This window comes from Salvia hispanica, chromosome 1, assembly GCF_029641045.1.
Source record: "Salvia hispanica isolate PSC_SH4W2 chromosome 1, Shi_PSC_v1, whole genome shotgun sequence".
In the NCBI taxonomy this organism is placed as follows: domain Eukaryota; kingdom Viridiplantae; phylum Streptophyta; class Magnoliopsida; order Lamiales; family Lamiaceae; genus Salvia; species Salvia hispanica.
In genome coordinates, this window is record NC_142692.1 from 33,648,759 (window position 1) to 33,791,591 (window position 142,833).

General features: G+C 35.9%; 15 protein-coding genes, 3 long non-coding RNA genes, 1 other non-coding gene and 2 pseudogenes across 21 annotated transcripts; 13 read left to right on the forward strand and 8 right to left on the reverse strand.

The window, feature by feature from the left end:
• The first annotated feature begins 587 nt into the window (after positions 1-587).
• LOC125218194 (uncharacterized) lies at positions 588-1,846 on the forward strand. The gene is made up of 4 exons (XM_048119819.2): positions 588-1,017; positions 1,105-1,314; positions 1,391-1,522; positions 1,613-1,846. Exons 1-4 carry the CDS (start codon positions 607-609, stop codon positions 1,709-1,711), a joined length of 852 nt encoding a protein of 283 aa, XP_047975776.1. The 5' UTR covers positions 588-606; the 3' UTR covers positions 1,712-1,846.
• Positions 1,847-6,416: 4,570 nt separating this feature from the next.
• Positions 6,417-7,317, forward strand: LOC125218544 (zinc finger protein ZAT10-like). The gene has a single exon (XM_048120230.2). It carries the CDS (start codon positions 6,496-6,498, stop codon positions 7,132-7,134), a length of 639 nt encoding a protein of 212 aa, XP_047976187.1. The 5' UTR covers positions 6,417-6,495; the 3' UTR covers positions 7,135-7,317.
• Positions 7,318-9,980: 2,663 nt separating this feature from the next.
• Positions 9,981-14,338, reverse strand: LOC125218019 (QWRF motif-containing protein 2-like). Its single transcript, XM_048119611.2, has 6 exons — positions 12,884-14,338; positions 11,474-11,593; positions 11,188-11,304; positions 10,996-11,085; positions 10,360-10,470; positions 9,981-10,246 (listed from the first exon to the last, which is right to left on the reverse strand). Exons 1-6 carry the CDS (start codon positions 14,165-14,167, stop codon positions 10,172-10,174), a joined length of 1,797 nt encoding a protein of 598 aa, XP_047975568.1. The 5' UTR covers positions 14,168-14,338; the 3' UTR covers positions 9,981-10,171.
• A 6,043-nt stretch (positions 14,339-20,381) lies between these two features.
• On the reverse strand, positions 20,382-23,883 carry LOC125223884 (uncharacterized). Its single transcript, XM_089062830.1, has 4 exons — positions 23,734-23,883; positions 23,514-23,655; positions 21,667-22,908; positions 20,382-20,815 (listed from the first exon to the last, which is right to left on the reverse strand). Exons 3-4 carry the CDS (start codon positions 21,764-21,766, stop codon positions 20,577-20,579), a joined length of 339 nt encoding a protein of 112 aa, XP_088918956.1. The 5' UTR covers positions 21,767-22,908; positions 23,514-23,655; positions 23,734-23,883; the 3' UTR covers positions 20,382-20,576.
• Positions 23,884-24,334: 451 nt separating this feature from the next.
• LOC125222382 (casein kinase II subunit alpha-2-like) lies at positions 24,335-29,042 on the forward strand. The gene is made up of 10 exons (XM_048124947.2): positions 24,335-24,528; positions 25,081-25,210; positions 25,796-25,990; positions 27,075-27,232; positions 27,486-27,576; positions 27,657-27,722; positions 28,086-28,168; positions 28,321-28,384; positions 28,491-28,559; positions 28,783-29,042. Exons 1-10 carry the CDS (start codon positions 24,443-24,445, stop codon positions 28,846-28,848), a joined length of 1,008 nt encoding a protein of 335 aa, XP_047980904.1. The 5' UTR covers positions 24,335-24,442; the 3' UTR covers positions 28,849-29,042.
• Positions 29,043-29,173: 131 nt separating this feature from the next.
• LOC125222383 (uncharacterized protein At2g23090-like) lies at positions 29,174-31,465 on the reverse strand. Of its 3 annotated transcripts, none has more exons than XR_016134560.1 (3): positions 30,492-30,769; positions 30,300-30,365; positions 29,174-29,443 (listed from the first exon to the last, which is right to left on the reverse strand). XR_016134560.1 is itself a non-coding variant. In XM_048124950.2 (3 exons), exons 1-3 carry the CDS (start codon positions 30,658-30,660, stop codon positions 29,324-29,326), a joined length of 330 nt encoding a protein of 109 aa, XP_047980907.1. In that variant the 5' UTR covers positions 30,661-30,745; the 3' UTR covers positions 29,174-29,323. The 3 variants fall into 3 exon arrangements, 1 of the variants encoding a protein (XP_047980907.1); XM_048124950.2 differs by having other exon boundaries at positions 30,325-30,365; positions 30,492-30,745; XR_016134559.1 differs by lacking the exon at positions 30,300-30,365 and having other exon boundaries at positions 30,492-31,465.
• Positions 31,466-34,311: 2,846 nt separating this feature from the next.
• LOC125221743 (subtilisin-like protease SBT1.7 pseudogene) lies at positions 34,312-36,771 on the forward strand (annotated as a pseudogene).
• A 118-nt stretch (positions 36,772-36,889) lies between these two features.
• LOC125185713 (U4 spliceosomal RNA) lies at positions 36,890-37,046 on the reverse strand. Its single transcript, XR_007170220.1, has one exon. It is a non-coding gene; the product is annotated as a U4 spliceosomal RNA (small nuclear RNA).
• Positions 37,047-37,586: 540 nt separating this feature from the next.
• Positions 37,587-40,802, forward strand: LOC125221744 (uncharacterized). Its single transcript, XM_048123967.2, has 5 exons — positions 37,587-37,933; positions 38,056-38,170; positions 38,278-38,919; positions 39,027-39,207; positions 40,295-40,802. The coding sequence occupies exons 1-5, from the start codon at positions 37,857-37,859 to the stop codon at positions 40,318-40,320; spliced, it is 1,041 nt and encodes a 346-aa protein (XP_047979924.1). The 5' UTR covers positions 37,587-37,856; the 3' UTR covers positions 40,321-40,802.
• A 2,005-nt stretch (positions 40,803-42,807) lies between these two features.
• LOC125219353 (uncharacterized) lies at positions 42,808-45,084 on the reverse strand. The gene is made up of 3 exons (XM_048121315.2): positions 44,578-45,084; positions 43,842-44,189; positions 42,808-43,641 (listed from the first exon to the last, which is right to left on the reverse strand). Exons 1-3 carry the CDS (start codon positions 45,082-45,084, stop codon positions 43,039-43,041), a joined length of 1,458 nt encoding a protein of 485 aa, XP_047977272.2. The 3' UTR covers positions 42,808-43,038.
• Positions 45,085-55,246: 10,162 nt separating this feature from the next.
• On the reverse strand, positions 55,247-57,915 carry LOC125224524 (cytochrome P450 81Q32-like). The gene is made up of 2 exons (XM_048127937.2): positions 56,886-57,915; positions 55,247-55,955 (listed from the first exon to the last, which is right to left on the reverse strand). Exons 1-2 carry the CDS (start codon positions 57,798-57,800, stop codon positions 55,335-55,337), a joined length of 1,536 nt encoding a protein of 511 aa, XP_047983894.2. The 5' UTR covers positions 57,801-57,915; the 3' UTR covers positions 55,247-55,334.
• Positions 57,916-61,368: 3,453 nt separating this feature from the next.
• LOC125198900 (uncharacterized) lies at positions 61,369-62,887 on the reverse strand. The gene is made up of 2 exons (XR_007172483.2): positions 61,699-62,887; positions 61,369-61,612 (listed from the first exon to the last, which is right to left on the reverse strand). It is a non-coding gene; the product is annotated as an uncharacterized LOC125198900 (long non-coding RNA).
• A 388-nt stretch (positions 62,888-63,275) lies between these two features.
• LOC125218381 (uncharacterized) lies at positions 63,276-64,207 on the forward strand. Its single transcript, XR_007175946.2, has 2 exons — positions 63,276-63,515; positions 63,976-64,207. It is a non-coding gene; the product is annotated as an uncharacterized LOC125218381 (long non-coding RNA).
• A 1,174-nt stretch (positions 64,208-65,381) lies between these two features.
• Positions 65,382-71,147, forward strand: LOC148933655 (uncharacterized). The gene is made up of 7 exons (XM_089061012.1): positions 65,382-65,508; positions 69,463-69,653; positions 69,725-69,854; positions 69,926-70,038; positions 70,084-70,219; positions 70,295-70,399; positions 70,474-71,147. Exons 2-7 carry the CDS (start codon positions 69,538-69,540, stop codon positions 70,828-70,830), a joined length of 957 nt encoding a protein of 318 aa, XP_088917138.1. The 5' UTR covers positions 65,382-65,508; positions 69,463-69,537; the 3' UTR covers positions 70,831-71,147.
• Positions 66,207-69,359, forward strand: LOC125220845 (uncharacterized). The gene is made up of 3 exons (XM_048122980.2): positions 66,207-68,068; positions 68,143-68,472; positions 68,555-69,359. The coding sequence occupies exons 1-3, from the start codon at positions 66,222-66,224 to the stop codon at positions 69,357-69,359; spliced, it is 2,982 nt and encodes a 993-aa protein (XP_047978937.2). The 5' UTR covers positions 66,207-66,221.
• Positions 71,148-80,410: 9,263 nt separating the features above from the next.
• LOC125219060 (cytochrome P450 81Q32-like) lies at positions 80,411-82,178 on the forward strand. Its single transcript, XM_048120924.2, has 2 exons — positions 80,411-81,335; positions 81,419-82,178. The coding sequence occupies exons 1-2, from the start codon at positions 80,427-80,429 to the stop codon at positions 82,034-82,036; spliced, it is 1,527 nt and encodes a 508-aa protein (XP_047976881.1). The 5' UTR covers positions 80,411-80,426; the 3' UTR covers positions 82,037-82,178.
• A 12,483-nt stretch (positions 82,179-94,661) lies between these two features.
• LOC125199710 (cytochrome P450 81Q32-like) lies at positions 94,662-96,456 on the forward strand. The gene is made up of 2 exons (XM_048097640.2): positions 94,662-95,545; positions 95,732-96,456. The coding sequence occupies exons 1-2, from the start codon at positions 94,682-94,684 to the stop codon at positions 96,344-96,346; spliced, it is 1,479 nt and encodes a 492-aa protein (XP_047953597.2). The 5' UTR covers positions 94,662-94,681; the 3' UTR covers positions 96,347-96,456.
• A 1,697-nt stretch (positions 96,457-98,153) lies between these two features.
• Positions 98,154-100,854, forward strand: LOC125219650 (cytochrome P450 81Q32-like). Its single transcript, XM_048121680.2, has 2 exons — positions 98,154-99,196; positions 100,151-100,854. Exons 1-2 carry the CDS (start codon positions 98,327-98,329, stop codon positions 100,760-100,762), a joined length of 1,482 nt encoding a protein of 493 aa, XP_047977637.2. The 5' UTR covers positions 98,154-98,326; the 3' UTR covers positions 100,763-100,854.
• A 6,278-nt stretch (positions 100,855-107,132) lies between these two features.
• SLY1 (F-box family protein) lies at positions 107,133-107,948 on the forward strand. Its single transcript, XM_048121131.2, has one exon. The coding sequence runs from the start codon at positions 107,225-107,227 to the stop codon at positions 107,801-107,803; it is 579 nt and encodes a 192-aa protein (XP_047977088.1). The 5' UTR covers positions 107,133-107,224; the 3' UTR covers positions 107,804-107,948.
• Positions 107,949-127,367: 19,419 nt separating this feature from the next.
• LOC125217893 (uncharacterized) lies at positions 127,368-129,117 on the forward strand. The gene is made up of 3 exons (XR_007175835.2): positions 127,368-127,505; positions 128,311-128,379; positions 128,843-129,117. It is a non-coding gene; the product is annotated as an uncharacterized LOC125217893 (long non-coding RNA).
• Positions 129,118-132,093: 2,976 nt separating this feature from the next.
• LOC125222012 (transcription factor MYB73 pseudogene) lies at positions 132,094-133,324 on the reverse strand (annotated as a pseudogene).
• Positions 133,325-142,833: the final 9,509 nt, after the last annotated feature.

Consider the following 142,833-nt stretch of genomic DNA (forward strand, 5'->3'; position numbering starts at 1 on the left):
TAGGGGTATTCAACAAATATATAGTTTCAACTTTCAATTAATTAATTAACTACAAGTGATATACTTTATGTTGATGAGAAAAGTTGAACATATGAGTTTCTGATGACAATTGAAAAAAAAAATGAACCAGATGTAACATTAGAAATCATATCCTTTATAAATCTAAATCGATTGAGTAAACATCCACAGTACATTCGATAAGAAGACGATTCAAATCATATCCTTAATAAATTCTGTCATTTACTCATTAGTCCTAAATGACATCACACTACTTAATAAATAATAATCAATAAATTCATAAACATTAATATCATTAATTAGGTTATAGTTAGTCGTGTGATCAAATGATTAATTAGGTGAGATAGTTAACATAAACTTATATCATAGAGAGGGAGAAAGAGAAGTTGCATGTTGGGATACATTAATTTGGTAACCAAAAATAATGCAATAAAAAAAAATGAAGTCAATCACTTCTACTACTATTCTTCCCCCCCTTTATCTCCTATATAAATATCAAACCAATTCATCCACATTTCCAACATCAAACCAATATCACATTTCAAACAAAACAAAAACAAATACCAAAACATTTCTTGTTAAGAAAAGATGGAAATTGCAGGATCTTTCCTGGATGAAGAATGGGAATCTCTGAGCCAAATCTTTTCGAGCGGCGGCGAAAATCTGGATCTCTTTCACCAATACGGCGGCGGCGGTGAGACTCCATCGCCCTCATTTATCCCCTCCGATCAAGCCAACTTCTGCTCAATCTCTCAAGAAAGCAGCAACACTACCGAATTCGACGAAGCCCTTTTCCTCAACATGCATCATCAGCCTCCTCTCAATGCTGCTTATGATCATCAAGATACTATTACTAACTCATTCGAATCCATGATCATGAATTTACACAACAATGCCGGTTTCGTGGAAGAGTGTCAACGTTCGCCTTTGGAAACGGCCGATTTGAAGAGGAAGTCCGAGGATTTCCCGCCACAAAATCCTAAGAAAAAACCAAGAAATGTGAGTGTAGAATTGTTACAGTCACACTTTGTCTGAATTTTCTTCAAAATTGTTGATTGATTGAGAGACTTATTAAATAAGGTGCAGGCACAGAGAAATAAAAAAGTGCAGCCAAAAAAAGGGAAGAAAATGGTTCAAGAAAAGAATAATGAAGAAGAAATGAATGGCTACACCTCTGAAGATGAGTCAAATGCTTCTCAAGAACTTGTCAATGAAGAAATCAAGAACTCGAACACGAAAGCGAAAGGCAGAGCTAGTAGAGGATCTGCAACTGATCCACAAAGCCTCTATGCAAGGGTAACTATATTATAATCTCAATCTAATGGAGATAATTAAGGGTTTTAAATTAATGTTTTATGTTTGTTTTTTTCAGAGAAGAAGAGAGAGAATCAATGAGAGATTGAAGATCTTGCAGAATCTTGTTCCCAACGGAACAAAGGTTGACATTAGCACAATGTTGGAAGAAGCTGTGCAATATGTCAAATTTTTGCAGCTTCAAATTAAGGTATAAATTTTATGCAATTTTTACATTATACAATTTGATTTCTTTACATGTTTTATTTATTTATTAATTTTTGTGTGGTTTTTTTTTCAGTTGCTGAGCTCTGATAATATGTGGATGTATGCTCCACTTGCTTACAATGGAATGGACATGGGAATCTATGAAAAGCTTTGTTCAAATCTGAGGCAATAGAATCGAGAGTTATATTGCTGAATTTAAACCAAATGAGGCTATATTCTCTTAAAAAGTACATGAAAAAATTTAATTTTTTGGGATACCAATTTGGAGGAAGGTCCAATAATAAGTATCCAAATTCATTGGTAATGATTCAAGTGTATAGCTATCCTCTTTGATTATGTAATTTGATCGGCATTTTGGTATAATTTATGTTGAGCATTTTGATAGTATAACTTATGCTGATATAATTTGATCCACAAGTTTCATTAGTATGACATTTCCCTCCTACCAATAGATTAAGAGATCGAATCAACACAACCACAAACGATTAATCATATCAAATTAATTGTTCAAGATGATATATGTTTGATATGCTAACTAGATTGTATTTTACAATAGAAAATGATTAATCATATCAAATTAATTGTTCAAGATGATATATGTTTGATATGCTAACTAGATTGTATTTTACAAAAGAAAAGAAGTTACAAATAAAATATCACGATCTGATTAAGATTAAAATTCTGAACAACAAGAGGCAAACTCAAGTCATATATCTATCTGTCAAACTATGAAATCATACACATAATTATATACTCCCTTTCTCCCATATAATTGGTCACCATTTGACCCAACACGAGTTTTAAGAAATGTACTAATAGAGAGTGGGTTGAAAAGTTAGTGACATATGAGTCCTACTTTTATATATTTTATAATAAAATGTGAGTGAGATTGAGTTAGTGGAATGCATGTGTGGCCCACTGCCAAAAATGGTACTCCCTCTGTTCCCTCATAGTTGAGGCGAAACTTTTCGCCAACGAGTTTAAGAAAAGGATATTGAGTGTGTTAAATAAATAGATAAAAAAGTAAGAGAAAGAAAAAAATAGAGAGAATAAAGTAGAAAGTGAACAAAATAAGAAAGAGAAAGAAGTCACTATATATGGAAATTACTCAACTATGAGGGAATTTTCTGAAATAGAAAAATGGCTCAACTATGAAGAAACGGAGAGAGTAAAAATGAAAAATGGCAAATTTTTTGGGGCAGACAAAAGTGGAAATAAGTGACAATTTTTAGGTACAGGGGAAAGGGAGTACTAATTAATAAATTTTAATTAGATGCCAACAAATTCTTAAAGATTAACAATCATGCATAATATAATACTAATAACTAGGGATGTTAATGTAGCCCGCAACCCGTGAGCCGACACGAATAGCCCGTCAAATTTACAGGGTTAGAGCTGAAAATTTCTAGCCCGATAAAATTAGAGCCCGATTAGCCCGCAGCTCATTAGGGCCAGACCCAAAAACCCGATGGACTGGCCCGAAAATCCGATAAAATTTCTATCGTTCTATTTGTTTGACTCTAATTCGACATTTCATTGGTTATTTTATAATATAGATTACTAAAAACATAACTTTCAATTATATATATTAAATATATAAATTATATATTAAATTTTTATTAACATAATAATAGATATATACATTAGAAACTTCAAATTCACTATAAAATAATATTTAAATTTCTAAAATATGCTTTAAATTTTTTTTATGTTTATGTTTTATTTTGTATAAATCTGTAATATTAATATTTAATCATGTTTATGTTTGAGTTTAAGCATAATATCTCAAATTTATCATAATTAAATATATTACATTTTATAAATATAACTAATTTTTACTATTATTTATTGGATTGAATGCATGTTAATTTTATCGGTAGCAATTCGATTAGCCCGCTGGGCTAGCCCGAAACCCGAGCTTTTAGGGTTAGGGTTGAACTTTTATAACCCGAACAAATCACAGCCTGATTAGCCCGCATCCGATTAACCCACAACCCGAATAGTGTTGGCCCGAAACCCGGTGGGCTAGCCCGATTGACATCCCTACTAATAACTATAGCTGATCAGAAAGTGAGAATAAATAATTTACTACAATTAATCCATAATGAAGTCTTAAATATAATTATAATCATGCATAATAGAATATTAATCACTCCAACTGTCAATATTAATTGATGCTTAATGAGTTCGGCCATCAACAAGGTGCGAACTGCCCGCACACAAATTGTGGCTCTTTATAACAACTATAGGCAGAACTTTATTCATAACAAGAGCACGATTTTATAATTTGTGGTGTATTTAATTCGATAACGTATATCTAAATAGATGGTAAAATTTTATCAAATTTGAGATATGAAATTAAATTTGAGAAAAATCTAATACTATTGATACGGATCTCATTCGTATCTACCTAAATTTGATATCTATTTAGCTTATATTTAAGATGGGCTGTTTGGGTTTTTCTTTTTCTTTTAGATCCTTTGGGCTAAGAATTTGCAAAAGCCCAAACTAACTTCGAATTTAATCATTTTTTGCTCCCCTTATCTCGAAGATTATGCTGTACTAGTATGTTATTTTATATAGAAAAGAAGTAAAGAACAATTGGACATAACCAGAAAAATATTTATAAAGGTAATAACAATAACTTAATAATAAAATTAATTTCAACTATTTTTAGCATAGAGATAAGTATAATTTATTGTCTGATTCTTCTTACAAAAATTATTTAGAGGCAAAAACTAAATTAGTAGAGTACTACTAATTTTACACCAATAGTATAAAATTTTAAAAAGGTAAATATATATTTTCAAATTTTTTATTTATAGTTTTAGAGGTCGAAACTAACATCACTCTTTTAATTACAGTATTTATTAGTGCATGATTCACCGTAGTAGTTGTCACCAAATTGCAAAGAAACGTAGCAATTTCCTAAAAATGACATAAGATATCACAGCAATAAGCAAATAGTAGTAGTACTATACAAACAAAATATAGTATTTTAGGTGAACCATAAAATAAAAGAGTTAGCTCTCCAGACTCCATTGACCACGGAAATGAAGACCTGTCACAAGTTGATAAGTTATGACTAATCTAGAAGTCAGCATCTTTAATTTCTTATCCCTAATTTTTACCAGAAAATTAATACTAGTAATTACTGACTTTTATTTCTACAAGCAAAAATTAGGCCGAATTTGGGTCGAAAAGTCAATTCTTTATAATTCCCAAGCGATCAAAACTTTACCCATTAATACACATTTATGCACAATTACCAAGAGAATTATATATGGATATTTCTAATTGCTTGATATCATAGTTAAGCTTAACTCAAAGCCCATTATAAGACCACGACCCTATCTAATCTTATCAAAATTATAACATTAACCTTGTTTATGTATCCCATCACTTTGTCAAGTTAAGTCATGTTATTTAATATACAATACAAATTTAGATAATTTCTTTTATATCAAACAACAACGGAAAAAAATCATATCTTTGCATATCTTGACATGAAACCCGTATTTCTTATCTTGTTTTACATATCTTCTCATATCCTATCTTTTTTATCAAACGAGTACAAGTAGCAGGAGTACTATTTTTCTTAGAAAAGGTAATGAATAATGGTTTCTTGTTTAGATGATCACAAAATCATCAATAGAAGAAAGTTTAGTTATTTACAAAATTCAATATTATATGCTTGATCATGTAAATAGTGTACACTAAATTTCTACTATTGGATCTACTATAGTATATTATTCACACGTGTATCAGTAATATAAAAATGATGCATCCCCCCTTCCCTTTTCATACAAATATATCTTTTCCAAGATGCCAAAATCGTAAGAAACACATTTATTTACGAAACGTTCACTCAAAGTAGATGAATTGTACTCTTCTTTCTCAGCAAAAAGTTAGATACATTGTATATCTATGAGTTAAATAGATCACATTCACAAGTTGGATATATTAAAAAAGATCCAACAATTTTACTAATACATTGAAATTAATTATTTAAAACTATAGAATTGTAAAATTAAGGAGGCGAAGAAGTAAGACCGCGTGTGTGTTTTGACTTGGTCCAACTCAACCTTAGAGTTCACACTCAGTCTTCAGTCATAACTAAGTTGCCCAAATTGTACACCGTCTATCCACTAATACACTCTCTCTCACACACCACACACACTATTTCCTCATCCTTATCAACTACCTCACTCCACTACCTCATATTTGCGGATCCACAATTCGAATAAATATAGAGAATTTTTTAAAATAATTATACAAACATATTCATATATTAGTTGTATTACGATAACAATATAAAGTAAAAAAATTCACTTTGTAATGAATCACCCATCTTAGGAGCAATTGATTTTTAGATTGAACTTCATTATGATTTTACTATATCGGTGTACAATATGTAATGTCTTTCACATGTGTGTTTTTGAATCTCTATTTTGCAAGTTTGATCAATAAGATTGGGTTGGTCTTATTTTTACGTAATTGAACCTTATTAATATTTTATTGCTCATATATTACGCTTTAACAAATGAGATTGTAATATTCAATTAATATCAACTGATTACATAATCTTATAGTATATTACAATTTCTGTTTTGATTTTGACTATTATATACTTACATTCACAATATATAAACGCATAATAAGTTTATAAATACCATATACTATAGTGAAATTTGTAATTTACCATAGAAGTATCCATAGAGAAATGAATAGTCAACTTGCGGAATCACAACGTGTTCATATAAACATATATGTTTATTAATTTCCTAGTAAAATTGGTAACCATCTCACTTTCCCACCGCTTGTCACGCAACTTCCACTCATTCACCAAACACCCATATATAAAAAACTCAACACCACACTCAATTTTTCATATTCAACAACAAAAACAATACAAACTTTCTTCCCTTAGCAAAAAGAAAAAAAACAACACAAAAAATGGCCCTCGAAGCTCTCAACTCTCCCACCACTCCGGCGCCGCCGTCGTTCACCGCCGCCTCCCTCGAGCCGTGGTCCAAGGGCAAGCGGTCGAAGCGCTCCCGCAGCTCCGACCGCCACGATCACCCCACGGAGGAGGAATACCTCGCTCTCTGCCTCATCATGCTTGCCCGCTCATCCACGGCGGCGCCACTCCCTCCGCCGGCGGCGCTGGTCTACAAGTGCTCGGTCTGTAGCAAGGCGTTTGGGTCCTACCAAGCCTTGGGCGGCCACAAAGCCAGCCACCGCAACAAGCTCAGCTCCGGCGCCGGCGCAGACGAGCACTCCACCACCTCCGCCTCCGCCGTCACGTCGACCTCCGGCAGCGGCGGCGGGAGAGTCCACGAGTGCTCCATCTGCCACAAGTGCTTCCCCAGCGGCCAGGCCTTGGGCGGCCACAAGCGCTGCCACTACGAGGGCGGAAGCAGCGTGGTCAGCTCGTCGGAGGGAGTGGGGTCCACCGTCACCCACCGCGATTTCGACCTGAATTTGCCGCCGTTCCCGGAATTCTGGCAGAGATTCGGAGGCGAGGACGAAGTCGAAAGCCCGCACCCGGCGAAGAAGGCGCGGCTGTCGCCGGCGAAGTTGGAATTGGTCTGAAGAATCTTTATAGAATAGTGAAATTATTAGGAAAGGTTGATTTTTTTTTATTTTTTATTTTTTATTTTTTTTTTATAATTTTGTTTGGTGGTGGAAATTGTTTGTAAATGGAAGTGGGGAATCATTGCTGATTATTTATTGATTCTTTGATTTATTGCAATACAATAAATTGTTTTGATTAAATGATGATAATGTTTAAAGTTTTCAAGTTGAGTTACAAAATTGACATTGTCAATAAGAGACTAATCTTGGATAAATTAGACTTCAAATAGTGGTCCAATCGATATTATCCGAAAATTAATTCATTTTACTTTTCTTTTGAATATAAATTATTTTAACATAATCAATTGGCATAAGCAAAAATTATTGTACAGAACTTGTATAACCTGTAGATAGGGAACTTAGTTTAAAGGTGATTAATAATTTAATATGACCTGTGGCTATCATTTCTCATTACTTTTCACGTTCTTCACGTTTTATACACTAGACTAGCCACGTTTCAAATTCTCAATATCAATATTTGGATGTTGTGAGAGAGAGAGAGATATTCATGTTAACTTTTACAAAGCATTTCAAACATATTTTTCAAGCCAGTTGGTAAAGAAGCTTCTTCTCGTTGTTAATTTTATATTACATGTGTAAAAGCCTCTCCATGAATTGATTAGTTTCTATTACAAAGTATACTCATGAGGTCAAATTAATAATGCATTTACTGGTTATAATAAGTTATAAGTAACAAAAGGCGTTACTTGAATTTGGCAAAATTGGGACAATTAAATTAAATAAAGGAAATCGTAGTTTCTTGCTACGTTGTTGTCAGTGAAACTCATAAAAGTCTATCAGAAAAAATAGTTTCAATCATGTGAAAGTATATCTAGGTGATATGGTTCATGTTAACTTTTGTATTAACGGCATTTGATCTTATTTAGGGCAGGTAGTTCGGTCATCGGTTAGTCGGTTAACCGATGACCGAACCATTTATCACATTTCTCGGTTAACCGATAACCGAAAAATTCGGTTATCGGTTCGGTTCGGTTCCAAAAGAAAGGTGTCTTTCGGTTATCGGTTCGGTTCGGTTCCAATCGGTTAGAACCGATTGGAACCGATTAGAACCGAATTACACATTTAATATTTATTTTTATTAAGTATATTCTAAATAGGTTGTTTTTATTTTTTAAATTTCTAATACAAAGCACCTACATAATTTTTTCTACAAATTTAAATACCAAAAACTCAATGCAGCGCAAATGGTGGTGGCTAGGATGAGAATTTTTCGTATGCAGATTGATACCTATGAACTGCATATATATATATTTTTTAATAATTCGGTTCCGGTTCGGTTAACCGGAACCGAACCGACCCTATTCGGTTAGGAACCGAACCGAACCGAGGCCAATTCGGTTTCGGTTTCGGTGCTTCAATCTCGGTTACTTTTGTGCTCGGTTAACCGGGTTGTCGGTTCGGTTCTAACCGAACCGACCGAATTACCTGCCCTAATCTTATTTCGTAGGATTTGATATCATATAAAACTATCATTAATTTGTACTTAATTTAGTAAGTAAACAAATGAAGAGAGGAGTGGGAGAGGAGTGGGATTCAAGTCTATTAAGATACCAAAATCATAATGGTTTGCTACTATAGCATTTACTTAGTCGGCACCACCCACCACGTAGCAAATATATATATTTAATGTTGCCTTTTGTGGTCCAAATGGCTATATACAATATTATGCATAAACACACGTTAAAAGTGAAAGCTAATGTAGGCCAACCAAATGGAAACACAAATTTATCATAAGAGATTTAGTGTCAAACTCTTTTATGTCGTGTTGCATTCATAAATGAATTATTAAATTTATGTTTAAAATAGAACTTATCATAATAAATACTCCAATTAATAAAATATTTGAAATTTTAAAATATTAGTATATTTTACTACTAGTTTTTTAATATAGGGAGCACGGGGAGTGTTATATTGCTAACTTATAACTTAATTGCTAACTACAACTAAATAATAGCCATTAGATATTCAAATTAAGGGCTTAGGTCATCAATCCCTAAATGTCAATACGATCAACGAAAAACGTCAATAAGGCTATAGGATTAATTCCAAAAATATCAATAGGGGTATTAATGTCAATTAACTACATGTTTAGTTATAACTAACTTTTAAAAAAACCCTCAAAACTTTAAGTTCATATAGCATATATATCAAATTAAAGATAATTTCATAAGGATTCCAATGATATCCTACATGCATATGTTCGACGTCAAAATTTGAAAAAAAATTCGAAATTTTTTCGTACAGCAGAAACGTCAACATACTATATAAAATATGTCAATATAATACATGTAAAATGTCAATATAAGCTTAATAATCTGAAAGCATTGTGCTGATATTCTCAAAGCCTTGTGTTGATATTTTTGAAACACTATATTGACATTTTCATCAAAAACCCCAATTTGGAGTTTTTTTTTATCTTTTTTTATTTTATTAATAAAAACGAAAATTACACGTGGCAAATTATAGACCACACGTTTTCTAAAATCCTATGATCTTAAATTAGTTGTAGTTAGCAATTAAATAATGAGTTAGCAATTGATCACTCCCTACGCTCCCTAGGGAGTGCACTATATTATAAAGTGAACGACTTACAAATGAGAAAAAACATTGTGCGTGGGGTGGTGGGCAAAGAAGTTGAAAGTTAATCTGATCTCTATTGCAATAAATATACAATTACATAAAAATCTAAAAGAGATAAACTGAACCAAGAAAATTTGTAGGATATGTTTAATTCTGTGTTACTAAAGCTGATTAGCGTTGTTTGGTAAGAAAATGTAGGACCATTTAGAGAACAATGCATATTCACATATATATTTGATGGAAAATGAAGATGATTAAGTGTGTACAATCAACCTAGTCGACAACCCCAAATTAGGATCGGAGATGCTTCAACTGACCTTCGATCGAGCATAAAAAACCGCTATCTAAGATACTATTTGACCTACCATGTTAGCTGTAAGTCAGGATCAGCATGTTAGGTTTTATTTGAGAAGCTTTCTTGTGAACATTGAACCTGCATTACTTGGACTTTTAAGCTCCAATTTATCACCTGCCATCACACCTTATGTTAGGGAGAGGGATACTAGAGAACTAGTTCTGGTTGAGTAGAATGGTTTACAGATGAACCGGCGATGTTAACAAGGAAGGAACGTGTATTCTAACCTGTAAGGGTACGAATATTGTTGAGAACAATTCTTTGCATTGCTCTAGCAAACCATGCTCTCTTGCACTTAACTTGGAAATGTCTGTTGCCAGTGAGTTCATCCGCTCCACCTATTGAGGCATAGGAATTAAAACCCAATTCCAGAAGGAGACGTTTAGACAGTAGACCAAATTAAGCAGTTTTTCTTGAAGTTCAGTCACTCTTAAGATTTTTCAATTTCAATTGATCTTCAAATGTTTCTTTATTTTTTACAACTCTATATTGCAAAGAGTAATGGCAACCAGAAAGGAAAGTAATGTGAAGCATGGTTTGGTTCAAGTGGTAGAATCATTAAATCAAAACATTAAAAGCATGTGATGTTATGAACTAAATGAAGAAGTGAATTATTTAGTTAGTTGCAGATTACGCCAAAGCACCAATAGTCATTATAGCATCAGTTATTACTCACTTGGGAATGAGTAATTACACACACCTTATAGCAGACATAGTAGATGGAGTCATAAAGCAAAGTAGCAGATTCAGTAACTACCATGTTTTATATTGACTTGTCAAAATCCGACGAGTAGGTATTGGTATTATACTACCTCAATTACCCCAAATGGAGATATATATAAACTTCGGTTGAGATTCAATACCTTCAACTGTAAAGAGTAAATTGAAGATTCCATTGCTTGCATAACGTCAACAGCTGAATATATTGCTTCTTGAACTTCATGAACATCAGCCTGAAAATGTTGAATAAGAACGAAAATGTCCTTAGTTACGTGTTAAGCTATCCAAATCGGAAGAAATGAATGATGCATTTGTCAGGAGAAAAGCTATCATACCCTGGCACCATCAACAATAGGAAGACGGACAGTGCTAGCTTCTAACGCTTTTATAGCACCAGAAACTGAATTCCAGTAATCTCTATCTAGCAGATTCAATCTCTCCAAATGTGGCAGCTGTGTCCAATGAAGCATTTTAAACACTTTGGCAAGTATTACAATTTGTAACCAAGTTCAATTAAGATTCCAGAAAAAGTAAAGAATCTACAGACATATGTATATATACTGAAATCAAATCCAACGGTATTAGAGGTTAGTTAGAGGAAGGAGCGGGGAAAAGTCTTACTTGTTCCTTTAACATTGAATAAAGCTTCAAATACATTCTCAACGTTTGTAGTTCAATCCTCTTGGACATAACAGAGTGCTGCAATTTCGAAGTGTTCACCCAAGCATTGTAGAGGTTTCTCTGATGATGTGAAAAGGAACAGAAAGATATGAAAATAGTTTCCCTCAAATGCCCACTAAAGAAATGCAAATAAGAACCAATTAAAGTATCGGACGGTTAGTCGAATAAGATTTCGATGTTGGGACATAAATCAATGATAAGAGAAAAACTGGTCTAGTTAAGACACTGTCATCAAGCCGTAAGAAGTAATATAGCTAACTTATGAAGTGTAAAAAACTAAATAATGCACAATTCCAAGCCCAACAAATCCTAATTGATTCTAAATGAAACTCTAAACAACTTGAAAACAGATTAATTTTTTTTGGGTTTGGCGCCAGCAAAGAAAGTGAAATTAATATGCCAAAAGATTTTAATTTTTCATTTCAACCGACATGACAGATACATCAGCAGGGTGAAAATACTTCAAAATATTTCAGACTTGAGACAAAATAATTCATGTTAATTACTCTTAGAAACAACCACATTTAGTAATCCCTCTAACTCTCATAAATGTTGTTCAATACAGATACGTTTATCAGCCGATTAAATGCTCTACTAACTGAACTCAAATTGTATCTAGTTTCCCACAAGAGTCTCCCTATTTGCATTAGTTCTCTATCAAAGCCATCATACAGATACGTTTAAAACACTCTCTTTTCCCATCATACGTGCACAATGAAAACTAATCAAAGTAAAAATTTTGTTACCCTTCCCTACTGGAAACTACTATGAATTAATAAATATACCCGCGTAGGCTTAGAAAATTTCATATAGAGATCACCGACTTATGGAACTCAAGGACCCGAAGTGAATATAAATAATAGACAAGTTGTTGGTGTTGCCATAACTTTCTGACAATTACCAAATTTAAACAAGAAACAGTGTGCTGAACATAAATCATCTGTAACTGTCAACTATGTTATAGAGCAACACATTTCTGAAAATAGTTATCTACTAGTAATAAATTAACTTCTAATAGTTTGATGCACTTACTTTAATAGTAGAGAACTAAAACCTACCTTCAAATATCAAAGACTAAGTTTTGTCCTGCTCAAGTTAAGGCCTAATAAGGCCAGAACAAAGGTCAACTTCAATAGCATCTAATTTGTCACTCTGTAATATCGAGTTCCTTTAATTACCTAGCAAATTATGCTTACTTTCACAATATTTAATTCTTAATTATGAGGATCATTTGCAGCATATAACGCAAACCATGCACTAATATTCTCATGACAATTGAAAATGAAATGTAACATGGTTGAACTTCTACTTATTTTTATAGCATTAAGAGTGTTGGGAGCAAGTTAGTACCTCGGCTGCATGTTTTTGCACCAAAAGGGTATTCTCTACCTTTGCATTTGTTAATCGCCACTGCAACTGCCGGTTATAAAGCATCCTCAAGTCATGCGCATCAGCTATTCGACTTTCTCCGAACTTTCCTCTCCTCAATTCAATGGGAAAGCTAATCAAAGACGGTGTACTGACCATGTTATTGTCGTTCATCACACTCCCTGTGCCATTTCTAGCCCTTATTGGACTAGCCATGCTCCTCAAGAGAGCACCACTCCCCGAAGTCATGGCCCTACTTGGTGAAGCTGCTCTGCTAACACCTCGAAGTGGCGAATGGCCCCTATTAGCATAGACGTCCCGCGGTGATGACACAGGGCTTTCATTTTGAACCTTCTTTGCCACGATTAATTTGGCTGAGCCCGTCATTCTGCTAGAGGCACTGTTTGATAAGGGTGAGACAGGATCTACTACTTTCTGAACTCGGTGGCTAGCCTCTTGCCAACTTCTTGCCGGTAAAATCCTCCCACGCGGCCGAGTTGCATCGGTGCCCTCGGAAGAGACGCTCTCAACATCGGAATTCAACGAACCTCCTAATCCCGATCGACCTTCGTCGATAACTGCTGGATCCTCAATTTCTCTATTCTCAAGCGTATTCACAGATTTTCTCAATCCCGAAATAGCAGGGTTGGATCGGTTCCATTTCGCTCTGTCGGTACCGTAATCCAAGCTTCGATTCGGATTCTCGCTGCGTAATCTCCCAGGCCACAGATGTCGCTGCTGTTCAATCGGCCTCGGGGTGTCTCTATCCTTTGCCGTTCGATCTCTCACAGGAGAGACCCCTGATTTCCGCCTCTCCGGCGTTCCCTTCCTCGGAGGCGGCTTCTCCTTACACACCGGCAATGAATACGATTGCCCCTGAAACGACACCGATAATCTCCGCACCGACTTCACCAGCATTTTCTCCGCAAAGGTCGGCGTCGCCGCCGCTGCCAACGGCCGCCGTCTCTCCTCAGAAACCGCCCGCGGTTGAGTCCTCGGAGTGGCCATTGCGGCGCCTCTGCCTCCGAGCATCGGAGATATGGACCTCCTCGGCGGAATTGGCGATCCGGAAGCGACGGAGGACGACACCGAGGAATTGGAGGAGGAGGAGGAGGAGGACGTCGAGAGAGACAAGTAGCGCGAGGTGACTTCGCGTGCCCTGGGGCGGCGCGGGGGCGCATTGTCGGAGTCGGACGGCAGCAACGGCGGCCGTTTCGGATTCTGCGACGGCCGCTGCTTCGGAGTGGATGCAGCGGCGGTTACCATTTCACATCGTCAGCTGATTCAGCTCAATTACCGCACTGCTCCGAACCCTAATTTCACTACAAAATCGATTAATCGTCGAAACCCTGCGTCTCCGATATGATTTTGGGGAATTAGGAGTTTTAGAGAGAGAAGACGCGAAGTGGGTTTGATGAGTGGTTAGAGAGAGATGGAGATCATATGACCGTTGCTATAGCGCCGCGAATATATATATTTCCACATTATATTTTTATCAATATTAATATTTGCTATAATTAATGCGCGATCGAGGTTTTGGAGCATAACTGTCGTGTACTGTGTGAGTGTGTGTGAGACAGAGATTAAATATTTAAATAATTAGATTCACAAATGAATGGGGTCGATTAATCTAAGTTTAGTAATATGCATTCACTTATGCAATAGGGGCCAATAGAAATTATTTTGGTAATAAATGAATAGCAAATTTAAAGTTGCTAACTACAAACGTATAAAGCTTCAAAATTTTAAATTTATAACACTCACCGATAATTGGCAAATCATTTATTATAAGGAACACACAATTTGAATTTTCCAAATCATAAAAAGTTAAAAGCCAATATAAGGAAAGTGAATTTAAATAAATTTTTTATCAAAAAATGTATAATCGGGGGGCTGACAAAGAAAAAATATTACTCTACTAAATCTGATTTTAAAAATAATATAAAAAATCATATCAATATTATATTTAATGCATTTAAAATTAGCAGTAATATATTCCCCATTACTTCTTCACAATTGATTTGCATTTATGTTAATTTAGTAAGGGCTAGGGATAATTTCGGACAATATAAAAAAATGAATAAACGACACGCTAATATGATGTGTTCGCCAATGCATATAATGTGACTCTTAACAAATGGAATGCATCTTTCGTGTAAAATATTTGAATACGTACTTACATATAAACGATCCCAATAGATTTAAATTTTACCTCATTTGCGGAACTTTTCATGCAGAATCAAAGTTCAATAACTAACAACAATAAAAAGGAATAACTAACAACAACAAAAAGGAAGTATCTTATTCGAAGCTTAATGCTTGGACTTATATTAGATTCTAATAAGAGTAATTTATTAGTTTCATTAAGTTGCTCTAACAACTTTGTTTCAACAACATTAGCACAACATATCTTCATTTCGGAAATATGAATGGGATTTTTAATTGACGAATATAACATTTGAACTAAATAAGGACAGCTTGATTATGAGGGTTCGTTTGAAATGATTATTAAGATTTATGGGTTCTTTTCTTATTTTATTTTTTTCTCTGAAGATTGTGTTTCAAATTTTAGTTTTTAGATAAACTGGTCAAAAATATAGCTAGAATAACTCTACTATTGTTTACAATGTTAACTTAGTTACTACTTATAGTTTTTCTATTAAAATACGATTTTTTTTGTTCCCTAAAGCGAAAAAACTAAAGCCAAAATAATATTCACAATTTCTAATAATAAATTCGGTAGCAAAAGTTGTTTTTTTTTTCAAGTGAAATAATCAAATTTGTCTCTCTACATGTTTTTGCTAGATTTAATTATCTCCAGTTGTAGGGACTAGGGATGAATAAATAAATAAAACACAACATAATTATGAAGAAATGAGAATATTTTTGAGAATGCATGTCTACTAATTAAAGATAAAAGCATGGCTGCAAGTATGCAACTTCAGTGATCTACATGAGTACTCTATTATTTTATTTATTCCTTTTCCCCTCAATGGATACATATATGATTATAGGAAAGAAAAAAAAATCAAGAATAAGGATTAGTTTATTACTACTATAATGGAATAATTAGGATTTCAAAAAGATAAAAAAAAAAAAAAAAAAAAAAAAAAAAAAAAAAAACTGCTGGTGTACTGATTAAAATTTTGACCCAATTTGCATTATTTAACTAATTATAGACTAGTCATTAGCTAGAACCTTAAATAAAGGCAAACAACTTCTTGGATAAATCAATTTTGCTAGTAAAAAAAGTATGACCATCATATTTCAGAGAAATTCTTTTTTTCTTTTTAAGATACCAACTTTGAGTTCTAATTAATCTACACGCTTTATGCAAGTACGAAGTTATTAATTCTATTATAATTACTAATTATGATAATATGGGTAAACTTAAACAAATGCAAAGCCATAAGATTTTGTTAAGAAATAATTAACATCCAAACCCAGCATGAAAGCAACTTTTGAATGGTAGAACTATTGAAAACTGAGACCTAAACCTTATTTTAATGGGCAGATATTAGTTCACCAATCTATATCTAAAATATGGTAAATAAATAAAATAAAAAGAGAGGAAAATTTGAAAAAATAAAATTCTTTCTTTAAAAATTTCTCTATATGGATAAGGTCAAGTTATGGATAAACAACTTGCATTTAATAGTTAGTAGTAATATATATATTACTCCCCCGTATGTGAAATTTTGTCCAATTTTGTCATTTCGGTCCGTCTATGAAATGTTATTATAAAAACAGTATATAAATGTGGGACCTACATTTGCCTAATTTTTTTCATTCGTTTTTCTTCTCATTTCTTAAAACCCGTGTCAAGTCATATTTGGACAACATTTCGTTGACGGATAGAGTACCATTAATTCAAAATCCGATACACGTGTATTTTATTGTTTCGGTAACTATAATTACCTGGTATGATAATGTGATTTTGTAACAAGTTTTACCTAATACATTACTCAAATATATAATAAATAGTGTTTGTGCCAGTTTTTCAATTCCAATCCTTTTAAATAACGACTTATTTGGACTTAAATTAAATCATTTTAATAATTATAGATCTATACAGTATATAAAAAGGGAGTTTTTGGAGATTTTGAATAATCATTTTATGCTGAGGGATGTAAATGCAATTAATATAAAATTAAAAAATTAATTTTAATAAATATATAATCATACTTAGTTTGTTTTGTGGAGATTAGTTTCCCACGTTTCATGTATAGGTGAGTGAGTGGGGGGTTAGCATGATCCCATAGAAACACCTACTTCCGGTGCCTAATTAATTCCTCCCTACTTTTGCGACATGATGCATTGGATGGTTTCGCAGTTGGCAAGTCAATCGAAGCCGACCTAGCCAACCGGAAATTTTGTGAAAATCGAAGACTGATTGCTGTAAGTTAATCAAAAGCATTGATGCGTTTCATTAAATCAAAGCCAATAATCACTAAATTTGCTTGTTGAGTTTTATCTAATTTGGTAATTAGAGTAGTATACAATAACTACTCTTACTAAATTTATATTTGATTTTGGTGAAATTAACAGTATTTGTTTTGGATTTGCTTCTTATTGATGTTTTTTTGGTTACGTTCATGGAATCATTTATGCTATATATATTCTCACCCAGTAGACATATTCACCTTTCTCTCCCATTCCCAGGTAAATAAACTCACCCAGTAGACATATTCACCTCTCTCTCCCATTCCCAGGTAAATAAATACTTTTATTCTCTATTTGTCACTTTGATTGATGTTAATTTGTAGTCACTAAAGCTTTATCTTCTTGATTTGGATGGCTAGGGAAGCCTCCACAAAATCATGTGGTGTGAATTGTTCGATTGTGTACTTTCATGGGTCTCATGCATCTTATGCTTTGCTCTACGGATGATCCGTTTAATACATATTGATTATTGATTTTGTGCATTGTAGACTGATTTTGTTCTTTATTTTGTTGTTGTTTTAGGTAAGACAGACGACATTACCTACGAATTCTGTTGAAAAGTGACGAATTGTGAATTGAAGGTTTTAATTTATAATGATGAGATTGATTTTAATTTTAAAGTTAATGTAGTGTACAAAGAATTTTTAAAAATGATGAGTAATTTTCCATTGTACATTTAATTCTTTATATTGATAGATTTTTATCTTCCTACTCAATGATTTATTATTTAAACATTATATCATGTGATTTGTTTCAAGTTTATTATGCTTCAATGTTGATTTGTATAGATTTTTTATTCTCATATGAATAAAATTAATTTATTTAATTAATTTAAAATTGAAAATTAATGTTTTAAAAATATATTTATCTGTGCATAGCACATGCGTGATACTAGTAAAATTAATACGACTCTATGCCACCGGACTTCAATTAAACTATATTATGAGAATCCTTATTTCAAAACCTAAATATTTTCCCATAATTCATACTCCCTCCGTCCCAAGATAAGTGACTTGTATTCCTTTTTGGGGTGTCCCACTATAAGTGATTTATTTCTATTTTTAGCAAAAAGTCATTTCTCTTACTTTATTTTCCACCAACTTTATTCTCTCTTCTCTTCTCTACTTTTCCCTCTCTCATACTTTACTCTCTCCACTTTAACTTATTTAAATACCATTCCTTAAATCCCGTGCCCAAAAGAAGTAGGTCACTTATCTTGGGACGGAGGGAATACTACAAACTTATTATATTAGCAAAATAAAATATGAAAATGAAATTTAATTAATAGAATATTAATGATATCAAGCATGGCATGGAACGGCCACCATTGATCTATAAAGCTATCGCATCTCCACCGTCGATAGATTCTGTGGATTCTGCTGCAAGAAAATTATAGTTTAACTTGCTCCTCAACTTTAATTCTTTAAGTCCTTTTATTTCCAATACTCGATCAATGAAACAAGTGATAAAGATATTATCTGTCTTGAAATATAATTATATTGATCGTAGGAAAAGTTCTTGATTAGGACTGGTTACTGCGCTAATTACTTTGCAATCAAAAGTTGAAATTAGAATATAATTAGTCTTTGAATAAATTTCAACCTCAATTAATGCTTTTTTTTTTGGGCAAAAGACAAAGTTCCGAATTTAAATGCATGGTGAATATTGTTTTTGCATGTACATATAGAATTTAAATGGTGGATGCATCCACTCATGTTTAAAATGAAATTCAAATTCGAAAATAGCCACCATGATTTATTAAAATTAATAATCACAATTAGAGTGGATGCACCATCCATGTTTTTACACAATTAAGTAAAGCCATAATAAAGCCTGTTATTTACAAAAAGAAAATGAAGAAGCTCAGTTGTCAAAGGGAAAAAAACATGAAAAGATATGAGATATTGATTAAGATCAGGTATTTACTTTTAATCAAAAAGAGCAAATTCCACATGCACAAAGAGTGACAAAGCCATCATTTGCAAGCTAAGTCTCAAAAGCAAAATGAGTGAGTCCTCTTTTAGTGTGTGCGCTTCTATGGCCTATCCCTATTCTTCCCATTGCTTTGTTACGGACCCACACTTTCTCCATTGTAGGTTGAGGGTATACAAGTCATTCTCTTCAATGCACAAATTATGTTCTAACGCATACACAAATTCAACGATAAATAATGGGATACGGAAGAGTGAACGACATTCAGCGCGTACACAGGGTGCGACAAATAATCACATAGCGTGGAGTTATAGTCATAGCAGTGCGATAAAATAGGCTGTGCAATATGAATATTGGATAATGGGATGTGTAAGAGTGAGGAATAAATTATGAAGTATGAATGTTGGATAATGGCTTAGTGGATAATGAAAATTTGGAGTGCAAACTGTATGAACAGAGATGGTATTTAATTTGTCCCCATTTAGACTAGTGATGTAGCATGTGTAAATTTGACATGATTATTTATTTTCTTCTCTAGGAACAGAATCTCTTGATTCATTATTGTTGGCTGTATAGATGCCCTAATTGGTAAAAATGAGGTTGAAGTTGAAAGCATGTTCACTCTCATGGAAAGCTGTCAGCTCAAAAGAGGATTCCCATTTCACCTTCTGTCTGTTTCAGTGGTTGTTACGGTTAACTCTATCACATAATAATGAGCAAAGAGAATACTTCTAGGTCACTCCTCCGAGGCAAAACGTTTTAACAACTAAGCTACATTTCATCATTTCCACAATGTTTAACGAACAACACCTACACATAGCATCATCGCAAAACTATACGAGGCAGTGAAGGGGTAATAGGCCCTTCAACCTTAAGGCATGGTGGCCAATGACTAAAGTGATGGAATATGAAGAGAGATTCAATGGAAAATGGTCCAATTTGTTCTCTTTTCTAGAAACTTATCCTTCACTTTCAATGTCTAGGGACAAAGAATAGAAGGAATTGTAGGGACACACATGAATTCCTATCACAATCACAACCAGAACTACTTTATTAATGAGGACAGAGAAAGATATTTCTACAGACACATATATACACACACTGATTAAGTGCAATATGGTTGTTTAAGGGATAAATGCAAACACTGATTAAGGTTGTAACAATACACATATCTGACACAAATGTTACATTGAGAAAATATGCAAAGGAAACACCAGAGAGAATATCTTCTTGAAACTACATAGTTATTAGTACATCATTTCTCAGTGGAAGTGGTATTATTAGCAATGAGGAGAAAGTGTTAGCCGCCGTGTTGTGGTTTACCAGGAGCAGGTGGGATATAGGGCATTAGAGGAGTACCGTGCTGGATGGGTCCGTGTCTTATTGAAGCCTTCGAGTTTGGGACTGGATCAATGGGCCGGTAATCCTCCAGACTGAAACGATCTTCATCTTCGTCTGGTGTAGGAGGATGCCTATTCTCCTTAAGCTTCCTGCTTTTCAGTACCAATGCCATAGCATTGCTCCCTCTTGAAACCATACCTTGAATCATGATAAGATCAAAAATATGTTGAGGAAAATCATATGGATTAGGGCAAACATCAAGCAATAGCGAGGTGAAAATTCATCTTCAATACTAGATTAACTTGATGTGCTTTATCTATATGTGCATTATATACGTCTCTAAAAGAAAATAAATATATATTCTAGCAAAAAGATCAAATTTTTCACATAAAAAACCGTCAAGAAGAGCTTCTGTGGTCAATGAAGACCATAAATTTATGATATCAAAAGCATAAATTTCATTATTTTGAGGGGTAGATAAAGATTGATGGGATTGAGGAATTTTAAGTAATTGTTAATATACAGTAAAATTGAAATCCATATTTCAAAAATCCTTCCAAAATGTTACCTCAAAGCTCTAAATTTTAAACTCCAGCTATCAGATTCCATCAAAAATAATTCTGCAAACATAAATTATGTCTCGAATTCTATTTTTTTTTATGCTGTGTTTACTTTCAATGATTAACAATGATAACTGACTAAGAAAATGATTTTACCAATAAGATTAATAATTAGATATTCGATTCAAATAATTAATTGATTGCAATATCTGTTATCAAAATTAAACCATGCACCCAATCATTTTTTAAACAAAACTTTGCATTTACATGATCACCAAATTGCATATATTTTATCCAAAACGTTGCATGCAGAGACAATCAAATTTCCCAACAATCAAAAAGCATCACTAATCCGGATTATAACTTTAAATTCATTAATTCCCTTATCCAACAAAGCAAGTACTTTATTATCTATAGATTTTGGTAGATTAATTTTTTAATGCAAAAAAAATTATATAAAAAAAGAAAAAAATATCAGACAAAAGTTACCTGGATTTGAGCTCAATTTTTCTCCACAAGAAAATCCATGGTAAACAAAAGCAGCTGTCCCAATCAACAAGAGCAAACACAAGAATCCAAAACCTCTCATTTCAAAAACAGAAAAAAAAAAGTTTTCTCGACACGAAAATGCCAAAAAAAGGAGAAATTGCAGAAATTACAGAGAAAGAAACAAAGAAGCAGCCCCGACTTATATAACAAACTCAACCCATTTACAAATTTCTCTCGATTTCTTCTTCGATTCAGTCGACCGCGAAATCCGTAGAGATAAGGAGAAACAGCCCATACCCTAAAATTAATGAATACAGCAACAAAAATTGGGAGCGAAATAGCAATCGTGATAAATGATCATGTGAGCTTTCGCTGTCTATGGGATTTAATTTTCCTCAATTTTGCTGCACAAATTTGCAGAGGTGTAAATGTGTGAGGTGAAGGAATTCAATGCAAGATTGGTGTTTTGATAAAATACAACATGGCTATTTATTTCAACCACATTAAATCATGTTTAAAAATTATCTTTATCTTGGAGGATGTTGGGCTTGCATGTGGACTTGGCATTTTGCCATAGAGTAGAATTGAGGCAAATTTAATAAAATTGAAGAAGAATGAAGATAAAAACATAAAGAAACAAGGTTATTATGTAATCATCATATAGGAAGATAGAGTGAATTTGTAAAGCCTTTTAAAGGTCAGACAAAAATAATTTCAGATGCTGAAAACTAAGAATAATAAAAGAAACCAAGAGAAGGTAATTGCAGCATCCCAAGAATGGGAAAGGGTTTTTTGATTCCAACAAACATACAGTTGGAGAGCCACCATAACATCATACATTAGCCATCTCCAGTATCCCTTCTACATAAAGAAAAAACCCAAAAAGAGAAACCTATGTTTGAGTGTAGGGAGAAACATCATAGGACATTTACATGAAGATATTCACAAATTCTCCAATGAACAAGAGAAAATAGGATACCGAGTACTGTATAAGACAGCAAAATGGTATGATCTTCACAGCTCACACACACTGCATATGCATGTTGTTCAAAAGTCCAAAGCAGGAGCAGGTTAATTAAGATCAGCGGCAAAGCAAGGAGGAGCACTGCGCCCACTGGAACCTCCACGAACGCCCTTTTCTGCTTCTGGCGAGGTCTGCCTCGTTCCTCTTCAGCAAGTCCCATAAGATATGGACATCCTCGTACTCACATGTCCTCACGTCTTTGTGAAGTTTAATGAGCCCTGAAAGATGCCAAAACGACGCTAGGTATTTAGAAATAGCTTATATCTAGTGCAATCAATATACAAAGCTAATGTAACCACATTACACAGAATGAGAGAAAAATGGCATCTTTGATTTTACAAGAAGCAAAATTTGAAAGAACTAATTATGTCACAATTGTGCAATCTGTTTATGATAATAACTATGCTAATTTCACTCCTCTTGCCTTACTCCACCTTCCTCTACTTTAGGCATCAATTCACTGTTGGGAGTTCCATGCCATAGTTAAAAAGTGATGATACAGAGTTAAGCTCAATGAAGTTGAAGTGATGATACAGAGTTACTCTATTTGACAATAACTAACAACTCCATCATTCATCTATTCTTCATTTTAACATTTTTTATTTTTCTCTCACTTTTTAATCAAATTGGCTCCTCCTTAAATCAATTTACACCTACAAGCTACAACTAAACATATTTGAACTATTAATATTCTACATGCTCAATTTTGAAATAAATAAGAAAATAGGAGTAAAGGGAAGAACTTGGGGGAATTCCTAAATCAGAGAAGATTAAACCCTCGATAGCAACAGAATTTCATGAAAATTGAAAATTGGAAACAAACCTGTTTTACGAAATCCAAACCTTCTGGAGACTCTGCCCCAAACTTTCCGCATCGGAATCACCATTTTCTCCCACCAAATCACCTCCGTCATGACCATCTCAGTCTCAGATCAAATCAAACACACTCCACTCCACAAAAACCCCTGAAAAGTATTCAAAAATTATAATCAAACTAACCGAAACAACATCGCAATCTCAACCAACCTCACGCACAAACAAACCTCTGCGTGTGTGTACGGAAATTGGCCCCTCTCTGAATGAGAGGAGAGATGGAGCCTGGAGGATTGAATAAATGGTGATTGATAGCAGCCTGAATTGGTTTCCCGTTAGATTTCATTCATATAACTGCAATGGGGGACGCGTGTCAGTGTGTGAGTGGTGGGGGCAGATATTTCCCGCACCTAGTGTCCACGTGGAGGCCAGAGGTTGGGAAGCGTCGATATCGTTTGTGGACCTGTGTTAGTTTAAGGCCGCCCATTGCCGTCACTGCCATCGTGCTTTCAATTTCATAATTCTATAATATATTTATGGTTCTCATAATTTTATTTTTTATATATAGCGGTATTAAAGAAGAGCTTTTTTAATTGGTCATGTAGTTGACAAATTTGACATGTTTATCCCTACAGAAAGAGAGATACTTATGTCATCACCATTTTTTTATTTTTTAGTAATTGTTATTATTCGTCAATTTTATTTTTGTACATTTTAGTTTAATTTTTCAATGAATATTTGATTAGTGGCAAAGAGAAACCGCCCAAGGCCCAAAATAGTTATTTCTTCGCAAGCCCAAGATGAAGCCCTGTTTTCGAATTCTGACGCACCATTGTTGTCCGTACAATCAACCCAGAATAAAAAAGAAAAAGAAAAAGAAAAACTAAAACTACTATCAGCTGCAAAAACGAAATCTCCACCGGAGAATCCAAGCTTGTGATGTCGCAAGCTAGAGTGTACACTGACGTGAACGTTCATCGGCCTCGCCAATACTGGGATTATGAGTCTCTCGCCGTTCAATGGGGGTATTTCATTGCCGCTCTTCTATTTTTTGCCCAATTTTTGTGCAACTTTTCTACTACTATTATTTATGAGTTATAATTCATAGTTGATACATAAATTTATGATTGAAAGTTAAATGTTGAGTTAATTTTAGTTGGAGGTGTTTGTGAATGATTTGATTGAGATGTATGGTTTTGTATGCACATAATCATACATCTCGTTTTTTTCATTCATACTTGCCTTAGATTGATTGAGCATATGAATAAGGTTTTTTGGTCACATAAGTTACTAATTCCGGCTGGAGTTGATTAGAATGTTGCCGGGCAGTTAAAAATTGGACATATGTAGTAGCAACAGAGTGTTTGTTTTGGTCTCTTTCGAGCTTTAGCTGCTGTAAACTACTAGTAGTTGTTTTAGCTTGTTATAGGCCGGATATAAGGAGGTTAATACGTTAAGCACAACTCGTTCGTGTTGTTTTTGCTGTGTTTTATGATAATATCCTTTTGTATTTAAGTGTTGCTTTTAGATGTTTTTTGTTGTTTCGGTTACATGATTGTGCTTTCTGGTTTATTTAGAGATCAAGATGATTATGAAGTTGTTCGAAAAGTGGGGAGGGGAAAATATAGTGAGGTCTTCGAAGGTATAAATGTGGCAAATAATGAAAGGTGCGTCATCAAAATTCTCAAACCAGTCAAGAAGAAGAAGGTAATTTTGTATTTTTTTTGTCGGGTGCCGGTAAAGGGAAGAATGTTGATGGAATTTTTAGTTAGGTGCCTACTTAGGTTTCAGTATTATGCATAAACTCTCTACAGTGGTCATATATCTGCATCATGTTATCTCTTTTAATGTATTTTATACATGTCCTGTTATAGCTTTATTGAGAACTACATGGAGATCTTCTTTGAAATTTATTAATTACATTAGTTTGGGTCCTCCAAGACGGATAGTTCCTTTTGCCTTATGCTATATAAAACATTTGTTGCAAGGATTATTTTTTGGAACTTCATTTAGTTTAACTTTGGGGCTGAAAGAACTAAGAAGTTCAAATATCAGTATGCAACTTCTTTGTAGACAAAATTCTTTAAATTTGATGATACACTCTCTACTCTGTTGGCTTCTTTTTAAGTTAGATCTGATCAAAGTAGTAAATTTTAAATTCAATCTCTATATAATTCTTTCCACATATCGGAATATAAGAAGTATCGGGGATATGCAATAGCACATCCTTATTGCTTATTTGCCTACAATTGTAGTGAATGTTGATTGGTAACTCTTTTTCAAATGATGCAGATAAAGAGGGAGATTAAGATACTTCAAAACCTTTGTGGAGGTCCAAATATTGTGAAGCTTCTAGATATAGTTAGAGATCAGCATTCAAAGACGCCTAGCTTGGTGTTTGAATTTGTGAACAACAATGACTTTAGAACCTTGTACCCAACATTGACTGATTATGATATACGCTACTACATTTACGAGCTTCTGAAGGTCTCTTTTCTATCTTATTAATATTTCCTATACATGGAATTTTGTTATTTTGTACAGTATCTCTTTTTTCTTGTTAGGTTTTGTTTTATTATTCATTTATTTGTCAATGATCATTTTATGCAGCTTATAGCTGGGTTGTTGTGAATCAATGTATTGTTCCTGAATAGGAATTGCTTTGAGAATCTGAGATATTGGAGTATTGCCTCACTGCTGTGTGATTATGGAAGTATGCATTATTGTTTCCTCTTGAGAAGATTTCATCTCTCAATTATAAGTTATTTTATATTCTAATAACTATTAGGTTGGTCCTGCCAGGGTATTTCATGTTTGAACGTTTTGTAAGTATCACGTGATTATGCAAAAGCTCCCGCTTCATGATCATAGATGAATATGCAGTACCTTAGTTTTTTGTTTTTCTTTCCCCTCTAATATATGTAAGACGCATCTATTTGCTTTTAGTTATGTGCTGTTTTATTCTATTGGAAAATTGAGTCACAATTTTGCATCGATGATGAAATTCCAGGGTTTGGGAACTTGATCTGCTATACAAATCTACTTAGTTACAGCATTGGCTTATAGCGTTCTATACAGGCATATCCAGTTGCACTGTAGAATGGCAAGGCTATTTATGACCTGCAATATTTTAGTCCCTTATCTCCTCTTATAACTTGCAACTTGTTAATATATGCTTATTGTAGATGACTTAGCATTTAACTCACTTTTCAGCAAGGGTCACATAATCTACTTCCAGGATGACTGCAATACCAAAAGCACAAGCACTAGTTCTTGCACTGAATTCATTTTATACTTATTAAATGATAGCTTTTATTTTATTGAACTTGGATTCTATTTCGTGTATTTATTGTATCTTTTGAGCTTTTGTATGCAACTCTGATGGTGTTTGGGTTAATCTTCAGCAGCTACCATCATACCATGTTGATTTGTGCTAATCTTATGGTTGATCGGGTGGTTATACATTCTGGATGACAATTGTTATATCAAGTTTATTTTTTCACCTGGGTAGGTAGATATTCTGGTAGTTGGTGGCCTGGTTTAAGAGATTATTTTGTATCCAAATATGCAGGCTCTCGATTATTGCCATTCACAAGGGATAATGCATAGAGACGTGAAGCCTCATAATGTGATGATTGATCATGAGTTGCGGAAACTTCGGCTGATAGATTGGGGGCTTGCTGAATTCTATCACCCTGGCAAAGAATACAATGTCAGAGTGGCTTCAAGGTCTTCAATTTAAATTTTTTAAGTTTTAGTCCTTTTAAATTTGGGTTGGGACCAGGGGAGCTGTAATGTTGAAAAAGGTCATGGCCATGCCAACATCCTTAGCAATCCCACATGAGCTGCTTTTTCTTCTGAGTTTTTCCTGAAGTTTGGCTGATCCAGAAAATAATGTATTTAATCCTCTCATGTTGCTCCGAAAGCCTGTGTTGAATTGTGTTACTAACTTGTGGCATTTTGTCTTTGGAATTATCCTCAGATATTTTAAAGGGCCTGAACTACTTGTGGACTTGCAAGACTATGACTACTCTCTAGACATGTGGAGTCTTGGTTGTATGTTTGCTGGGATGGTAAGAATTAGTTTTTGTTTACTTGATCTGTATTTGCTATAGTTACAGTTGCTGGACAATAATATTCTTCCAACTTGCAGATTTTTCGTAAAGAACCATTCTTTTATGGTCATGATAACCAAGATCAGCTTGTCAAAATTGCCAAGGTACATTTACTTTCTAGATTTTCCATCATCCTGGATAGTTATTTTCAAAAAGAGTTGATTGCTTACCGGGCAAATTGCATTACTTGCTTTGAAGTAAACATATATGATTTATCTTCTTTTATTGCTCTTTTAACGCATGGCATGGCATTATGTGTTACATTGGTTGGTGATTGAGGACTACACGGTAACAATTTAAACTTTTTGATCACGAGGTTCTAGAATTAGAGGGTTTTGTACCATTATCGGTCTGATGCATTCATTCTAGGGCTGTTTATGCTGTAAATATGTCAAACTTGATAATTGAAGATTATTTTCTCTTGGTAATAAAGGTATGCTTTTTTTTATTAACTTTTGACTTCACAGGTCCTTGGTACAGATGAGCTGAATGCATATTTAGACCATTACCATCTTGAGCTGGATCCTCAACTTGATGCTCTTGTTGGAAGGTAGTTAAAAGCATATTTTTTCTCTTGTTGATTATGCTGAATGCAGTTATCTTCTCTGTATGGTTCAATGAGTTGATACATGCAACCAATTAATATGCACACTGGCTTGAGTTAAGATAATTTATTGTTGTCGACTTGTCGTTTTTCCACAGGCACACTAGGAAGCCCTGGTCGAGGTTTGTTAATTCAGACAATCAACATCTCATCTCACCAGAGGTTATTTAGTCTTTGAAAACTTAAGAAGATTTTCTTTCTATTTCTCTTGTAAGTTGTAAGACTAACATTTCTGTTGATTTCTTTGGTTTCACAACGCGTTGAGCAGGCTATAGATTTTCTGGATAAGCTTCTCCTCTATGATCATCAAAGTAGACTTACAGCCAAGGAAGCAATGGTAAGTATATGGCTTCTGTCTTCTATTTCTGTTACTTTCCTCTTCCAAAATTCTAAAATATTCTAATTAGTGCGGTTGTCATAATAAAAGAGAAATTTTGATGATGTTTTTTTGGCTCCATGTCTTTGTTTCCCAGAGGCTGCATCACATTTTTTGATGATGTTTTTTTGGCTCTTCTGCAATTAGCACTGTTGTAAAACACTCTTGTCACTCTCTGTTACAGGCTCATCCATACTTCAACCAAGTGCGGGCTGCTGAAACTAGCAGGACGCGGATGCAGTTGCAGTAGCTCGAATTCTCACATTCTCCGGTTTCATATAATCGTTTCTAATATGGCACCGAAGGGTCAGGCTGAAATCCAGTTTCATGCCTTCATTCCAAAATTTTCCAACATTATCAAAAGATTGTACAATATAAATCTCTACTTAATTGTTACACCAACTTTGTGGATTTTAGTTTATAAAATCAGTGCATGTTTTATTATTTACTGATCCATCTTCTCAAATTTCGATATATAGAAAACTGCCCAAATCTTTAGATGTTATGGGAAATTTTGGAAAAGTATCAAACATCAACTGTCAACAGTTGTGATATAAAAGGACAGAGGAGGGATATAGAGTGAGAAAATATGACCTTGTTTCAGATTTTCAAGACACTAAACAATCAAAAGTTTAGGATATTATCTCAGCAACAAAACTGAAACAGCTTCAAAACATTGACAGACTTGAGATATAGTTGAAACCCATTTCACCGGTAGCTTCTCGTCACTTCTTCAGGTGGGGGAAACAAGTATAGGCATCGGCCTTCGGATGCTTTGCCTCTGCGTGTTCTCTGCATTTCACCTCCGAAGTAGTGCAGATGAAAGTTTGCATACAAACCTTGCACTGCAATTTAGGACCAGCAACAATGAGGTTAATACATGAACCGGCACGAAAATGGTCAACGCTATTCTGGATTTTAAAAAAATGCACGAGACTAGCGACATTATCAAACCACACTGTTTAGAACCTACAGTAATGGATCATGTTAAGTTCATCCAAATATGCACCTACTTTCCCAGCCACTACTCGACGAGACAAGTTGAAACAACTAAGAAATGTAGTCCGTCAAGAGATTCATTTCCCGAGCTTCAGTAAAATAGACCATTAGATGAGAGAAGTTGATACTTCACAAGACAAATGAGCTTGGCCGTCTATCTACAATATCAAGATCCAAGATAAATTGTGGGTTGGACTTGGAGCAGCGTTGCAGCACAAAACACATAGTCCATCTTCTGAACCAAAACTAAAACTTAGAAAGGCTCTAATCGGATTCGGATTCGGATTCGGATCAAATCAGAACCAATTTGCTCTAGCATTTTAATGGGCACTTATCAAACTCAAGATTTATCATATATTCATATGTAATCAGAAATCAGAAAATATTTATGCAAAACATACTATTCAGACATATATCATGAAAACTAATTAACTCTGGACAAAAAAAATAGAAGTAAAATAGAGAAAAAGATCAGGGTGTCACATTTCATATTGAATCAATAGCACTAATCAGGAGCCATAACACTCAGCAGTAATTTTTCAGTTCACCAAAAATTCACAAAAACCAACAATAGGAAACCACATAAAAATCAGACAAGACATTATTCGGCACATAAAAACCCGGAAATGCAAGCAAAATAAACAAGATATCACAATAACTCAGATTAATCAGCAATAAACATAGTAAGAATAAGATTTATACAAAAAACAATAATAATAAAAAAAACCGGGATGGTCAGAGCCTTCTTGTTAGTTTCGAGCTGACTTCCTGCACAGAATCCGATCAATTATATAAAAATAATAAAAAAAATTAAAAAAAGGAAAAATAGATCAGCTTCCGATCCCTACCATGAAAATCGAAACACTAATAAAAGTGTACAGAAATGTGAGGTACCTTTCTGGCCTTTGAGCTTCTCCATATTTCTCTCTCTAGCCATCTTTGCCTTCTGGCCATTGCCGCCACCCATGGCTTCTACCTCCTTCCTCTCTCTGCCTCTCTCCCTCTTTTTTCTTTTTCTTTTTCTTTTAGGAAATTTAAAACATTTATTCTTCCTATTTATCATAGCTCATTTTTCTCTTGCGCATAATTTTATTAGTAGTAATTGAAATAGAATCTTAAAAAAAATACTCGTAGCCTCTTTTCAACTTTCTATAATAGAAATTCACGCCTTATTTCGAAAGTCGATGGAATTTAATCTCAAGTCTTGAATCAAATTTGTATTTTGGTCATATATTTAAAATTATTTTTGGCATTTACTCTAGATTCTAATGAATACGATTAATAGATAACATGAAGATATGTGTTCCTCCTTGATAATGCTTTCTTTCTTATAAGTATTTGTGTGTTGTTTTCTTAACTATTTGGAACTTCTTATATATTTAAAAAGGCATTAATCGTAGCATTCGGTATAGTTGCTGCATCATACATCGGTTTTACACATTGCTTATATTGCTACAAATCAATGTATGAACTATGAAGCAAAACAAGTACTTACTTAGTAGGAGTATTTGATTTTGGGACACTAATTTCTGGATTCAAATACTACTTATTACATAAATTATTATTTTTCAGAAAGTATACTCATAAGTCATAACTATATTATTTAGCAAATTCAAATTTTATGGGCTGGAATACCCTCCATCACCGCCACCGCCACCGCCATGAGCAGCAGCATTTTCAGGCATTACGGAAGCGGAAAACCTTGCCGCCATAGCAGCTCCGGTACCGCCGTAATTACGAGACAGGATCACAACAATAAAAACAGCCCACCAAGAAACTACATCACGCCTTTCCATGACTGCCAAAAAAACAGAGAAGAAGGATGTTGTAGTGGTAAATGGCGGCGCATTCCCATTATACATATATATAGAATCATGGCGATTGAGTTGTAGGTGTGGAGCATGCTTCATCACTTTGGTACTAAACGCATTCCGCACACAAATGCTGATTTTTATAATTATAAACACTCATTTACTCCACTAATTCTTTTATTTACCTAGGATTTATTATTTTAAAATAATCTCTAACCTATATTCATATAGTATTAATTTTATAATAAAATATGAGTGAAATGAGTTAGTAGAAGTGTAGTTTACTTATTATTTATGATAAAAAAAAAAGTGAAAGTGAACAATTAATGGGGGATAACCAAAAAAAGCAAAAGTTGACAATTAATAGGGAGTAAAGGCCAAAACTGGTCCTGAACATATGCCCATTTTTTTATTTTGGTCCTAAACTTTATCTTTTGAATTTTTTGGTCCTGTACACTTGAAATCGGATCACAATTGGTCCTCCGTTAACAATTCCGTTAATATTTAACGATCAATGATTTTAATCACAATTTTGATCAACCTAAGCAATTTTTAATGGAATTACCAACTCCTAATCATAATCTTAATTATTTTAAGGATATATGGAGACGTTTAATCATAACCCTCTCTAAAAGTAGTACTCCCTCTGTCCCAAGGTATTAGACCAACTTTTCTTTTTGGGGTGTCCCAACATATTAGACTCATTTCCTTTTTTAGCAAAAAACATCTATCTTATTTTATTCACAATCTACTTTTTTCTCTCTTCTCTCTCCTACTTTTTCCCTCTCTCATACTTTACTCTCTCCACTTTAACTATTTAAATATCAATTCCTTAAATCATGTGCCAAAAAAAAGTGAGTCTAATACTCCGGGACGGAGGGAGTATATACTCCACATTAATATATTTGTGCTTGCCGGAGATGTCTAATGCGGTGAGGTTGCAGGCCTCGAATCCAGTCGCGCTTCGCTCTAGCTCCCGCGGAAATGGCGGCATTGTTTCCCCTCCTACCCGGCTGAGTCTCCGGCTTCCCGCTCCCCGCCGCGCTTCTTTCACTCCTCTCCGTCGAGTATGCTACGTCGGAGCCCTCCGCCGCCTCGCAGCTCACTGCCGCCGTCGGATCTCCGCCTCAGTTGACCCTCTCTCACCGCCACATTCAATTCCTCAGTCTCACCGCCTGCGCCGCACTCTCCATTTCTATCTCTCTCTACCTGAATTTGATAAATTTGGGGAAAATCTACGTACCCAGCTTGTGATTGATTCATTGCATTTTGGTTGGAGATTGCTGGCTGCGTTGTTCAGCTAACCTATTGAACTGATTGATGAATATCTCCACATTTTGAAAAATTAGGGTTCTTCGCTTCCTTTGTTTGATGTGTATTTTCTTTAGTTATACAAATTTAGGAATGATTAAATAATTAAAAATTGCTTAAGTTGGTTAAAATTGTGTTTAAAATCGCTGCCTGTTAAATATTAACGGAATTGTTAACGGAGGACCAATTGTGATCCGATTTCAAATGTACGGGACCAAAAACTTCAAAAGATAAAGTATAGGACCAAAGTCATAAAATGAGCATATGTTCAGTACTAATTTTGGCCTATACTCATTAATAGGGGTACATAAAATATGAATAAAATAGATTCGAGTAGCAATTTTCGGTTACATCAGTGTTTATATATTATAACAATAGATTATATTAAAATAGTTAATTAATATATTTAAGAATCATAATGTTAGTCTCGAGTTATAGTTGAATTGACAAAAGGTGAAATTTCAAGCTCAACCCATCATCCAAAATAATTTTTGGCCTGTTCCGAACAAACAAAAATACAAAATATTCCATTCAATTTTCACATAGATTAAGAATGCATTTAATGTTAAGAAAAAGTTTTAAGTGTAAATATTCTATTTTATGCCCTTATGTATTACTCCCCATTTTATTTTCTTTAGTTACATTTATGGACATCCCACAAATGGAACAATAGTTATTGGGGACAGATTTAGACGGGTTCGAGGACAACCGGCCCTATCGCCAGCTCACAAGAGTCGAAAACTCCATTGAATTCGGTATTTGGAGCTCCTGCTAACCCCAGTGTGGCTGTTTGCCAAAACCCGAAAGAACTGACCTATTTCCGACCATCGTCTGCTTTCCTACTACCAGCGACGACCGCCACACACAAAATTATATTCTATGAATACATACAAATTTGCATGACTTGAGATCTTGCAAGAATTCCACTCAGGAGAATCTTATCACAAAAGCACAAAAGTGAGGGCACTATCCTAATCTTTTCCCCTGTTATATGCCAATAATTCACTTAAAACACACAAGCACCATGATTTTGCTATTCATGTAACATAACATCGTGCCACAATTCCCAAAAGAAAAAATGAATGCCTATCAAACTAAGAGGCTGACAGCCCCTCTCCCACAAACAGCCTATCAAACTAAGAGGCTGACAGCCCCTCTCCCACAAACAGTCCAATCACATCTCCCATAAAATGTTTGCAAATTCTTGAAAATATTCAATCTGTTGAGAAAGGACCACTCGTAGGATTTAAGCCACTCAAAATTCTAGAATGCAAAAGGGATCACATCAGCCAGTTGTTCTGATGAAACCACCCATGTTTCCAATAACATGAAACATCAAACCGTCCAAATCACCAAAACAGGGCATATAGTTATAACTTACTATTATACAAACTTACAAGTAAAAATACAAAAGACAAGAATGCCATTACAAAATAGGGAGAGAGACCAAAAGTAATGATGCAAAAAGATTCTTATTATTACATGATTGTAGATGAATAATGGAATCTTATACCAATGGAATCATCTCTCTCCAATTGCTTCTAACTTAATGTGGGACCAGATTATGACTATATATGTATGTATGACTACTTGGAAGCTCTCCACACAAAAGAAGTGATTGGCAGTATGAGTGTATCAATTTAAGACACAAAACACATATCTCAAACTCTTTGGAGAACTTACATGATGTCTGTGCTTATTATCCTCACACTTGTGTTTCTTTGTCGCTCCTTAGTTGATGCAGAGATTTTGCATCAGCAGACGAAGAAGACGACATTCATAGTTCACATGGACAAGTCGAGCGTGCCAGAAAGCTTCGACAATCACCTGCAGTGGTATGACTCTTCTCTGAACTCAGTATCACAAACTGCCAGCAAGCTCTACACCTACAACAACGTTGTCCATGGATACTCGGCTCGCCTAACAGCAGACGAGGCTCGGTTGCTTGAAGAGAAACCGGGAGTCCTCTTGGTTCAAGAGGATAAGAGATACGAAATCCACACCACCAGATCACCTGAGTTCCTCGGAATCCTCAACAGTGATGAGTCCAGCACGCCAAGTGACGTGATCATTGGCGTGCTGGACACAGGGGTTTGGCCCGAATCAAGTAGCTACGATGATAAGGACATGGGCCCGGTCCCTCCCGGCTGGAAGGGAGCGTGTGAAGCAAGCAGAACCTTCATCCCGTCGAGCTGCAATCGCAAACTGATTGGCGCAAGGTTCTTCTCGCAAGGGTATGAAGCAGCATACGGACCAGTAGACGAGACTAAAGAATCCAGATCCCCAAGGGACGACGACGGCCATGGAACACACACGTCGACCACAGCAGCTGGATCAGCCGTGGTTGGAGCAAGTCTCTTCGGCTATGCTGCAGGCACAGCACGCGGAATGGCCAAGCACGCGAGAGTGGCAGCGTACAAAGTATGCTGGCTGGGAGGATGCCTCAGCAGCGACATACTAATGGCGATGGACAAGGCAATCGAAGACGGTGTCCACATCCTGTCGCTGTCACTTGGTGGATCAGTCAATGACTACTTCCTAGACACCGTTGCAATCGGAGCGTTTGCAGCAGCGTCTAAAGGAGTTTTTGTCTCATGTTCAGCCGGGAATGGAGGGCCGCGTCCAGGTAGCTTGTCTAATGTCGCGCCATGGATAACTACAGTGGGGGCTGGCACGATGGACCGGCAGTTCCCATCGTATATCACCCTCGGAAACGGTAGAAAGCTAACAGGGGAATCACTCTACAGTGGGAAACTATTACCTGTCTCATTAGTCCCATTAGTTTATGCTGGCAATATCAGTAAAGCATCCAATGGTAATCTCTGCATCGAAGGAGGCCTAATCCAGGAAAAGGCCAAGGGGAAGATCGTGGTGTGCGACCGAGGGCTGAACCCGAGGGCACAGAAAGGTCTCGCAGTTAAAGAGGCCGGTGGGATCGGGATGATTTTAGCAAACACTGAGGCATTCGGAGAAGAGCTGGTTGCTGACGCGCATTTTATACCCACAGCAGCAGTAGGCCAGGCTCCAGGCGAGGAGATAAAGAAATACGCCTTTTCAGAAGCGAATCCGACTGCCACAGTTGCATCTGGGCGCACCCAGCTCGGAGTCCAGCCATCACCTGTCCTGGCAGCATTCAGCTCAAGAGGTCCAAATCCAATCACACCTGATATACTGAAACCTGATTTGATAGCACCGGGTGTGAACATACTTGGTGGTTGGACGGGAAAGGTCGGTCCGACAGGATTGGCTGAGGACACCCGGCACGTGGACTTCAACATAGTTTCTGGCACGTCCATGTCCTGCCCTCACATAAGCGGACTAGCAGCGCTCGTTAAGGCCGCCCATCCAGAATGGAGCCCTGCAGCTATAAAATCAGCACTGATGACGACGGCTTACAATAGATACAAGAATGGAGAAAGGATAAAAGACATTGCAACTGGAAAGCCATCCACACCGTTTGGTTATGGTGCTGGACATGTGGACCCTTTATCCGCGCTACACCCTGGTCTAGTATACGATGCAACGACCAGCAACTACGTAGATTTTCTGTGTGCCATAGGATACAGTTCTAGAATGATAAAGCTCGTCGCGAAGCAAGAATATCAATGCAAGGCGGGCGTGAAATACAGCGTCGCAGATCTTAATTACCCGTCTTTTGCTGTTCCACTTGAGACGGCCTCAGGGCCTCGAGGTGGAGGTGGTGGTGGTAGTAGCGCGCTGACATTTGTCAAATATACGAGGAGCCTGACAAATGTGGGAGATCCAGCAACTTATAAGGCCTCGGTCTCTCAGGAAACGGATTCAGTCACGATCAAGGTTCAGCCGGAAGTGCTCAGCTTCAGCGCTCCCAACGAGAAGAAGACTTACACGGTGACATTCGCTGCAACGTCTATGCCCTCAGGAACAAGCAGCTTTGCTCATCTGGAATGGTCAGATGGGAAGCACACTGTTGGTAGCCCAATTGTGTTTAGTTGGACATAGTAGTATCAAGCAATAATGATTTGATTGTGAGACATATACATTCCAAAATGCATACATCATTTTCTTTAAAATCTTGCCACTAGATCTCCTCTAGAAGCTAACTGCTTCCCCAAATGTAATGAATAAGCATAGCACATTGGTTTAATTAAAATAGCAATGAAGCTATTAAAATTGCAACTGTTATTGTAGGTCTTTCCCCAAGAAAGGGAGACCTTCCGAAAATTCTCAACAGCCCGAGTCAAGCCCGGGCAGGCCGAAGAGGGGGTTTGGAAATAGTTTTCAACCAGCAATAGACGCGCCTCAGTTAGAACCTCGCTAGCTGCGTCATTGCCCCAAGCGCAAAGATACTTTTCCGGTTCCACTTATTCGCCCTTTTATACAACAAGCTACACTCGCATTTTCAGTGTAACAGCCGATGTGGGATAAATAGTATGCCTACCTCCCGAGCAAAATGCTGTAGCATGAGCTTCCATTAGTGGCATCTCCAATTGCCGATGGATTCCTTTTGGTTCTCCGACATCACCGCGCCGGCGGCTGTATGACTAAACATTCTCATTTATTAGACCATTGTGATCCAATTTATAGTAATTTAATTCTAATTAAATTTTTAATTGATTTTAGTTATACAGTACATACATACTACTAATCGATAAAATAATGCTTTAAAAAGTTATGAACATCATCAGAATTTTAATCGCATGTGAGAGTAACACATGTCAATCAAAATTTATGATAAATGCCAATATTTCCTAAATTAAAGATAATTATGAATCTATGATTAATTGGAGAGCATAGTCTACAATAAAAAAGAATTTCAATTAAAAAAAAAAAAAACGCACAATCATTTTGACCGCAGACACCAAGAACCGAAAACGACACCGTTGTATTTAGATGATTGCAAAAAGGAAAAAACCTCTTTCTCCGTAGTTGCAGCTTCACGATACAACAATTGTTATTCCCAAATCCAGAAAAAGACCGCCGTTTTCCCACAATTCCGTTTTCTCATTCAATTACACCTCAATTTTGTCCCGGTAGATTGATCTGCGCCAGCTAGGGCTTTGCTTATTGTTTTCTGGGCATCTTTCATTTGCGCCAGTTTTATTTTTAGCTCCAATTTGTAGATTTAATTTAAGGGCCTGTGTTTTTGGGTGAGAAAATGACATCCACATTTGATAGATGGGAAAAGGATCCGTTTTTCTCTGCTGCAGAGGACGTTCAGGAATCTGCCGACAGGTGCCTTCAACAACTTTCCTATTTTTTTCATTTTTTCTCTATTGTTTTGTGGTGGTGAATTTTTAAATTGGGCAATTCTTCGGTTGGTGTAACTGATCGAATTTATCAAATTAATTGTGAAGGATGGAATCGACATATAGAACATGGATTCATGCCATCAAGGAGCCCTCCGGTTCTTGGAATTTGGATGAGCTTCGGAGAGATCTTCAGAGAAATCATGGCACAACCAAGTGGCAGGTTATTTGCTTATGTTATATGATTGAAATGATTTATCTCTGTAAACTTGTAGTATTGTGTAGCGATATGTTTTCTGCTTTACGTATTCGAAAGGTTGCGGATTGCAGTTGGAAGAATTTGGACGTGCTGTAAGATCGAGTTACCCTGGTAGAAGCTCGGCCGATGATGCAAAGGATAGGCATAGAAATTTCATTGTTGCAATTGAGAATCAAATCAAAAAAGTTGAAACCTCTTTGAATGAATCTACAGTACGACAAGGCAAGCCTCCGTTGCCTTGGGTGCGGTTGGATGAAGGAGAACGAAATGAGCTTGCACTGTTTCTTTCAGGACAATCATTATCTTCCCCGAGTAAACTCTATGGAAAGCATCATGCTAGCCCTAGGGTGCAGGGGCAGGAAAATTTGCGTGAGGCTGATCAACAAGTGAATAATGAGTGTTCGAGGAGTTCATCTCATTTGGTTGAATTGGCTCAAGTAGAGGGTAAGGGGGACAAGTTTGCAGGTCATCGGAGGACAGCTAGTGCAAGTGCAGACATTAGCTCATGGAAGATTGTGGTAGCTGATGATGCTCTGCACGATTCATCTAGTGCAAAACCTGATCGTCCACCACGAAAGATACCTAGTTTTTCAGGATTCTTAAATACCATGGAATCATCCATGTCGCAGTTGAAGTGGTCAAAGAACGGTTACAAGAAACTAAAGCTTACTGATGATGGGCCTCAGGAGGCTGGAGCCTCAAATCTGACTAGAGTTAGTAATCAATTATATCTACTATTATCTTCTATACTTGTTAAGTTGTTATCAATCTATGTATAACTGAGTTGCTAATTTGATCATAACTTTCTTTGTACATGAAGGGGATTACTACATGCTATGAGAAGAGTAAAAGTTGCCTTGAAGGCTGTGATGATTATGAAAAGCAATGGTATGGTTGGTATGGTACTATCCAGAGACAGCTTCAGAGATCCCAGTATCATGTGCAATATAGCCGGCCTGTACAATTCGTTTTCTCCGTCATTCTCATATTCTGCTTACTTGGTGAGCCTCCTGATTAGCTTGTTTCTATTTGATAGTGTCATTTCTGGTAATGGTTCAGTTGGGGTACTTAAGATTTGATCGAATCTGCAATTTGATAATGGTTTTTTAGATGTCTTATTGTGTTATTGACCCTTCTCCTTGAGTTATAGGTTACACAGTATAGTACTAGACTAGATTAATCCCCCTCTCCACTTTGCTGTATGAAGTGTACATATGAGATTATTCATTACCTGTCACATTAAAAGTTCATGATAACCTTGTCAAATTTTGTCCTGATATTACACATCATAGTCCTGGATTAAATGATGCAAATTATCTGGTACTATGAATGAACTACAGTCCAAATTTTTCATCCATTTTTCTACAAGGTAGGGAACATATGTAATTTTGTATCATAATTTGCTCTTTTTTGTTAGTCACATGCTTCATGCAAACGATTGGAGTTGCTTAAAATTTTGTGAAAATGTGTAGATCATTTATTGAGAATTGGGAAATATAGATTGCTAGAAGTCTGGATCCCCAAACAGTAGTTCCAACTTTTCCTGAATTAATTTAAAGTCTTAACATTTTAAATTTGTAGACAGCATGTTAGCTCTTCAAACTAAGATTATGGCACTGTCTTTATATCATTTTTTGGCTTAGAAACAAGTGTTTATGGTGCTGCCAATAATTACAATTTTGTTTTGTTTATACTTTATAAAGAAATTAAATAGTACTAGGATTACACGCATTATGAACCAAGAAATCAAAGAAATGGAATCTAGGTGAATATGAAATCCATGATTATATCTCAGCATACTTCTTTTCTTGAATACTTAAAAAAAGATGCAGTGTGTTTTTCGAACTACAGTAGTAGATCCATGCAAATGTTTTGTGTTTTGAAATAAGAGCTCGCAGCGAATCCATACATGAATCATGAAAACTGCTGATGTGTATATAGAAACTGCAATGTTTAAATTCACCTTGAATTGCTGCTTATCTTCTGTACTATGTTGCATTTCCTAGTACTATAATTGGTCTGTTCTGTCTATAACTCTGTAATTGTGCTTTAATATAAACTATACTTATTGTGTTATTCAATCTGCAGTTTTATTGGTTTTGCGTTCAATCTGAGGAGGAGCTTCGTTTCTCCATTCTAATTCATGATTCATCTATGGAAAAGATCGAGTGGGCAATGGCTTCACCTGCCTACCCTAAATAGATGATACACTGCATTCATAGAACTATTTGATAGAACTGTAATCTAGCATTCATGCTTATGGCAACACCATGAGCAGGTCCCACTACCCTGTTTTGTTTCTTGCGTGTTGTAGCTGATAGAGCTCGTTGTACCATTATATCTTTGAAGCTGCTGCTTTTGTACCGATATGTTGTAGTATCAATCTGTGTGTTGTAGCTGATAGAGCTCGTTGTACCATTATATCTTTGGAGCTGCTGCTGTTGTACCGATATGTTGTAGTATCGATCTATGTAGCCTTTTCCACGGCAGAAACTTACTGTCATTTTCGCTTCTGTTGTCTCATTGGTGTCATGTATCGAAGACAGCTTGTATATAAATTTTTGTGACTTCTGTATAGTCCAGTTCTGGACATCTACATATACATATGTTTGAACTAGAAAACAGCATTATCGTATAGTTATCTAATGTTTTATATAGAAAGGCAAGTTTTTGAGATGCTATTTTATATGCTGCAGGCTTTGCAATAATACCTTTTATAAATATCATGTTTAATACATTAGAAATCAGCTGCCAAAAATAAGACTATAAGTGCAACACAACATGATGAATCCTTTCTGTGCCAAGCAAATGACATACGAAATCAAACTATTCATTAAATTTCCAAACTACAAAAACTTTTGGAATACAATGGAAGGTAAAAGTACTTTTTCTACTACTCCTTTGACAATTTTTTGACATCTCATTCTTCACCATGTTTATTGGCAAATTCGACACCTTGGAATGTTAAACCGGGACTATAGTACCAACTGCCATAAGCCGCACCAAATCCCCACCCAAGCCCCAACCCGACACCACAGCCACCACCAACAATGACATAGTAAGTAGCATATTCTTGCAAGATTTTACCTGCACCAAGTCCAAAGATGTTCAAGGGTGCACCTGAAAGAAAGAGTGACGCAAGTTCAAGAAAATATCTTCTTTCTTGCTGCATGACCAGCGCAGAATATAAATATATCCATGTCTAATAAAAGTTACTCCCTCTGTTCATATAAGACCTTATTTTACATTCTTTTTCTGGAAATGTGACGAAATCTATCGCTGCCTAGACAAGCATTCTGCATTCTGATGAATAAAGCAAGGTAATGGTTTCTACATGTCTCAGTCACTATGTCATTTGATACCATATATTACCATTTCCATATCATAGGAAATTGCAATCTGGTTTGAAATCACCCATCATGAGTCGTACGAACCTATGGATCAGGTTTCGTTTGAGATGGAGATACAAGGAACATTAGTTGACCATGCAGGTTGAGTAAATGATAAACAGTGATCTATAAATTGCACCCAAGCAGCTTATTATTTTCTACGAGAGGTCTGTCCTAATTCTTTGTTCATATAACAGCACTAATTAATCTCTAGTAAGTTGGCAAAGCAACGGACCACATACAGTTACTACCTTAATGTGCAGCAATTCAAAGCCGGGATGTGGAACACCGTGTACGATTCATGAAGTAGAAATAACTAGCAACGAAAGCGGAACGTCTTCAGACATTTAAATGCACGAAAAATCTAAACTTGACAGGCTTCACGAGCTTAATAGCATCATAACAAGTTGGATGAATGATGAAATTAAGAATTTTCATATATTTTTAGTATTTTTGAATTTTTTAGAATTTTCGTAAACAGTGAATTACTATCAGATGTTTTTATTTCGGTCCACTTTTAACACTTTATTTGATACTCCATTAAACATGATTTCTACCAGTAAGCGTGGACCATGTTTTAGTGTTTGCCCCAACTTAATTAATCAATTTTCATTACTGTACCAAACGATGTTAATATAATCATTGTAATTTGTTTATGACCAATAGATATATACTATTTTCTACTATTATATATTGTCAGTTGCTTAACACGTTTTTTGGGTATTAAAAATTAGCCTCAACCTTAATAATAAACTAGGTTCATTTAGTGTGTCGTCATTATCAAATTCAAATGTGTATCGTTGGTTTTAATAAAAAGGGCCATGCACTAGAGTAATGATGAGCCATCTCCACACTCAAACGCAATTAAATACTAGTATATGATTAGTGCTTGTATTATCATAATTAACTTGGAACTATCGATTTAGCCATACTCAAGCTTCTATATTTATCATTCTAGGCTTTTATTTGATTAATCTACACATATTAGTATTACTAACCATATTATTGTCAAATAGTTGATTGGGCGACAAGAAGGAACTAAAACATCATTTCCTCACAAATTTAAACATATCTGTAAAACTCCCTTTCTGCAGAAGCTCTCATTGCAATAATCATAACCCACCCAACCACGCTTAATCATCATCACTCCATATTTCCCACTCCTAGTTTTCCAATTCACACACACACTCCAAAACTCTTAACTCAAGCTCATCCAACATAAAGATAACAATTAAATTTAGACAAAAAGGGAACTTTTGCTAATTGTTGACATAGAGAACCAAAGACTCATTTCCAACATATATACAAATTAAACAGAATTTGGCTAAGTTTAGTTTCCCAACTTCACTACTTACCTCAGTTGATCAGCCTTCTATTTTCCAACTATGCTACTAATAATTTTCTTGAAATGGAAGAAGCTCTTCAATTGCTACTCACATGTCATCACACATCCATCCTCACCACAATGCCGTCGTGGGACCGCCCCAGCGCGGCCACCTTGGCCCTATACGCGGCCGCCCTCTTCGCCCTATCCTCCTGAGGCAGGTCGCACGCCTCGCTGATCGAACTGAACCTCAGCTCGGCGGGAGGAATGAAGCAGTCCATGGACAGCCCGGGCACGTTGAACGCCACCTCCTGGATCGTCCACGCCTCCTCCATCCTCGTCTTCGTGTGGCTCATGGCCGTCTCCCCGAACCTGAACAGGGTCACCACGGACCTCCCCGAGTGGGCGATCATGATCCCCTCGACCGGCCTGTAGTCGTCGAGGAACGAGTTGATGGTCGTCTCCCAGTACACGGCCTCGCCCCCGTTGGCCTGTATCCGCGTCAAGTGAGAGTCCTCCAAGTGCACGAGCAGCCCCGTCCGCTGGCTGAAGTACCCGAACAATACGTGTCGGATGATCTCCGCCGGCCCCTCGCTCCTCGCCTTGAGCGTGTGGGGGTCCGCACAGAGCTTCAGGATGAAGCAATCCTCACCGTCGATCTTCTTCTCACCCGTGCACCTCGAGTTCACGAACATGCTCGCTGTCGTCCTCGGATCAAGCCCCTACAAAATCCCAAATCGAGTTCAAAGACCTAACAGGAAAACTCATCCCAAAATCAAAAGATAAGATTCATTTAGGGCAGTTTGGCAGGGAAGATAAATAAACAAAACATGATTAAACAACACATTTTATGCCGTTTTTAGTCGTATAACTCCAAGATAGATGAATTATCAATCCTACCAAACTGCGGACATTCAAATACCTGGAGGGCGCGGCGGAGGGGGCGGACGGGCCCTTTGGCGGCGTGTGCGCCGAGCCAGGGGGTGTGGCGCCACACGAGCCTCCCGTTGCAGCCAGCGTGGACCTTGCTCCCTCCGAGGGCTAGCTCGACATACCACATGTCAGGGTTCATCTGCCACAGCACGAAGCTACCGGACTCGGCCGCCTTAGCGGAGTTCCGGCTCTTCAACACCTTCGTGGCCGTCTCTATATCAGATGTCAGCATCTTCACACTCCCCATTGCATAAGCATTCTGAACCGAGCTCTGCACCTTGTGGCCGCCCGATGCGGCCAGATACTGCTGTAGTATGTACTGTGCGGACGATGATTCCTGCATAAAATTTCCCATTTTATAAAAAAAAAAGAAGAGAAATTGGACATAATTCCAAACATTGGACCACAAATCCAGCATGTGCACAACCAAAAAATTAATTATCTCATGATCTTGATGAACAAACCAGCTGTCCATCAATCCAAGAAATGCGGTCTAATCTAAATTCTCAAACCTCAAACAGCATTTATTGCTCCAGTTCATCTCAGGAGCCCAAGCTCATTAATGGAGAATATTCATTATTCACACAAATACGAACACATTTAGTGAAGTTGATGAAGAATTGGATGATGCATCATAGATTCTCACCAATTTCTATTTAATCATCATAAAAATCGAGTCTTTACACCAAATTGGGATTTTCAAGAAGGGAAAGAGAGAGACTAACAATGGGGGTATCTTTGATGCAGAGGTGTGGGAGGGGTTCGTTGTTGCTAACGTGCACGGGGCCGAGCGGCGCACCCAAGACGCCGAGGAGAAGGCGCAGATCGGAGGCGGCGGAGGCGGAAGGGGCGCGGCAGAGCCAATTGGCCCACCGCTCGGATTTGGGGTCGGAGGAGTCCGGGCCCTCGCGCAAAGGGGAGAGGGCCTCGGGGGCGGGGCGGAAGCTGCCCGATCTGGACATGTATATGTCGGGCGGGCCGAGGCTGCTGGAGCGCCTGCGGCGGCGGAGGAGGCCCGAAGCGGAGGGGGAGGGGCTGCGGGAGCGGGAGCGGGCCGGGGAGAGGCCGCGGACGACTTCGTGCTTGAGAGCGGAGAAGAAGCCTTGCTTTCGGTCCATGGTGGCAGCAATGCAGAGGGAGATGGGATTGGCAGCTGCTGCCTCTGCTGCTGCTAGTGTGTATGTATAGTCAGGAAAAAGGAGAGAGAATGACGTTTGGAAGAAGCACAGCATTTTTCTTTTTTGTTTCACCCTTTTTATACAGTGTGACTAACAAACTGCAAACAGAGTAGTGAACAGTGACTTTTTTTTTTTTTTTTTTGCTTTTTCTTTCTTATTTCTTTTTCTTTGTCATTTTATATAAGTGAATGGCAAAATGCATGAAAAATCATAATTTCGAATTACATTTTCATTCGTCCAACTTTAAAATTAGCAGAAAAAACATTATAACTAAATTTATTTGTAATTATTAAATAGTAACAGTAATTTAACATAATTTATCTCGTCTAAGAAATGTTTCATTAAAATCATCACCTATATATTATACGAAGACGGTTTGATTTTCTGGACGTAAATCAAACTATATTATTTTTCTGGCTGGTTTTTGAGTGTGACAAAATTTGTTTATTTTCTGACATTTAAAATATTCACAAAGGTGGTTTTTTAAAGATTGATTTTTACTCTAAAACTCTAAATACAGTATTAAAAATTAAGACAAAATTATTAAAAGCTAAAAATTAAATTGCCAGAGACACAAAATTTAGATCAAATATGCGATTGAGTATCACACGTATACATAAAACGCGTATTCGCATTTTGATATACTAAAACTAATTACTATGTACAACGTCAAAACAATAATTAGAGATCATGCAAAAATAGTCATATTTAATCACTTAGATGATGAGGATAGACATCTTTAATTGATGTCGGATTTTATTTGTTTATACGCCACTTTAACCATCGTACTTTCACTAGTCACGATTTGTACATAATTAATGCAGAATTCATTGAATTCAGCTATCCAATTAATGTGAAAGCTGAAATCCTCAAACAAAAAGCATCAACAAAATGCTTTTTCAAGATATATAGGCCGAAATTTTGTTTAAATTACCATTTTGATTGAATAGTGATCAAAGTCATAATTATAAATCAAAGCTTGCAAATTAAATCGATTTATTACAACAATTTGCAATCATCAAATAACGAGACTAATTTTCGTTGAAATTTATAATCACATGGATGGCATAATTTTTTCATTTACGACTACGGTTTGTAACTCAATACTCTCATTGAATAACGCCAAAAATTAGTCTCGTGAGACAATCGCAAAATGCAGTATTATGATTTAATTGGCAACATATGAAATTATGGAATTGACTAAAAATCAACTAAGGAGTCATCTGGTTTGTCATATATACTTGTGCCTAAGAGCATCCTTAACGCACCTGGGCCGGACCGCAACTCGCGAGTTCCGGCCCGATTTCAGCATTGGAGGCACGAGCATCACGGCTCGGGACGGTTGCTTCCCTGGGCTGCTCCCGAGTCCCATCCCGGCCCGGCGTTATACGTGCCCGTGCCGCATCTCTTGTGTCCCGTCCCGACATTAATTGCGTTCGGGCCGGGCCGCAAGTCCCCACGATTTTTTTTTTTGTTTTTCTATTTATACACTTGATTTGCTCCATTATAATACTCTTCCCCATAAACTCACTCTCAATCCTCTAGTATTTCAACACTTTTTGAGTTCTATGGATTGGTTTAACAGCGACCAACGCCAGATGGACGATTTCGTCAACTCCTAGAACTGGCAATTGCCGCCGACACCCGATCCAAATGCAACGCCTAGTCGCGGGTTGCCTACCAATATGGACATGGAATCGCCAGTTAGCACTGATGAGTACGAGATCAGCGATATGGAGCCCACTCAAGGGAGGGGCAAGAGCAAGGGCAAGGTTGCCGATGAGGATGGGCTGAAAAAGTATAGTCCGCAAGAGACAATGTGGCTGGCCAAGAACTTTGTCGAAGTCTCCGAGGACGCTGTGATCGGCAACCAGCAAATCGGCAAAGCGTTCTGGCAGCGGATTGCAGAGAAGTACAACGCTGGTCGACCTGACGGCTCGTTCGAGCATACCTACGCAAGCATTGGGGTCGGGTCCAGGCGGAGATGAACAAGTGGAATGGCAAGTGGACTAACGTAGTCCGGATGTGGCTGAGCGGGCACGGCGAGATGGACCTTGTGGACAAGGCCAAGGCAGATTACTTCGCTGACGGGAAGAAGCACTTCAAGTACTTCGACGTTTGGAAGCTTGTCGAGAAGAGCCCGAAGTACACCGGTGGGGCAGAAGCGGCGGCGAAGAGAACCAAAGTTTCCGCCGCCGGACACTACACTTCGAGCGAAGGAGGTCCGCCAATCGACCTCAACATGACAGACGACGACTTCTTCCTCTCATCTCCTGGTACTCAAAGCCGTCCGATGGGCACAAAGGCGGCAAAGAGGAAAGCAAAGGGGAAGGCAACTGCAGCTACTCCGCTATGCCGCCGCCGCCGCCCAATCCTTCCCTGGACAAGATATCAGACTCTATGTCGGATATAAGTATTACGTTGCGGATGGGCCAGCTGACGGAGTTGACATCGAGGGATACCTCGACAATGTCGGAGTTCGAGCTCGAATTGCACCGTGAGATGATCGAATACCTTCGCGCACAAATGAAGAAAAAGTAGTTCTTTTTTCTAAGATTTCTAATTTTCTATTTTTAGGATTTGTAATTTTCTTTTTCTAGGATTTGTAATTTTCTATTTTCTGACTGAACAATGAATTTTCTCGGTTTTATTTGTTCATCGTATTCTATTTTACGAGTAAAATAGGCTATAGGTGTGAATAGTGCAAATGAATAGTTGTGGTCCGAGTTGTGGCCTGCGGGATTAATGGAGTTGTGGCCTAGGTCCTCAAATTTAGGGGAATGATGACGTGGAGGGGACTTGCGGACCAAATCCAGGTTGGGGTTAAGGATGCCCTAAGATCATGTCTATTTTTATTATCTCTTGTTTAATTACTTTGTTCTCAAAAGACTGGTCTATGATAATGTATCTTGTTCTGCCTTTACGATGTCAATATATATTGCATTGTAGTATATCGTGATTATTAATCTCATTTTCACTCATATTACTAATTTAATTATATTAAAAAAAATTATTTTTGTCTTATTCTATATTCTCTCCGTTTCATAGTAATGGAGATGAAACTTTTCGGCACGGAGATTAAGAAAAATTGTGTTAGGTGAGTTAAGTAAAGAGATAATAAAGTAGAGAGATGAAGAGAGAAAAAAGTAAGAGAGAGTAAAGTAGGTGTGAAAAAATGTGTTGATTTTTTTACTAAAAAGGGAAATGACTCTATTCTATGGAATGTACCAAAATAACAAAATGACTCTATTACTATGGAACGTACCAAAGTGGCAAAATGGCTCTATTACTATGGAACGGAGGGGGTATTATACTATCTCGCTATTATATTAACTAACTAATTAAACACCATCTAAAAATTAAGTAGTATGGTGTAGACTAAACAACATTTATTATCAAATTTATTTCCAAACTCACCACATGCCACATGGAGTAAAAATACATAAAAATAGCAGATGAAAAAGACTAAAGTCAAAGTCAACCGTTCCAATGAAGATTGAGATTCTCAAAAAAAAAAGAATCAGCTAAGATGTTAAATGCCAAAGAGGAAAAACGGAGCAAGATCACATGCTCGCATACTATATCCAACTCATTATTCCATTATCTGCAATGTATTCTATTTCGTTTAATAAAAAAGGCAAATTTGTGTAAATTGGGTAACTTACGTTATTGGATTATTAGTTACACTTACACTTGCATCTATCCAGTCGCTTTTAGAGAGCAACCAATGAGCAGTTAATTTTTTGAATTTTTTTGGTAATTATAATATTAAATTTACAAATTCCAATCATATGTAATTTAATTACTCCCTTAGTCAAAAAAAATAGTCTCGTTTGGAAATGACACGAATTTTAATCAAAGAAATTAGTAAAATAGAGAAAGAATAGGTAAAGTAAGAGAGGTATGGTGAAAAAGATGTAAAGTATGGAAAAAAAAGAATGATAAAATATGGGAGGAAAACTTTTCATTTCTAGAAATTAAATGAAGCTATTTTTTGTGGATATTCTAAAATAATAAAATGAGACTATTTTTCATGGATGGATGAAGCATTAAGTCACACCTTGATAGTGTACAATCAATTGATCTTAGCATTTCAATTAGTATCATTTGTCTATATTGTGTTATAAAATGCATTGTATTGTTATTTTGGTGGCTCCGTGCACTTCGTAAGTATATTTGAAATATCATCCAATAAAGTTATACTAAATATCATATTTAATGGTGATCATATTTGAAATCAAAGACACCACCTAACTAATCATGCATGATGCAAAATAAGTCAAAACAGATTTTGGTGGTGGTTGTAAAATAGAATAGTTTCTCCACACCGTTTTCAAAAGAAAAGTTTATTACTAAGAAATTCGTGTTTGACAACCAATAATCAAATCATAGTAGTGGTGTATAATACTTGATTAATAGTCATAGTTGTAACATTAAATAAAGAAACTCAATAAGAATATAAGAATTAAATTGAGAAGTACGTGAGAAATTCTTGTAGTGTATGCCGCGAATGGCGGGGGAATAATTTGCACCATTGTTTTCTTTGGCGTTTTTTTTTAATATTTATTTTGGATAATTGAAGTTTCATCTCTGAATTAGAATGTACCCAACTATGTATAATTAGAATTAAGAGTAAAGGCCAAAGCTGGTCCTGAACACATGATCATTTTACGATTTAGGTTCTAAATTTTATTTTTTGGATTTTTTGGTCCTGCACATTTCAAATCGAATCACCTTTGGTCATCCGTCAATAGTTTCGTTAATTTTATAACAGTCAACGGGTTTAACTCAATTTTGACCAAATTAGACTTTTAATTCTTTTAAGTCACTAATTAATTCCCTAATTTATTTGAAGCAAAAAAAAGAAGAAGAAGAAGAAGAAGAAGAAGAAGAAGAAGAAGAAGAAGAAGAAGAAGAAGAAGAAGAAGAAGAAGAAGAAGAAGAAGAAGAAGAAGCTGATTTTTAAGTCACTAATTAATTCCCTAATTTATTTGAAGAAAAGAGAAAGAAGAAGAAGAAGAAGCAACTCATCACATCAGCCATGGCATTTGAGCAGCAAGACCACCTCTCCCAGGAAATGCCCCTTTACTCCGACCACAACCACCCCTCCGCTGGTATCAAGATTAAAAATGATTCCTTATACATTTCTACGGTGCCTTCGCACTTGCAGTTGAGTGAAGTATATTGGGATAGAGAGGGTATTCAAGTTTCTAATTACTTCGGCCCATGCCAACTGCTATTCAATAATTGTATGGGAAAATTAATTATTAATTTCGGAAATAATAAAACGCCAAATGCATTTAACGGTAAACAATTGTATCTGTAGGGATCAGATTAGGTACGGATTCACTATTTACCAATACCTTTTTGTTCTTCATTAGGAGAGCTCAGTCAAACTCTAATCACGCGACTGGTTTTGTTGAGTTATCAAGATTACAACCAAATAACTATCAACTATTACAACTATAGTCAATATGCTAATCTAGGGTTCCTGATGTATCAACAAAGTCTCCTAAGAACCTGCACACTGAACACACAAGTCAGTAACACAAGTCTCCTAGGATGGCATGCTTTTTTAGAATACTCAGGCCTTTAGCACTCATGTGACCTAGCCTATTATGCCACAACATGGTTTTATCAGATTTAACAACATTGGCAAAAGCTTTTTCACATGTGAGAGGCACAGCAGTACAGACATATAAACCACATTTCTTTTTAGCTTTGAAAAGGCACATAGATCCTTTGCAAATTTTCATACAGCCTTCCCCCCACTTTCCCCCCATACCCTCATTTTCAAGAGCAGTACAAGACATCAAGTTATAGCACAGATCTGGAACATATCTAACATCCTTTAAGTTGAGCACATAACCATTTTCAAACTTCAAACACACATTGCCAATACCAAGAATTTCACATTTCTTGTCATCAGCCATTGACACAAAAGTTTTAGTTACAGGTTTCAGCTCAGAGAACACTTCCTTGAAAAGACTCACATGATAAGTACATCCAGAATCACATAGTCAATCATTAGAGGTAAAGGGGCAGGCAGGAGAAGCATTCACAAATTGCAGATCATGCACCATGAAGACAAAATCATTCACATTATCATAAGTAGCCACATTAACAAAGGTTTCAACCTGGGTATTGTTGTTGGGAAACTTATTCTTCTTAGGCTTAGTGCAATCTTTCTTATAGTGCCCAACTTCACCACAGTTGAAACACTTCCTATAGGTTTTAGGATCCCTACTTCTAGACCTAGACCTAAACTTCTTTCTAGAGTTTGAGCCATTACCAGAACCTCCATTGGGCTCATTGCCCCCTCTAGATTTAGATCTACCTTTGACATTTAAAACTTTGTTATAAGCATTCTTATCAGCAACTCTCTCCCTAAGCTCAAGTTCTTTAGATTTCAGGGAGCTAATAATAAGGTCTAGAGGAGCAGAATCTCTACCATACTTAATGGCAGCCTTAACGTCACTATAGGAATCAGGTATGCCATTCATCAGAGCTATGCTAGTGTATTCATCTATTGTTTTATCATCTGATCTCTTAATGTCCTGAACAAGCTTCTGAAACCTATCTACATTGTCATCCATATCTTTAGCAAGATCAAGCTTAAATTTAAACAACTTTTCAAGCAGATACATTCTTGAAGACATTGAGGTTTCAGTATACAGAGTATCAAGCAATTTTCACATTTCAACAGCAGATTCCTCATGATCAACTTTCCTAATCACAGAATCAGACAAATTTAACACAATAGTAGCCCTAGCCAGATCATTCATTTCATCAATTTTATCCTAAGTAGTATCCTCAGGTAAAGTACCATCAACAACTTTGAACACTTTTTGTTGAATTAAAACACATTTCATTTTCTATTTCCAAATAGCAAAATCATTTTTACCATTATAAAGAACCAGACCAACAGGTTGAGCCATTTTTCCAAGAACACAGGAAGCAAGACAGAAACACAGAGCCTTACAAAACTGGGAACGCAGAGACATACACAAGCAACACAAGGACAAACACACAGCTTTCACACAACAGAGAGGACCTCAAATCCTTGACTGTCACGAGCAAGACTGGCCAAGCCTATCCCAGCTCGCAATCACTCACTACTGGAGGGCGCAGGGGGTCACTTGGGCAGTGCAAGATGCTTGGTGGTCAAGTAAAATGAGATCACAAGATCACAGAGAAACAAGAACCAACGGAAGCAACACATAACAGAGAGCACTGAAAGTCCTAAGTCTTTGCCAGAGACTGTCTACCAGAAAACAAGAGCCCAAGCCTATATTTGGCACTAAACAAAAAAGAATAAAACCAGAAGATGCAGCCAATTTACCAGAGCGAATCCCCTCTCGAAGGAGGATTCCACTTGCCCACTTGCGACTTGGCGTGCCGACCTATTCCCCCCGTGGCTCTGATACCACTGTAGGGATCAGATTAGGTACAGATTGACTATTTACCAAGACCTCTTTGTTCTTCATAAGGAGAGCTCAGTCAAACTCTAACCACGCGACTGATTTTGTTGAGTTATCAAGATTACAACCAAAGAACTATCAACTATTACAACTATAGTCAATATGCTAATCTAGGGTTCTTGATGTATCAACAAAATCTCCTAAGAACCTGCACATTGAACACACAAGTCAGTAACACCAAACAAGATCCTCTTGGATCTATAAAGATAAGGGCAAGTTAAACAAAAGAACAAGAGATAACATAATAGATCAAAAGATGGCTCAGGACCCCGCCAATAACCAGATCTATTCAACCAGAAACCAGTTCAAGGGAGCACCGTTGAATCTGACTAGAGATCAATCTCTCACTGCAGAAAACAACAACCCACGACTCAACCACACGGTATATGGAAGCACCGAACACAATCTCACGCAAGAAACCTCACACACCAAACCCTAGTTCTTCACAACACTCAGCAACCGAAGCAGTTGCCTTCACCACCACTCACACTTGTTCAATCACTGAAGAAACCGTGAGAGATCACCCAAGAATGGTGGAAGATCCATCGGAGAAGAAAGGGAAGACAGAGAGAGAGATTTAGGTCTGCAGAAAGAAGAGAGAGAGAGAGTTCGATAGAATGAGAGACTCAAGAGTCTCTCCACTCACATAACTAACACACTCCACAATCCAACGGCTCAGGGTCGTGATCCGAGTGAGAGTGCACGTGGCAGCATCTGGAGCAAGAGGTAAGTCATTTGGGCTCAACTCAAATCAATAACACATGGGCCAAATAAATAATCATCCCAAATAGAAAGTCCATCAATATCCAACAGTATCAAATACTACTACAATACAAACTCAACTCAAATTGATAAAATTTCTAGGCCTTGTCGTCGTCGGGGATGGAGCGGAAGAGGGCGGAGGGGTGGTTGTGATCGGAGTAGAGGGGCATTTCTTGGGAGAGGTGGTCCTGCTGCTCAAATGTCATGGCTGATGTGATGAGCTTCTCTTCTATTTCTTCTTCTTCTTTCTCTCTCTCTTCTTTCTCTTTGCTTCAAATAATTAGGGAATTAATTAGTGACTTAAAAATCAGAATTAAAAGTCTAATTTGGTCAAAATTGGATTAAACCCGTTGACTGTTATAAAATTAACGGAATTATTGACAGAGGACCAAATGTGATCTGATTTGAAATGTGCAGGACCAAAAAATCCAAAAGATAAAGTTTATGACCAAAATCTTAAAATGTCCATATATTCAAGACCAGTTTTGGCCTTTACTCTAGAATTAATTGTTGAACTATCCACCTTTTAGTGAAAATATATGGTACATAAGTAACGTTTAAGAACTCAAATTATCCTAACACTTCAAAAAATGTCTTGAAATTTAATTCTCACTTATGTATACATAACCTTTCTCATCAAAATTTACTACTACTTTCTTTGTTCACGCCTAATTGATCCATTTTCAGCTGAATCGAGAATAGTAACAAAATGTCTCCAAATTTGATTTTCAGTATATAATTCGTCTTTCATTTAATCTATATTCAATATAGAAATCGTCTTTCATTTAATTTACTATAATACAGATTTCATCTTCTTTTTAATTTCGATCATCCAAATGGTACATTCAATTAACAATAAACAATAAACAATTTTGGTTAAATATTAAAAGGCGAATGCAGTTTAACACGTCTCTTCAGTAATTAAATAAATTGTAGGAAATATGGATATGGGTGGACATGTATTTGAGCATTGATATTTCCTTTTCATCGAGTGACAATTCGTAGTAGAATTTTGTACTTACATTTGTCAATATCAAATATAAAAAATACTACTACCTCCGTCCACGAAAATTTGTCCCATTTTTCCATTTTCGTCCGTCCCCAAAAATTTGTCCCATTTCACTTTTACCATTTTTGGTAGTGGACCTCATATTCCACTAACTCATTCCTACTCACATTTTATTATAAAACTAATATATAAAAGTAGGACGCACAATTCACTAACTTTTTCAACTCACTTTCCATTATATTTCTTAAAACTCGTGTCCGGTCAAACCAGGACGAATTTTCGTGGACGGAGGTAGTATAACAATCGGCTACCCAGAGTACTACTATAAGTTCATTTACAATCATTAAATTTTATATATAGCCCATTAATTTTTTTCTCAGTATAGCCATCCTATTTAAAAATCATAAATATGTTACTTTTCTATTTAAATTTTGCTTTGGGGGGCTATATCATATACCAAGATTTTAATTTGGATTTACAAGAATATTTTATTGCATCCGGTATAATTTATTATTATTTGTTATATTGGCATATAAATGACAAAAAGAGAGCTATATGGAGTATAAAATTAACCTTAATTTTGTAGAGTTTTGTCAATGGGGATGGATGGAGAATGACCCATTGATGGTCCAAACGAAGTCAAGCAGTGGGCTTCTACTTTCAGTTTCCTCAATGGGCTCAAGGCCCATTAAGTAAAATCCAAAATACTAGACTATTAAGTCTATAATCATTTTAAATTGATCATGGTTATTATTGGTTAATAATCTTAGAATTTGGAAACTAGTTTTCGATTATCCGATTTCATGAATTGAGAGTGACTATCCATATTTTTAAGTATTACGACCTTACTTGAACATGATCACTTCTATAGGCTCATAGCTTTGTAACATTATGGTATTTGCATGTGTTGGCTATGCGACAGAGTTGCTGATATCCAGACCAAAGATCAAGTTCGAGTCCATCATAGTCCTTTAAAATTTATATTTATTTGGCAATCAGAATATTACTTACAACTCACACATACAAACTTTAGACGTTTTGTCCTTCCACATTCATATACTAGCCAGAAGCCCGGCCGCTACAGGCCGGGCTCTGCAATACGCCATCAACGGCGTCGCCCTCGGCATCGACAACCCAACCCCCTCGCTCATATCAATGAGCTCCTCGCCGGGCCTCTCCCAATCAAAGCACTGAATAAGCGTCCCCAGCCCGAGCCCCACCATGCGCACAGCGAGGGGCTCACCGGGGCAGCCGCGCCTGCCGGCGCCAAACGGCATCAGCCTGAAGCCGTCTCGGTAGCCGTCGAGCTTCTCGAACCGCTCGGGCCTGAACTCGCGCGGCCGGTCCCAGTTCTTGGGGTCGTTGTGCATGGCCCACGCGTTCACCAGCAGCATCGTGCCGGAGGGGACGCGGTAGCCTCCGACGACGCACTCGGCGGAGGACTCGTGGGGGATCAGCAGCGGCCCGGCCGGGAACATTCGCAGCGTCTCGTTGATGATGCACCGGAGGTATGGGAGGTTGGCGATGTCGGCCTCGTCAAAGAGGCGGTCGTGGCCGACCCGGTCGTCGATCTCGTCCCGGGCCTTGCGGAGGTCGTCGGGGTGGTTGAGGAGGAGAGAAAGAGCCCATTCCATCGTTCCGGCGGAAGTGTCGGTGCCGGCGATTAGCATCACCTGAACACAAGATTAAGAGTCCATATAATTTTAATTTTAATAAATCTATGAAGTTAATTTTAATTATTTGGACAATCATACTTCAATTTTACACTCTAGACGGAAATGTTGACATGACTATAATTTAAGTACTCCACTATTTCCCTTTTACTATTATTCAAACCCTTGGACTTGTTTTTCCTACGGTAGGTCCTGCCAACTTTGACTAGAACCAAACAATTAATTTGAGCAGTTGAATTAACTTTGAATCCAGAAAACGTTTATCGTGTTGGGATTAGACAAAAAGGGTTGGGCAAGACGAAGCTGTGACACGTGGCATATAGAAAGCCTGAATTCAAAGCGAAAATCGGCAAACAATATTTATAAAAAAAATATAAATATTGATATTTGCAATTTTAAAAAGATACTCCCCCCTTAGTCCGTACCATGTTAATAGAGTCATTTTTTCTATTTTAAGAAGTTCCAAATTAATAAAGTCATTTTAGTTTTATCTAAAAGTAATTCATGTTTTTACTTTATTCTCTGACTTTATTTTTTCTTATTTTTTTCACTATCTTTTCAACACACTATTCTTAAATTCCGTGTCAAAAAAAATATTTTTATTAACAAGGAACGGAGGAAGTATCACTCAGAGTGAATCATCTCAAAAGCTAAAACGTACTCCTGTGTCACTTTCAATAGAACCAAGGAAATAAAAATTTTCCCGGATGGAAGAGTCCGATCTGCACGGACCCACCTCCATCTACCAGTGACATGAGGCATGTGCTACATGTATCATTGCACATTAAAGTTTTTGCATTTATTATGATTCAACCACTCAAATATGATTAAATTCATTCAAGCTCTCAATATGTGTTAGAAGAGTTCATAAGTACAGTATATAAAAAATCAAATAAATCAGATTAAAATGATGGTAGTAGAATTAATTACCAGCATTAAGCTCCTAATAATGGCATCCGTATAATACTCAGGCTCCTTCTCCTGCAACGCCAGCAACATTTCAATCATCGTCTTCATCCTCCCCTCCTCCCCATCTCTGTAGTTCCTAAACTTCCTCTTCCTCTCCTCCACCAGCTCCTGCATAAACACATTCCTCTTCCTCTGCAGCTCCACCATCGCCTTCTCCACCCCTCCCACCCCAAGCCACCTCACCACCGGCACGAAATCCCCCACGCTCGACGCCGCCAGCCGCAGCGACTCCGCCACGATCTCCTTGAACCGCCGCGCCTCCTCCGCCCCCTCCACCTTCTCCCCGTAGTACCTCTTCCCGGCGATCATCCGCATCATCACGTTCATCGTCAGCTCCGTGAACGCCGCCTTCATGTCCACGGGGGCCGAGGCTCGGGACAGGGCCCGAGCCAAGGCCCGCACCTCGTCCGCCCGGATGCCGTGCAGGAGGTGCAGGCGGTGGGTGGAGAGGACCTCGATGGAGGCCACCTTGCGGAGGTTGCGCCAGTGGTCGCCGTAGGAGGTCCAGGCGAGGGAGGTGTAGTTGTAGCCGATGTGTTTTCCCGCGAGGAGGCGGGGGCGGTTGGCGAAGACGACGTCGTTTTTGGAGAGGCAGTCCTCGGCTGCGGACGGGGAGGAGACGACGAGGACGGGGCGGGAGCCCAAGTGGAGGAGGACGACGGGGCCGTGGCGGGCGGAGATGGCGGCCAGGGAGCGGTAGAGGGGCTTTTTGAGGAGGGGGAGGTGGCCGAGGAGGGGGAGGGAGAGGAGAGGGGTGGGGGGGAGGTTTTGGAGCTTGTGGAGGAAGTGTTTTGTGAGGATGTAGAGGGCATATATGAGTGGGAGATATATGAGATTTAGTGTTTCCATTTTGGAAGTGAGATGGGATTCAATCATCTTTCTGGGTGGGGATTTAGGTATTTATTTTGGTTGGATGTGTGGGAGCTCACAATCAATAGTGTGTGTATAACTGATCATGATCCTCTCGAGGAACACCATCACTATATTAATGTGGCCTAACGATACTCGGTGATGTATAAGAGGCTAAAGATATCGTATTTGAGTCCATCGTGGTGTAATCTTCAAATTTATACTAGTATTCATTTGCCTATAATTTTTTTTTTACTATTATGTGATAACATCAATTACTCTGTAGTGTGTATCTCTATGGTCGCTACATATATAGTTGATGTGGTACGTCGTATGCCTCACCAAATCCAACATCACCAAAATATGGTTGAGCGGTCTTCGTATTTTTGAATAAGTTAGTAGTACTTACGCTTGACATATCAAATTAATAAACAAAAGAAAGAAATGAGTGTGTTAATTTCACAATAAAATTAAGGATAGTAATTACAAATGCTATGTTAAAATTACAAAATGGATGAACATTTGTATACTACTACTATGTAGTACTCCCTCTATCTGCGATTTTAAAGTCACACTTTATCATTTTTAGATATCCGTAATTTAAAATCTCATTTGCTTTTTTTTCATTTTAGGTATGTAAACCCACCATTCAACTAAATCATTACTCTCACATTCTAGTATAAAACAAATACTACTATATAAAAGTGCGGTCCACATTTTATTAACTCTTTTTCTTATTTTTTTTCACAAACAAATAATTTTTAAAACTCATGACGAGTCAAAATAAGACTATAAATGTTGGCAGGAAGGAGTAGCATTTAGTAGCTTTTGATCAATACTAGTATACTACCCATCGTATATATTCACAATGTAGGTCTTTGTAATTTGAACCTTACCATACATATTAATAATCATAATTAATGATGGAAAAATATACATACGAGAAGTGCCAAAAAGACTTGCGTTATGAATGGAGTGGACTGTGGAGCACTAAATTATCACTTAAATACGCTAGAAAAATGTGATCTTGCTTACCCATACAATAAGCAAAGATAAATAAAAGTCGAAGCCACCTATGTTGACTAAGGAAAAGACAAAGACTCATTACGTTATTTTAGCTGCCAACTAAATCTCTTATATTTTAAGTTTATCGGTATTTAAATTATTTTTATGCAAATTAAATATAATGTTTATCAAGTAATCATGCAATAATCTAGGTATTACGCCAAATAACTTTAATCTGTGAAATACTCATAAATAATTCATGACGTACACAAAATTACTATTACTAGTATGTATAATCGGTTTCTAAAATTTAAGGTGACAAATGAAAATTAGGGGTGGGTCGAATATCGAAAACGCTGTATCGTGTATCGTATCGAAAATATCGATATGAAATAATTTCATATCATTATCGTATCGAAAGTTTCGATATATCGAACTTTCGATATAAAAAAATTTCATATCGTTATCGTATTGATATTTCGATATATCGAACCGAAATTCGATATATCGTTAAATATCGATATATATCAAAAATATCGATATATCGAAAATTTTCGAAATATATCGTATTTTCGATATAAAACGATATATCGCGATATAAGGAAATTTATATCGTTATCGTATCGAAAACTTACGATACGATATCGTATCGTATCGAAAATTTCAATATATCAAAAATTCGATAATTTTTCGATATTTTTCGATACAATACGAGTGATATATCATTTTTTCGGTATTTTTCCCCAGCCCTAATAAAAATGGTGGTCGTGGTCTAACTAGAGTCAATTACGTTTTCTAGAAAGTGTGTAAATTTCTTCTATATTCTTAAAATTCTTTGCTTTTGTCTTGGTAATGTTCGAATATTGAACCACTTCAACTTTTCTTCACTTCATGGAATCAAGAAATTCTTCTAGATGGCTTTTATATGTATAAATAATAGTCTTATACTATGTAATCCTATCTTTTAGTATCGAACTTCGTATCGAATTATGCATATCAAGTCCGAATAATTTTATATTTCGAGCTTCTGGAAAATGGTTAACCAAAAACATGATTTTGTAACAAGCATGATATACATATAGCCAAAAAGAACCCGTGTATTTTTTATTTTTGAGAAAACGATCAAACCATCAAAGTGAGGAGCAAAACATTTAACGGCAAAATAAAGCAACACCAACAACATAAACAAAGCAAAAGCCTAAATCAAAATAAATTTAAAGTCAAACAACAATATAGACAATAAAGTTAAAATCATAGTAACTACTACATCACCTCAAGTTGGCATCCTCATGTAGATATATCCATCCTCATCGAACCGATATAGTACAAACAACTATTATACCAACCGAGACTAGTTGATAAAGAAATGAGAATACACCGTTCATGTTTTGTCTTTGAAACCTAACTTACCATTTCTCGAAACCTATAATTTATTCTCGCTTCAATCATTATTGACTTATTGTTACTATTTACTGTTGCGTATATTCTTCATTCAGTTGGCTTTGTGTTTCAAGGGGCAGTTTGAGCACCAAATTCTAGTTCACAATTCACCAACCAAACTGCCACCTAATTTATTTCTTCATAAAATTCATGTTTGATTAAAATCCTTAAATTGTCTGATAGGGGTTAAGTTTCCTATCGAGGTTTGTAGAGTACGCGAAGATTGAACGTAGCAAAAGTGATAATTCCCTAATTGAAGTTCTAGCAAAAGTGATAATTCCCTAATGATGAAAAATACCATAGAATTTTATTATTTATAGAATTCTAAACCCTGAAACTTATCTTGTTAGTCAAGATAGATAATTAAATAAAAGCTTACCAAAAATATAGAAAATAATCAAAGATATGCTAAATAGGAAAATATATGCCAGTGTTGATTGTTGAGGAGAATGTGTAATCCCTATCATTGTCATTTTATTTTAAATATTTAAAATTTTCGGAGTTTGAAAGTGATAAAGACTTATTTCCAACCGAGAAAAGCAATATGTATTTACTAATAGTAAGTTATAACGACAAACGTATTTTAGAAATAAATTATTTGAACATGTTCATTTGGGGTCATTTAAATGGTGAAAACTTTAACCTTTTTTTTAAAAAAAGAATAAAACCCTGTTAAAAGAGAGTTTCAGACACTAAAAAAAATCGCCAATTAGTGGCGGAAATCAGCGGCGGAAATATTCCGCCGGTAATACTGGCGGAATAGTGGCGGATTTTCCGCTGGAAATGTTAGTGGCGGAATTCCCACGGATCAGTGGCGGATTTTAATATGCCCACAGTTGTGGCGGATTAATTCCGCCACTACGAATAATTTATTTAATAAAATATACAATATATTATAAAAATAAAATTTAGTTGCGGATTTTCCGCCACTGCTATAGTGGCGGTTTATGTTCCGCCACAGTTTTTGTAATACCCACTATTTTATTACCTTTTTTCTTCAAGTTTAATGTCGAACTAGAAATGTTTGTTACTTCAAATTACTTTCGAATTAGAAATATTAGTCGATGACTTTGCTTGTTTGCTAATTTGAAGGTTGTCTATTAGGCTAAAATAAATTCGTATATATGTATTAAATTAAATATAATAAACGTCAAGAAAGAATACGAGGTTACTTTGCTGATCCAGAAAGTTCGAATACACATCAAGCTACTCTCTAGTTACAAAATAATTTACACACGTGTTGATGAGAAAGAATTTAAAGAATACAAATATGCAAATGTTGGGCCTCTCTTCTTAAGCCCGAGCCACACCTTGCGCAGCCCGAGAGTTTGGCCCGTCGGCCCGAAGGTCAGCCCAAATAACAGCCCAATAACTCTTTCTCCTATGGGTACAACCTGCAATGTATAGACAAAAACAAATAAATATTGTAAGGTATATTTTTTTCAACATCAAACCAAGCAAGGGAAGAAGGCATCCTCACTTTATCAAAGGAAGTCAAAATGATCCCAAAATGGCAGCTGCACCAAATCTGCCTGAATCAAGCAACCACCTGCACCCCTACATGTCCAAACAAGTGATATTATGAAGGGAGTACTTGTGCTTCAAGAAAGAGACGAATGTATTAATTAAAAGCTTAGTGAAGATCTTAAAAAGAAGGATTTGCTGCAAGAAGAGAACAAGTAATACAACAGCTCCATTAAATTCTCACGAGTACACATTCTGCTATAAATTCCCCTCCACACCACCCTTGAACACTCTCCTACACACCTTCAAATTTTTCCAGCAACACAGCAAGTTTGAGTGGAAGAAAGATGAGGTTTTAAGAGCTGAATTCTCAAAGCAGCCGCAGCTTCAATAGGTAATTGCCTCAACACCCAACATCATGCTTTACATCATATAAACCAACCCCAATAGATAGTCAAGAACTTAGAACCATAGATGCTCAAGAATCAAAATGCGAACTTAGCAATATCAGCACAGTAGGTCTCATGTGCAAGTTAAGACATCAAGGCCTCATCAATTTAGTTGCTGCCCTAAGCTTCATAATTAGTGATCTTTTGCATCAAAGCCAATGACTAATTGCAAAATATTAAGCTCATCCTAGTGACTAAGAACACCCAAGATGTTGAATCGAGCATCAACCGAGAACTCCAGATTTACGGAATAATTAAAGGGGTTAGGGGAAAGGGACTTATCTTAGACGACGGACTGCCCGGCATGGAGAAAACGCCGGCGTGAGGCCAACGGCGGAGACAAGCGGCGCTGCTCGCCGAGGCTGACGGCGTAGGCGCGATGGCGACCCCGGAACTTCCACGCGCGACGGAGAAAGAGACGGAAGAAGAAAGGCGACGCCTTTCCCTTGTCGGCAACTTCACCGGGGAAGAACGAAACGAGAGGAGGGAGTAGACGCTGCTCGCTTCTTCAATTTAGGAAATATACGAATTTGGGGAAAGTGTGCGAATCGGAGAAGGGAGGCGGAGCCGCTGTCGCTCCGGCGACGCAGTAGGCGGCAGCCCTGCTCGTCGGACAGCCGAGGACGAGCGGCGACCGCGAGGCGGCGGTGGCGGATGGCGGCGATTTCCGCCAGAGAGAAGAGAGAGAGTTGGATTAGGTTTTGTGATGGATTTGGGAATTTTGTGAAAATGAGAGAGAGAAGGGCCGATAGATTAGGGAAGACAGTAGTGGGCTTCATCTTTTTTTTTTTAGTTGTTGGGCCTCTAGTAACTAAAAGGATGGGCTAGTGATATAAGTTTTAAGTTGTGCCCTTGTAAAGAAAATTTAAAAGTATGGGCTAAGAAATTAAATAGAGAATTGGGTTGCTATAGAGTTTAATTATGGAGTTGGGCCATCAATTAAAATAAAAGAATAGGCTAAGAATTTAATTAATAGCCCGCATTTTATCTCCACGAGGATAAGTCGTTTTTCTTCCGGAATTTTAGTACGAGTGCTCAAATAATTAATTTTAAGAGACTACAATACGCTAACAATGAATAGACCTCGAGCTTATTTTAGTATGTTTAAATAAATGGCATGGGAGGTAGCACCCTCTAGTTAAGTGAATAATTTTTCTAATTTAATTAAATCTACTGATTTAATTAATACTCAAGAATTTTAGAACTCTTCTAGAAAATTTAGAGAAAGAATAAAATGATCATCGCACTTAGGATGCATTCATGTTTAAGCTTAATGGATATCTCAAAAATCTAATTAAGTATCTTTTTATTTCCTAAAGGGACGTCTTCGAACGTCATCTAAGACCAAGTTAAGGAAATTTCGGAAGGAGCTTTAGCTTTTGAGGTGGGCATTCTTTTAAAACGTGTTTTTAGTATGAAAATGTGATTCTTTGCTCAAGTATGTTGTCATGCCATGTTTTGTTTTATGATTACCTATCTGCTTGGCTATGCCAATTTAAGTTTAAATCGAATTCGGGTCCCAGTAGGGCCGCAAACCCTACTCGGACTAGTGTACACATAAGGGGACCGTGAGCTAATAAAAGGGGTTGGCCGGTCCAGTGACCGTCGTGGAATGTGGCCACATTCCCGGTTCACACAAGGTTCAGATATGGTATATCTATGTTACGTGATTGCGCAATCAAAATCTTTACTAAAGGAAAAGTATTTAGTGACTCGGGTCCTTTAAGTAAAACCCCGTGATCACTCAACTGTGGCATTGACAATTAAAGATAGAACCATTTTTGGCAATGTGCCCACTAAGTATATCAAATACTCAGCCCTGCATGTTATTTTCAAATGTGCAGGTTGAACGTGGACGAGCAGGCGAAGGTGTTGGGACAAGCATATTAAATAAGTAGTTAGGTAGCCCAAAGTAGCATGTCTTCATACGTGCTATTTTGTCTTGGACTCTTCCGCTGCAAAACTTAGAATTATGTACTAGCAAGCTTTGAACTTAGTCTTGTTACTCTGATCACGTTTTGACTATGTACCCATATGCCTTTGATACTTTTGATTTGAGTGATTTCATCCTTTTTATGTTGTCCCTTGATTATTGAGAATTGTTTAGTCACGAAATAGCTACGCTCACTAGCACTAGGGAGTTGTGGTCGTGACAGTTTTAGGACTCTTAATTAAAATTAAATTAATTAGGGCACACTTAACTTACGCATTTCATTCTATTACTCTTGTGCGAATTCTCCTTGTGCCGCCGTTCGCCGCTCCAGCCGCCACCGTTCGCCGTCGTCCGCTCACCATCAACAACTACCGCCGTTGCCACCAGGTAAGCAAAGTTATACGACTTTGTCATGGCATAGTGAACTAAGAGTTTCGTGGTAGTAGCAGATACCATCTTCGTAGTTGTGGCATAAAGGGCTTCTCAATCGTGAAACCATTCTACTTGTACTTTTAAGTTTTAAACTAATTTATACTAGGAGTTTCTAAGTGGCTGCTGAGATGGTGAAACCATTCTAATATGCATGAACCCATGAAAAAGTGAAGAAAATGCATAAAAAACAACCATGGCAGGAGTATTGAGTAATAGGCACTAGCATTATAGGAGTATTGAGTAATAGGTAGTATTATAATACTAGTATTGAGTACTAGGTAGTATTATAATATTAAGTATTATTTCACCTAGATAACAGGGTACTACTAGTACTTTTATGTTTTAAAAATAATTTGTAGGAGTGGAATTCTGTGACAGGCTATGTAAGTATAGGGGGTAGACATGAAATGCTTTATTGCTTCAAACAATTTATAAGGAATAATAGTATCTTTTTACAATACTTACTCATTTTTATTATGTTGATGTAACTACAAGACTTTTAAATTAAATTCATTCGTTATTCGAGTTAAAATAAACCTTCAAATTATAACCATGCTTATTATTTATTTCATTCTTTAGGTTACATATATGTACTAGTTTAATGTACTATGAAGTATTTATGTACTTGTATATTTTTTATGATTGTAATTCAAAAAAAAATAGGAGTGCTCCTTTAACTATGCACGGAAATGGTTAGTGGATTTCTTTCATGTTCTTGAATTTCTTTTGCCTTGTTAGAATGATACATAAAATTAATTTTTTTTCTTGCACTGCATGTGTTTTCATGAACTTATATAGCATATGCAAGTGAAAGGCGTTCAGGTATAATTCTGCCAACATATGCATTTAGGCCCGGTTCATTTACATTGAATCAACTAATTTAATGATGTAATTATATGGTTGTCATATTCAGATTTCATAGCTTCCAACAAGTTTAGAACGCAAGCAGTTTGTAATTGATTTTGGCGGTTGAATAAGTGTTTGGGGCATCTTCTTGAAGAAACAACATCCGGTACGAAGTTAAAATTATTGATGTTGAAGTATCTTAGAAGCTTTTCTAACTTATGTATATATAATTATATATATATTGTTTAGTTGGTGGCTAGGCTTGGGGTGGAGCCTTGCCGGCTCCGCCGACCTTATGTGCTGAGAAGTGGGGTGATGTTATTGTGTTGATGTTATATTATGATTTAATTATCTCTTAAGCATGCTAAATTATGTGTTTGAAATATTTTAGCTAGTTAGTAGATTACTTAATATGGCTATCTAGTAGACTAACTACTATCCTGATTTGGGAATTATTAATTAGGATTTATAACAATGAGTAGAAATCGTGAGTGGATGTATAGGCGGCTTCTTTCCAACGGTGAATTTAATCCTGCATTTTTAGAGGGGATTACCGATTTCATTACATTTGCAAGTGGTAAACCCGCATACATGGACAAAGACAAAATCAAGTGTCCATGTAGAAAGTGTGATAACAAGTTATATAAATCAACCAACGAAGTGCGGTTCCACATTTCTAAGTTCGGTTTTGTAAATAATTACCACATATGGAGGTTTCAAGGTGAAACATCAAGTCAATCAAGTAGGACTTCGGCTATGGAAATAGATTATGAAGCTCCTACCGCATATCATACGATGGTATTAGAAGCTGTTGGTCCACAATATAACATTGGTAACATGGAAGAGCCACCAAATCCAGATGCACAACGACTTTATGATATGTTAAATGCTGCTGATAATGAGTTGTGGCCTGGTTGTAAGAAGCATTCACAGTTATCATATGTGGTCCGACTAATGAGTTTGAAGGCGGAGTATCACTGGCCAGAGAGGTGCTATGATCGGTTGACAGAATTGATAAAAGAGGGGTTTCCAAGCGATGACAATTTACTGCCAAGTAGCTTTTGTAACACGAAAAAGTTATTGCGTGGCATAGGATTACCCGTTGAAAAGATTGACTGTTGCCCAAATAATTGTATGATTTTTTGGCGACATGACAGCGAGTTAGACAAATGTAGATATTGTGGGGAGTCACGCTTTCAAGACCAAAATGTTGATTCTACAAAGAGGAAAAAGAAGCTAGTTGCAATGGCAAAGATGTACTATTTTCCTTTGATTCCTAGACTGCAAAGATTGTATGCATCAACTGCCACGGCGGGAGAAATGCGTTGGCATGCTTCATCACCCGATGATGGAGTTATGCGCCACCCTGCAGATTCCCCAGCGTGGAAGCACGTCAATAACATATTTCCTGAATTTGCATCAGAGTGTCGTAATGTGCGACTAGGCCTTTCAACTGATGGTTTTCAACCTTTTGGCCAATCAGGAAAACAATACTCTTCATGGCCAGTTATTATAACACCTTACAATCTTCCTCCTTGGCTATGCATGAAGGAACATTTCATGTTTCTCACGATGTTAGTTCCTGGACCACGTAATCCGAAAGATAAGCTGGATGTTTTTCTGCAGCCATTAATAGAAGAATTGAAACTGTTGTGGGAAGTGGGTGTGCCTACCTATGACATTTCATTGAAGCAGAATTTTCAAATGCGAGCAATCTTAATGTGGACCATAAGCGACTTTCCAGCATATTCCATGTTGTCTGGATGGAGCACTGCTGGAAGATTGGCTTGTCCTCATTGCATGGATAACACAGATGCATTTACACTAGAGAAGAGTGGAAAACAATCATGGTTTGACAACCATCGGAAGTTTCTACCTGCTAATCATCCATTTCGAAAAAACAAAAAAGCTTTTCGAAAAAACAAGATGGTCTTAGTTGACCCGCCAGAAGCCAAGTCAGGTGAAGAAATCTTGAATGAAATAGATACATTGGGACTAGTAAGAGTGATGGATGACTACAATGACATGAATAAGATTGTCGCAAATCGTGCTAGATCTGGATGGAGGAAAAGAAGCATCTTTTGGGATCTCCCATACTGGAAGGAACTACTAATTCGACATAATTTAGATGTGATGCATATTGAAAAGAACGTTTTTGATAATGTATTCAATACTGTTCTTAATGTTCAAGGGAAGACTAAAGATACAACAAAGTCAAGAGAAGAGTTGAATCAGTATTGTGCAAGACCTGAATTAAAGCGTAATGAGATGACCGGCAAGTTTCCAAAAGCTTCATACACCCTAGACAATTCTGAAAAAAGGGTTTTATGTGAATGGGTCAAAGGTCTTAAGTTTCCAGACGGGTATGTGTCCAATATGGGTAGATGTGTTGATTTGAGGAAGCTCAAGATGTTTGGAATGAAAAGTCACGATTGTCATGTTTTCATGCAACGCATACTACCTGTTGCATTTCGTGAACTTCTTCCTCAACATGTTTGGAAGGCTATCACAGATTTATGTTTATTTTTCAAGGACTTGACCTCCCGGGGGATAAGAATTGAAGATATGTGTAGGCTAAGTGATACTATTCCAATAATTTTGTGTAATCTTGAGCGTATCTTCCCACCTAGTTTCTTTGACTCAATGGAGCACTTACCAGTTCACTTGGCCGATGAAGCTCGCCTTGCAGGGCCTGTTCAATTTCGATGGATGTATCCATTTGAAAGGTATAAATTGGTATTATTTAGATAAATTAAAATATGATATAATATAATTAATTTTTATTTCTTTACGTAAATAGGTATCTTAGAAGGTTGAAAAACAATGTTAAGAACAAAGCTCGAGTTGAAGGATCCATATGCAATGCTTATTTAGTAGAAGAAATTTCTACATTTTGTTCGTATTATTTTGAGGATCATGTGAGCACAAAAATTAGGAATGAACCTCGCAACTGTGGTGGAGAAAGCAGTAGTAGCATTCCTACTGAGGATCCGGATGTTCTTTCGATTTTCAAACAAATGGGACGCCCACTTGGGAAAATGTCTATGAGATACATGGATGATAAAGAATACAATGCTGCGCACACATACATCTTACTCAATTGTCCGGAGGTCACAACCACTTATCTCGAGTAAGTAATAATATATCTTAAAATGTTTGCTTTCAAATACATATTTGTATACATCTAAATTATATTCCTTTAATTTTGATAGATTGTTTGAAAATCAAATGAGATGTTCAAATCCAAGGCTATCTGAGGCCGACTTAGGAATTTTTGTTGACACACAATTTGCTGATTGGTTCAAACGATCTGTAAGAAATCAATCACCCAATGACGTGAACAAATATATCCGAGATCTTGCAGAAGGGCCTTTACTAGAGGTTACAACATATCAAGGATATGTTGTTAATGGATATAGATTTCACACTGTATCACATCAGTCACGTCGGGCCACTATGAATAGTGGAGTTTGTATTAAAGGTGAAGTATTTTCCACTGATGAGATGGATTTTTATGGGCGATTGGTTGAAGTATGTGTACTTGAATATCCTGCTATGCCAATTAAGAGGATCACTTTATTCAAATGTGAGTGGTTTGATCCATCAAATTCTGGGACATTGGTTCATAACAGCTTCAAGTTGGTTTCTATAAACCATAAGCGTAAGTATAACAAGTATGAGCCATTTATCTTAGCAAATCAAGCCATTCAAGTGTTTTATTGCTCCTATCCTAGCATGAATCAAGCAAAGAAGGATTGGTGGGAAGTGTGTAAGGTTAAAGCAAGATCCAAAGTTGAACTTCCAATACAGATAGCGCCTACATCCACTATAGAACCACCATTTCAAGAGGATGAAATGTGTCTAACTCGGATGGATATGAACTTGCCAATAGGTGATGATACTCCAATACTTCATCCAAATGGTGGGCTGATCGACATTGATGATGATGGTTTCCATTCAGATGAAGATTTTACGTTTTCTGATGATGAATATATTGATGTAGAAGATGATGATTAATATAATGATGTATGGTCTTTTATTAACACTTATGCTATGTATTTATATTAATTAAATGTTAGAGATTGATATTAATTGAACTAATTGTTTGAATGTATTTTAGATATGCATCGTCGGCGTGGTGGTCATAGTCATACTAGTGAGTCCTCTCGCACGAGAGGATCAATTCCAACAGAAGATGTGCAGTCGTGATCCCTTGATCATGAGGATCCCACCAGTGAGGATGAACTCTTTGATGATCATGAAACTGTTACCTGATGTGAGGATGCATTTAGAAAGGGATCCAAATACCGGGTTAGTTATTGGTTATTCATTATTAAATAAGCTTTGTTTTTTAACTAATCGATATTATTTGGATTTTATAGGGTATTACTTATCCATCCTAAAATGTCGCATGTGATAACCACTATATATAAACGCATTCGAAACGACATTGGATTTAACTGGAAGTTGACACCAGAAGACATCAAGGATAGATACTTTGAAGAATTTAGAGTAAGTATTGTGTATAGTAGATAGAAGTTTTGTTAGAAAAGATAATTTTATAATGTTTAATTTTCCCATAGAAATATTTTTTCTGGCCGGATTCATGGGAACAAGATGTGCGCACACTTTGGACGTCGAGGGCAAGAGAGAGATACTCCGGCTTCATCTCAACCCTTAAGAAATTGAAAGAGAGGTCAGCATTTGTGTAAGAAGAAATGTGGAATGGGCTGCTTGGCTATTGGGAAAGAGATGATGTTAAGTACAAGTCAGAACTCGCACGGAAGGCGAGATTGTCAGAGAAAGGTGGACCCGGCACTGGCTATAGCAAACATTATGGGGGCACATCGTCTGTTTGCGTAAAAGCTCAGAAAATTGTAAGTGGCACATGTATGTAATAACTCAAGTTCATTATTTGTATTAATATTTGTTTTATTATCTTTGACAAACAGGCAAATGAAAAGGGGCTCTCTATTGGGGATTGTATGTATGACGCCTACCTGACACTACACTTCAAGAATGGAAAATATACATCTAAGGAGGCCGAAGAGATAGATGTAAGTTTATTTACATGTTTATATGCGATTAAATTATTATTCATATAATATTTATTGTTATTTTCATTTCATAGGCCAAGGTAAAAGAGATTGCGGCTACAAAAGGTGAAGGAGCCAATCTAAATGATATATATGTCAATCAAGTCATGGGAGGCCGCCTTAACAAGAAGAAGCGGATGCTTGGAACGGGAGTCCTTGGACCAATGCTCTTAGGTAGTAAGTCTGTGGCTGCTTCGTCTAGCAATCAACAACATGATGCCAAGTGGAAAAGTGAGATGCAACAAAATCTCAATGAAGAGCGTGAGCGTAGAATGAAGTTGGAAGAGGATGTGATCAAGATGCAGAAGGTAGTGGATTTGTTGGTGAGCCAACAACAGTCCCACCAGTCAAGTCAATCTGTTGCCCAACCTAATGATGAATATTCTACATGATGCTAAAAGCGGAGGTTAGTTGTGATTAGCTACTTGAATTATTTTCGTATTGAATAAGCATTACTTGATTTAATCACTGGTTTTAATTCTATTGGATATGTGTGTGGCTTCAAGAGGTGGCTCAAAGATGAACAGATAAGTTTCATCCAAGATTTGGAAAGAAATGAGACAAAGTTCATGAGACTAAGAAAGAGACAAAGTTCTTGAGACTAGGAAGGAACAAGCCATGAGAAGGAACATGCATCACTATTTTGTTATTAATTAAGTTTTAGAATTTGCACATTTGCTCAATAGTATTAAACGTTGGTGTTATGAGTAATAAATGAGCATTCGGGTAACTATTGTTATTTTTACTATGAAAAATGTATTGATTTGTTGAAAAATTATCGTAACAGGGTGGATAAATAATAAAATAAATATAACCAAAATCTGAAAAAAAAAATAGTGGCGGATATATTCCGCCACTGTAATTTCAGTGACGGAAATTTCAGTGGCGAAACAAGCGGTAGACAGTGACGGAACAGTGGCGGAAATTCAGTGGCGGAAACAAATTCCGCCACTAATAATGGCGCCCCGAAATCCGCCACTATTTAAAAATTTTACTGGCGGAATTTCTCTGGCAGACTTTATTCCGTGAGTAATCCGTCGCTAAAATTTAGTGGCGGAAAATTTTCCGCCACTGCTATTTTAGCGGCGCTTATATTGCCGCGGTTCTGTTCCGCCACTGAATCCGCCACTAACTCCATTACTGGCGGAAATATGCGATTTAGTGGCGGATATTTCCGCCACTATTTAACGATTTTTTTGTAGTGAGAGTTATACCTCCACGTTTCCCTAAAATAATACATGAATCAGTCTAAATTATCTTTAAATCAATTGATATCTATATGTAAATATATAAAAGAAGAGTTTTGAGAATAATTACATAAATGCTATTAATAATATAAAAACATTTTTTTAATATACTTCCTATATTACTCCCTCCGTCTCACTTTAGCAGTCCCATTGACTTTTCTGCCCTCTTTTTGTAAAAATAATAAAAAATAGTTAAAGATGAGAAATGGTAAATTAAGAGAGAGAATAATATAGAGAAGAGTCTTATCTACATTAGTGTCTCTCTTACTTTACCATTTCACCACTTTAACTATTTTTTATCATTTTTACAAAAAGATGGCAGAAAAGTCATTGGGCCTGCTAAAGCGGAACGGAGGGAGTATTAAATTTAAATATTAGATTATGTAACTTAAATGAAATATTAATACTATAAATCTTCATTTTTTTCATGATTAAATACCCACTAATGACATTCATGACCACTTATCCACTAACCTATTAACTTCGGAATTTGTAAAGAGATTTTTCTTTTAATATTGCTACTCTTAATGTTTGATCATCAATCGTGTTGTTTATGCTGCTCTTGGAAGCAGAAGCAAAAACAACCGCCTTCTGTTGTCATGAACCTTGAGGTTCTGTGTAAGACCAAGAAATACAAATTGTGTTAGTAGCTATCCAGGAGGCCAGGATTACAAAGGTTAGTGGTGAAAGCATTGAGATATGGATTCACCTCTGTTCACATATTGTGAAGTGTCCAATGTATAATTTTTTTTCAAGTAGTGCTTTGCATGAATATTAGGTTGATGGCACTCTTATTCATTTGTCTTTCTTGGATGTGGTATGGGTGGTAGCAGCTACATGGGAAGTAGGCGATGCGGGATATACTATTAGGGTATGCAACTAATTTTTTTTTTTTTCCGGCTAAATGCATGCATATTAATATCGGTTGTATATTCCATGCTATTTTGCTGTATTTTTGTTGATGATTTTGATCGATTTGACTATCTTTTAATATATATTTATACATTATTTTTATTGACATGTGTTTGTGATTGATCTTTTGTAGTATAGATCTAAAAGTGATTTAAATGATATGTGATTTGTGTGCATTTTTTGGTTTATAAACTTATTTAGTTATATGAGTTTTTATTGGTACAATAAATTGCTATTTTATAAATTTGTCATTTTAGAACTTGAAATAATAATATTGTTTCTCATTCAGTATACGTGTTATTTTTTTTTCTTTGTTTGATTTTATATTTTTTAATAATTGTTTTTTTATTTTATACATTTATGATTTCAGATTTCATATAATGATATTTTTATAAATTTATAAAATCATTTTACAGTATAAAATAAGTTTAAATAAAAGAAAATGGGTCGTGCATCACACATGGGTGGTGATACTAGTTATGACTAATCCTCAACAATTACTTCATCAGACCAACGCAAAACGTTTTATTGTGGATGGGTTTGCCCACTTATCTACTCTTGAGACTTTACCCAGTTAAGAATTGAAAAACGAGAATTTATTGATTGTTCAATTCATTGGATTTGACTTCCAATTTCATTCTAGATTTCATTTATTGAAAATGATTAAAGGCTTTTAGTTAACTCAATTATGATCTACAAACTAAAAACATAATCAAAATAACATATCCAACTATTATTATCCAACACTAGTTTGATAACCTAACAATTTCAATAGTTCAAGTTGATTAATTTGTTTTTCACATACATGCTACCATGTAAAATACAAAACTTGAAATAGTTGTGGAACACCCTCACTAAGCACAAATGAAAGCAGACCAAGCAACAACAATAAATCACATTAAATGACACACACACGAGTTGTTGAATTAAGAGTTACATATTTATAGCTCAAAGAAAAAACCACAACCTGAATTAGCCTAACCGAATAGCCCGCAATGTGATAGGGTTGGCCCGGAGTAAACCTGAATCCCATAGGGTTGATCTGAACTGAATTAATTCTCATTAATTAGATTATGATTTTTATTAGTGATTTTTTAAATCTCTATAGATTAATACTATATAATTGTTTTTCAATTGTATATGAATATATTGACTAATTATTATTTTATTTCTTTATATTTATCATAAAACATTATATATAAAAATAATAAAATTATTATTATTTAGAAAAAAAATTGTATTATCATCACTCAATGGGATACATATTTATTTCAAGTTGAAATAACACTAGTTTGTATATGTAGTCGCATATTATAGATACTAGTGTTATCACATGTACTATGCACAGGACAAATGATTTTCAAATAAAGAAAATTTTTACTGTAAATAGATTAAAAAAGAGGATGATAAAAATATAATGAGATTTATGATTAAGAATATTTGTTAATTACATTTAGTATTCATAATATTATATACAATTAATAACATTATAAACAATAACAAAAAGAAAAATTGCACTTCTCCCACCTCACTTTAAATGAAACATTTCATATTCGGCAAACGATGTCTACAACTTTAGTTTATGATAGTGAAGCACATAAAAAAAGAGATGGACAAAAAAAAACTGTAAATGGAGTAAAATGAAATAAAATAAATGAACCATGTATTACCAATGCTATGCACGGAACATAAGAAATCTGACCCTAACTCGTCCCGAAACCCGACCATATAAGGTCCCAAACCCTAAACGTATGTGTCCGTATCGGGTTAACTTCGTGCAGATTCGTGTCAGATAAAAAAATTGCCAACGTTGCTTTGTTTTACCCCTTTTCTTTCATTAATTAAAATATTCAAAGTCCATCATTTATTCTAGAAAATATATAAATAATTTCTTATATCTCTAGATGTACAAATAATTAATTCAGTTGTCGTTAGATTAAATAAACCCCACCACTTGCTGGGAGACTTTCGGCCTTAATCCGCAAGTCCGATCCAGCAGAACACATGTGGTCAAACCAAAACAAAAAAATTTATGAGTAAAGATCTAAAGTTATTGCTAGATAAATTTAAATTAATTACAATGACATTTACTAAGTTTCTAGAAAACTTTTATATATGTATAGATATTGAGATTAAATCACAATTATTAAACATATGTAAGTGCCAAAAATTTATAAACCTTTATGAAGGAAACTTGCATGCCACATTTATCACTCTAATTAGTGTAACCACCTATTCTATTTATGCGGATGAAATATAATTAGTACCCCCTTTGTTCCATAGTAACAGAGGCATTTCATTTTGCGCACTCATTTTGAAAAAATAATTATAAATAATTAAAGTAGAGAAAAAAGTAAAGTAAGAGAAAGAATAATGTAGAGAAGAGTCGTATCTATAATATTCTTTCTCATACTTTATTTTTTCTCCATTTTAACTATTTATAATTATTTTTTTAAAACGAGTGCGCAAAATTAAATGCTTCTATTACTATGGAACGAATGGAGTATATGAGATTGAATTGATTTAAATGATGTTTATAATTAGTGAATTGTGACAGTAATTGAATTAATTTTTTGGTAGGCCAATCAAAATATCTAAATTTTACAATACAATCCAAAACTTAGAATTATTTGCAATTAAAAGTAAAACTCCTTTAAAACTCGTCTTGATAATGATTTTTTTGAGCGTGGTTGGCCTGTCAAATTAACCCAAAACTTGAAAATTTAGAGTTAGAATCGATAACTTATATCTTAAAAAAATTATAATTCGAATAACCCGTAATCGAATAGGCCGATAACTCAAAACTTTATTCGTGATTGTGCACACATGCATTAATTCCTAAATCTTATATTAACCGTGCCTGTAACACGTCTATAGTCCTTTATTTTGTGGTACTCAATCCGAGTCCATTGAGCCCAAACTAATGTTCGTAGCATGCATGCCCATAAATAGTGTGACAATATATCCACACTTATGGTATACTCCATATAACATGAATTTGGCATATTTAAGTGGGTTTAGTCTTTAACCTAAAAATAAATCAATCTTTAAAAAACTAGTAAAGTATGGTGTAGTAAATCACAGAAGTACGTAATATTGAAATTGAGTGATGTTAAACGACCACATTATGTACAACCACACAAGGTTATATTAGTAAATTAAAGCATTAATTATATTATTATAATATTCATTATAGTTAGTGGACAAATAAAATGACTTTATTAACCCTCAGCCTCAATTTTCATTTTTTGAATCAAAATTCCCTCTCTTCTTACTCTTCAAATTTAAATTAAAGTTGTGCATTAATCAGATGTTACAGTTCCAATAACAATAAATTTTAATACACAAATTTTTAATATAACCACAATATTTTGAAATAATAGTACCACCGTATGAGAATTTTGAGAAAACTTTTCCATTTTACTGTTTTCCATTTTTTTTCTTCTAATTGATTCATTCCAAAGTACTTGATTCATTATATAAATTTTTCTTCTAATTGATTCATTCCAAAGTAGCGTAGTATAACCTAAATTCTAATCATTCACTTCAACTAATTTTAAGCATAAGGTAGTACTTGTCGAATGATGTATAACCCAAATGGCATTAAGGAAAAGAAAAATGAGTCATATTACAATTTAATTGAGGTATTAAATTTAGGATCTTGATTATTTATCAGGAATTTAAAAATTATTATATAAACAATATGATTGATACTTATATTCAATTGAATCATCTGAGATATTAATTTTAAAATGATTATATTAAATAATATGATTGATACTTATATTCAATTGAATCATCCCGATATTTCAATTTAAAAATGATTATATTAAATAATATGATTGATACTTATATTCAATTGAATCATCCGAGATTTCAATTATTCTTATATTAAATTGAATCAAAACTGAACAATTTAATTGAATTTTAATTAGATCCAAATGAGTATTTATGCTTTCAATTAGTCTTATATTCATTTGAATAATTTAAGTATATGTTGAATTCATTTGTTAAACTTAATCATTCTTATTGTCTTAATGATTTTAAGTTTTAGATTCAATTGAGTGCTAAATTCAATTGGAAAATATAAACTAGTTTTTCATATTCAATCGACCGATTCAATTGAGTTTACATTCATAATAGATTCAAATTAACTGTTAAGTTGTAGTTTAGCAATTTAACAATCCATTCTAACATGGACTCATTTTTAATTCAATTAATCTTAGATTCAATTGAATGATTGTAAATGCTTTGATATTTGATTCAATTCAAGTAATCAGATTAATATTGGTTTCAATTAAATCCAACAGAAGGATTTTGATATAATTTGAATTGAACTATTCAATGAATAATTAAACATTTACTCTAATTTTAAATTCAATACAACTTAAATATAATTGAACAATTAAGTTGAATTTTAGATTCAATTTAACAATTCAGTTTAGTTTAGATTAATATAGTTTTATTAATCTGAAATCTACTCAAAATATTGAGATATTTTGGTTGTGATTTAATTGATATATACAATCAACAAATGAATATTAATATTCATTTGAGCCATTGATGAAAATAATTTAGTATAGTTAATATCATTAAGATTTTTTAATAATAGTTAGATGAAAATAATTTACTAGTTGATCTATATATTTTTCAATATTAAATCTTGACTTGATTTATCTATTTTTTGTGATAAATCTTAAGCACATTGAAAATCTAGTTAATTTAATAAAATACTAATGTCATTGGAATTTCTTTATTAAATAAAGTAGTTGTATGAAATTAATTTACTAATTGATCTATCTATATTGTAATATTAGATCATAGGGGCATGTTAGGGTGCCACTACCCTTTAAAATAATACCATACCATCATTTCTAGTCAATCATTTATATACGTGGACGAATAATAAGCTGCCACGTGGCCCCAAAAAAAATCTGAAAAACTCGGCCAGCAATTTGTTGTTCTTTATACAACAATTTTTTTTGTCCAGCAATATCCGACACACTATACAATAATCTATAGATTGTTGTGTAGTGTTTGTAATATTGATGTGTAGCGTTTATAATATTGCTGTATAAGTGATGTCACGGTGTCACTTTATGAGTGGTTGTCATTTTAACACAAACCTTAGATCCATAACCACAATTACAATTTATTTAATCAAATACCATTAGAATTTTTATATAAACCAGATAGTTTGAATGACATCTATTTTTATGATATTAGATCTTAAGCATATTTAAAAAATTATTTGATCAAACACTAATGTAATTGAGATTACTTTTACAAATAAAACCGTTGAATGAGAATAATTTACAATTTAATCTGTTTAATTTCATGATAGTAGAATTAAGCACATTAAAAAGTTATTTAAACAAACATTATTATAATTTTTTTAATCAGGAACAAACCCCTCTATGCATACCACTAAAAATTTAAGATATTATTCAATTAATTATCTAATCTTATTTTCAGTTTTAACTCGAAAAATTTAATAATAAAATACAATATATTTTTCAGTTGCTAATACTATATTTTAATTTGGAAGCTCTAACTATTCTGACAATTAATTTAATTTAATTTAATTTAATTTAATATTATACTCGTACAAATTTAAAATTTAGATTCAATTATGTTTTATCATAATACAATTCAGAATATATATTAATCACGTTTGATAGCTTAGAAATAAAATTATCATAGGAGTATTTTTCAAATAAATATGAAACTCGGATATACTTCATTTCTATCCCAGCAAAGTTAAAAAATGTACCGTGCTCAAGTAGGCCCCATCCCACTAAAATTGTCCCATCATTTATACCGACCCATCGTCTTCCTCAACTCCCATTTACTAACTGTAATATATTCTCTCTCCTTTTTATATCTAAACTCCAATATCGATTTAATTTCTTTCTCGTTACTCAGTTAACAGAACTCGCGTTAGAATTGGGATGAAGCAGCTAATGGTGGGGTCGAAGATAATCAAAATACCAAATAATAAAGAAATTTCTATACTGTTTGGATCTATACTGTTTACAAAACATAATAAGCTTAGCACCATAATGAATCCAAGAGTATTTATATGTACTTATAAAAGCTAATAAGCCAACTCTGCGTGTTGAAATTAGAAGGAGTTATGTATGAAAGCTTGTATCCTCAAGTACTCGACAATGACCAAGCTCCTGACCTTAGTTAAAAAATCAACATTTAATTGTAATATTCGACGTGCAGTTCAATTCAACAAAGGCGCGAACTCTATGAAAGGAAATAGTAGATGAGAGGGAAAAGATGAAAGTAAAACAATAAAACAATATTAGAGCGAAGAAAAGATGAGGCGGCAATTTCCACAAAAATAACAGCAAAGGGTATAAAAGTAAATTGAAACTGGTAGTGAATCGGAAGCTTTAAATAAATCAGTTTTTTTTCTATTGAACTAGTTTATGGTTGTACATAATATATATGGTTGTATAGCTTTTCCCGAAATTATTTTGTGAACATGCAATTTTCGCCAACAGTACTTGCACAATTTGTAGCTAACTTTAACCATCATTCAATTTCAATTGCTCCATTTTATATCTAAAATACTAGCATGCATAGAATTAGGCAGCTAATTAATTTGGCGGCGGTAATTAAATAAATATATTTATGATATTTTCGTAATTAATACGCCACATTTACCACTTGATATACTATGTCACATATCCTTAGCAACGCTCTTTAGTTCATTATAAAACTATTAACGCTATAATAGTAAAACTTGATCACATTTTTTAATCATTTATTGAATTTATAAATAAAACTGATAAACTGAAAATATTAACAAAGTTGTAAATATTAGATTAAAATTTATAAAGAAAATAAATACTCCTAAAACTAATGTCTTAACTCTTAAACACTATTATGCCAAGGTGGCCAATGGATAACAATTTTGTTGATAACAAAAGAGGATCATTTCTTGCGTTAGCATAAAAAGAACTAAAAAGAGCGATATTGAATCTCAGAAGAACTCACTTTACATGGAGTAGTCTCTTGGCATTTCAAAAATGACTAGGGTTGAAATCGACTTCACAAAATCATTGTTTATAGATTATGCTCACATAAAATATATAGCAGTACTCCATTTGTTTTGTTTAAAAAATGTACATTTTTTTTTAATCTCCGACCTATCATGATACTCCATTCGTTCCCCAATAAACTTTTTATTTTGTTATTTCATGCGTCCACCAATAACTTCTTACTCCCTCCATTTCATAGTAGTGGAAACATTTCTTTCCGACACGCATAAGAAAAATTGTTAAGTAAGTTAAGTAAGTAAGAATAAAGTAGGAAAAGAAAAAGCTAGAGACAGGAAGATAGAATAAAGTAAGTAAGAAGAAATATGTTGAGTTTTACTAAAAAAGGGAAATTACTTCACTACTATGGAACTTATCATAATTGTAAAATGACTCCACTATTATGGGACGGAGAGAATATTTATTTTATAATACTATACTACTTTTGGTAATATAACTCACCTTCCACTAACATTTTCAACCAACTTTCTATTTGTAAACCCGGGCCAGATCAAAACTCCCCTTGTATCGGAGGATATAACTCACAGAAGGAGTATATTTTTAAAATAGAAAACCATTCTTTTTAATTTATTTGATTTTTTTTATTTTTTCTTTACATAAGTAAAAAAACAATGCATAAAATGTGGCGTAATAAAAAAAATAATTGCTCAATTTAAATGTGATTTGAAGGGGTGGGGGAGAGTAACAAATTTTTTTATTATGTAGTACATATAAATGTAGGGTGATAACAAATGTTATCTTATCAAGAAACACAACATGGAAATCTCAATCTTCTTCGTATCTCTGCTTCTATCTTTTCTGTATCTATTGCTATTAGCATTTCGCCCAATTTTCCTCATAAAATCCCTAAAATTCCCCCCAAGTCCGCCATTATCACTCCCAATCATCGGCCACCTCTATCTCTTCAAAAAACCCTTGCATCAAACCTTGGCAAAAATCTCCCAAAAATACGGCCCAATTCTCCTCCTTCAGTTCGGTTCCCGCCCCGTTCTCGTCGTCTCCTCCCCCGCCGCGGCAGAGGAATGCTTCACGAAAAACGACGTCGTCTTCGCCAACCGCCCGAGGCTGCTGGCCGGGAAGCACCTCGGCTACGGCTACACCACCCTCGTGTGGTCCCCCTACGGCGACAACTGGCGCAGCCTCCGCCGCATCGCCACCGTCGAGATTCTGTCCACTCATCGTGTCCAGATGTTCGCCGACGTGCGGCAGGACGAGATCCTCCACCTCGTGCGCCGCCTCCTCAACGGCGGCGGAGAGCGCGAGGACGGATACCGAGCGGTCGATTTGAAATCGGCCTTCTTCGAGACGATGGCGAACGTGATGATGTTGACGATCGGCGGGAAGCGATACTACGACGACGTTTCGGGGAATTCGGAGGAGAAATTGAGGTTCAAGGAGATCGTAGCGGAGACTTTCGCAGTGAGCGGCGCCACCAATATTGGGGATTTTGTGCCGATTTTGAGGTGGATTGGAATGGATAAGATCGAAAACAAGCTGAGGGCGTTGCAAGTGAAAAGAGATAATTTCATGCAGGATTTAATCGAAGAGCACAGAAATTTCAAATCGGAGAAACAGAGGAATTCAACATTGATCGATGTGCTTCTGTCGTTACAAGAGAATGATCCTCAAAATTACAATGATGAAATCATCAGAGGCATGATGCAGGTTTAGATTATAAATTAATTTACTAATTTAATTGCAAATTTCAAATTTGTAATGGTTGATTTTGTTATTAATTTTTTAACCAGGTGATGCTGACAGCTGGCACGGACACGTCAGCATCAACAATGGAATGGGCAATGTCGCTCTTGCTCAACAATCCAGACGCGCTAACAAAGGCGCGAGCCGAGATTGACTGTCAGATCGGTCATTCTCGGCTCGTGGATGACTCTGACCTCCCTCGTCTGCCCTATCTACAGGCGGTCATAAAAGAGACGTTACGCCTGTGTCCGGTGGGGCCGATGCTTGTCCCGCACGAGTCGGCAGCTGGTTGCACGGTTGGGGGATACAGGGTGCCTAGCGGGGCAATGTTGCTTGTGAATGCGTGGGCCATACAGAGAGATCCTAAGGTGTGGGAGGATGCGATGAAATTCAAGCCCGAGAGATTCTTCGACTTAGATGGGAAGAAAGAAGGATCGTTTGTGATGATGCCGTTTGGATATGGGAGGAGAGGGTGCCCCGGTGAGAACATGGCGTTGCGCGTCGTAGGCCTAGTCCTGGCATCGCTCATTCAGTGCTTTGAGTGGGAGCGCCTTGATCGGGAGACGGTGGATATGTCCGAGGGGTCGGGGCTTACCATGCCCAAGGCTCAGCCGCTTGTGGCGAGATGCAGGCCACGGGCGGTGGAATTGCTTCAACATGTTTGAACGTTAATAATTAATGTGTTTATAATTTGTATAGAAATTAGTTCATACTAGCAAAATATTTGAACATATTTTGTTTATGCTACATGCAACAGGCCACATTATGTGCATGACAATAATTGACGGTGAATTTCTTCTTTAAAAAGTGTTTCTTTTATGCAAGCAAATATATAATCAAATGATGATACAAGTCAGAAAACAAAAGTTCCCCAAAATTGGTTTCTTCTGCAGAACAGCAGACAACACGATACAAAAGCAGCTTAGTGAAATTCGAATTGCTGTGTCCAATTAATATCCCACACAATTGCTGTTTTATCAACACTTCCACTAAGAAGAAAATCTCCTTTTATGTTTATTTAGTGTACTGACTACTGATCAGTTCCCTGGAAGAAAAGAAAGCACGCTACATCACGCACATGTGAAACGAAGAGGGCCCTAATCATCATTTGAGCTCAAAATATACAGTTCTAAAATATGCATTAAGCGGCAATGAACTTTCCATCCAACTTTAAACATAGTGAAAAACATACAAATTGTAAAAATACTACTAGTAAAAGAGTTATCTCTACTCACAACTTTACCACTTAGACAATCGTTTTGTTCACATGATTCAAAATTATCACAGTAGATCGATCAAGCTTCAAAGAAGCATGAAGCTTTAGAAAATGACATTATGAGGAAGTCTTACCATCTTTACTCCATATCCTTGCCTGGCCTTCATAAGAAGCAGTAGCAACATGCAGATGGTTCATTTGTCTTTATAGGCATCAGATTGACCACATCCAGCACAGAGGGAGAATTGAATGAAGAAATTGAATAATATACATACCAAATTGCATATAAAAAACTCATTCAGTCAAGTGTTGTCACGTCTTTGCTTTTCTCATTTGTTTTGCCCTTGAAATGCCCAAGTACCACACCGAAAGGCCCAGTTTTCTGTAACGGAACTAGACGGTCCAATACTACAAATTCTAGCAGTCAAGTCTCCAGATCTATCAATGATCATAGGATTTCTATTAACATGACAGAAGAAGAAATTGCACATGATACTAACACAAAAGGTTTTAATATTAGAAGAAGAAAGCTTCAGCGATGATATGCCAGCTCTGGTTTCATCAGATTCCTTAATTAACTATGTGGTGATAAACCTCTATATCTAAGTGTGCCTTAGTGTGCAGTCCTATATCTCAGCAGCCAGCTACAGTACATTAGGCTGGAGACCACACTGAAATTTAAATTCTTCTTCTGACAGCCAATGACAACGAAAGAACAAACTACACATAAAGGAACAGAGATAGTGAAGTGTGTGATATACTATGAAGTGTGCTTGTTTGGTAGTCTACATAACGCCGAGATATATGAGTTATATGGGTTATTTGGCTGTTTAGTAGATAAAATAAGTTCATGTTAGGCCATCAAAGCCCATCTTGGCGCTAAAGCCTGAAGAGATTAGTTCCAAACAACCCAAAAGATTGAGATAGCATATCCTTATCTTAAAAGCCCGTCTTAATTAATTATCTTGTGCTAATTTAACATGCCTACCAACTAAGGGAAAAAATCGCTACGGGATAGCAGACTATACCTTTTCTAAACCAGCCACATGTTTTCGAATGTTTCACCTTCTTTTTTGTTTGCAGATATAGGTTCAAGTATTATTGCTTCAAGAAATTTGTTATTTGTCATGCCAGAAGTGACAGGACTAATGCTTAATAGAGAAAGTTAGCAATACAGGGAATATAGTTTCACAAAAATTATAGTAACCGCGAAACACTTGTGAATTTTTGTTATGAAAACCAATAGGATGGTACTCGGAGCATAATATGAATGAAGACAAGATATTTGAAAAATAACAACAAAATGAAAGAAGGTCAAGAGGTCAGTCCAAGACATGAATGATAAGCTACATAATCTGGAGGGAATGGTATTTATGCTCTACTGATATGGACTGGATAACAGAGAGTTCCATAAAGTCAACCAATCAAGCCAGTAAGTAAGCATGCAATAATGCCTTCCCAAATTAGAGAGCAGTCACTTGTACTTGCAATATCAATAACAAGATGATTTTGTGCATGACTGGTTTCAGAATCATTTTCCCTATTTAGACTTGTCAAGACTTCATTTTTTTTTCTTCCATTCAATTGTCATGACAATAACTGTCTTCTGATATCTTGAATTAATTGTTCTACCATTACTTCAAACCTAAACATGACAACACGCGTTTGCAATTCAATCACGATTTGTACCAATAATTAATTCCAATCACGACATTCAAGAATGGAGAGAGAGAGAGAGAGGGGGGGGGGGGGAGAGTTACCGGATTCGTTAAGATGAGGTAGTTCAACTCGGTCGAGGTAATTGCAATCATTCATTGTGGAAAATCCCCTGCATCATCAACTTTCTCTCTCTTATCCGTGAATTTGGGAGAGGAAGAGCTGAGAGCATCCGCAGCGCGGCTCGTCGCCGTCCCTATCTCGTCCCGCAGAGACGAGACGCCGTTGCAAATGTCATCTCGTCCCGTCCGGACCAGCCATCCCGTCCCGCTTCGCGCGCGGAAGGGTCCCGCGACGAGCTATCTCGCCACGCGCCAGCGCCACGTGGCGCGCGGCGTGACGCCCACTCGCCGTCGTAATTATAACGTCATAATTTGATTTTTTCTTTAAAAAATTCGATTTTTTGAAATAAAAATAAAAATAAAAAACGGTAATATGACCGTTCAACGGTCGAATTTTTAAATTTTTCATTTTTATTTATTAATTTTTTATTCTATAAATACTCTTCATTCTCCATTTTACACACAAACACACATCTATTCTTCCCTCATCTCTCTTTCTTTCCTCTCCAATCACTTCTATAAATCATTCCTTTATTTTTTTTCTTCTCCCAAGTTTAATCCATTCATGGATCCATTTGAGCAAATGCGTCGAATAATGGAAGAAGGTTGACGTAGGGAGGAGGAAGTCGCCGCGCCTCCTCGGCGAGCCCGGACTTACATCCATCGTAACCGGGAGGAAGCCGCCTTAAGGTTGGAACGTGATTACTTCAGTCGGAACCCGGTATGGGGAGATATCTACTTCCGTCGCCGTTTCCGTATGTCACGCGCGCTATTTTTGCACATCCATCCGTATGTCACGCGCGCTATTTTTGCATATCGCGAATACATTGGCGGCCCGGGAAGAGTACTCTAGAGAAGGGTTCGACGCTGTTGGCCGTCCTAGCCACACGACGCTCCAGAAATGTACTGCAGCGATCCGTCAGCTTGCTACTGGACAACGACGGATTCGTTCAACGAATACCTGCACGTCGGAGAATCCACTGGGAAACTTTGTTTGATGAACTTCTGCAAAGGCGTTCGGGCAGCCTTCACCGATGAATTTCTGAAGAAGCCATCCACCGCAGATTGTCAGTTTCTACTCCAACTTCACGAACAAGTGCACGGATTCCCCGGGATGCTCGGGAGTGTCGATTGCATGCATTGGCAATGGAAGAATTGTCATGTGGCGTGGAGGGGGTCATACACGAGCGGCCACAAAGGCACCCACCCCACCTTTATACTCGAGGTCGTCGCCGACTACCGGCTATGGATTTGGCATGCATATTTCAGGGTCCCCGGCTCGAACACCGACGTCAACGTGCTCAATAATTCCAACCTCTTCAGCGAAGTTCTGAATGGTAAAGCGTCGGCCATCAACTTCATCGCTAACAATCGCCAGTATAAAATGGGGTACTATCTTGCCGACGGCATCTATCCGAAGTGGCCAACCTTCGTGAAGACGTTCAACAGGCCTACGAACGAAAAATAGGCTTTTTTTGCGAAGAAGCAAGAGGATGCTCGCAAGGATGTGGAGAGAGCGTTCGGGGTTCTCCAAGCTCGATTTAACATTATCAAAGCCCCGGCTCGTACGTGGTTTATGGATAATATGGTCGACATCATGTATACGTGCGTAATCTTGCACAACATGATTGTCGCCGACGAAGGACTTGAGGCGGAAAATTGGTTCGACCCTGAAATCCCGGGAAGCTCAACCGCAAGTAGTCCGCCTCGAAGGGGAGTGCATCCGTCTTTGCAAGAGCAGTTGTCTAATCGGGCAAGGACACGTGATTCTACCGCCCACGCCCAACTCCAGGAGGATCTAATGGAGCACATTTGGGCAAAATTTGGCAACCGTTAGATGATCGTCACTAGAGAACTCCTTCTTCTGCTTCTTTGCCTCCATTTTTTTGTGATTTGAATTTAAGTGTGCAATTTGTAATTTCTAGTTTTTTAAATTATTTTTTATTTTTTTAGGTTTTTAAATTGTAATTTTATTTTATTTAAGGAAGTGTGTTTTTATTAATTGAATTTGTTGGAAATAAAAATAAAAAATGAAATTGAATGAATAGTTAAGGGATGAGATAGTTAAGAGATGGATGGATGCATGTGCTGTCTCTTAGTTAAGAGATGGGCTGAAAAGTACAGTGGGGCCCATGAATAGTTAAGGGATGAGACGGTTAAGGGATGAATAAGAGATAGGGATGCGGATGGTCTGAGGGATTTGGGACACGGACTGGGTTTTCCGAATATGGATTGCTGAGATACCGAATGTGTGGAAAATACCTCAATACCCTTGACGTGCTACCGTTTAATAAAATTTGTAACTATTTAAAAAAGAAAACTAATCCGATGGTGTGGTTATATTGTGACATGAGACTCATTCATTTTATCTAAATGATCAAGAGATCGATCTCTGCTTTTAACATGAAACAATTTTAAATTTACGGGTCAATTGTCCTGTCCAGTCCACATAGGCTAAAGTCTGAGTGTGTGATGAGTGTGATCTAACCCGCTGACCGTACGAGTGATGTTCAAGTGTGGATATGTCCGATGTCTTGAAGTTCTGGTTGTTACACTTTGTGTAATCTTCTATTTTCTTGTTATATTTCATAGATATTGTGTAGATCTTCTTGAATTTGTTAGTTTTGTTTCATATTTGTATTATCTAGCTATATTAATTACTTCCTCCGTCCCAAGTTACTTGAGACGTATTCCTTTTTAGGTTGTCGCAAGTTACTCGAGTCATTACTTTATTTAATTAAAACAAAACATCTAATCACACTTACTTTATTCTTTCTTTTACTTTACACTCTCTCATCTCTCTTACTTTATTCTCTCATCTACTTTATTTAATTCAATAAACACAACTTTCTTAAATCTCGTGCTGAAAAGAAACGCCTCAAGTCACATGGGACGGAGGGAGTATTAGATTTGAGTTATATTTTGTCTATATTTTGGTGAGAGTTGAGCACCTTACCATCATCTCGGTGAATAAAAGAAATCTCAATTTAAATGAACTTCAGCAAGTCAGAGCCTCTCAAAAGTCTTTCATACAAAGAAATGAAGAATAGTTTCATCACCAAAGCACAAAAGCTTCATAAATCTCTCAATTACAACAAGTAAAATATGCAGATACAAAAGATTTCTATGAATTAAGGATGAATATCACATTTGTATGATAGTTTGAAAAAGTGTGAAGTAGAATTGAACTTAGTATCATGAACTAGGTATCCTTTTCAATGAATAAAATCAAGAATGTAGTGAAAAGCAAAAGACATGCATTCCAAAAGCAAAAGATGCATCAGAAGTGGTGAGACATACTTGTCTTATAGCATATATATGTATTCACGAACAAATGCAACATTTGTTCTGTTTCACACTGTCACTATTTCGACTAGTTTCCAAGATACATAAAGATTAAAACTGATAAAAACCAACAATCTCTTTTGCATCATTTCCTATATATGAAGACTAGGAGTGTGAGTCTGTGACCCATATTTTAGGGAATGAAAGCAATGCCCAAATAATATGTTTTCTTTTACAACTTGACATATATAATTAAAGCTCCATAAAGTTCTCGTGATGCACTCAAAAAATAATATACATGTATAAATATAATAAAAAAGCTAAAGCTGAGACCAACATCGTGTAACGTGTCCCATGTTTGCGGGGCGTGTACCTAGAAATTGAATAAATTACGTAAGTTGTTATATTTATTTGTGTATAACTAACTCATTACAATCAACTTGATGTGTTTGTGTTATTGGAGAAATATTTAGGTGAACTCGTATGTAAAATTAAAATGAAATCAATTTGAACACGTAGTGAGACAGTCCTTGTTAATTATAGTAGGAGGTTATCTTTATTGAGAAGTACTGCTTCTGAGATCGTACGTACTGTATAATTTTCCGTAGTACTCCCTCCGTTCCATAGTAATTGAGGCATTTCTTTTCGCCACGAAGATTAAGAAAAATTGTATTAAGTGAGTTAAGTAAAGAGAGAATAAAGTGGAAAATGAAAAAGGTAGAGATGAGAAGAGAGAAAAAAGCGAGAGAGAGTAAAGTAGGTGTGGAAAAATGTGTTGACTTTTAATAAAAAGGGAAATGATTCTATTACTATGGAACGTACCAAAATGGCAAAATGACTCTATTACTATGAAACGGAGGGAGTATCAGACTAGGCTATACTCGAACCAATTAAGTCTGTTATTGGAGTGACAAAATGTGGGTGACCATGTTCGGATATTAACAAATGTGATTGACTAACATATGTTGGGACATGATATCAAAGCAGACTCAAGCTTGAGCCAAAAGTACCATCGGATCAAAGTCGATACGCACATAGAAAAAAAAATACTTGTAGGCACTATATTTTTAATTTTTTTTTTGAAACTTGGATTTGTTCACCATTATTTTATGACCAAAAAAAACTAGATCTCCTTGTGTAACATGGAGTACTTGATATTATCAACGAAACAACACCATTTTCTTTACAATATCGTTTACCTCCAGACGTACGGTGATGTCTACGTATGATTTCTCAGCTATTATAGATATCATAGTAGTATAATAATTTGCCAACAAACACACACTAAAATAAAAAATCAAAAGGGCCCATAAGATCTGAATCTTTCTGCCTTTTACATGTATATATAAACACACCACTTGTACTCAAAAAGACAATCCCTTTTGTACAAAATCCTCCTTTCCCAACACCATGCACTATTTCAGAGTCTTCTTCCTCCAAAAGTTATCCATTTTGTTTCTGCTAACGTTGCTGCTCTCTTCCGCAACAATGGTTGTCTGCGCCAGGCAATTCTCCTCCTCGAAAATTCAACACCAGCACTTGCAGGTTGAGGAAAGCGTGAAGCGCGATTTCGATGCGTTTTTCTCTAGCAAAAGGCGAGTTCCCAATGAATCCGATCCCCTTCACAATCGCTGAAGATCCATCACTGGTTTTCGCTGAAGAAAACACTGTAATATGTAGTACTTATGAGTATATGCTTGTGAATTTTTTGTGTATATTTTCAGAAATATATTTAAATTGTGATCTTTTATTTTTTAAAAATGTTGGAATTTACCGGTTTGTTGATTATTCTTGGCCGGTTTTTTGAATTATTCATTTTTTTGGGTTTGATTTCTATGTTTTATCAATTTCATGTTCGGTATTACTATAATTAAGCAAATTGTGTTATTGATTTTGAATTTTCTTCCCCAAATTTAGAAGCTCATTTTTTTTTTTTTGACAAATGCATATTTTCAGTTGAAAGTGGATAAATAAGAAAAATAAACAGAAGAGAGGGGGGGAAATGGTTAATCATATGATAAAAATAGAAAGATACTAGCTAGGAGTGTTAATTTTTGTGGAAACATTAAGACTATTAATTAGTTATGGACAAAAGTAGTGTAAAAACAACTTTCGGTATTGTGATGTGAAACAACCATTATATTTTAATAAAAACTATATCGCCAATTTCCTATATTTTGACCAAATTGCGTTGAGTTTGGAATGGCAGAAAGAGGACATATTTGGACAAAAATTAGGAAAAAGGGCAATTAATTTTCATGAGTTCGAATCTCTAGTTTTTTAATACACTTAAAAAAATAGTTGAGGGAGCATAATTCTCTAGGTTATTTTAATTCTTGATGAGTTTTTTATTTGATCAAATTTTGATTTACCACCCTTTATTACGAGTAGTATAAAATAAAATTTGGTAAAAGATATAGTAGTAGTAATTTTAATGGACAAGGTTACTTAAAATATGGATAAATGGGAGAAATTGGAAAGAGTTAAGGGTGCCTTTTTTCTCTTGTGTATGGCTCCATGTTTCTTGTCTTTTTGAGTTTGTCTTTTTGTCTCTTCTATGCTTTTCTTCTTTGCCCTAACTTTCCACTTTTACAGTTCTTTTTTCATTCTATGTATCATCATTATTGCCTAAATTTTTGAAAATTTTGTAAAGGGAAAGACTAAATGTAAGATCACATTTTATTCCTTTAAACAAGTGCATGCGCGAAGACTCCCACATTCCTAACTTAGTCTTCAATTGTAAAATGAAACTTGCTTTTTGTGTTATAAGAATATACTAACACTGTAGTAACATTTTATTTAGCGTTATTAGTTAATTGTTGTTATTAGTATAGTGTTGCACTTAGGGGTGGTTCGGTACGGTATACCGTACTATGAGTGTCATATCGTATACCGTACCGAAAATTCCGATATGACAAAACACCATACCGAATTTTTTGGTACACCGAAGATCGGTATACCGGAAATTCGGTAAGGTAGTTTTTCATACCGTCACCATACCTTGTTTTCGGTATACCGTACTTTTGCGGTATACCGAAATGCGGTACGACATACCGTTATACCAGAAAAAAAAAATCTATTATACCCGAAATATTCGAAAAAACAATTCTAGTGTTCAACTACTTCAAAAAGTTCAAACCAATTAAACTTCACCATAATCAAATCTTGTTCATACAATCATTCTTTTTTAAATTTAGGTATAAATATAACACAAATATATATATGGGGAATATTAAGGTCCTACTACCTCCTTAGTATTAAGCATCAGATCATAGCTTTTGGATCATTGGATTAGATAGTTGTGATAAGCTACATACCGACTAAAATGTTACATTATTAGTCAAGTTACATTATTACACTAAAATGCTACATTATCTTACTAAAATAGTACATTATTAGTTAAGTTTTATTATTAGACTAATAATCTACTACTTTATTAGATGACATGTGACATTAATCTTACCGTTAGATCACAAGATCTAATGGATAACAAGTGTTTTACATGTTGAAAATGAATAACCCCTATATATATGTTTATATATGTAATAATCAATCGGTATACCGATATACCATGGTATAACGAAGCGTCGGTATATATCAACGATTCGGTATGCCGATTATACCGGTATACCGAATCTTCGGTATACCGCGGTATAGGAAATCTAATACCGTTACCGTACCGAATCTTTCAGTACGGTATGATACCGTACCGAAAACTACTGTATACCAAAAAATCGGTATTTTTTCGGTACGGTAAGTCTGGTATTCCGGTATTTCAGTATAATTCCCTACCCCTACACTTGATTATGACTTATGAGAGTGAGAGTATTTGATTGTTTAAGATTATATTATCTTGAGATTGTCAAGATCGAATTACTCTGAGATTTATGTTACCACTTCATATATAATCGATTACTATTATGCACAAAATTGCTATAGATATATTCAAGTACATTTTCCTAAAATATCTTATACTACTTCACATTGAAATGTGGACAAAATTATTAAAGTTCTAGTTACACCTATATTAGTAATCTATAGGCAGTAATTAAGATTCAAAACTTAACCATTAAGGGAAAAATATATCTTAGTGTGGGAAAATATTCATAAACCATTATATTTGACTATTTGAATGATAAAATAATCAAATACAACATCAATTAAGTCAACAAAATATATATTGAAATATTTCAAATTATTTTTATTGATCCATGCATCTTATCGTTAAAAATAAACACTTCCCAAAAGTAACCAAAGTTAGGACTAATTATTACTCCGTAAATAAGATTGAATGTCACATCAAATGCAAATTCAAGATTTGCCTAATTACATCTCTTTAATCTTGTTAACTAGTAGTGATATGAGACCAAAAAAATTTCAAATTTTAATGAAAATGAATAAAATAAATATAAATAAATCAAGTTCTTTATAACTAATTCCGTTAAGGAGATTAACGAGGTACTAATGATTAGTGTTGGGGCACTCCATTTGTCACGTATTTAGCGTGGGAAGGCAGCAAAAAACAAGCATGTTAATTAACAATTAAGCTGCTCCTAATTCAGCTTTACGAGTTACTAATTATTTTCAGCTTTTCATCGATAAACTGAATCTTGCTTTTCTCTTTTTATGGTTTGACTACTCAATGGAAAAATCTCTCTCTAGACCAGCCAGATCACAGATTCCTTGTGAGATTCCATCTGCCATGCTTTCACACACTAACTAGTTCGAACTAGTATGATTCATCTCTCTTCTCATGATCCACCGAACCAACTGCTTTGTGTTGGTCCACGAGGGGCGGAAAGCTTCATTACATGCAGTATATAAAATGGCAATAAACTCAATGTGAACACTAAAATTGAGACATAATTATTAACATTTAGAAGATTTTAAAAATAATCATAATTTATGACGTAAAAGAAATTGTCCTTAACTTACGGGCAAATTATCTTAATCATTTGTCTTTTTAGGAGTTGGGACATTAACAACATAGACACTTTATGAACGTTGGTGGTATAATTAGACATACAAATTAGCATCCTTAATAGCATTAAAATGTATCGTTATCCAATTTTTTTAGTGATATTTCCGTTTTTTTCCCAGTATTCATTACTATAATGCCTCTTTCTTTTGATGGAGTACTACGGAAATCTTCTTGGTCTAATCCTACAATAAATCCGTCATTATGCCTATGACAGAGGTTGAGATGTATTACATGTTGTCATGTTGATCACATACTGATGGTATAGTTTAGTGCTATGGTTCCTAAAATCATAAACTTTGGATAAAATTTAATACTAGTATATTCTAAAACTTAATTTTCTCCAAAAAATCATGGTTTTTTGCAGCATAGTGGATTTCATGATTTACAATTTTAGCGATATTTGAGAGGAATTTAATACTTAAGAGGTACAAACTAATATAGTTTACATCCATTAAAAACATTATATTGACCAGTTTATCTACCTACATAATCCGACTTGTCACATCGAATTTAATTTAGAGGAAAATTGAATACGTGGCAAAATTTGTCACAAGGCATAAATTCTTGATATTAACTACAATTCGTGGAAAAACAAAAATACTTTCTACCAAATTTATGATTTTATGAAACTTACCCATAACTTATGTAGTACTCCATGTACTACTCCACGAATTATCACTAATAATAAATACAATCACACAACTAATAAAGTTAATTTGAAACATCTTTCTTCAATTAATCCCAATTAAGATTAGAACTCTCAAGATTCTTAAATCAGCCTCTCTAAGCAATTCGAACAATCAAAATTTTAAAACACTATTAAAACATTAGGCTAAATTCCACAAAAAAGTTTATAGAGAAAAAATAAAATGCAAACTGAATTCCTCAAGAATTGAAGAATCAATCCCTCCTATGTATGTTTGCTTTTTGTAAATTGTTTAAATTTTATTCTACGTTCTGTAAAAGAAATTTAAAAACTATGCCTACGGCAGGGATTACCTTCTTTTGCACTCATTTTTATTCGCATGCGCTCCAACTATTCGACGAAATGACCTGTGAAATTTCACGTAAGCCTATCTTGGTTTGCTGTGTTCCTAAGTTAAGAGATTTACGTTGATTCTGTGACAGCCACTTCTTCAATTCCATCCACAAATCGTAAATTCCAGCCTCGTGTCCACTGGAAAGCCAATCCAATTTCCGCTGGGAAGTCGACAAAATCATAAGACAAAGCTAAATTAATCTGCAGAAAAGATTGTGTTCTAGAATTTCAGATTCGAAGCAGAAACAAAAACAAAAATTACGTTAGTTACGTACGGGCTTACCTCAATGTTTCGATCAACAACGCCAAGACGTTAATCAAAATGTGGTTATAGTAATTTTGACATTTTTTTCAATGGTCAAATATATATATGAATTTACTAACATGTCACATATAAGTACGTTAATAATTAAGTATATTAAACAATAACGTTTAAATAGCCGAACATTGTTTTTCATATAGTATTTTTAGTCTGCCAAATCATTTCATATCGCACTACATGATAATTGAGAAATGTCAAAATTATAGCAGTAATACCAAATTTCATGATTTTTTGACAATTTTTCCTATTCAAATTGACGTACAAAATTAGAATTTAATCAAAAATCCAGTAAGTTACTAGCGGTTCTTCCTATTAATAAATGATTTTTATGAAGGGTTTATTGATTTTGTGAAGGAGAATGGTTGAGAAAAAGTAGTGGAATGTGTGACCCGTTTTTGTATATAGTTTTATAATTAAATATGAAAGTAATGTATTAATGAAGCATGAGATTTAGTTAGTAAAATTGGAAAAATAAATAAATAGATCATTTAATTATGGACATTCCAAAATGGCAAAACCAACTGTGCGAAACTACATGAGAAATTTTATCTATTTTGGGTGTTTGGTAGGATATAGTAAAACCAAGACAATATAAAATAAATGTTTTGTACAATTGAATGAATTGATTAAAGTATTAAACTCTTGATTGAACTTAAAACATTCATCATCTTTAACACACTTTGAAAAAAATGTTCATTTTCTTGTGTTGTGTCTGCGTATTTACGTGCATTTGCATCTTCTTCATTCCTAACCATTACAGAAATCCACGTAAGCACACCAATCCTCCGCCAGGCCCGGCGGCGCTGCCGATGCTCGGCCACCTCCACCTCCTGAAGCCCTCGCCCCACCGCGCTCTCCAATCTCTCTCCAAGAAGCACGGCGCCGTGATGCAGCTCTACCTCGGCCGCCTCCCCGCCATCGTCGTCTCCTCTCCCTCCGCCGCCGAGGACTGCCTCGCCCGAAACGACGCCGTCTTCGCCAACCGCCCCGACTCCCTCGCAACCCGCATCCTCGGCTACGGCAGCACCACCATCGGCTTCGCTCCCTACGGCGACCATTGGAGGACCCTCCGCCGCGTCACCGCCGCCCATTTGTTCTCCCCCGCCAGCCTCCACCAGACGGCTGGCGCGCGCCGCGGAGAAGTCCGCTTCATGCTTGGGAATATTTGGCGGGAAATGGATTGCGACGGGTGGAGGAGAGTGGAGATGAGGAGTGTCTTCTTTGAATTGGTGTACAATGTGGCGATGGTGACGATCGCGGGGAGGCGGGGGCCCGTGATGGACGACATGTTCGGGCCGAGCAAGATTCTCGATGCCTGTGATTATTTCCCGTTGTTGGGATGGATTGATTTGCTGGGAATTCGGAGGAAGATGGAGGCTTTGAATTCGGAAAGGGATAGATTTTTGCAGGGTTTGATCGATGAAGTTCGATGCAGGAATGGAGATCGTGTTTCTGTCGGAGGAGGGGAAAGGAATTACGTCGACGTGTTGTTGTCGTTGCAGCGATCGGAGCCGGAATATTACACCGATGAGATCCTCAAGGGACTCATCATGGTGAGTTATTCCAGTGAGGATTATGTTTGTGTTATTATTGTGAGATTACAATTTTGCCCCTCGTTAAAATTTTATAAAAAAGATCTTGTTCCCTTGTGGGGTCAGTTCAGGCTGGAAACCTTTTCTGGATCTTTATGTTCTGGATCTGTCACTGCGTAACATTTACATGTTTATTATATATTGCAGCCGATGTTCACTGCTGGGACACACACTGTAGCTCTGACGATGGAGTGGGCGATGTCGCTCCTTTTGAACCACCCTGACGAGCTGGAGAAGGAGAGGAACGAGATAGACGAGCACGTGGCGCCCGGGAAGTTGCTTGATGAGTCGGACCTTCAAAATTTGCCGTACCTACGATGCATAATCAATGAGACGTTGCGGATGTACCCTGTGGGTCCGCTACTCGTCCCGCATTGTTCTTCCGAAGATTGCAACGTTGGCGGGTACGACATTCCTGGAGGTACAATCTTGCTAGTGAACGTTTGGGCGATCCAGAGGGACCCGGATGTTTGGGAAGATGCCGAGATGTTCAACCCTGAGAGGTTCAGAGGGTACGAAGGGGGGTATGACGGGTTTAGATTCGTGCCGTTTGGGGCAGGGAGGAGGGCGTGCCCTGGCGCCGGGATGGCTATGAGGCTCATGGGGTTGGCTTTGGGGTCTTTGATACAATGCTTTGATTGGGAAAGGGAAGGGTGTGGATTGGTGGATATGGAACAAGTTTTCGGCCTAGCTTTGTCCAAGGCTAAGCCATTGCAGGCATTGTGTCGACCACGTTCTTCCATTCTGTCTATGTTATCATAGCTTTGGATTTATACTTCTACTACTTGCAGTAGTTTGTTAGCTTTAATCAAATTCTAGTTTTAAAAGTAACCAGGAAAAAACATGAAATGAAGTTTGGACTTATTTTACAATTATCACACAGGTGAAAAAATCTAGTAGCCACGTGTAATATATTATTGATGTTTTTAAATCAAACATCGTCGTTTATATCACGGATAGACTACGATATTTATATCACCGAAGAATTTCATTCTGAGATGATTCCTAACAATTCAAAACTGCATGATCTTTCACCTGATTTAAATTTGAAAGAAATACCATAATTTAATCAAATTTGGTTATTTGTTACACAATTTGCCATTTAGTAAACAACATATATGGCATGTAAGTCTATCTAGTATGATCCCATGAAGCTTCAAAAATTATGAAGATTGAGCTTTGTGTTCAATTTTTTACTCTCTAACCAAATTCTCACACCGACAAAACAGTCATTGCCCTTTTCCAAGTCAAGTAAGTAGTCATTCTAAGAAAAAAGCAAAACAGAGTTGCCTCAGCATAAGCTTGTTTATGACTAACACTACAAGCCAATGTGGATAATATTACTAATATAATAAAGAGGATTTCTTCACAAATTTAATTGGACATATTGAAAATTACAAATAATTCCAAGACCATCCAATAGTAGAATAAGATATTGAGTGCTAGACAGACTGATTTGTCTGAAACTTAGAGAAAGCAAAGTTCATGGTACCAAACAAAAAGTATTATTGCCAATAATGGAGATATCAAATCCCCAATGTCCAACTTCAACCATTCGAGTAGTCGATTATTGAGGTCAAGACAAGATGTTAGCAATGATAATCAAATATAAAGAACATGAATATAGACATTAATTTTGTAAGCAATTCTTCGGATATAGGTACATACTTAGATTTTGAAGCTCGATTTTGATTATATATCACTTTATTATAGTATATAGGTAAATGATAACTACATTCTACATAAGCTAGATGAATGTATTCCTTTTGAGTTTTGCATAGGGAGTTTCGATTATTATACGTCGTTATATTGATTTAAATCCTAGGAATTGTTATCAATTAAATTTGATAAAAATATCATTGTTTAGAACTTTAGATGGCATATTAAACAAACCTTTTAAATGTAAAAGTTTAAATAAGATAAAATAGAGATTTGACTTTTTTGTGATTCATCTATGAAGCAAAACCAAGGAGATATCATTTTCTTTGAATTATCAAGCTGGTTGTAACGTGTTTGAATGTACAAATTTGGTGATGCAATGAAAAATAAAAAGGATTAATTTTTGTACAGTTGACATTTACTTTTTCATGAAACCCATCTTCAAGCCTTATACTAGTAAAGTATTATTCATTATGATGACCAAATACCATTAATATCCATTTTTTAAATAATAAGTAGTACTACTGACCATACTATAATTCTCAAGAAAATGTGGGACCCAGTGTCCCCTTAGTCAGAAGTTGGATCTCTTTCAAGCAGTTAAATATTGCGAGTCTGTGATTGCAATCTGAATGGTTGTTACAAACTACTATTACTAGTATATTTTAATTTGCATACATACTAGAAGCAGCACTTATTTAAAGTTACCTACTACAAAATAAATAATTTAATTGAGCTTTAATTTTAAATAATGTATAAAATTAATAAAATCTAGGTTTTTGAAATAACATACTACTCCGTATAAAATAAAAGTAACAAGGATATTAATTTGCACATAAAATATTACTACACCCTCCAATTATTATATAGTGGAATAACATTGAGACAAGAAGAATCTGTTCATATCATCACATGATTCAAATGCAATATCTACCATTTTTTTAATATTGAATTGGTTTACTCCACATATCAACTTCAACATCCAATCAAGAACTCACAATAATTTCAAGAAAACAAACACCATCTTCATCATTTCATCTTCTTGACACACATACACACAAAGCTCGAGTTTAATTTGCAGAAATGGAAGCCATTCTCTTCATCGCCATACTTGCAATTCTTCTCCTCACAGTAATACATCTTGTTCACCACAAAAGGAAAAGGCAAAACCAACCTCCATCCCCACCTTCCCTTCCAATAATAGGCCATCTCCACCTCCTCAAAGAGCCCATGACACAAACCCTCCAAACCCTCTCCGGCAAATACGGCGCCGTTCTATCCCTCAAATTCGGGCTCCGCCGCGTCCTCCTCATCACCTCCCCCTCCGCGGCCGAAGAATGCTTCACCACAAACGACGTCGTCTTCGCCAACCGCCCCTCCACCCTCTCCACCAAGCACTTCAGCTACAACAACACCACCCTCAGCATCGCCCCCTACGGCCCCCTCTGGCGCAACCTCCGCCGCCTCGCCGCCCTCCACATCTTCTCCCCCGCCCGCGTCGCCGCCTTCTCCGCCACCCGAAGGACCGAGCTCACGCTCTTCATCAAGGACCTCGGAAGAGATCCTTCAACGCCGGTGGACTTGAAGTCCAAGTTCATCGAGCTGGCCTTCAACGTCCTGTCGATGACGATCGCCGGGAAGAGATACTACGGAGAGAACGTCGGGGACGCGGCGGAGGCGAGGCGGGTGAGGTTCATAATGAGGGAGATGCTCGAGCACAGCGGGAACGCCAATCTCGGAGATCTACTCCCGTTTCTGCAGTGGTTTGATTTTCAAGGGCTTGAGAAGAGGTTTGCGGATTTGATGAAGAAGCTGGACAAGTTCATGCAGGAGCTCGTGGACGAGCGCCGCAGCGGAGCGGCCTCGTCAGGCACCATGATCGACCACCTCCTGTCGCTCCAGGAAGAGGAGCCTGAGTATTACACTGACGAGCTCATCAAAGGAATCATCTTGGTTAGTGTCATACTACTAGTTTAATTTCATAATCCCTCGTTCTATTAGGACTCACAGTTTTTGACACTACACGCGTCAAACGCCTGCAATGGATCAGTGTCAAGTTTTATCATGTTCATATCCTTATCGGGTTTGGTTTCGGGTTAGGTTCGGGTTGAGTCGAGATTGAATTCAGATAACCTTTTAATAATTGATATCATTGTTTTAAATACCTAGTATTTTTTAGACTTAGAATTGGGTTCACTTTTAATATGTCACCTTAGGTTATCATGTCAGGAACATGTCGATAACAGGTGGATTCGTGTTCTGATTTAAGATTTACATGTTGTGTTCGGGTTTCGCCTTAACAGTTTGGATCGTTATCAGGTCGACCTGAAAACAACCCTACCCACACGATTTTGCAGCCCCACCGTCTGTCGTTATATATCTTATACTCCCTCCGTCCACGAATAGGAGTCCCGTTTTTCTGTTTTGGTTGTCCACGAATAGAAGTCTCGTTTTTCCATTTTGGTCCGTCTACGAATAGGAGTCCCGGTTCATAATTACCTTAAATGGTAAAGAGACCCCACATTCCACCAACTTATTCCACTCACATATCATTTAAAACTAATATATACAAGTGGGACCCCTATTCCACTAACTTTCTTGCACCCACGTTTCTTAACATTTCTTAAAACTCGTGTCGGATAGAAATGAGACTCCTATTCGTGGACAGAGGGAGTAGTATATATTTCCTTTTCCGTCCAACCATCATTAAATTTTTCATTTACATTAAGATTTTATCATAAAATTGATATATAAGGTAAGACCTAAATTTCTCTCAACTTTTCCATTTACAAACAATTTCTTTGAACCCACACTGACCCGTGACCAATATTGAATATTTTTTCTCGAGCGGGAGAGTAATTATTTTTTTGCATCGCGTTGTCATAACCAATAAATTTACGCTTGCAGGTGTTGCTGGTCGCAGGCACGGACACAATGTCAATAGGCATGGAATGGGCAATGTCACTTCTATTGAATCACCCGGAAAGCATGGATAAGGTAAGAGCTGAGATAGACGCCAACGTGCCACGTGATCGGCTCGTAGATGAGGAAGATCTACCCAAACTGAGTTATCTAAACAATGTGATCACAGAGACTCTACGTCTCTACCCGCCTGTGCCCTTTCTCATACCTCATCAGTCATCAGAAGATTGTAGGGTTGATGGCTACGACATACCAAAAGGAACGATGCTCCTAGTGAACTTATGGGCCATCCATAGGGATCCGGAGATCTGGGATGACCCAGAAAAGTTCAAGCCGGAGAGGCACGATGCGAGTAGAGAGGGGGAGTTCATGCTCCCATTTGGAGCCGGGAGGCGCAAGTGCCCTGGCGGAGGTATTGCCACCAGGGTGCTCGGGTTGGCCCTGGGGACGATGATTCATGCGTTCGAGTGGGAGAGAGTGAGCCATGAGTTGGTGGATATGACTCATGGCACAGGGTTTAGTATACCTAAGGCTAAGCCCCTTGAGGCTCTATGCAAACCAAGGGAGGGTATGAACCATTATTTTACTTGGGTTTAATTTTTTTAATTAATGATAGTACTTTATTTCTTTGGAGACTTATGTATGGATTGGAGTCGATTAATGGCATGAATATCCTACGTCGTTGAACATTATGCAAATAATAGAAGAAAGATACTAGTACTAGTACATATAAATAGTTAAAATTGTCTGTAGCCCATTTTCTTATATCGACATGAAAGCAGGCCCACCAACAATAAGGCCACGTTCAGCTATTAATTTCCAAGAATATGTTAGAAGATAAGGCACTGTGTGAATAACATAATCACCTAAAAATATAAATATAACTGGCACAACACTGTGTGAATAACATAATCACCTAAAAATATAAATATAACTGGCACAACAGTATTAGATTGGAAAAGTTTTTTTTTAGTGAATTACATTGAGTAAATTTGAAATAAAAATAACCGATCCGAATTATGGATATTAATTTATGTAGAGTGAACTACACAAATGGTCCCTGGACTATGGGTTTATCTCGCCCATAGTCCCTGGACTTTAAAAATATCGCCAGTAGTCCCTGGACTAAGGGTTTATCTCGAAATTGGTCCTTTTGGCTTTTTTTGGTACGAAAATACCCTTTGATATTATTTTGGGGGGTTTGGGCAATTTGGTCTTTTTACACTTTTAACATTTTAAATCTGATATTATTTTAGTTATGTACTAACTTTGATATTATTTCAAAATTATCATTCTTCTTCCATTTTGTTATCCTTCACTGAATTTGTTTTTTTAATTTCAATATTAGATTTAATTTTACAAAATTTTAAATTTTATTTTTTAAATATCAATAAATTTTTTTAATTATAAAAATTATTAAATAGCAAAAATTAATAGTTATAATCAATATTTGATAGTGTATAGTACTATGTAATTAATAAGGTATGACAACGCCTTAATTTTAATCAATATTTAAATAGCTTTAATCATAAATAGATTATATAACACAATTTATTCTGAAATAAATATGCATCTAATGTAAGACTAATATAATTTTTGTTTATTAATTTGAAAACAATCAAAATTTACTAGAAAATTTCAACAAAAATACTCCTATATAAAATTTTAAGTAGGATCAAATTTTTAGTCAACTTCATAATATTTAATCACAAGCAATTATAACAACCGAACGGAGGCTAAATAGAATAACTCTTATTTTTCCATCATGATTAATATTATTTTTCTGTACTTCTTCAATTCAATTGAATATTATATTAAATAACAAAAATTAATAGTTTTAATCAATATTTATAGTGTCCATGAATTAATAGTTTTCATTAAAAAATTTATTGATACTTAAAAATCTAAATATTAAATTTAATTTTATAAAATTAAATCTAATATTGAAATAAAAAAAAATTCAGTGAAGGATAACAAAATGAAAGAAGAATGATAATTTTGAAATAATATCAAAGTTAGTACATAACTAAAATAATATCAGATTTAAAATGTTAAAAGTGTAAAAAGACCAAATTGCCCAAATCCCCCAAAATAATATCAAAGGGTATTTTCGTACCAAAAAAAGCCAAAAGGACCAATTTCGAGATAAACCCTTAGTCCAGGGACTACTGGCGATATTTTTAAAGTCCAGGGACTATGGGCGAGATAAACCCATAGTCCAGGGACCATTTTTGTAGTTCACTCATTTATGTATTATCAAGGCTGGGTTTTTCCTTAATGAATTTGAGCTTATGAACTTTCCAAAACAAAATTTATTTTTAAAAAAACTCCCCCTGTTCCCTGAATAAGAGTTACTAATTTCCATTTTGGTCCGTCCCCAATTAAGAGTAACACTTCATTACCATAAATAGTAAGTATGTCTCACAATCCACTAACTCATTTTACTCGCATATTATAAAACCAATATAAAAAAGTGGGTCTCACATTCCTCTAACTTTTTCAACCAACTTTTTTTTTATATTTTTTAAAACTCGTGCCCGGTCAAACTGTCACTCCTAATGGGGGACGGAGGGAGTATAGAATTTTCCATTGATTTCTTATAATATTACGAAGTCAAGATAAAATGCAAACTTATATTATACAAACTCCAAACTTTTCAACACAACGTCAATACAATGTCAACACTGTGTAAATTTTAAGATTTTAGTGTCAACACAATTTCAACACAGCATCAACCGTTGACATTGTGTTAACATTTTTTGTTGCTATTATTTTATCATCTGATGATATTTTTTAACGGTCCAAATTATAATTTGGAGTTTGTACAATATTTAGAGTTTGCATTTGATCACATTCCTAATATTACGTATATAGTCTTAACTATAGTAATTTGAACCTACATTCCTAATATTACGTATATAGTCTTAACTATAGTAATTTGAACCTCCAACATATTTAGTGGAGTACTAGTTAGAAAGGAATTGTTTTACCAACTAAGTGCATGCACCATTCCCACGACATTCACTACATATATAATTGTTAGGTGTGCGCACACACATCACACATCCAAGGAGGAGAGTGGCAGTCACCCTGCACATCGCGGCCACTCTAGCTTATTTTACATTATTAAAATTAAGAGTGAACTTCAAAAATGGTCCCTGGACTATGGGTTTATCTCGAAAATAGTCTCTGGACTTTAAAAATATCACCAGTAGTCCCTAGACTAAGGATTAATATCAAAAACGGTATTTTGAGACGAAAAGGCCCTTTTGAGGGGTTTTGAGGGGTTTGGGCAATTTGGTCTTGTTACACTTTTAACATTTTAAATCTGATATTATTTTAGTTATGTACTAAATCTGATATTATTTCAAAATTATCATTCTTCATCCCTTTTGTCATCCTTCACTTTGTTTCTTTATTTCAATATTAGATTTAATTTTACAAAATTAAATTTTAAATTTCAATTTTTAAATATCAATAAATTTTTTTAATTAAAACTATTAATCCATGGACACTATAAATATTGATTGAAACTATTAATTTTTGTTATTTAATATAATATTAAGCTGAATTGAAGAAGTACAGAAAAATAATATTAATCGTGATGGAAAAATAAGAGCTATTCTATTTAGCCTTCGTTCGGTTGTTATAATTGCTTGTGATTGAATATTATGAAGTCGACTAAAAATTTTGTATAGGAGTATTTTTGTTGAAATTTTCTAGTCATTTTGATTGATTGTTTTCAAATTAATAAACGAAAATTATATTAGTCTTACATTAGACGCATATTTATTTCAGAATAAATCATGTTATATTGTCTATTTATGATTAAAGCTATTAAATATTGATTAAAACTAAGACGTTATATCTTATTGATTAAATATTAGACACTATCAAATATTGATTATGACTAATAATTTTTGTTATTTAATAATTTTTATAATTAAAAAAATTTATTGATATTTAAAAACTGAAATTTAAAATTTAATTTTGTAAAATTAAATCTAATATTGAAATAAAGAAACAAAGTGAAGGATGACAAAAGGGAAGAAGAATGATAATTTTGAAATAATATCAGATTTAGTACATAACTAAAATAATATCAGATTTAAAATGTTAAAAGTGTAAAAAGACCAAATTGCCCAAACCCCCAAAACCCCTCAAAAGGGCATTTTCGTCTCAAAATATCGTTTTTGATATTAACCCTTAGTCCAAGGACTACTGGTGATATTTTTAAAGTCCAGGGACCATTTTCGAGATAAACCTATAGTCCAGGGACCATTTTTGAAGTTCACTCTAAAATTAATTTGAAATCATATTAGGTTGCAATATTTCACCTCCATGATTAATTGACGCAACTTTCATTTTTTTCGTTAATAATTAATTGACATCTTTAGTACTCAAATTTTATTAAGAAAATTCATATTCTAATAACTTTTAAATTAATAATAACATTATACTATATTCGTCTCTAAAAAATAGACTAGTTTTACTATTTTGGCATGTCCCCCAAAAATAGACAAAATATAAATATGGAAAATTATTAACCAATTACACACTAATAATAATGTCGACCTCACAATCCACTAACACTACTTCCACTACATTTTACCTATCTTTTTTCTAAAAATAATTGATCTCTCTTTTACTTTAGCAATTGCAGATTAAAACTCATGTCATATGGAATACAAGTTTGCCTATTTTTTGGGAGAGTTATACCCTGCAAAATGCTACTCTCTCCGTCTGGTATTAGGAGTCCCGATTGAGTTGGGTGCGGGTTTTAAGAAATGTTTGAGTGTGTAATAATTGGAGTGTGATATAATAGAATGTAGGACTCATTTGCATTATTATATACTTTATTCTTCGGATGTGTTTTCACTTGTGCTTTTTAGTGTTTTATTTTATAATATTTTTTTTCACTTTTTACGGAAATGTCTAACCGAAACTCCTAATGCCGGACGGATGAAAATGGTCAACCGGGACTCCTAAGAGCATCTCCGGTGGCGGACTTCCCACTAGGACTTCCCACAAAAACTTCATGTCACGTCATCACTAGGACTTCCCATCCCACTGCCACATCACTAGGACTTCCCCTGCACTAGGACTTCCCACTAGGACTTCCCGCAATAAAATTAAATTCACAATTATTCAATTTATGGAATTAAAGGTTCGACACGAATACGAACGGGGAAATGCGAATATTTCATTAAAAAAAACATACATTATTCGAAAAAAAAATTACATAGTTAATAAAAAAAAAAAACCACATCAACGTCCATCCCTCCGCGTCCAAACCTCTTCGATGATATCCTCCTGAAGTCGAATATATGCATCTCTTTGCCGCATGTCGGCAAATGCGCGTAACCGCTCAACCTCTCCATGAGGTACCCCCATGTTCACATTCGCGCTGGCCACACCGTGGCTTGGACCAGCACCCGTATAATCTTCGTTGGTCCACTGAGTCAGTTCGTCACCTTCACTTTTGACAATCATGTTGTGCAAAATGATACATGCGTACATGATGTCGCCGATGTTGGGAATATACCACATCCGTGAAGGACCCTTCACCATCGCCCATCGACTCTGGAGCACACCAAATGCCTGCTCAACATCCTTGCGCGCTGCCTCCTGACGGCTCGCAAAGTAGGACTTCTTTTGTCCGATCGGATGCTTGATCGTCTTCACAAAGACGGGCCAGGTTGGGTATATCCATTCGCCAAATAGTATCCCATAATGTGCTGGTTGTCATTGGCGACGAAACTGATGGCGGGACCAACGCCATTGCACTGATCGTTGAACAGGGGCGATGACTGGAGGACGTTGATGTCGTTGTTCGACCCGGCGACTCCAAAATAAGCATGCCATATCCACAGCCGATAGTCAGCTACAGCTTCAAGGATCATCGTGGGATGCTTGGCTTTGAAGCCGGAAGTGTGCATCCTCTTCCAGGCGGCGGGGCAGTTCTTCCACTCCCAATGCATACAATCTATGCTGCCCAACATCCCAGAGAACCCGTGCACCGACCCGTGCATATTTATCAGCTGTTGGCAGTCTTCGGGGCTCGGACTCCGAAGATAGCGATCCTCGAATATCGCTCTAACGCCCGCGCAAAAATTCTGCAGACACTCGACGGCTGACGACTCGCCAATGTGGAGGTACTCGTCGAACATGTCGGTCGGGCCTCCGTACGCCAATTGCCTGATTGCGGCAGTGCACTTCTGTAAGGGCGTTTGTCCGGGTTTGCCAGCCGCATCCTCCCTGCTCCTGAAATACTCGTATCTTCTCTCTAAAGCACTCACGATATGCATAAACAGCGGACGATGCATCCCAAAATGCAGTTGCGGAGCGAACTAGTCCTGATACAACCGAATATGTGCAGCAATGTGGTCCCGGGGTACATGATGTCGCTGATGGATTGGCCGAGGTACCGCCGCCTGCTGCCGCCGCTGCTGCCTCTGCCGTAGCAATTGATCAATCGCCCCTTCCACAACGACATCCAATTCATTCTCACTATCACTATCACTATCACTAGTACCCCCGCCACTACCACCCGCACGACTACTAGTCATTCTAGATATACTTGAAAATAGAGTTTAGAGAGAGAAACTTGTCAACACAAGTGGTGTGAATGAAATGAAGTTCAACGAGCCGTATTTATAGAATTTTTTTTTTTTAATTGAATTTTAACTCGGACGTCCGACTGACGCCACAATGGCGGACGTCCGGTCGGACGTCGCGCGGATATCCGACATCCTTACGGAACGTCCGTGTCCGACCTTTTCCTTCTCAATGGCGGACCCAGTCGGACTTCCGCGACGTCCGACCGTGATGTCCGCCGGTGGAGATGCTCTAAATGCCGGACGAGGGAGTATATAGACTACAGGAGTATAATTTTGTCTTCGAGGTTAAAGGCGTCATTTCATATTAATAAGACGAAAAGGCATTAATTTCCGATCTTGACCTCACTGATTACACCCAATTCATCAAATTCCTTCTGCTCATCTATTTCATTTTCCCCCAATTAACCAAACCCTCAAATCCCCAATTCTCGATCCACCGATGAAGCGCCCCTTCGCCGACGAACAATCCGATTCCACCGCCACAGCCAATGGCGAATCCGCTGCCGCCAGCGATAAAGACGCGAATAAGAAGATCAAACAGAACGGCGAAGAAGAAGTAGAAAAAATGTCCAAGGAGGCGGAGGCGGTGCTGCTGGACGAGAATCTGCTATACGAGGTGCTCCGCCGTGTCGACGACGGCTCCACCCTGGCCAAGGCGGCCTCCGTCAGCCGCCAGTGGCGCCAAACCGCTCACGACGAGCGGATCTGGGAGCTGATCTGCACGAGGCACTACCACCGCAGCCCGACGCAGCTGCGCGCCGTCGTGTCGGCGCTCGGCGGATTCCGCCGCCTCTACTCGAGCCACCTCTGGCCGCTGCTGAAGCCGGCGTCGTCGTCGCCCGCGCCGCCTCCTGCTGCGGCGGCGGCGCCTTCCTCGTGGCCTGGCCTTCCTCCAGCTCCGGCGCCGGGGCCGGCGAGGTCGAAGGCGCGGTGGGGGAAGGATGAAGTGAATCTCTCGCTTTCCTTACTCTCGATTAAGTACTTCGAGAAGATGAGCTTCAATCACCGAAGCAAATGATCGAATTGGTGAGATTTGATTGATTTCGTTCCAATTTCATTTCTGCCCCTTTTCAATTTCCTCTTTTTTATTTTATTATTTAATGGTGTTTAACTCTTGTATAACTGCTTGTAATATTTGTGGCTTCGTTTATTATTATGATCAATCTACCTCCCTAATGATTTTAATAAACTTAATTATTAAAAAAAATCGTTTTTATTATGATAACGGGGAATTGCGAAGATCTACGGTCGATATATCTTTATTGTTAGATGGATCATTCGAAAATTTCATTTTAAAGATAAATCTTTGTATTAAAATTTAATAAATTAGATTGAAATTAATACTTACAAAATTAAAAGTCTTATATATTCGATTTCTCTCTAACTTCAAAGAAATTAATAAAATTTTATGTTTGAATTTTGATATTTATAAAAATTGTAAAATAAAACATGCCAACAACAAAATTTGTAAACCATAGTTGATATTGATGTATCATGGATTGTTTCACATACGGTATGTAGTTGTTGTAGCATATCACTCCATGAAATATAGCCTCATTTGTAAACCATAATTGGTAAAGTAATAATAGGAATTAGGGAAAGAAGGAAAAATGATGAAAATGAGACTAATATTCATGAAGAGCAGATGAGTTGCAGTCGCAGAACATTGCGGAAATGCCTATTTCAAAGTTGTTCTGTCTCTTTCTAATTACAGTTTTTATAGGGTTAATTATAAAACAAGACATCGCAGGCAGTTAATTCAATTTCCATTTTACTAATATGTTTTTTAAAAGCTTTTGAATAGTTAAATTAAGATAGGAGTATCATTTTTTTGCCATTAATATTAGTTGATTCTTTTGGTATAAAGAATCTTGAACCGACTAGAATTTACTGTTTTATACCTATTTGCTTGAGAATTAATCGTGAAATTAATACTATGCTATAGAATTGGGTTACAAAACTTTGATTCTAAACCACAAATCGCGTTTGGAAAATCACAATGAATGGTTATTTAGTACTACTACCTCCGTCACACAATAAAAATCACATTTTGTTATTTCGTTTCATCCCACCAATTTATTTTTACTCATATTTTATTATAAAACGAATATATATAAGTGGGACGCATAATCCACTAACTTATTCAACCAACTTTTCTTTACATTTTCTAAAATTTATGCCTACATCAAATATGACTCCAAGTAGGAAGGAGGTAATATTTATCAAAGATATTAATTATGTCTTATTAAACAAATTACTTAGAAGTTTTGAGCAAAATAATGAGTTCGTTACCTATTTGGCTATTTCACATCGGATGAAAGGCCGCTTGTTTAAAGTTTATAAACTGTTACATTCCTCCTACAATAAAATTCATATTTGGTGTGGACACAAGTTTTAAGAAAGGTAAAGAAAAGTTGGTTGAATAAATTATTGAATTATGGATCTCATTTATATATAATAGTTTTATAATAAAATGTGAGTGGAATAAGTTATTGTAATGTGAAGCCTACTTACCATTTATAGTAAAAGTGAAATATGACTCTATTATATATTATGAAACGAACCGAAATGACAAATGTGACTCTTACTGTGATATGGAGGTAGTAAATGAGTTATTTATCCTATAAGATTAGTCTTTGAAATAAATTTTCATATTTATTTAATCAATAATGTTGATGTTTTTATTGAGATCTCAAATCATTCGAATCTATGGTCTATGGAATTGTGACTGATTTGAATCTATGGTCTATGGAATTGTGACATGCAAAAGAAGTATGCCACCAATATAGGCATCTGGAGCCGACTCTGTATGGTGGCTTGACGAAAAAAACCAGTCACGACTAATGTTGTTGTGACAATTGAGAACTCGAAGTGATGACCTAATAACAAATTAATCGTAACTATTACCATCATAACTTCTCACTCAAAAGGGTCGATTGTTAAGCTCTAAAGCCTATATCAATTGTAAAAATATTCAGTGTGGAATTATATAAACCAAATAAGGTATCTCTCCTAATTACTTATCATCTTTTGGAAGGCACAATCTCAAAAAAGCGCACCAAGCAAAATAAGAATTTATTTCGTTAACCCAAATATTCAATTCAATATTCCATATATGTTGTGGATTTATTGAATTTAATCGGTCAAAGTTGGACTTTAAATTACCCTAAAATACATTCCAAATCTTTTTTATGATACAAAATCCGACCAATTTTACAAATCGACAATTACAATAAATTTATCCTTTCACAAAACATATGTTGTGGATTTATTGAATTTAACCAGTCAAGGTTGGACTTTAATTACCCTAAAATACATTCCAAATCTTTTTCATGGTACAAAATCCGACCAATTTTACAAATAGACAATTACAATAAATTTATCCTTTCAAAAAACATTTTCCCATAATCAATGCAGTCTATAAATAACAGGCTGAAAACCTCCAATTTCTCCCACCATCACACAACAACTTACACATCTTGAAAAAAAAAATCAAAAATTTGTAGAAATTCCTTAGTAACTAATGGCAAGAGGTGGCATAATTTTCTCGAATCTTCTTGTTGGTCTTCTTATATGTTATTTTGTTTTTGGTAACGAAGCGAGGACGGTGAAGACCGGTGGCGGGCCGAGCGAAGGCCATGCAGCAACCAATTCCGCTTGGGCCGTGAAGACCGGCAGCGGGCCCAGCCACGGCGGCTCAGGCCATGCAGCAACCAATAGAGCTTTAATTCGTGATAGTATCAAAATAATATCTCCTCCGAGCCCTGGAGCTGGACATATCAAAATAACATCTCCGCCGAGCCCTGGAGCTGGACATTAGTTAATTAACTAAACTAGGAGTACTTGTTTTTTTCATGCATATGCAATACTTTATCGTTTCTTTATTTTAAATAATGTATTAGTATATGAAAAGAAATACTACTACATTTTCTGGAAACGCCTTTATTAATCAGCTGTTTGAATTGTTGGTTTTCCTTTCTTTTTGTTGTCTATATTTTGTTTGCCTAGTCACTAATAATCTTGTACCTTTCACATTTTTTCATTATATTTTTTAAAATTCTTTTTAATTTCCAATATATATGAATCCTTTTTTTCAATAATATATGTAGGATCAATTTATCGTAATTGATCAACTACAGCGATATATGAATTTTATTTTCTGCAAAATACTAGTACTAGCATTTACGATAATAAATGTAAAAAAAAAAGGAAACTCTTCAAGGCATAGTTAGAAAGTTAAGAGTTGAATATTTTTCATTTGAAGTCTGTAATATTAGGCATGTTGCAATTGAGAAAGTAATTTAACTTTTGGCAGTTGTGTATTTTTGGTAAAATTTCCTCCTTTTGCAATTAGAACCAACCTAATGCCGGTTCGCATTTACTGATTACAGAATATAAAATTTGGGCCGATAAATAAACTAGCAAATACATCCTCCTTTCCATGGGCCCTTGTTGGCTCACAGCCCACAGGACTGCCAGAGCCTGAAACGAGGGGAAATTTCATTTAAAAGATAAATCTAATTTTATCTAATTTTTCTCCATTATCTTTTACTTTATCAATTCTCATCAATCTCATATCATCTACAAATGAGACTATTTTTCATGGACGGAAGAATTATCACATCAAATGTGAAAGACAACGTATAAGGTTTATAAAGTAAATAAATATTTATCCTATAAAATTAAATTCTTAGAATAAATTTTAGTACTACTCCAACTATAGTTGATAAAGTAACAACGTTTTGTAACCGACTTATATGGTGGCCTAACAAATGATAGTAATACATTAGCTGTGACCAACTTTATATGGTGGCCTAACAAAAAAATAATGAGTTCGTGACTAATGTGATCGGAACATGGCCTTCAAGGGAATCGATTTTTACTAACTCTGAATCCCCATGTCAATTGTGAGACGAATCTTAAAAAAGGACACCAAGCAAAATCTCTATTTATTACATCTACCCAAATATTCAATTCAAAATTCAAATTTTGATATATTGAATTTATACAATCAAAGTTGGACTCTGTTCTCATCTCTAACACTCAATTTTCCCCTAATATTTATATCAAAGCTCTATTTCATGCCATTTTCATGATTTGGAAAATTACAATCAAATTGATTATTTCACACCACATTTTTCCAGCAGGCATACATGCAGTCTATAAATAGATCCAAAACCTCCATTTTCTTCTAGCAACCACAACCAATAATCATCAAACTCTCACACCGTCCAAATCTTCAAAATAAAGTTCATTTTGAAGAAATTCCTTACTAACTAATGTCGAGAGGTGCCACAATTTTCTCGAACCTTCTTGTTGGCCTCCTTCTATGCGCTTTTGTTTTTGGTAACGAAGTGCGGATGATGAAATCTCATAACTTTGAAGAAAAGAAGAACGTGAAAGTTTTGGATGACTGCGAAGATTATCATCTTTTGGAAGGCAAAGTCTAAAAAGAGAGCACAAAGCAAAATAAGTATTTATTTCATTAACCCAAATATTCAATTCAATATTCCACTTTACAAATTGACAATTACAATAAATTTATCATTTCACAAAACATTTTTCCATCATCAATGTAGTCTATAAATAACAAGTTGAAAACCTCCAATATTCTCCAACAACAAGAAGAAATAATCATCACACAACAACTTCCACGTCTTGAAAATAAAATTCAAGAATTTGTAGAAATTCCTTAGTAACTAATGGCAAGAGGTGGCACAATTTTCTCGAATCTTCTCGTTGGTCTTCTTATATGTTCTTTTGTTTTAGGTAACGAAGCGAGGATGGTGAAGACCGGTGGCGGGCCGAGCGAAGGCCATGCAGCAACCAATTTCACTTGGCCGTGAAGACCAGCAGCGGGCCCAGCGACGGAGGCGCAGTCCATGCAGCAAACCAATAGAGCTTTAATTCGTGATAGTATCAAAATAACGTCTCCTTCAAGCCCTGGAGCTGGACATATAAAAATAACATCTCCTCCAAGCCCTGGAGCTGGACATATCAAAATAACATCTCCTCCGAGCCCTGGAGCTGGACATTAGTCAATTAACTAAACTAGGAGTACTTGTTTTTTTCATGCGTATGCAATATTTCTTTAATTAAAATAATGTATTAGTATATGAAAAGAAATACTACTACATTTTCTGAAAGAGTAGTGATTTAGAGACATAATGTCTCTATGCCATAATGTCCTTATGTTTTCTTGCCATAAAAATAATTTATATATGGACTAATACACCCTTATTTCAAATAAAAGGAAATTAAATAAATAGTTATATAGTATAACCGTTTAGTTAATTATGAAAGGAAAGTCAAATAAAAGCAAATTAACTATCTTAATTAACATAGTAACTTTTCAATAACTTTGGAAAATTATAATTAAGTCATTTATTAACTTTCTTCAAATTTATATAACATGAAAAAAAGATCCGAATTGGCTTACCTTAGAAATGGAAAATTTTATTTTATTTTATTCAGACACTAATATAAAAGTTAACTTTTTCATTGAATTTATTCATCTAATAGTCAATAGCAACTAATTATTTTATTATTAAATAATTCTCAATATTTTAAATTATAAAAATGATTATATAAATATATTTAAATTTTTAGTGTCATTATTGAACAAAATAATCATAGTTATTTGATATAATTATATTATTACTTAATCACTTTTAAATTTTACTCACTAGTAGTAATTCACATCTATTTATTTTATTAATATTAAACATTTATTTATTTAATAGTCATTCACATCAAATTATTTTATTATTAAATAATTGATAAAATTCTATTGTAAAGATATATTTCCTCCGTCTTATGTTATTCACACATTTATGTTTTGGCTCGTTCCAAACTACTTTCACTATTTATACTTAAGTGAGAATTATAATATTTAATAATATATTATAAGTAATTAAGTGTTCTTTTGTTAAAAAATTTCTTAGTACACTTAAATACTAATTTAATTACATCAAAAAATTAATCTCAAGTTTATGACTTAAATAGAAAAGTGCAAATAACATCTGAGGGAGTAGTATATGTATAAACACTTAATTTCTTATTGATATCATTCAACAAAAGAATAATAGTCATCCACATCAAATAATTTTACTAGTAGTATTAAATAATTGTTAAATATCTAAGTGTAAAAACGATTACATGTATATATATATATATACTACTGTCATCCAACAGAATAGTAATAGCTATTCGCATCAAATTATTTTATTATCAAATAATCTTTAAATTTTAAGCAGTAAAAAACTATTATATGAATATGTTTTAATTTCTTATTTTTTCATTTAGTGAATGAGTAATAGTCTTTCATATCATATTATTTTATTATTATAAAATAACTATTCAAATTTTAAGTTATAAAATTAACTACATGTATGTATACTTAATATTTTAATGTTATCATCCAACGAAATAGTAATGACCATTTGGATCCAATTATTTAGTTAATGAATTATTAGAAATATATTAAAATTATAATAGTAGTATATTTTGCATAGTCACTAAATTTTATATTATTATTTTTTATTAAATAATTACTGAAATTTTTAAGTTATAAAAAAATACATGATATCTAATAAGTAAAAGTAAATTAAAATGATAATAGACATTCATATCAAATTTTTTTATTTGTATTATAATTATTGAATTTTTAAGACACGAAAATGATTGTGCGTCTGTACACTTAATTTTTTTAGTGTTCACATTCAATGAAATGGTAATAGTCATTCACTCATTTGCATAACATAAAATTATTTTATCCCTCTGTCCCACAGTAGTCACTCTTATTGTGACACGAGTTTTTAAAAATGTAAAGAATAGTGAGTTTGAAAAGTTAGTGGAATATGAGACCAATTTTATATTAACTTTAAAATAAAATGTGAATGAAGTGAGTTAGTGGAATGTGAGACGTATTTATAATTTATGATAAAAATAAAGTGTAACTCTTATTGTGGGACGGAACCAAAATGGCAAAATTTAACTCGTATTATAGGACGGATAAAATAAATATTAAAATTTGTAAAGATATGAAAACGACTAATTATATTTATACTTAATTTCTTTGTTGTATCATTCAATAAATTAATGATGATTAAGTATTGTATCTCCTCGTAATCTACATTGTTACTCAAAAATCATGAAATACAATTAAACTTGATATCTAAAAGTAAATTAAAATAATAAATTTTATTCGCATCAAATTATTTTATTAACAGATAGCTATTGAAATTTTAATATAATAAAATTTGTTTATTTAATATTTCTCTTTATTCCAAATTATACAAGTTGTTTCCATTTTCCATATTTTCGCTTATTGCTTTGTTTATATTTCTATTTGTACTTTTTTTCAAAATTATATATCAGGCAATTCTTTACACGCTTTCTTTCTAAGTTTCAAAATTTTTTAAGTGTTATCTCCCCCTTCTCTTGATTTTATAGTAATTATTTTCTTTTTTCATATAAATTTGTTTTGTTCAAATTTACACTTTAAATTAATATTGAATTATTTCTCATCTTTTCTCTTAAATAAATAAAAGAAATAATTGTAAATATGGAGACATGAGTTCATGGAGAATTGTGTAAATGGCAAGAAAGAAGAGAGATATAGAGGAAGGAGAAATATACGACTAGAATTGAGTAACTTTCCATAATCAAGTGATTCTATAATACTAATTAACATTTTATATAAAAAGGGTAGTATGGTACATGTACAAAACATAAATTTAAATAAAAATCTAAAATAATTTGAAATGACTATTTTAACCTCATTATTGCATTATGGCTTAAAGACATTATATCTATAAAACATTTCTCTTTCTGAAAACGCCTTTATTAATCAGCTGTTTAAAATTGTTGGTTTTCATTTCTTTTTGTTGTCTATATTTTGTTTGCCTAGTCACTAATAAACTTGTAACTTTCACATTTTTTTCATTATATTTTTTTTAAATCCTTTTTTAGTTTCCACTATATATGCATCCTTTTTCCATTATATATAGGAACTATTTATCGTAATTGATCAGCTTCATTGATATATGAAATTTATTTTCTACAAAATACTAGAACTAGCATTTAGGATAATAAATATAAAAAAAAATGGGAAATTCCTCAAGGCATAATTAGAAAGTTAACCTAATTCCGGTTCGCATTTACTACAGAATATAAAATTTGGGCCGAAATAAACTAGCAAATACATTCTCCTTCCCTTGGGCCCTTGTTGGCTCACAGCCCACAGGCCTTTCAGAGCCTAGAAGGAGGGGAAACTTCATTTAAAAGATAAATCTAATTTTATCTAATTTTTCTCAATTGTCTTTTACTTTACCAAATCTCATTACACTCATATCATCTGTTGAATATTGGACTCCTTGCTTTGGGCTTTCCTTATTAATTGTTTGGGCTAGGTTTATGCCAAGCCCATGTGATTAATTGTTGGCCCAAATCGAGCCTGGCCCGTTTACTTATCCAGAGCAGCTGGATGTGTGACACCTGGCACCTCCACTCGGATCTTGGCTCCCAGCCGTTGGATGTGTGTTGTGTTTGTTAAGTGAGAGAAGCCTGTTAGACTTCTCTCATTCAGATACAATCTCTCTCTCTCTCTTTCTCGCTTTCAGAAACCGCCGTCTCTCTCCCTTCTCTCTAGTTTTCCGGCATAGCTAGCCGGAGTTCTTCTTCGAGCTTTCAGTTCCACTGATGATACTCAGTTTCTAAGAGTTCTATCGGTGTAGATTGAGTGTTAGGCAACTTCTTCGGTTTCCTTCTCTTTCTAGGGTTTGGTCTTTTGTCTGTGACCAATCCCGAAGTGCTTGGAGTGTGTGGAAAGGGTTCTTGTGTTCTTGGCTGTGTTCTGGGGCTGTGTGAGTGAGTCTGAGTGTGAGACGGCCGTGGTGTACGTTGACCGGTGAGATCTAGGGTTTCACTGATCTATGGTTTGAGTTCGTTCAACGGTGCTCTCCTTTGTGACTTGCTGTGAGGATTGGGGAGGTCTGAGGCCTAGTGCAGTCACTGTTGTGACCTGAGCCACTCGTGGCCTGATTCTCTGACTTAGTCTCTTTTGTGTACAGATCCTTCGGGATCAATCTCTTGTGTGACTAACTCATCTACTAAGTGTGCAGGTTCAACCAGAAATGATGGACTATCAAGAACCTAGGAGTTCTTAAGCGTAGTCTAGGGTTTCTGCTTGTAACATAATTACTTAGCGTGTAATCAAGATACCACTGTTGTATTTGGCTTGTATCTCTGAGACTAGCCATCTCAGAACCAATCAATAAAAAGAGGTCCCGGTAATTAGCGAATCCCGAGTGGTCTGATCCCTACAGTGGTATCAGAGCCACGGGGGGATCACTTGGGCGCGCCGGGTCGCAAATTTAAAAAGGAGGTGGGCTCGTCAGAGTAAAGCTCGGCCTCCGGTATAGGCCCTGAGGTAAGACGGTTACTCCTTAACGAAGGGTAACCGCTCTGGTAAATTGGCTTAATCCTCTCATTTACTGCTTTCTTAGATCTTAGGCTTGGGCTTTTGCTGCTGATAGTAACCGCTGGCCGCGGTCTAGGCTCTGTGCTCTTGTTTTTCTTGCATGATCTTGGTGCTTTATTGCTTTCTTTTTCTTCTGCTGCTTGCTTGCTCTACTTTTCTTACTCAAGGTGTGCATCTCAGAGCTCTGTTCTGTGTCTTGAGTGAATTACCTATCCACCCTGTGCCTTAACCGCCTTGAGTGACCCCCTGCGCCCCCATACATTGGGTGATTGTGAACTGGGAAATCCTCTTGCCGGGGTACACGTGACAGATAGGGAGGAACTCCCCTGGACTTGATATTTGTGTGTCTGGGATCACCTTGAGTTGTTCTCCTGTGCGTGTGTGCTTGCTGCTAGTTGCTTCTGTGATCTTTGCATGAAAAATCTCTGCATATTTGTTCCTAGTGGATTCTTTGACTGTTATTTGTTTAAATCCACTATTTGTGAAAGCAGAGTTGCTTGCTTTGCCCTTGGAGTCTTGAGTTCTTTTGTGTGTGTAAAAATCTTTCTCAAAATGACTCAGTCAGTTGGCATTGTCCCCTTCAATGGAAAAAATGATTTTGTTATATGGAAACAAAAGGTAAAATGTGTTCTGATTCAGCAAAAGGTTTTCAAAGCTATTGAAGGGGTTCTTCCTGAAAATATGTCTGCTGAGAAAAAGGCTGAAATGAATGAATTAGCTAGGTCTTCAATTATCCTCAACCTCTCTGACTCTGTGATTAGAAAGGTTGGGGGTATTGAATCTGCCAGTGAAATGTGGGCTAAGCTGGATACCCTTTATACTGAAACTTCTATGTCCTCCAGGATGTACCTTCTGGAAAAACTTTTTAAATTCAAATTGGATCTCTCAAAGGACATAGATGATAATATTGATACTTTTCAAAAGTTGGTTCAGGACATTAAAAGGTCTGGAGATAAAAACATTGATGAGTATACCAGCATAGCCCTCATGAATGCTATCCCTGATACTTATGGTGATGTTAAGGCAGCTATAAAGTATGGAAGGGATAGTGCCCCTCTAGAAATGATAATCAGTTCTTTAAAGTCAAAAGAATTGGAGCTTAAAGAAAACTTTAACCCTAAATCTTCTCAAACTAAGGCTTTGAATGTGAGAGGGAGGTCTAAATCTAGAGGGGATGGCAGTAATTCCTATGGAAATGGTAAGAAGTCAAACAGAGGCAGGTCTAGGTCTAAAAGTAAAGACCCCAAGTTTAAAAGAAAATGTTATAATTGTGGTGAAGTGGGTCACTACAAGGCTGAATGTACTAGACCCAAGAAAGGTAAGAATTCTAATGGTAATAATCAGATGGAGGCTGTTGCTAATCTGGCCAGGGATGATGGTGCAGATGGTGTTTGCTTTATGAACCATGATGTCTTTTCTGTAAAATCTGCCTCTGAGTGTTTCTTTACCAAAAATGACTGGCTAATTGATTCTGGATGCACTTTTCACATATGCCCTTTCAAAGACTCTTTTACTTCTCTCAAACCTGTAGAAAATGCTTTTGTATCCATGGCTAATGACAAGAAGTGTAAAATCCTTGGCATTGGTACAGTGCTTTTAAAGTTTGAAAATGGATATTTGTTGCCTTTGAAAAATGTGAGATATGTGCCTGATCTGAGTTATAACCTGCTGTCTTGCTCTTGTCTTGAATCTGAGGGTTTTGAGGGTAAGTGGGGGCAGGGTATTATGAAGATCTGTAAGGGTGTGTTGTGCCTGTTTAAAGCTGTGAAAAAGTGTAACCTATATGTTTGTACTGCTAAACCTCTGACTAGTTATGATCATAGTGTAAATCTGGTTAAAATGGATAAGGCTTTGCTATGGCATAATAGACTTGGGCACATGAGTCAGAAGGGGTTAAAACTTTTGAAAAATTCTGATATTTTGAGTGAATTGGATTTCAAAAATGAGCTCCCCTTTTGTGAAACTTGTGTGATGGGAAAACAGCACAGGGTGTCTTTTCCAACCCCTGTGACTGAAAATGTTAGCCAATTTGTTTTAGAGTATTTGCATATGGATGTTTGGGGCCCTGCCTCTGTAACTACTCACTCTGGATCTGTGTATTTTCTATCCATTGTGGATGATTTTTCAAGAAAAGTTTGGTGTTTTCTTTTAAAACATAAGTCTGATGTCTTTCAAACCTTTTCAAACTGGAGAGTTTTAATTGAAAATCAAACTGGAAAGTGTATCAAGACCATTAGGACAGATAATAGCCTTGAGTTTTGCAATGCTCAAATGGATTCTTTGTGTCAAAAATCTGGGATTAGGAGACACAAAACTACTCCTTACACCCCTCAGCAAAATGGAGTTGCTGAGAGGATGAATAGGACTTTACTTGAAAAGGTCAGGTGTCTCCTGTCCAAAAGTGGTTTGTCAAAAAGGTTTTGGGGTGAAGCCCTTTACACTGCTTGTTATTTGATAAATAGATCCCCCTCTGTTCCTCTTAAGGGCAGATGCCCTGAGCATGTTTTTACTGATAGAAAACCCAATCTGTCACACCTGAGGGTGTTTGGGTGTAGTGCTTTTATTCATTCAAAAACTGACAAGTTAGACCCAAGGTCTAGGAAGGGTGTTTTTGTTGGCTATCCTGATGGTGTTAAGGGTTATAGGGTGTGGGTTAGGGATGAACCTGGTTTCAAGGTTGTGGTCAGTAGGGATGTCATCTTCAATGAAGAAGACTTCCCTTGTGTTGTTCCCAGGTCCCCTGCTTCTCCATCCTCAGATGGTGAACCTCTTAGTGAGGTGGAGCAATCTGAGGAGGGGCCCTCAAGTGAGGTGGAGTCCCAGGGCAGTGATGCTTCCACTGAGGTGGAGCAGGTGTGGAATTCTTCCCCTATTAACCCAGATCCTATACCCCCTGAGCCTCTGGAAAACCAAGACCCTGATCCTGAAAATGTTTTTGATGGTGAGCCACAACCCAATAATAATCCAGATTTACACAATTATCAATTAACTAGGGATAGAGCTAGAAGGGTTGGTAAACCCCCTGATAGATTTGGTTCTTTTGTGAACTTGGTTGCCCTAGCCTTTAATGTGTTTGAATCTGATGGCAATGAGCCTCAATCTTTTAAGCAGGCTCAGAAGTCCAAGTTTTGGGATATGTGGTTCAAAGCTATGCAGGAAGAAATCCACTCTCTATTTGTCAATAATACTTGGATACTTGTGCCTCTGCCCCCTGGTGCCTCAGTTGATTGCAGGTGGCTATTTAAATTGAAAGATGAGATTGAGGGGTTGAGGTACAAGGCTAGGTTGGTTGCCAAAGGTTTTACTCAGCAAGAGGGGATTGATTATACAGAAATTTTTGCTCCTGTGGTTAAGTTTACTACTGTAAGAGTGATGCTTGCCTTATGTGCTCATTTTAATTGGGAATTAAAGCAAATGGATGTCAAAACTGCTTTTCTTCATGGTGAATTGGATAAACCCATATACATGAAACAATGAGAGGGTTTTGTGGATCCAAACTTTCCCAATCCTGTGTGTTTGCTTAAAAAGGCTCTGTATGGTCTTAAACAATCTCCTAGGCAGTGGAATATTAAGTTTAATACTTGCATGCAGAAGTTAGGCTTTATTAGGAGTACCTTTGATGCCTGCTTGTATGTGAAAAATCTTGATAAAGTGCCTGTGTTCTTGCTGTTATATGTGGATGATATGTTGATTATGGGTCCTTGCATTAAGTCTATTAAACATGTGCAAAGTGCTTTATGTGAAAATTTTGACATGAAAGATCTTGGTGATGCTAAAAAGATTTTGGGGATCAATATCCTTAGGGATAGGCAGTCCTCTTCTCTGGTCCTTCATCAGGAACCTTATGTGCAAAAAATTCTTGAAAAGTTTAATATGCTTGGTGCTAAAATTGCTTCTGTTCCTTTAGCTGCTCATTTTATGCTAAGTAAGGACCTTTGTCCTACAACTGAATCTGAGGTTAAAGCTATGCAAAAGGTCTCTTATTCCAATGCTATTGGCTCTGTGATGTATCTTATGGTTAGTACTAGGCCTGATATTGCCTATGCTGTCTCTTGCTTGAGTAGATACATGTCTAACCCTGGACCAGTGCATTGGGAAGCTCTTAAGTGGTTGCTTAGATACCTGAAAAATACTTCTAAGTATGGTTTGTGTTTTTCTAAGCATGATCAAGGTGTTGAGTTGTGTGGTTTTGTTGATTCTAACTATGCTAATGATAAGGACAAGAGGAAGTCCACAACTTCCTATGTGTTTCAGGTTTGCAGGTCTTGTGTTAGCTGGAAATCACAACTACAACACATTGTAGCTCTGTCTACAACAGAATCAGAGTATATAGCCATTACAGAGGCTATGAAGGAGGCAATCTGGTTAAAGGGAGTTCTCTCTGAACTCAAGTTTATTAAGTCTGCTCCTGTGTTATACTCTGATAGTCAGTCTGCCATCCAACTTTGTAAAAACCTTGTTTTCCATGATAGAACTAAGCATATAGATGTTAGGTTTCATTTTATTAGAGATGTTTGTGGAAAAAGGTGAAGTTCTTTTACAAAAAGTGCATACTGATCATAACCCTGCTGATATGGGTACTAAATGTCTTACTGTGGATAAGTTGTTGTCATGCATCAAAAAATTGCACTTTGATTTTGGTTAGCATGTGCATTGCATGTCCCTGGGGAAAGACCTTGTTGACTCTTTGAAGTCACAAGGTAACTAAAGTACTACAAAACTAATTGGTTTACCATCTGGTGTTTTGTTAGGCAACCTGGCATCTTCTATCTAATGAACTTTTGTGTTCTTTGGTGATAGGAATGCCTTGTAGGCAATGATGAAGCAGCAGTAGACCAAGGCTCTCCCCTGTTTCTCCAGAAGTAGTCCAAAGGTGGAGAATGTTGAATATTGGACTCCTTGCTTTGGGCTTTCCTTATTAATTGTTTGGGCTAGGTTTATGCCAAGCCCATGTGATTAATTGTTGGCCCAAATCGAGCCTGGCCCGTTTACTTATCCAGAGCAGCTGGATGTGTGACACCTGGCACCTCCACTCGGATCTTGGCTCCCAGCCGTTGGATGTGTGTTGTGTTTGTTAAGTGAGAGAAGCCTGTTAGACTTCTCTCATTCAGATACAATCTCTCTCTCTCTCTTTCTCGCTTTCAGAAACCGCCGTCTCTCTCCCTTCTCTCTAGTTTTCCGGCATAGCTAGCCGGAGTTCTTCTTCGAGCTTTCAGTTCCACTGATGATACTCAGTTTCTAAGAGTTCTATCGGTGTAGATTGAGTGTTAGGCAACTTCTTCGGTTTCCTTCTCTTTCTAGGGTTTGGTCTTTTGTCTGTGACCAATCCCGAAGTGCTTGGAGTGTGTGGAAAGGGTTCTTGTGTTCTTGGCTGTGTTCTGGGGCTGTGTGAGTGAGTCTGAGTGTGAGACGGCCGTGGTGTACGTTGACCGGTGAGATCTAGGGTTTCACTGATCTATGGTTTGAGTTCGTTCAACGGTGCTCTCCTTTGTGACTTGCTGTGAGGATTGGGGAGGTCTGAGGCCTAGTGCAGTCACTGTTGTGACCTGAGCCACTCGTGGCCTGATTCTCTGACTTAGTCTCTTTTGTGTACAGATCCTTCGGGATCAATCTCTTGTGTGACTAACTCATCTACTAAGTGTGCAGGTTCAACCAGAAATGATGGACTATCAAGAACCTAGGAGTTCTTAAGCGTAGTCTAGGGTTTCTGCTTGTAACATAATTACTTAGCGTGTAATCAAGATACCACTGTTGTATTTGGCTTGTATCTCTGAGACTAGCCATCTCAAAACCAATCAATAAAAAGAGGTCCCGGTAATTAGCGAATCCCGAGTGGTCTGATCCCTACATCATCTACATATGAGACTATTTTACAAGGTTTATAAAGTAAATAAATATTTATTCTATAAAATTAAATCCTTTATAATCAATTTTAGTACTACTCCTACTATATTTGATCAAGTAACAACGTTTTGTAACCGGCTTTATATGGTGGCCTAACAAATGATATAGTAATACATTAGTCGTGACAACGTTGTTATGACCAATAAGAACAAAGAATGATGCCCTAACAAAAATTAATCATGAGTTCGTGACTAATGTGATCGGAACATGGCCTTCAAGGGAATCGATTTTTACTAACTCTTAATCCCCATGTCAATTGTGAGACGAATCTCAAAAAAGGACACCAAGCAAAATCTCTATTTATTACATCTATCCAAATATTCAATTCAAAATTCAAATGTTGATTTATTGAATTTATACTATCAAAGTTGAACTCTGTTCTCATCTCTAACACCCAATTTTCCCCTAATGTTTATATTAAATCTCTATTTCATGCCATTTTCATGCATTGGAAAATTACAATCCAATTAATTATTTCACACCACAATTTTCCATCATGCATACATACAGTCATTAAATAGGTCCAAAACCTCCATTTTCTCCTAGTAACAACAACCAATAATCATCAAACTCTCATAGCTTCCGAATCTTCAAGATAAAATTCATTTTGTAGAAATTCCTTAGTCACTAATGGCGAGAGGTACCACAATTTTCTCGAAGCTTCTTGTTGGCCTTCTTCTATGTGCTTTTATTTTTGGTAAAGAAGCGTGGATGATGAAATCTAACAACTTTGAAGAAATGGAGAACGTGAAAATTTTGGATGATTTTTACGTTGGGGCCACGAAGATCGGTGGCGATGGCCATCCAGCAACCGATAGAGCTTTAACTCGTGAGAGTATCAAGATATCATCACATCCAAGCCCTGGAGCAGGATATTGACTAAATTAGTACTACTTCCATGCTCATGCAATAAATAAATTACTCTTTTTTTTAGAGGAAACTCTATATATAGTGATCATCCTTGCAATAAATTAAATAAATAGTAGATCTAGGAATCAATTTCGGAAGGGCAGAGTTTATAAGGTAAAGCGAGTAATGTAGAAATTTTTTTATTTTTTTTTTTTTTTAAATAGCTATTGGAACAAACGAGAAAGAAAGGTGAGTGATTTTCTTTAAAGAAAGATGAAATATATACAGAAAATTAAATGTTCCCAACTCCACTTGAAGGAGGAAACAAACACCATTCATTTTCTGCTAAACACTTCTCTGATCCTCTTTAGTTTTTAGAAACACATTAAAGCCTATAAAACAGCTTTAAAGCCCAGCCCACAGAAAGCCCATAAAAGGAATGTTTAAAGGCCTACTCACGTGATACCCATCTATCTTGAGGTAAACTATTCCTTATTTTTGCATACCTTTATAAATAGACATAAAAATATGTAATTAGTCCTAAGTTGGATAAATCCAATCTTAATTTAATTTCCTAAAGCATCTGTAGGTATAACACTCCAAAATATTAAACATGGATAAGATTTTAGGTGTATTACGATTAACAGGAAATTTGCTTAAAAACTAACGGTTGAAAAGAGTGTTATCAAAGTTCAATGATCTAACTTACGGCAATTTTAATTATATAAAAAATAAATAAAAATAGGACATTTTACTATTTTAAAAATATATAAAATATATTTTATACTTCCTTCGTCCCAAGATAAGTGAGCACAAACTTTTTGGCACGAGATTTAAAGGAAATGGGGTTTTGTTAATAAAGTGAAAAGGTAAGAGAGTTAATAAAGTAGAGAGAAAAAATAAGAGAGAATACCAAAAAAGGAAATGACTCACTTATTTGGAACATCCCAAAAAGAAATGTGAATCGCTTATCTTGGGACGTAGGGAGTATATAATTATATTTATATTTCACGGTATATACCATAATTTACGGTATTTACCGAATTTCGGTATGTCGCGGTATACCGCGGTGTATGAAAATTCATACCGTTACCTTACAGAAAAATTTCGGTAAGGTATCATACCTTACCGAAAATCACGATATACCAAAAATTTGGTATTTTCAGTATTTTTCAACACGATAAGGACGGTATCTCCTCCGAGCCCTGCAGCTGGACATTAGTTAATTAACTAAACTAGGAGTACTTGTTTTTTTCATGCATATGCAATATTTCTTTACTTTAAATAATGTACTTAGTATATGAAAAGAAATACTATTACATTTTCTAAAAACGCCTTTATTAATCAGCTGTTTAAAATTGTTGGTTTTCATTTCTTTTTATTGTCTATATTGTGTTTGCCTCGTCACTAATAACCTTGTACCTTTCACATTTATTCATTATATTTTTTTTAAATCCTTTTTTAGTTTCCACTATATATGAATCCTTTTTCCATTATATATATAGGAACAATTTATCGTAATTGATCAGCTTCATTGATATATGAATTTTATTTTCTACAAAATACTAGAACTAGCATTTAGGATAATAAATGTAAAAAAAAAATGGGAAATTCCTCAAGGGATAATTAGAAAGTTAACCTAATGCCGGTTCGCATTTACTACAGAATATAAAATTTGGGCCGAAATAAACTAGCAAATACTTCCTCACCCTTGTTGGCTCACAGCCCACAGGCCTTCAGAGCATAAAAGAAAGATTAATCTAATTTTATCTCATTTTTCTCCAATTGTCTTTTACTTTATCAATTCTCGTCAACTCATTTTCATGAACGAGTAAGTATCACATCAAACGTGAAAGACAACGTATAAGGTTTAAAAACTAAATAAAATTTTATTCTACTATAAAATTAAGTCCTTTGTAATAAATTTTAGTACTATATATTTGATAAAGTAACAACGTTTTGTAACCGATTTTATATGGTGGCATAACAAATGATAGTAATATATTAATCATGACCAACGTTGTTGTGACCAATAAGAACAGAGAGTGATGGCCTAACAAAATCAATTACGAGTTCAAGGGAGTCGATTTTTACTAACTCTGAATTCTCATTTCAATTGTGAAGAACCGGAGTTATCTCTTTATTTTAGTGGTTTGGGAGACGCAATCTCAAAAAAAGGACACCAAGCAAAATCTCTATTTATTACATTTACCCAAATATTCAATTCAATATTCAAATGTTGTGGATTTATTAAATTTATACAATCAAAGTTGGACTATTTTCTTATCTCTAACACCCAATTTTCCGCTAATATTTATATCAAAGCTCTATTTCATGCCATTTTCATAAATTGGAAAATTACAATCAAATTGATCATTTCACACCACATTTTAACATCATGCATATATGCAGTCTATAAAAATAGGTCCAAAACCTCCATTTTCTCCTTGCAACAACAACCAATAATCATCAAACTCTCATAGCTTCCAAATCTTTAAAATAAAATTCATTTTGTGAAAATTCCTTAGTAACTAATGGTGAAAGGTGCCACAATTTTCTCAAATGTTCTTGTTGGTCTTCTTATATGTTATTTTGTTTTTGGTAACGAAGCGAGGACGGTGAAGACCGGTGGCGGGCCGAGCGAAGGCCATGCAACAATCAATTCAGATTGGGCCGTGAAGACCGGCAGCGGGCCCAGCGACGGCGGCATAGGCCATGCGGCAACCAATAGAGCTCTAATTCGTGATAGTATCAAAGTATCATCTAGCCCAAGCCCTGGAGCTGGACATTAATTAATTAACTAAACTTGGAGTACTAGTTTTTTTCATGCATATGCAATACTTTACCATTTCTTTAAATAATGTATTAGTATATGAAAAGAATACTACTCCCTCCGTCCACCAAAATTTGTGCCAGTTTTCCATTTCCATCCGTCCCCCAAAATTTATCACATTTCACTTTTACCATTTTTGGTAGTGGACCTCATATTCCACTAACTCATTCCTACTCGCATTTTATTATAAAACTAATATATAAAATGTAACATCCCGACTTTTTCTGCCTTTTTATTTGTGTTCGAAGACGTCGTTTGCACGATCAAATTTTAATTTTTTTTAACCCAAGTTCTTTATACGTTTGAAGGACTCGAATTACGACCAATGAGAAAGATGCGAATGGAAAATCAAAGAACGAGATGTGATTTCGACAATGGGAAAAAGAGTTTACATGTGGGCCTAGGAAATAATTCTTTTTGCTAGCCCAATTCTTTTATTTAGTTGAAAGCCATTTTGAGCCCAAAGTTAGTCCTCTTTATTTCAATTTCGGTCCAAATATATCTCCCACACTCCACGGCAGTTTCCACACATATCTCCAAAGGCCATATGCAGATTCTTCCTTACACCAAAGAGATGGAGAGTTCAACACCGAGAGAGTAGGAAGAAAACCGTGAATTTTGCATTCTGCAATTTCTTCCGTGAAACCAAAGGTATAATCCAAATTTTTAGAATCCCCTGCATTCCATACTCACATAGATAGACGTGTAGTATTTGAGGGAGTAATATAGTAGTATTTCTTTTTTTGAATATAGTTGTTTGAAGGAGAATTATGCGCTTGGTTGGGAGTAATCTAATAGTAGTATATATTACTATTAACTTTTGGTTTTCTTCTTTTAAGAATTTGGAAATTTAGTAGAGTTGAGAGAGAGACGTGTCACTTGGGAGTATTTATGCTAAATTCTTTAAATTAATGACTTTATTCTTTCTGTGTTGGATTGGAAGTATATTTTATTAAATTCCTTTATGTAATAAGCTTTGTTTTGGTTCTTTTGTGATGGAGAGATAGGCGTAGTTGCTGGGAGTATATATATACTGCCTTTTTAATTTCTTTGTTTTGAGTAAATTGGGAAGTAGACATGTGTGGATAAGGAGTATTGACGATTAATGTTTGGGAGTATATACAGATTAAATTATTTTATTTAGTTGTATGTTTCTGTTCTTTTAAGTGTTGCATGCTGGATTGACAGACGGAGCAGGGTAGACTTTGAGCAAATTTGGTGTCGTTATTTATTCTTTTTGGGTCAGTTTAATACATGTTTGGTTGAGATTTAATTAATTGATTTCAGGCAGTTTACTTGGCGATGATTGAAATCCGGAAAATATAAGGACCTTATATTTATGTTCTTTTCTATGGAAAAGGGTGGATAATTTGAGCACACGTAGGATCCATGCATGCATTGTTAAATTAATTTAGTTTGCAAAGTCTAATTTTACATATCATATCTTTTCGAAAAGGATGAATTTGTGCACGTTGTTTGAGGTTGAGGTTGAGGCAGGAAGTGATTGAGGAGCTAAGCTTTTGAGGTGGGCTTTCTTTTTAAATAAGGGCAATGCCCTAAGTATATTTTTATGTGAAAATGATATGAATATTTGTCATGTCGTGTTTTGTTTTATCTATGGAACCTATCTGCTGTGGTTTTTGCCATCTATGGATAATCGAATTCGGGTCTGACTAGGGAGTGAGTCCCTACTCAGGCTAGTGTACACCAATGGGGATCGTGAGCCGTCTTTTAGGTCGGCCGGTCAAGTGACTTGGAATGTGGCCACATTCCTTGTCATCAATGGATCAAATATGGTAGACATCTATGGGAAAATGACTGATCAGTCGAATTTTACAATGGAGATGATTTTAGTGTCTCGGGCATTTTTAAAGTTAAAACCCCGAGAGCACTCAATGGTGGCATGATAAATACTTTTTATAAAATGTGGCATGAGTCCACTGAGTGCATCAAGTACTCAGCCCTGCATTTCTTTAAAAAATGTGCAGGTTGAGCTATGACGAGCGCAGTGGGTGTTGAGCAGAGCTGGTGAAAATTTGTGTTTGCTTTTAAATGTTCCGAATATATTATGTCTTCATACATAATATTATTCTTCTCTCGAATGCTTCCGCTGAATGTTGTTTCTTTTGAGTTCGTGTATTGTTAAGATAGTTTCATTTGGAGTTGTTGATTGTTGAGATAATACTCTGATTTTATTCGAGCTATTCCATTTGTTTTGAGCTATGGTCGAGTTTCGTTTATTTCCCCTTTCTTCCCCGCTTCTTTAATCCTTCCCTAGTCGCGATCAACCGTGTTTTCTATCTTAGAAAATGCGTGCGTGACATAAAAGTAAGACCCACAATCCACTAACTTTTTCAACTCACTTTCTATTACATTTCTTAAAACACATGCCCGGTCAAACCGGGACGAATTTTCATGGACGGAGGGAGTACTACATTTTCTGGAAACGCCTTTATTAATCAGCTGTTTGAATTGTTAGTTTTCATTTCTTTTTGTTGTCTATATTTTGTTTGCCTTGTCTGTCAGTAATAACCTTTTACCTTTCCCATTTTTTCGTTATATTTTTTTAAAATCCTTTTCCAATTTCCACTATATATGAATCCCTTTTTTCCATTATATATGTTGGATCAGTTTATCGTAATTGATCAACTTCGGTGATATAAGAATTTTATTTGCTGCATATATGATGTTCTGGAAATATTTGCAGCAAAATACTAGTACTAGAATATAGGAAAAGTAAATGTTAAAAAAAAAGGAAAATTCCTCAAGGCATAGTTAGAAAGTTAAGAGTTGAATATTTTTCATTTGAAGTCTGTAATATTAGGCATGTTGCAATTGAGAAAGTAATTTAACTTTTGGCAGTTGTGTATTTTTGGTAAAATTTCCTCCTTTTGCAATTAGAACTAACCTAATGCCGGTTCGCATTTACTGGTTACAAAACATAAAATTTGGGCCGATAAATAAACTAGCAAATACATTCTCCTTTCCTTGGACCCTTGTTGGCTCACAGCCCACAGTGCCTAAAAGGATTGGAAATTTCATTTAAAAGATAAATCTAATTTAATCTGATTTTTCTCCATTGTCTTTACCAATTTTCATCAAACTCATATCATCTAAAAATGCAACTATTTTTTATGGACATAAGAAGTATCACATCAAATGCGAAAAACAACGTATAAGGTTTATAAACTAAATAAATATTTATTCTATAAAACTAAGTCCTTTGGAATAAACTTTAGTACTACTAGTACTATATTTTATTAAGTAACAACGTTTTAAAATCGACTTTATATAGTGGCCTAACAAATGCTACTAATATATTAGTCATGACCAATGTTGTTGTGACCAATAGGAATAAAGAGTGACGGCCTAAGAAAAAATTAATCGTGAGTTCGTGACTAATGCGATCGGAACTTGGCCTTCAAGGGAGTCGATTTTTACTAGTAACTCCTAATTTTAGTGTTTTGTGAGACGCACCCAAGCAAAATCCGTATTCATTACATTTACCCAAATATTCAATTCAAAATTCAAATGTTTATTTATTGAATTTATAAAATCAAAGTTGGCCTCTATCCTCATCTCTAACACCCAATTTTCCCTTAATATTTATATCAAAGCTCTATTTCATACCATTTTCATAAATTGGAAAATTGTATCAAATTGACCATTTCACACCACATTTTTCCATCATGCATACATGCAGTCTACAAATAGGTCCAGAACCTCCATTTTCTTCTAGTAACAACAACCAATAATCATCAAACTCTCATAGCTTCCAAATCTTCAAATTAAAATTCATTTTGTAGAAATTCCTTAATAAGTAATGGCAAGAGAGGTACCACAATTTTCTCGAATCTTCTTGTTGGCCTTCTTCTATGTGCTTTTGTTTTTGGTAATTGGTAACGAAGTGCAGATGATGAAATCTCATAATTTGAAGAAATGGAGAACGTGAAAGTTTTGGATGATTTTTACGTTGGGGCAACGAAGATCGGTGGCGATGGCCATCCAGCAACCAATAGAGCTTTAACTCCTGAGAGTATCAAGATATCATCTCATCCAAACCTGGAGTAGGACATTAACTAAACTAGTACTACGTCCATGCTCATGCAATAAATTAATTACTCTCTTTTTCTAGAGAAAATGATTAGGATATCTGTTTTTCCCCTCTATGCATAGTGATCATCCTTGCAATAAATTAAATTAAATAAATAGTAGATCTAGGAATCAATCGGAAGGACAGAATTTATAAAGTGAAACGTGAATAGAATGAATAAAATAGTAAAGCGAGTAATGTAGAAATAAGAATTTTTTTATTTTTAAAAATAATTATTGGAACAAACGAGAAAGAAAAATGAGTGATTTTCTTTAAAGAAAGATGAAATATATACAGAAAATTAAATGTTCCCAAACTCCACTTGAAGGAGGAAACAAACACCATTCATTTTCTGCTAAACACTTCTCTGATCCTCTTTAGTTTTTTAGAAAAACATTATAGCCTATAAAACATTTTTAAAGCCCAGCCCATAAAAGCCCATAAAAGGAATGTTTAAAGGCCTACTCACGTGATACCCATCTATCTTGAGGTAAACTATTCCTTATTTTTGCATACCTTTATAAATAGACATAAAAAAATGTAATTAGTCCCAAGTTGGATAAATCCAATCTTAATTTAATTTCCTAAAGCATCTATAGGTGTAACACTTCAAAATCTTAAACATGGATAAGATCTTAGGTGTATTGCGATTAACAGGAGATTTCTCCTTGCTTTAAAAACTAATGGTTGAAAAGAGTGTTATCATAGTTCAATGCTCTAACTTACGGCAAATTTAATTATATAAAAAATAAATAAAAAATAGAACATTTTGCTATCTTAAAGTACTATTCATTTAATTTAGATACTTGTAAGTAAATAAATATATTTACAAATTAGAGGGATTCTAGACCACCCTTTAAAGATAGAAATCGATTTGGTCATGGAATACTACTCCTATTAGATTACTCCATTATTTTATTCCATTTATTAAAGAACTCATTTGAAAAATATTCAGATGGTTTCAAAATCACTTTCCAAATATAGTCAAAACCAATTCAAAATGTTTATTTGCTTCAACATTAAACCCACAAAACTAATTATCTAATTATTTGAAAATTCTACTGTACCTTTAAATTTAAGTTCCCATGAAAATCAAGAAATATGGTTTTGTGTTGAATTAAAACATTGATTAGAGTTTAGAAAATCTTAAAAGTGAAAACCGATAATTGATGTTATTACAACAGCAGGAGAAAATATGAACATTTAATGAAACCAAGCTAGAAAATATTCAAAATGAGTTGTTAATTTCAGGAAATTTCTTGCTTACCATTTCCACCACCACCTCCCCCTTTCTCATCTGTACAACCCCAAAGTTATTTTTTCGTCTTCTCTCTAACCAAAGATTGAAATCAATCTAATTTGACATTAAACTAAAATATGGGTCTCAGAAATTATAATCCCTTTCACTCCCCTCAGTCAATCTTGCTGATACCCATCCTCTTCACCACCGCATTCCTAATAACCTCGCTCTGAATGCACAAGCCCTTGTGATCCATTCCCGCCATGTAATTCCGGACCTCCTTCCTCACCATATCCTGCATCACCGCCAGAAACTCCGGGCTGAAAAACTGCTTATCCGCCGCAGGTGCAAACTCGCGATTTTGGTTCATCGCCGGCGGCAAGGCAAACATTGGAAGAAGAGGAACGGATTTAACAGAATGATCCGCGGCAATTTGCGGGTCGGGCTCCAAAACAGACTGATTCGGGCTCGGGTCGAGCCCGGGGAGGGAAAGACTGAGTGAAGTGACCGGGTCGGGTTGCGGATCGGGCGGGATTCGAGCAATAGGCCTGTACACGAGATGACCCGAATGGCTCGAATCGCTCATATCCGACCCGTCGGGGCTACCCGGGTTGAAACAGAAGCCCGAAGCGGAAACGTTCGTCCCCGGCCCCACGCTCGCCGATCGCTTCAGCGGCTGGCGCGCCTCTGGATCGAAGTCGTTGAATTCCTCCGACATCGAGACGCACTTGCGCTTCAGCGTCGAGTTCCAATGGTTTTTGATCGCGTTGTCGGTGCGGCCGGAGAGGAGCCGCGCTATGGTCGCCCACTTGTTGCCGAACCGCGCGTGGGCGCGAATAATCGTCTCGTCCTCCTCCGCCGTGAAGGAGCGGTGCTCCACCTGCGGCGAGAGCTGATTGCACCACCGCAGCCGGCACGATTTCCCCGATCTACCGGGGATCGATTTGCTGATCAGCGACCAGTTCCTCGGGCCGTGCTTCTCCACCAGCTTCTGCAGCAGCTCGTCCTCCTCCGGGCTCCACGGCCCCTTAATCCGATCCGATTCGCTTCTCTCCATATCTAGAAATGGAAAACGCTAGATAATTTTTAGGTTAAATAGTTAGAGAGGCGGAGCCTCGCCTTGGCGATGAGAGAGGAAGGCGGAGGAGAGGGGTATTTATACACAAGGGCGACGGAAGAGGATAGGGATGACCGGGTGACCGGATGAATGGGCAGTTACTAGTTACAGCTGGCTTGGGACACGCGTCGACCAACCGGGGATTAACCGGGACACCTATGGAAATCAAAATTCCGTTTTATTTCCCAGTTTCTAAAGAATTAAAAAAAGGAAGAGAAATTTTTGGTTACGGAAATTCAAATCACCGACCGTTTTGGAAGTTAATGGGGTGTTACGGTTGGGAAAATGAGGGTTTGACTAAGCCAGGCTGGCGAGCATAAACGATATTTTTAGAGAGAGAAAAAGGTTGAAAGAGAGATGGAGGGTGAGCTGGCGCAACGCGACAAAAACGGGCTAAATCCAGCTGTAGAGCCTGACATTTCCCAACGGCCCTTCATATATTGCCCACGTGTCGGTTATGTTTATTCGAATATAAATTAAACGACAAAAATTGCGACTCCAAACTACTAGTAATTATTTTTTTATTTTTATTTTTGTTGAGGAAGACTGTGTAGTCTATTTCGGTAGATATTTGACTTGTTTATTGGTTTGTATAGTTGATTTTATAGGTTAGCATAACTCAAATTAAAAAATCTCCATGTATTTATTATAATTGTAAAAATTGGGTAAAGTTGATATATTGAGTTTACTAATTTCATCACAACAACTAGTGTTTGACTAATTTGTGGATTTAGCTAATTACAAATGAAACTGCAATAGCAACTCAAAACGGCACTATAGGTGTGTTATTTGTATAACATAAAAAATGCACATGAACTATAAAGAGAGATGGCAAAATTGCATAAAAAAATAATGTGAGGATTTAGTTAGCCGCGTGTTTTTTGTAATATAGTATTAAAGCAAGAAATAACTAAAATATTGATAAGTTTAGAGCATCATAGCACTATTGTAAATAGGTAATAGGCCAGCCTATTTTTCCTCCTGTCACATCATCCAACACTAAAATTCCTCCTATCAAAGCAACTGGACAAGCAATAGGCTAACCACATCATCAGCACTATTAAAAAAACAACTAAATTTACGGAATTAAACACAAAATACAGAATTAAATTTACGACACGTATACGGGAAAATTCGTTAATTTTATTTAAATACAAAAATGTACATTAACTAAAAATAAAATAAAAAAATTACATAATAAAAAAAAATTCGGGCTTCCACACACGAGCCACCGCCCCACTCTACTCCTCGTCGTCATCCTCACCGCCATCGGCCGCACCCCCGGCATCTGAGCCCGCGTCTGATCCGCCCAACTATGCCGCAAAGGTATCCAAATCGACCCACATACTCTCGAGCATTTAGTGAAGAAACCTCTTCTCCACGGGTCAGTTGCCTCCCTCCATTCGACCAAGATCTTGTGCATCTGTTTGCGAGTTTGTTAACGCGCGTAGAAGGCGAGCTCGGCTGCCGACTTGCCAACGGGGAGGGATGCCGACTGGACCTCCTGGGACCTCTGGGTGACTCCCCTCGCTGCCCAACGGGCGAGTGCGGCGAGCAAAGGATGGAGGGGACGGCTCCTCTGGAACATCCTCGGGGAGGTCGTGGGAACCACCGCTGCTGCCGCTGTAATCACCGGTAGGGATGTCAATCTTGCCCGAAACCCGTGGGTCGACCCAAATAACCATGTAAAATCATAGGGTTAGGGCCGAAAAATTATAACCCAAATACATAATCGGGCTACACGGGCTGACCCGTTTGGGTCGGCGGGTTATGCGGGCTGGCCCAGGTGGGTTGCGGGTTAGCCCATGGGTTGAGCATTTAAAAAAATTATTATCAATTTTGGGTTTATATACTTATATATATGAAATATATATGACATATGAACTGTATATGGTAATTATGTCTTCTTTCTCAAATTAAAAGATAGGGTTATATGAAATATAGAGTATATTAATATAATCATATGTACTCATATAATCACATTAAACCCCATATAATTTATTTTTTGTCATACTATTATCTATACTATCTTTTTTAACTTCTTAGAATTTATTTTTTGGGTATACAATTAATAACGTTATTTAAATCCTTTTGAAATGCATGATTTCCATTTAATTGTATTCAGATTCACACGTGCTACTATTTGAGCGATATGTTTATGTATTTTGTTTCAATCACTATTATTTTCCTTCTCTTGATCACTTTGATAATACTTCACTTTACGACAATTTATTTTTTTATAAGTTAGAATATTAAATTGGATAGAAAGAAACAAATAAGATCACTTCTGGCCCGAATAGCCCGTGGGTTAGCTCAAAACCCGAAGAGTTAGGGTTATGGCCAAAAAAATTTAACCCGAAAAATCCACAGCCCGAATAACCCGCACCCAAATAGCTCGACAACCCGAGTGGGTTGACCCGAACCCGAGCGGGTTAACCCAATTGACATCCCTAATCACCGGCATAGTTCAACCGCTGCTTCTTCGGCCAGCCAGCATCGACACCCGCCCAAAACTTCTCGGAATTCATCAGCACCAGATAGCAGTACCAGTAGGTGAATTCCTTATACAGCCCCGGCACGGGGAAGGCTTTCTCCGCTATCCTCCTGCAATCCTCGTCAGTCTGGGCACTGGTTTTCATGCGAAGGGCGTTGGTGTACAAGCCCGCAAATCGGGAGACCGCAGCCCTGATTCGCTCCCACCCCTTCTTGCACTCCTCCCCGATGTATGCCTTCCTATGCGGGCAATTCCTCCGGTAGGCTGCTGCAATTTTAGTCCACATGTTGACGATCCTCTGATTGTTCGAAACGAGGGGATCGTCACAAACAGACACCCTTGGACAGCGCGACGTTCTCATCATCCGTCCACTTCCTCAGTACACTGTCGTCATCAGCCGGCTACGACGACTCGCCTACCACCTTTTTCCACTTCTTCTTCTTCTTCTTCTTCTTCTTTGGTGCGACCCGACCCTGCCCCCGCCCTTGACCTACTCCCTCTGTCTGAATGGGAGTGTCTTCATATTGAACGCCTGGTAACAACAACTCCTCTATGGAGAAAGTGTCATCTCCAGTAAACTGAGTCTCCACTGGGGTCGATGTGTGGAAAGACGCAGTCAAAAAATCAAGAGTGGGGCGATAGACATTGCCCCCCCCCCCCCCCCTCCGGCGTCAGGGGCTGCACCCCCCGCCTGCCACCCCGGCATCATCTGTGGCATCATCTGCATCCCGGCGGCTCCCCAACCGGACATCATCTGCATACCGGGTTGCATGCCCGGTACCCCCTGCCCGCCGCCCTGCGGCATCATATGATGCCAAGGGTACATGCTGTAGTACCCGCTGCCCATCTGCCCCCATCCCGATTCCCGCTCGTCGTTGGAGTAGACTCGTTGTTGTGATCCATTTCGCGTTATTGCTCTTGTACAGAAATTAAGATAGAGAGAAAACTCGTTAAAACAAGTGGTGCAAATGAAATGACGTGAAAATCGCGTATATATAGTATTTCAAAATTTTAATTAAAAAAAAATTGCGCTGGCCGATCGCTCGCCGATTTCGCACTCGTCGGTTGCAATGGTTCGGCGAGCGGACCGGCTAGCGCCGGGTATCGGCTAGTCGGTCGCTCGCCGATTATAGTGGATGCTCTTAATACTACTCCATCTATCCCATGTTAAGAGTCTCATCGACTTTTCTACCCTCATTTTATAAAAATAATATTTAGTAAATGGTTTATCTCTTACTTTACTATTTCTCAACTTTAATTATTTATTATCAATTTTATTAAATGAGTGTAGAAAAATTAACAGCACTCCTAATAAAGGATGGAGTGAGTGGTAAATTGATACATGTATCATAGTTTAAATATGTCCTCAAGCAACTAATTATGAAATACTAATTGTAATATCTCAAAAGTCAAAACTTTTGTTTTGACTTATTAAAGAAAACTAGTCAAAATACTAACTTTGATCTTATTTGTGGTATTTAAAGATTAGGACTGAAGACATGTAATTTTCTTTTTGAGATAATAACGTGGGATATGTGTAGTGAAATAGAATTGATTTTCGTTATATATACACGTTGATTTGTGGTATATGTACGTGTTGACTTATGATAGATTTAGTTAATAGGAGTATTTAAAGTTAAAGTTTAGTACTTTTCAAGAAATTAACCCCCAGTTTCCCGGTAATTGGTACTTCCTCCGTTTAACTATAGTTGAGTCATTTTTTCATTTCGGAAACTTTCTTTATAGTTGAGTCATTTCCATATATGTTAACTTTTTTCTTTTTCTTACTTTACTCTCTCTTACTTTATTCTCTCTACTTTATTCACTTTATACTTTATTTCTCTACCTTTTCTTCTCTCTTATTTTTTTATCTATTTATTTAACACACCAAGATCCCTTTCTTAGACTCCATGTCCAAAAGTTCCGTCTCAACTATAGTGAAACGGAGGGAGTAGTAATTAGTAAAACTTATTCATCTGAGAATTACTTTAAAAAAATGTATTCCTATATTTTATGTATAAAATCACATGTCTAAAGTCTAAACTCTAAACATTGTGTGTACCCAAAATAAAATGTATTTATTGTAATAATAATGTATATATGTGTTTGAATAAACAGGTTGGAATGAATTGGATTTATAATTGTCAGTCAATTTTATTTTTTAAAGTTAAGAAAAATGAACACTATCCCTTAATTGTATTTTCTAAACGTACAACTGCACTTTTTTTTAATGTACAAATTTTGCATTGTCGAATTGTTTAATTTGAAGATGACGACGAGAAACCAAATAGCTACAGTATTTTACTATTTTTCATTCGAATATTAGAAATATAGGGAGTGCTCGATGTGCCTTTCATTATCGGTATAATTTTTCGTCTCTCATTTAAGAAAAACAAGAATATGGAGTATCACTTTTGATAACTATGTTATGAATTATTCATTCTTCTTATATTTAGTTTCTTTCCATTTCTTCAAATAATTGTCTTTTGATTTTTTGCTATTCACGGTTGAGGGGAAGGACAAGACACAAGACCCACCATGGAAAGTATTATAAGTATGCAATTTAATGCTTAAATTGATAGAGATATTTGCATTTTACACCAACTTTTAAAATTTAGGAAGAAATATAATATTCTTTGCAATAAAGATACATCCAACTTTTTGCACGAGATTAATCCATTAAATTACAAATTTTGACCGAAATTCTCGCTAATTTAAAAATTGATTATCAAAACAATAATTTAGACTTTAAAGTAAATTTCCTAATAGGTTCATTTTTCCCTAAATATAAGTGAAACATATGCGAAATTCACTACAAGGACCTGGTTCATGAAATATTATACTTAGTTTTTTATTATAAACATTTGATATAATATGAGGAAAATACAAAATGAATTTGAATTAAAATAAGACTATTGGTCGCTTAAATCATAACTTTAATTGAGTTTTTTTTCGCACGAACTCAATTTAATCAATGAATTTAGATCTTATAGTGAATTTTCCATTAGTTTGGTTTCAATTTGGAGAAAAATCGATTTTGCAAAAAAATCATAAGTTTAGATGCATTAAATTATCGTTTGATTGACATGACTAATTATCATATAATAATTTATTTAGTATTAAGTTGTGAGATTATTTTAGTTAAAGGACAATGACTATGACTAATTATAGTAGTCCATGACTATCCTTATTAAATAAAGTTGTAAAATTCAATCTCATAAATCAAATATAATATATTTATATATATTTAATATATAATATAAGTTTGCAAATTGACCAACACCTCAATATTACATGGTCTTTCATGATGTTAATTTTCATTATTAATACTCAAAAACAAGAATATATCAATTAAGATATACAAATAAGTCATGAGATTTGAGTCATCTAATATACATAAGTGGAAATATTTTAAAGAAAAGTTAGAAAATATTTAAATTGTGACTTAAAAATAATCCTTTATTACAAAAAAACTGATATTTCCTAAAATTAAATGAATAAATTAAACTGGAGCGAGATTAAATGTTTTGATTTAGTAACAATATAACCATTATTAGGGAATTGTATTCAATACTTCCAAAAATGATTAATTCCAAAAGGCAATGTTCCAAAAATCGCGGGCCTATAGTTTGAATCATTTGATAAAAAAAAGTAAAAAAAAAAAAAAAAAGTATGCCGGGTTTTATGGGTGTAGAAGAATAAAGGTTTATATTTTATGAATAAAGTTATTCAATAACATTCTTCTTGGTCATATAGTATAGAGAATAAAGTTTTTTGTTTACTATATTACTTTTAGGTGGTTTCTTATAATCTGTTCATTTTTTGCCATTGTTACACAATGATCAAAATTAAAATTGTTGTGGCACAAAATTAGTACATTGTTTCGAATATATAGGCATCACTTTAATCAACACTCAAAATAGAATAACGTCCTTTATTTTATTTTATTTTATTTTTAAAATGGCGTACAATGTGACGGCATATTATCTTCGACTTTAGCATTGTGAGCCAATTGCGAAAAAATTAAAATTTGTAACTATAGTTTTAAAAGTTATATGAGTAAGCAATGTGTATATTAGTGGTACTAGTAAATAACCGAATTTTATAAGTATAGATTAATTGTGAATAAATTCCAATTTAATGATTTTTGAAGGTATAGTTTAGAAATTTACAAAATTGTCCAATTATATGAAACTGAATTTGCGCATGCATGATTATGACCCTGCAGCGGCCGTTACTCGTTTACAGCTGTGTCCACTATCTTCTTTCTTTATTAATTTTCCTCTCTTTCTGACATACGCCTACACTTGTCACGTGCCACCTGCCTCAACTCCCACCCACTTCTGTCCTCTTTTATATTTCCCGCACGTGCATTTTCTCTCCTTCCTCACGTGACCTCTACTGCTCCACACGTGTGTTATATTTAGCTACATTATCATTGCATTTTAAAAATGGCTCCGCCTCCTGCATCTTTTTTCAAATGTGTAACATAATGGCTTATTGCCGTTTGTTGATAAATAAAATGCACACACATTTTTTTAATTCTGGAAGAGTGCTACATTTATAAGAGGGTTTTCCCTTTTGTCAAGGAAAATACTCAATAATTTAAGAGATAGTATTAGATGATTGACGAAACCAATGAACGCTTGTTATTTGACGTCCTCTATTCTTTTCTTGAGTAATTGACTCAACATTGCTCTTCATAGTGTTTTTTATGTGTTACTCATCTTATGAGTCCTAGAAGTAAGTACCCATATCCCAATTCAACCATGCTTTCGATTTGTTCTTATATGATGTATTGATGTTGTGATATGATTTGCTTAATTTATTTTTATTTTTTTGCTTTTTGTTTAGCTAGGTTTGCTTGTGTTCCAAATCTTGCTGTAATTTCATTTTCTTATCATGATTTTATTTTATTTTAGACTTTGTTTGCCACTCATAAGACTTACTACTTCCGTGGGTTCCATCCACCATTTAAAGAGCTCTTTTGATTTGGCACAAATTTTGAAAAATTGTTTGATTTTGTGAAGAAAAGTAAAGAAAGACCGTGAGTAGAATGTGAGACTCATTTAAAGTATAAATCGTGGACATCTCAAATGTCACTATGATTTAGGAGTATGTGTGTTGGTAATGTATATCAAATATTTTGTGATATGGAGTATGTGTATTGGTTCATAACTGATAAATATTTTTCATTAATTTTGAAATAGAGCCATATAGCGCGACGAAGTACAATATAATGGTCATTTGCCATCAACATCGACCGTTCAGTTTTACAATAGGTTTCTTATTTGAACGAACTCATTTTTGATGGGGCGCTTTTAAGTGTATGCACGGGATTCAATCACCTCATCACCACTTAATCGTACCACATTATTTAGTAAAGCTTATTTAATAAACGAGTCAAGCTTATGAATCATTGAATATCAACAACAAAAATAGTACTAATGATTTTGAGCTTGATGTAAATATTATATAATACCAGTTAAAAATTTTGTTTTTTCCTTAAATTTATTAATATTTCCAAATGAATTTAATTTTTAAAATCATTAAATATTTATAAATTTATGACATTTATACTACCCATATTTTATTTTAGTAAGGATATGGAGTAATGAAGTTTTACAGTTGATAGTGAGAGATATTTTTGTGTTCATCTTAGGGGGGGATAAACGGGTTACCCGTGGGTACCCGTACTCGACAAGTCGGGTACCCGTACCCGATTTTGTCAAATTTGTTGTCACAATACCCGTCCCGCAACATACTTGGATTACCCGATACCCGTGTCGGGTATCCCGTATCCAACATTGCGGGAACCCGTACCCGACCCGAAATCCTAATAAAAAATTTGAAAACCCTAATAACTGTTAATGTTCCCTAATTTTACTTTATTAATATTGATGGTAAACTTTGAATAGATTGAGAATGGAAGTGAATGGACACTCTATAGCTAGTTCCAGTGAGTTTTCTATTGTATGTTCGTTGGAATATAAAAATGTTTCAAAAGAACTCCTAGATTATAAAGTACTCCCACTATTCTGCCTTAATAGAGGCATTTCATTTTCTTCACTTATTTTGGGAAAATAATAATATAAATACTCTTCTCTACATTATTATCTCTCTTACTTTATTTTTTTTTCTCCATTTTAACTATTTATTTTTAATTTTTCAAAATGAGTGCGTATATGACTATTAGTTATTTAACTATTTACTCTTTTTTCTCCACTTTAAATATTTGAAACGCCTTTATTAATATGGAACGGAGTGAGTATTAAAAAATGGAATATGACTAATACAAATAATAACGGATATTATCGAAATTAACGGGTATACCCGCTACCCGTAACACTCTAAAATATACTCCCTCCGTCCCAGAGAAGTTGGCATACTTTGAAAATGGCACGGGATTTTAGGAGGTTTTGTTTTGTGTGTTAATTGGAGAGAGAAAATATAATTTTTATATTCATGTGAGAGAGAACTTTTTCCAAAAAGGGAAATGTGACATTTTTTGTGGGACAAACTAAAAAGGAAAGTGTGTCATCTTTTATGGGACGGAGGGAGTACTACCCGATCCCACCCCGTTTTCCGTTATCGTCGGGTAACGGATACCCGATACCCGGTGGGTAGCGGGTCGAGATGGGAATTACCCATTACTCGCTACCCATTTTGCCACCCCTAGTTCATATGTATAAGTTACATTAAAACTTTCCATCATTAAATAAAACACTCTCGTTTTCATAAAATCAAAATAAAAGTAGATAACAGTTGATACAACGGTTCGGTGCATCAAAAATTGCAGAGTTACATTAATTAAGTCTTGAAACTGAAATTGAAACCGAAACTATAAATTATAATTAAAAACTGTCAAGGCACATTAAATCTAATTGTACCTAAATTTTTAATCCATGCATAATTTCATTTAATGTACACTCAACAATTAGAATCATGCGGGCCTGTGTGAGTAAGATTATTTTTGAGTCAATTTCTAAATATCATGACGATATTAGTCATAATTAGATAGTTTTTACCATGCAA

Excerpts from the sequence above, each read along its gene's own strand:
- LOC125219353 (XM_048121315.2), bottom strand. The coding sequence starts at position 45,084 with ATGCTGTGCTTCTTCCAAACGTCATTCTCTCTCCTTTTTCCTGACTAT. Across the intron at positions 44,190-44,577 it reads GCATCAAAGATACCCCCATT|GAATCATCGTCCGCACAGTA; the intron begins GTTAGTCTCTCT and ends AATTTTATGCAG. Across the intron at positions 43,642-43,841 it reads CCCTCCGCCGCGCCCTCCAG|GGGCTTGATCCGAGGACGAC; the intron begins GTATTTGAATGT and ends GGGATTTTGTAG.
- LOC125218194 (XM_048119819.2), top strand. The coding sequence starts at position 607 with ATGGAAATTGCAGGATCTTTCCTGGATGAAGAATGGGAATCTCTGAGC. Across the intron at positions 1,018-1,104 it reads CTAAGAAAAAACCAAGAAAT|GCACAGAGAAATAAAAAAGT; the intron begins GTGAGTGTAGAA and ends AATAAGGTGCAG. Across the intron at positions 1,315-1,390 it reads CACAAAGCCTCTATGCAAGG|AGAAGAAGAGAGAGAATCAA; the intron begins GTAACTATATTA and ends TGTTTTTTTCAG.
- LOC125218019 (XM_048119611.2), bottom strand. The coding sequence starts at position 14,167 with ATGGTAACCGCCGCTGCATCCACTCCGAAGCAGCGGCCGTCGCAGAAT. Across the intron at positions 11,594-12,883 it reads TGCAAAAACATGCAGCCGAG|AGAAACCTCTACAATGCTTG; the intron begins GTACTAACTTGC and ends TCACATCATCAG. Across the intron at positions 10,471-10,995 it reads TTTACTCTTTACAGTTGAAG|GTGGAGCGGATGAACTCACT; the intron begins GTATTGAATCTC and ends ATGCCTCAATAG.
- LOC125219650 (XM_048121680.2), top strand. The coding sequence starts at position 98,327 with ATGGAAGCCATTCTCTTCATCGCCATACTTGCAATTCTTCTCCTCACA. Across the intron at positions 99,197-100,150 it reads TCATCAAAGGAATCATCTTG|GTGTTGCTGGTCGCAGGCAC; the intron begins GTTAGTGTCATA and ends TTACGCTTGCAG.
- SLY1 (XM_048121131.2), top strand. The coding sequence starts at position 107,225 with ATGAAGCGCCCCTTCGCCGACGAACAATCCGATTCCACCGCCACAGCC.
- LOC125224524 (XM_048127937.2), bottom strand. The coding sequence starts at position 57,800 with ATGATTGAATCCCATCTCACTTCCAAAATGGAAACACTAAATCTCATA. Across the intron at positions 55,956-56,885 it reads TTATTAGGAGCTTAATGCTG|GTGATGCTAATCGCCGGCAC; the intron begins GTAATTAATTCT and ends TCTTGTGTTCAG.
- LOC125220845 (XM_048122980.2), top strand. The coding sequence starts at position 66,222 with ATGTTAAATGCTGCTGATAATGAGTTGTGGCCTGGTTGTAAGAAGCAT. Across the intron at positions 68,069-68,142 it reads TGGATGTATCCATTTGAAAG|GTATCTTAGAAGGTTGAAAA; the intron begins GTATAAATTGGT and ends TTACGTAAATAG. Across the intron at positions 68,473-68,554 it reads GTCACAACCACTTATCTCGA|ATTGTTTGAAAATCAAATGA; the intron begins GTAAGTAATAAT and ends TAATTTTGATAG.
- LOC125222383 (XM_048124950.2), bottom strand. The coding sequence starts at position 30,660 with ATGATAAATAGGAAGAATAAATGTTTTAAATTTCCTAAAAGAAAAAGA. Across the intron at positions 30,366-30,491 it reads GAAGCTCAAAGGCCAGAAAG|GAAGTCAGCTCGAAACTAAC; the intron begins GTACCTCACATT and ends GATTCTGTGCAG. Across the intron at positions 29,444-30,324 it reads AGAAGGCTCTGACCATCCCG|TGCAAGGTTTGTATGCAAAC; the intron begins GTTTTTTTTATT and ends CCTAAATTGCAG.
- LOC148933655 (XM_089061012.1), top strand. The coding sequence starts at position 69,538 with ATGTGCAGTCGTGATCCCTTGATCATGAGGATCCCACCAGTGAGGATG. Across the intron at positions 69,855-69,925 it reads GATACTTTGAAGAATTTAGA|AAATATTTTTTCTGGCCGGA; the intron begins GTAAGTATTGTG and ends ATTTTCCCATAG. Across the intron at positions 70,400-70,473 it reads AGGAGGCCGAAGAGATAGAT|GCCAAGGTAAAAGAGATTGC; the intron begins GTAAGTTTATTT and ends TTCATTTCATAG.
- LOC125221744 (XM_048123967.2), top strand. The coding sequence starts at position 37,857 with ATGACATCCACATTTGATAGATGGGAAAAGGATCCGTTTTTCTCTGCT. Across the intron at positions 37,934-38,055 it reads GTTCAGGAATCTGCCGACAG|GATGGAATCGACATATAGAA; the intron begins GTGCCTTCAACA and ends TTAATTGTGAAG. Across the intron at positions 38,171-38,277 it reads ATGGCACAACCAAGTGGCAG|TTGGAAGAATTTGGACGTGC; the intron begins GTTATTTGCTTA and ends TGCGGATTGCAG.
- LOC125222382 (XM_048124947.2), top strand. The coding sequence starts at position 24,443 with ATGTCGCAAGCTAGAGTGTACACTGACGTGAACGTTCATCGGCCTCGC. Across the intron at positions 27,577-27,656 it reads GTTGTATGTTTGCTGGGATG|ATTTTTCGTAAAGAACCATT; the intron begins GTAAGAATTAGT and ends TCCAACTTGCAG. Across the intron at positions 28,169-28,320 it reads CTTGATGCTCTTGTTGGAAG|GCACACTAGGAAGCCCTGGT; the intron begins GTAGTTAAAAGC and ends GTTTTTCCACAG.
- LOC125199710 (XM_048097640.2), top strand. The coding sequence starts at position 94,682 with ATGTTCATTTTCTTGTGTTGTGTCTGCGTATTTACGTGCATTTGCATC. Across the intron at positions 95,546-95,731 it reads TCCTCAAGGGACTCATCATG|CCGATGTTCACTGCTGGGAC; the intron begins GTGAGTTATTCC and ends TATATATTGCAG.
- LOC125223884 (XM_089062830.1), bottom strand. The coding sequence starts at position 21,766 with ATGAGAGGTTTTGGATTCTTGTGTTTGCTCTTGTTGATTGGGACAGCT. Across the intron at positions 20,816-21,666 it reads AAAATTGAGCTCAAATCCAG|GTATGGTTTCAAGAGGGAGC; the intron begins GTAACTTTTGTC and ends TCATGATTCAAG.
- LOC125218544 (XM_048120230.2), top strand. The coding sequence starts at position 6,496 with ATGGCCCTCGAAGCTCTCAACTCTCCCACCACTCCGGCGCCGCCGTCG.
- LOC125219060 (XM_048120924.2), top strand. The coding sequence starts at position 80,427 with ATGGAAATCTCAATCTTCTTCGTATCTCTGCTTCTATCTTTTCTGTAT. Across the intron at positions 81,336-81,418 it reads TCATCAGAGGCATGATGCAG|GTGATGCTGACAGCTGGCAC; the intron begins GTTTAGATTATA and ends TTTTTTAACCAG.